This window comes from Peromyscus leucopus, chromosome 12 (assembly GCF_004664715.2).
Source record: "Peromyscus leucopus breed LL Stock chromosome 12, UCI_PerLeu_2.1, whole genome shotgun sequence".
NCBI classification, from domain to species: Eukaryota; Metazoa; Chordata; class Mammalia; order Rodentia; family Cricetidae; genus Peromyscus; species Peromyscus leucopus.
Window position 1 is genome coordinate 56,453,285 of NC_051073.1, and position 144,179 is coordinate 56,597,463.

Genomic DNA, 144,179 nt, shown 5'->3' on the forward strand with positions numbered 1-144,179 from the left:
CATGGATTCATGGAATCAAACTCAGATTGTCAGGCTTATGTGACAAGTACTTATACCCACTGAGCCATTACACAGGCAACCTCACAACTTTTTGAGATACTCTGTGAGTATCTTTTTAATCTATCACCATCCTATTGGTGCAACAGAACACCAGAAGTTTTTGCTCCCATTTCACTGTGACTTGGTGTTCTTTGTAATGTCATTGTTTTTATTATCTCAAAAATAATAGGTTCAACAAAAAAAAAAAACAAAAAACAAAAACCATAGGCTGAAAATGCTCTAATGGTTTCGTATGTGCTCTTATGCACATTAACAGTTACAATTCTAGTGATAGTAAAGGTCAGAAATGATATCCTAGATCACTAGTTCTCAACCTTCTTAATGCTGCCACCCTTTAATACAGTTCCTCATGTTGTGGTGACCCCAACCATACAATTATTTGCATTGCTACTTCATACCTGTAATTTTGCTACTTTTCTGAATCACAATGTAAATTTCTGATATGCAAGATATCTGATATTTGATATGACTCCTATGGAAGTGTCGTTCAACTCTCAAAAGGGCTGTGTCTCACAGGTTGAGAACCACTGTCCTAGGATGAACCTGGGGCTTTGTCTGATCTTGGCATTGAGAAAACATTTAGTTGGTTTTTGTTTTGTTTTGTTTTACAAAATCAAGTTTAGAAACTCATAGATTTGATTCTATTTTCATTTCCCTTAATAACCAAGTAAGGGCCATAACTTGAGATGACTGGCAGTACATGTTTAGAGAAATGCCCAATGAGAAGTGACTTGAATGTTTAGAAGGAGCTTAACCTTAAGTTCCACAGTCAAAGCATTTTTGGGTGCCACTCCAATTAAGAAGAGTAGTTCCTGGTTCACCTGTAACCTCCCACCGGCAATAGCCCATTCATAAAGACAAAACTCCTCCTCAGCCACTCTCTGCCTGAAATCTACTAGTGAACTCCTGGAGAAATTCCTGAATGGAGCTATCACCAGTAGTATGACTTGCAGGGATGCCTCCTCCCCAAGCACTGACAATGAATTGTAGAATTTCATTTGCTCTGCACTTTTCTCAATTTGTCCCTCTCATATCCCTGCTTGGATTTGCCCTTTCCCCTACTTACCTATTTCTCTTTTCAGGAAAAGAAGAAGCAGAACACAACAGAGCAAGTGGAGGAAGAACAAATGATTGGAAGCACAACAGAAGAACTATGTCCATGTCACTCGACACAAAACTCTTTAGGGTAAAGAATTTCATGTTCTGATACCCACAGTCCATTTCTTACTGGATACCATGAGTTTAGCATCACATCAGAGCTGTTCTACATTGGTACTGATGAGTCATAATCATGTTTTACATAAAAACATTGAATATCTACCCTATCTTCCAGAAAGAGTTTAAACTTCAGCAATTAAAAAATAGTGTTAGTACATGTAACCTCTTAAGTTAAATATTTTCCTCATCCTTAATTGAATACTGTCTACACAAAGCGATGGAAACTCCAGATATCTTAGTGATGTTGCAAAATTATTCTAATCCATGCATGCCCACACTTTAATCAGATGCTATATCATAGTAACTATTTTTTCATTCTTTTAAAATATAACAAAATGTGAATTGTAAGATGGTTATGTAACAGCACTGTTTGCCTGCTCATCATTTTACTTCTACATCCCTCCTTAAAGAAAATCACTCTTAATAGTAAACTTTCTGGAATTTTTCCTATTAGATTAGTTTCAATGCATTAACAAGTGCACCTATTTACATATACAAAGTCATAGTTTACTGAAAGCATTCTATTTTAGATATATTTCTGTGACTTTTTTCATATAACCATATATTATGTTGATATCTCCAATACAGCATATATGAATACATTTATCACCTTCTTTGTAACAGTTACTGATATTAATGTAGCCTACATGTACTATAAATTATTTAACCCTTCCCTTATTAATGAACATTTAGCACACATCCATTTTTTCATTCTAACAACAATGACAAAATGAATAAACTTGAGTATGATTTTCTGCCCATGTGTGCATATTTCTTTAGCATAATCTAAATGTGAAGTTGTTCAGCCAATTTATGCATGATTCAGACAGAGCTTAGAACTCTGTATTTCAAAAACCCGTGTCAATTTAAATGTCTCCAATACTGGAAGATAATACCTGGTTTTTCACGAGCACATGAAAAAATAAATTTTTCAGCATTTTGAAATAATATTTTCATTTAATACAGAAAATGCTATTTTATTTTCTTTAAATTCATCTCTATAATTTTGATTAGAGCTTCACATTTTCACATTGCTTATATGCAGTTTGCTGGCTGTTTCATTTGTTTATTTAGTCAATGTCTGGGTTTGCTTAATATCATGTTTACTAAATGGTTCCTTGTGTGTTCTGAATGGGAGATGCTATATAGGTTGCATGGATATTGGAAACTCTTCAAAATTCAAAAATAATACAAAATTTGTAATGTTTCAGTGATATAAGACAAATTTATGAAGACCAGCTATTCTAAAGTACTTGACCAACAAGGAGTCTGCGGTTTGGTGCCACATTTCAATTCTTTCAAGGTCTTGGATGTAGTTTATTTCACATGATGATACCTGTCAAATATCATAGGAAATAGTCTAGAATCTTTGGTTATCTACAGCTTATGGGAACATGATGATACATTCAGGAGTTATCTATATGGGTAGCCCAAGCAGATATTAGAGTAGGAGAATATAAGAGAAACTTAGTGCTGTACTTAGAAACCCTTCATTTCTGAAGACAAGTATACATGCTGAGACAAAATTTCTTACCTACACAGCTACATCATTGTCTACAATCCTTCTTACAGGTGATAATGAGGACTTTCATGTGAAATTATTTGCAAACAGGATAAGCAGTAAACAAGCCAACAGCTAAATATGTTTCATCAAAGCTCATGTCAATATAGCTTCTGTAATCATGGGAATTTGCCATATTTTTAAATGTTTATCTATGCATCTGTTGATGACTTCTTGGGTTGTTTCCAGTTTTTAGTTATTACAGATAAAGCTTACCATAAACATACATGCACATTCTTTTGTAGACATATGCAAGAATTTCCCTTGAGAACATATGTAAGTTTAGAATAGGCAGAACACACAGTCGATGCATGTGTGCCTTATTAAGAATTCACCAAGCTGCATTATAATGTTGTTTAACAGTTTACATTCTGACCAATAAAGTATATAAGATGTAAAATTCTGGTGCAGTAATTTTCTTACTTTTCAGTTGTAATCTATCATTTAAGTATTTAAAGACACTACACAGAGATGCTTTAATTCTTGATATTTACAAATTGGGTCTTTTCATAAAAAAATCTGGCTAATTTGATCAGTTGTATTGATAAGAAAATTAATAAAATTGAAGGAAGATGTGTAATAGAAAAGTACAGTACTAAGTAAGTAGGGAAATATTATTTGAAAGATCAATATGTTAGTAAAAATTTAAGATAGAAAAATCTTTAAACAATTATGAATGTAGACAATTAACTATGGGCCACATCCACAGCAAAAGAAAAAAAAAAAGAAGTTCTACTGGAGATGAGAAGATGGAGCCACAAGTAAAGGTACCTGTTGCCAAGCCTCAGGACCTGAGTTCCATCTCTGGGCCCCACACAATAGAAGGCAAAACCAACTCTCTGAAGGTGTCCTCTGACCTCATGTCATAGCATGTGTACACACACAAACACATAATAAATAAATAATAAATACATTATTCATAAATAAGAAATTCCTCTGTCTAGAATGGAGTCTCAGGGACTATTGGTCCTTTATGTAAGTCAAAATTATGAATTTACAGTTTGTAAGACATTATATAGATATATGAACTTTCTTCCAAATATTTAACCCAAAAAAAGTCCTTTCAAATACCTGTGCATAAATAGAAATAATAACTTTATGTATGAGAGAACACTGAGGCCAAAATGACGAGAAGTGAGCCTTAACATGACTCATTCTCTGCTGTGGGATGTTCTGTATGCTGTGAATATGTGTTGCTCTGATTGGTTGATAAATAAAATGTTGACTGGCCAGTAGCCAGGCAGGAAGTATAGGCGAGATAAGCAGACAAGGAGATTTAGGAAGACTGAGTCAGGAGGTGCCATCCCGCCATCCAGGGAGCAGCATGTAATGGCACACAGGTAAAGCCATAGAAAATGTGGCAACATATAGATGAACAGAAATGGACTGGGTTCGAGTGTAGGAGCTAGTGGTAGACCTGAGCCAATGGCTGAGCAGTTTTAATTAATATAAACCTCTGTATGTTTATTTTGGTCTGAATGGCTGCAGACCAGGCAGGACACAGGAAAACTTCAGCTACAATTCTCACTGATTTCTGTTCCTTTCCAGGCCATAGAAAAGGAAGAAAATCTGTTGGAGCTTCATGGAGTCAGAAATTCAGGAGACAGACTTGATAGAGCAAGATCAGGGAAGCAGCCATTTCAGGACCAAGTAGCAAAGAAAAAGAAGCAGACATGGAAAAAAAATGACAAGGACAAAGAGAGACACCTTGACTATACATCAGTGGAATTAAGTGAGGGCAGAAAGTGAACTGAGGGACAATGATCATGGCAGAGAAAAAAGTCAATGTTGTCAAGATGTCGTTATTCCCCAGTTCTTTTTTCCCCATAGATTTAACATAATAGCATTGACAATCACAGAAAATGATTTCTATAGGAATTTACAACTGATTCTACAAAAGTATATGCAATTAGAAAGGACTTAGAATATACAGAACAACTTTGAAAAAGTAAAACAAAGCTAGGGACAAAACATTTTGATTTCCAGCTGGGTGTGGTGGGCATGGCTGTAATCCCTGCATGTGGGAGACAGAAGCAAGAGTATCTCTGAGCTTGAGGCCATGTAGTGAGTTCCCTGGCTATCTGGAGCTACATATTGGGTGCCCAGCTCAAAAATAGAAACCCCCCCCCAAACACACAAACACACACACACACAACACACACACACACACACACACACACACACACACACAACACACACACACACTGGATTTCAAGATAAAAAATAGGCAAATAAATCAGTGGAACCATTCATATGCAAAAATAAAGACCCACACAGAAATGAGTAATTTACTTCTAAAAACTACGGTGAAAATATTCTAGTGTTTGAGAAAGCAATATTTTCAGAAAGTTGCACTGTGAAAACTGGATTGTCTTTTTAATGTTCTAGAATTCATACATTACTGTATAAAAATTAATTCAAAATGGATTGAAGAAAGACAACAATATTAAACCTAAACTAGAAAAAATTATAGGAGAAATTTTATAGGAAATCTCTATGATTTAAGATTATGTGAGAACAGCACCAAAAGCTCCTTCCAAAAGGAACATGTTAATAAGTTAAATTTTCATCTTTATTAAAGCTTCTCTCCTCTGTAAGACATAATGAAACAAAAACTGCAAATCACCAAGTGGGAGACAAGATTTGCAAATCATTTATGTAACAAAGTACTTATATTCAGAATATATAAAGAATTCTCAAAGTCCAACAATAAAGAAACAATTAGCACACAGTTTTAAATGGACAGGAAATTAAAATAAATATTTACATGATAAATATAGACCAATTAAGATGCCCAACATTATTATTCATCAGAGAAATGCAAATTAAGCCCAGCAGGACCCATTTCATGCTTCTTATAAATAGGTGAATCTAAAAATATTGACTGTTCCAAGTACTGATGAAAATGTGATGAAAATAAAATGTTCACAGGTTTATTACAGAATTTTTTAAAAAAAGGAATATTTCTATGGAAAAGAATTTAACAGTTTCTAAGCTGATTTACCATTTAATTAAAAATTACAGGTATGTTGTGTTTTTATTCACATTTTCTACTCCCAGATACTTAACCAAGAGAAATAAAAACATATGACCATATAAACAGTGCATGTGCTTTATCTACAGAGTCAAAAACTAGAACTAATTTGAGTGTCCCTTAAAACTTGAGTGAAAAAAAAGTGCGGCATATCAATTCAGTGGAATGTTACTGCTAGAATAAAAAATATGAAGTAGATCTCAGAATCTAGGCTCAAATTAGTGCAGCTCTCAGATCTCATCAATTTCTTTGCGTATTGGGTGATGTTTTACTAAGAAACTCATAACTAGTCAAAGTGTAGAGAGTATCACTGGAATGCTCAACCACAAATGAGCATCTGTAATATCACTCCCTCCCAAGTCTCACACGCCATCACAGAAAAGGGAACCAGAAGATTAAAATAGTCAGAGTTGCGGAAGGTCCAGAGCAAAGAGTTTCTTCTGGACATAATAGGACTGCTGTACTCATGGGCTCACAGCACCTGTGGTTGTCTGTACAGGATCTGGACAAGGTCAAGTCATCCAGCACTCTAGCATGTAGTAGGATGTGGTTCATGAGCTATTTGCAGTTGATGGCTTCTGGGAGAGGGAGAGTCAGTTTTGATTAAGGATGTAGCCCTTGGCAAGTCAATCATGCACCAGTGAATGGTCCCACACTTAAGAATATATGGGCTGCACAAATTGAACTTGATAAATTATTTTTACAAAAGAGAGAGGGAGGGTTGAGACCTGGTCGTCTTTTCTCAGTCTACCTTTGTCCTCATTTATCTTATGTTGAGGAAGTCATGTTGATGAGACTCTAAAGCTAGAGCCTGTGAAATTCTTGGAGATACAATCTCACAACAAACTCTCTATTCTTCTCACTTCTTCCAAAATGATTTCTGAGCTTTAGATTCAAGAATTGTATTGTAGATGTATCCTTTGGGACAGGGTTTCCAAATCTGTATTTTTATTGGTTGTGGTTTCCTGTAATAGTCTGCATTTACTGAAAAGATGAGCTTCCTTGAGGAAGCATAAGTATTATACTTAACAGTGGTTATACGTTCAAAATATTTACAATGTAGTTAGGAATCATAGTGGTTTGGTAAAGTAGCAATTGTAGGTTCTTCTCTAAGATCCATGACTTCACTAGCCCTGGATATTTGTCTAGGTTTTTGGAACCAGGCATGAGATTTTCCTTTAGATGAACAGGTCTTAAGTCCATTTGGAAAGCTGTTGGTTACCACAAAGGTATGAATGCTATTTCTGAAGTTGTCATAGTTGTGTAGGAATTCTGGTTTCCTTCCTGACCCAGAAGCTTGCATAGTGACTTCTGGACCTTGAAAGCTAGTCCTCAGGGAGGAGACTTTCAGCCCTATATAAAGAACAATACGCAACTAAAAATGCTGAAGGCAGGAGAAATAGTTTTCCCCAAGGAAGAGCAGAGTAGTTGCCTACCCAATACCAAATGGTCATCCCTAAAAACATGCATAAAAGTAACATTATACAGACCGAACAGATAAATATATACATTTATCATATATGGTATGGGGGTATGAGTGTGGTATCTATGTATGTAGATGTAACAGCAATAAATGAAAAATAGAGACTGAATTTGAAAGAAAGCAAGGAAGGATTATATGGGAGGATTTGGAAGGAAGAAGGGAAAGGGGGAAATGATGTCACTATATTCTAACTTCAAAAATACATATTTTACAGTGATTCTAGCATATGAATCTTTGGAACATGCACATAAATTACAAGTAAGTGCTGTTAATGGTGATAAAATTAATTAGTGAGAAAAAAGCTTATTAAACTAAATATATAGTTAAAATAGATAATATAAATATTTTCTGATCCATATGAAGAAATGGACCATAGAAACAATTTATGTTGGTTAAATATTTGTGCTACTGTTAAAATTGTGATCCCACTAATATGCATATATTTTATGAAGTATTAAACTCTTTTAAAAGTTTAGAAAAAGAGAACACAAAGTTTAGTAGGTATAGTGAGGTGTTACGTGGCAGTAGTTACAGGCAGATATGAAGGGTTGAATATGATCAAACTACATTGTACAAAATCATCAGAGAAGTATATGGACAGTGTAGATTGGAATTGATATGCTGAATTTTTAAAAAGACACATTGTAAAAATATCAAGAATAAGAGGAACTATTTTATATGCAGTGTGGAATAAGTCAATTGAAACCAAATAATGCCAAATGATTCAAGACCCATCTAGCAATGAAAAATAATATGCATCATCAGAAGGGGAAGTGGTCAACAATTTCCATTGTGTCCATCAATGCATCAATTCTATACAAAATAATAGATAATAAAATAAGGAATAATTATTTAAAAGGTAATGCATCTTCCATAGATCACTTATTTCAAGAACAGAGGTTTCTGTGAATATTGAAATCCATGCATGCAACAGAACACAAGACCAAGGCAAAGGGAAAGGCTCATGGCTACATTTGTAGATTCTGAAATAATACACTTAAAATTTAAACCCCATTGTTCTTTCAATTAAGCCATATATAAACCCTTTAAACTGTGGAATAAGATGGCATTTCAGTACTATGAAAAATGCATTAGCAAATATCCTCCATTTAGTATGTGAGCTTTTAATTTGAAACTGAAATAAGGTTGCTCACTACTATCCTTTTTATTAAATATTGCACTAGAAGATTACTCAGTGCAATGGAACAAGATACACAAATACATTATAAAGAGTGGGAAAAAAGGAAATGCTCTTAATCTCAGATGCTAGGTGAATCATATTTCTGTACCAAAAAATAAAAAATTAATCATCATGCCAATTATAATCATAAATTAATTGAACTGGCAAAGTGATGGGTGTCTAAGGAGTATTCTGTTCTTATATGTCATGAATAAAGAGTTAGAAAATGAAGCCTAAAACACTCTTCCCCTCTATATCATCAATAATATATGAAATAATTCTGGGTGTGATGGTACAAATGTGTAATCCCAACAACATGATAAGCTGAGAGAGCAATTCCCCTCAGTCTCCAACTTTTGAGACCAGCCTGGGAAAAAGGCCAGATCTTCTAAAAAAAAAAAAAAAAATATATATATATATATATATATATATATATATATATATATATATATATATATATAATATTTGCAATAGATTGTAAACATATAAAATTACATTATATACATAGAATTGTGTGATATGATTATAGTTAAGGAAAAGCTACATGTGGGAGTATGTACTATGTTCAGATATTATGTTCAAATATTTAAAATCATGAGTTTTAAAGACAGAAATATCACTAATTTAAGTGGTTTATGTGAAGTATAAGCTGTTTCTTTTAGCAATAAAGGAACATGTTAGGCTTCATAACTTACTATAAGAAGCAGCAATTAAGTCAGCATTGTTGTCCTTATCATTTAGTAATTAAGTTAATATAAATTGCTTCATTTTATTTGGGCTTTTCCTTCAAATTTCCAAATGATATTTTCCAACTCATACAAAATACACACTGCAACTGGGGAAGAAATTTCCTTAAACACTTAAATTATTGAAATTGATTATTTTTCCCCCTATGGAAAAGATGTTTTGTTTTCTGTGTTGTGATTAAATAAGGTTTTGTCATTTCTTTGTAAAGGTTATGCACTATTTTTATTGCTGTATTTGCAAACTTTCCATTTTTTTCATTAAAATGAAAACTGGGCTGTGTTAATATATCAGATAAGCTAACCCCAGAAAAGGGCCTTACACACAATAGATAGCACACTAGCTTCACCTTGCCATCCAAGGATGGCTTTGATACAGGACACTGTGTGCTTATACAATTATAGGATGACCTAGGGTCAAACTCTAGGTTGAGATTCCAGAAATTACATCCACAGTAACATCTGAGAACTGACCTGCCAAGAAAATTAATACCTCAGCCAGAAACAGAATGATAGTGAAGTAAACAGCCAGAAAGTTCTGCCTCTGAGAGTTCACTATGGCTACATCTAGATACCAGCAAGCCTGTCTACAGCATTGTGTTCCAGGACCCACTCTCTTAATCTACAACAGTGACACTCTGCAGGGGAATTCTGAACAGTGTCAAGCTCTGAAGAGTCTGCTTTCTGGGAATACTGTGGCTGGCACCACAGAAATCCAAATGCTTTGCCAGCTGTCAAGGATGCCAACAAGAGAAGCCTGTTCTTTGCCCCAATTTCAGTTCCAAGCCTCTTCTGTAATTACTTGACAAAGCAAGACCACATGTGTGACATGAGCAGAAAGGGGATCATTCAGCTAGAATGTTTAGACACAGTAAAACAAATGTAATATGAAAGTGGGAAGGGATGGTAGGAGTGGAAGTACTTAAGCAGCAATGGTGTGGACGTGTGTGGGATGACATGATGGGACGAAGGTTAACCAAAGCAACAATTATGGAAGTCATTATGGAAATTACTTTGCAAGATATACATTGAAAGATTTGAAAGGAGATACCCTGGATGGATAGAGAATGCCGCTCCCAGAAGCCACGGGCTATTAAATGAAAATCTCAGTGGCAATATTTTCCTATGGCTTGTTGGTCATGGAGATGCCAGAGCTAGCCCCTCACCCCACCCCCCACGCAGGCAAAATACAAGCTATCATCAATTTCTTCCTTGCTCATCAGAACTAGGTCATCAGACCCTATTACTGAAGACACCATGCACTTTTGTTAAAAATCAAAGGGGAATCAAACTGGAACTAAGACAGAAGCTTCTTCCCTGTTGTCTAGATTTTATGACACTAAGAGGTTCCATATGCAGGCCACTGGAGAAGAAAGGCCATCAGTGGTCTTACCCAGCAGTGAATCCTGCATGCTAAAATATTGAGTTGCCAGGCAAGATGTGCCCACTTGTGCTGTAGGGGCATTAATGTTATGTGGTAAGCAATCACTTTTTCCTTGAATCTGAGGCCCATTCCGCAGGAGGGGATTCATGCCTGGTACTACAGTCCTATTCAAAGGTCCATGGCTTCAAGGTTATATACCTTACAGATTAGTCTATTGCTTTTGTTTTGCTAATTAGATATGTAGTCAAACCACCTTCTAAATATTTGTGCTGATGCCCATAGGTTAGCACTGCTCTCAACCTTGGTCACAGAATCTTCTTTGTGTAACGGGCATAATTACTGCAGCGATTCATAACTGGGCAAAGTCATGAGAATTGGTGACTGTTGAGGACTCTGCACTAGATGTGACATCTATGCAAGCTCCCTCCCCACACCTTCAGGAAAAGGTGCAGGAAGAAAGTAGGAGCTTAAGGATGAAGAGGAATGTGATGGGATGATGAGATCTGGATAGAACACAGCAGCTATATTCACGGACTCACAGAATCTTCACTGCCTTCACGAGAACTGTGTAATATTGAGGCAGTCAACATTTCACCATGTGTTGGGTAGGAGGTAATGAGGTCACATCCCCAGGCGAGAAGCTATTAGCAGTTAATGGATATGTGAAGAGGAGAAATCATTCTTCAGAAGGAGCATGGCTGCTGATAAGATGGCCATGAGTGAGTAAATAATATCACACCCATATATTTATAAGTAAGCAAACCTAATTAAACCCAGTGAATTATGAAAAAAAAAACCATGAAATTGGGGGGGCACCTGTTAAGAAGAGTTCTAGAAAAAAATTGATGGAATAAGAGGAGGAAATGGGGTCTGAATATGATCAAAACCCATTATATGTATGTTCATATAAGGTCGTCAAATAATAAATAAAAAGTACCTTTTTTTAAGTTTAAAATATATTCTGGGCAGGACAATGGTGGCACATGCCTTTAATCCCAACACTTGGGAGGCAGAGGCAGGTAGATGTCTTTGAGTTCAAAGCCAGCCTGGTCTACAAAGCAAGTTCCAGGACAGCCAGAGCTGTTATATAGAGAAACCCTGTCTCATAAATAAATAAATAAATAAATAAATAAATAAATAAATAAATAAGTGTTAAAAAAACACATACACACAAGAGATAGCACAGCTGTTAAGGGCGTTGCTTCTCTTACTGAAGACCCAAGTTGCTGTCCATCACCAATACTGGATGGCTCACAATCTGCTGTAAGTCAAGCTCTAAGGGATCAGACTCCTTCTCATGCAGACACTGTGCTCTCTCACACTAAATCAAATCTAAACATACATGTAGACACATAATTTTAAAAATAATAATAAAATTTTTTTTAAGTTTAAAATCAAGTTTAAGAAGCCAAAATTCACCACTCTTTATCCACTGGTTAATTCTCTTTTTAGTATTATTCTTAACTTGTTCACATAATGAGACTTCTACGAATTCTGATTATAATGAAAACAGCTTTTATGTAATTTTTAATATTTTTAATTGAAATAGAATGTCATCACTTCCACCTTTACTTTCTTCCCTCCAGCCCCTCATTGCTACCCTCTCTTGAGGCCTCCCATGCCTCACCTAACCTTAAGTTGATAGACTCTTTATTATTATTATTATTATTATTATTATTATTATTATTATTATTATCATTATTATATTTGCTGCGTGTGTGTGTGTGTGTGTGTGTGTGTGTGTGTGTGTATACATTCATGGGTACACACACACACATCGATCTGTAGACTTCTGGTAAATACTCCTTTTCAAGTTATTCTATTTCACATTCACTGGGACAGATTTTGCTTTATTTGCCATAAAAAAGAATGTCAATTTAGTTTTACCAACTAAATTTCTAATGTAATTTTTATTCTTTGTCACTCATGTGATGAATTTTACTGGTCATTTTCTCACAGTGAGCAACGTTTACCTTCCTTTCTGTTTATTTTGATCATGTTCTGTCTCCACCACATGCCCTGTGTTAGGTTTTATTATCATTATTTTTACCTAACCCACAGCATAAGCCACCTAATTAGTTTCTTGTCATAAATATTTGGCTTCCACAATACATGTATACATTCTTCACATTTAACACAGACGTATCATCCTCTTTGGATAGCCCCACTCTGGTTTCAACACCCTTTGGTGACTCTGTAACCTTCGGGGGAAGATTAGCGTGAAGCATTTAATTATCCTCCAAACTGTAATTGCATCAACAACCCTCTCATTATTACCACCAAAATTTATTATACTATTATGTCATAACAAGCTACTGGAGAGTCCTCCAAACTTCTCAAATTCGTTTACATTTCAGGGATTTTCTTCTAGGTCAACATTTCCCAAAGTATGTTCTCGTGATCACGGATCCTAAGAGATGCTTGGTGAAATAATGACTTCAGCATCAAAACATAAAATCCTGCTTGCTCTATGATGATCTTAAAGTTCTCATTAGATTAAGAGTTAAACATACTATGATAAATCATCTAATAAATACAATAAAAACACTCTCTTAAGGGTTAGAGAGATGGCTTAGTGGTTAAGAGCACTTGTTGCTCTTCCAGAGAACAAGAGTTTGGTCCCTACCACCCATATGATGGCTCACAACTGTTCATAACTCTGGTTCCAGGGAATCTTATGCCATCTTTTGATTTCTGTAGATACCAGGCCTGCACGTGTACACAGACATGCATGCAGCAAAATGGTCATACTCATAAAATAAACAAACCTTTAAAAGCCACTCTGGCCAGTGAGATACCCTGTCTCAAAAACAAAACAAAACAAACAAACAAAAGATGTTACAGGTTTAATATGACTGGGGATTTGGTATGGAATTCACAAGGCCTGACAGAAGAGTAAGCAGTGGCCAAAAGATGTTCAGCTTTGTAAACTCTGGTAACACATACAGACCTGGTCCTAAAAGATGTCAGAACTATGCAAATACAGAGGAGTTTGTCTCATTTCCCGCCTAAGCTTTAGCATATAAAAGAAAGCATGTTTACTTCCCTTAGATTTTCTGAGGTAGGAACTAGGATTCCAGGGGAGCAGAGATTTAATATACAAAGACTTTGCAGACCTTGAAAATCTTTGTTTTGTTAGTACATAAAAAAATAAAGACATATCAGGGAATATAGAGATAAATGCAATGGTAACTTTTTAGCATCTCATGTATTTCTGAAAGTAATTTTGTTAATTTAAAAGCATAAAAATGTGTTAGGTCTAATTGGTTTGTTCATAAAATGTTCATGTATTATATATTAAATTTTAAAATATAGTTTACTCAGACAATTACAAATTTACCAGGAAAAAAAATTTCCTTAAAGTGTGGTAAATTAAACTGCAAGATGCTAACTGCAAGAAATATAATCTGATTCACATGAGTTTATAAGAAACAGGAAATTCATGAAAACAGAAGAAATCATCAATATTAAAGAAGTTATATTTTCTTGGATCAGTGTCTTCCAGGATAATGTCAAATATAGACAAAAAGTATTCATTTCCGGTAGAAGAGCACAAAAAAAAAAAAGAGAGAGAGAGAAATTTTCAGTCTTTGCCTTGTCAGAATTTGGTTATTATCCACCTCTGAGGCATCACACTTGACAGTCTTTGCTTCATCTGATGCTTTATTTTTAAAACTGAAGAAAATCTTATTGCAGGAAAATCATTCGAAAGGCAGATATCTGAGTTGTGGGAACACAGTGCATGCCACAGAACCTTTCATTTAAACCAGATCTCTGGGGTACTCTTTAATGTAATGAGATAAGACAGCACAACCATAAAGAGGTTTAAACACACACACACACACACACACACACACACACACACAGTACTAGGAATATGGGAGAGGGAAGAAATTCCTTGATGAGATAGATCACAGAGAAAATGCCTTCCAGGAAAATGGAATACTGAGGACAAACCCATTAGGAGAAGAAGACAATACTAGAGATGGAAGCAAAGTCTCCCCTGCTCAGAAATTCTGTATGTTCTCTGCTCACCACAATCAGTAGAGCACTGGACACTGCGGCAAGTATCCTTGAAATAGGAATTTGAGTATTAGAATCATGTGATGCTATAACAAAAGTGCCCAAACTCTCCCCTTTCAATCAAGAAGTTTATATATATATATATATATATATATATATATATATATATATATATATATATATGTCAGCATTGGCATAGTTTAAAAATATTAATATTAATAGCATTCTTCCAAGTGCATGGGTTAAAGATAGCCCGACCTTGGTGAAATGCAAGCTGTTTCCAAAAGCTAACATAAATCAGATAACTCAGACAATCACGAGAGTCTTGGTTTGTCTTCCTGCTACTGTGTACCATTTTAATAAATTTCTCACTTACTCTCCTTTTCCACCTTTCAAACTGTCCCATATACTCCTCCCCACTGTCCTTCAAACTCATGGCTTCTATTTTCATCAATTGCTATTGTACTCAGATAGATAGATAGATAGATAGATAGATAGATAGATAGATAGATAGATAGATAGATATGCTAGTATATATTTCGGAACATAACCTGTTGAGTCCACACAATGTTACTTGAATGTATGCTTGCAGAGTTAACCATTCAGCAATGGACAACCAATCGGTATACACCTCCCTGGAGAGAACCACCTCTCTTGCTATCAGATTTCTTTGGTTGTCTGTAGTTCTTTTTGTAAGGTTGAACCCTCATGGGCTTTTCCTGAGTACATGCCATTTTGCCTTCCATGTTATATTTATCTAATGAGTGAATCCCTACTGAAGGAACAGCACCATTGACTGGCTACAGAAAGAATGAGAATCTGAAAATAATAGAAACAAGTTATCTCACCTCACCCTCACAACAATACATAGAGAGAACCTCTGGTGGCTTATCAGATTGCTCAGTAGAGAGACACTTGATAAAAAGCTCGATGACTGAGTTCTATACCTAGAATCACGTGTTGGAAGGAGAGGACCAACTCTCACGTGTCACCCCGTCCTCCACACGTGTTTATGCATGGGCATGTGCAAGCACACTTGACGACACAAATACATTTATAAAAACAAATGTGTTGAAAAGGAAGAAATAAAGAAGAAAAGACCCCTGTGTGTAAAGAAATGAACCTTATTCAAACTAGTCTGCTTCTGTATTTTTCTCAGGTGAGAAATCAATTTCTAAAACAGCATACCTCATACAAGTGTCCCTGTTGAGCTGGGGACCTTAGGTAAGGATAGATAATCTTAGATGTGACTTGGGGTACATTATGCCAAAACTCTAAACCCCAAGTGTGGGAGCCTTACAATCTAGAGACATCAGTCATTTAATTGAGTCAATCAATGCATCACATTTAAACAAGAAATTTGAAATAATCTATCTTTGGACATTAAGGTTTGATGAATGTCTGTGCTGGTGGTTGCTTGTACTTAATTGAAATACACTGATGAAAGACAGCGATGCAGCCTCGTCCCATTGGGATGTTGGGAACTCCATACTTGGCTTTTATTTTGGACTCTACTCTGTGTTTTTCCTGTTGGGTAGAGTTTTTAATTAATTAAATTGATGCATTTACTTTGCATCACAACCACAGTTTCCCCTCTTCTTCTTCTTCCCTCCCCTCACCTCCACTGTAGCCACCCCCACTCCCAAATCCATTCCTCTGATTTTGTTCAGAAAGGGTCAGGCCTCCCATTGGTGTCAACAAAGTATGGCATAACAAGTTGTAGTAGGACTAAGCTCCTCCTCTGTTGGCTGAATTTGACCTACATCGGCCCTAAGTGGGATTTATAATCATTAAAACTTTCAGTGAATTTTCTGAATTTTTTTAAGAAATAATCATACTTGAGGGTAGTTCAAAATCCTCAGACTCGGTAGCTATTGTCAGAAGGATGGTCATATTTAGACTGTCCCTTCTAGAAATCCCTCTTATACTTCCATGGCACAGTTCAAGCTTTTTTTTTTTTTTTTTCAGTTTCTTCCTCTAGTAAAGCTTTATAATAGTAATTGCATGGAGTGGTAAATGATTATGACTCTTGTTTGTATTCTTGAAACAATAATGAATGAACATCATTTCATGCCTATACTGGCCAATGGTCTACCTTTTGGAAGAAAAACCTATAAATTCTTCGCTCACTTTTTAATGAGCCTTAAATATTTGTCATTCTTAAATTTGAAAACATAAATTAGATATATTAATTGTATCCAACATGATTTGATGTGTGTACATTTAAGAAAACAAGTCTATGTAATTAACATATCTAACATGGCACATGCTTATTATTTTGTTTTGGTGAGAGCATTAAAAAATCTACTGCTATAGCAATGTTAAAGTATATATTATTAATAATATTATCTATCATAACATATGATAAATATCAGCAGTCTATTATTCCTGTCTAGCTGAAAATTGTATCTTTTATATCATTTTTGTGTTCTCTTCCTACTCACCATTCCCAGTCACTCAAAGTATGGTCAGTATTGTTCTATGGTCTGCTTCCATAGGCTCAACTTCTTAGACCTTCTATGTAACTGAAATAAGTCATCATCTGTTTTTAGGTGTCAAGCTTATTTCACGTAGCATCTTGTCCCCCAGATTCATCCACATCATTGACAACAGAAACACCATTTTTTTTAAAGACTGGATAGTATTCCACTGAGCACATATATCATTATTTTATTCATCAGTAGGTCCAAACTGACATTGACTTTATATAATTATTTCCTTGGCTGCTGTGGATAATGCTAGGGTGAACATGGAGACAAAGACATCTTTCAACGTATTGATTGTACCGCCTTTAGATATGAAACCAAAGGGAACATTATTCATAGGTCTATATCTATTGTTATGATGCACTTATGCACTGTTTTCTGCATGGCACTAACAATTTAAATCAGAGCAGAGTAAAAGGGTTCCCTTTTACCCATAGCAACTTCTGCTACCCTTGGCCTTTCTGATAACAGTCATGCTAAGAAGTATGGGACTTCATCGAGCATTTCATAAATATATCCTTAATAATTTCTAATATTGCACCAATTTTCAGACATACTGGTACTTTGGATGTCTTCTTTTGAGAAACTCTCTACTCAGAACCTCCTGATGAGCAGGCTCTTGCTTTTATTCCTTACCTTGATCTTCTCATTGTTCACTGATTTTTGTTATGGATTGTTTGAGACACTCATGTCCTTTGGATGCTAACCCTTTGTTGGATGCATAGCTTATGAACATTTTTCTCCTACTCTATAAGTTTCCTTCTCAAGCATTAACTGTTTCCTCTGGAATGCAAAAATGCCTTTAAGTTTGATAACAATCTAATTTGCCTATTTTTGTTGCCTTTGTTTGGGGGCCATGTTCAAAAAGCTTTTCAAAATCCAATGTCAGTAAGATTTTCTCCCATATTTTCTCCTAGTGGTTTCACACTCCCAAGGCTTATTTATATTTATGTTTCTAGCAACTTTTGTTTGGATTGTGCATGTGGAATAAGAAGTAATCTAATTTCATTGCATCCTTCTGTATGTTAATATCCATTTTTCTCCGCAACATTCATTAAAAAAAACAGCCCCATTTTGTGTTCTTGTCAAATATGAGTGGACCATAAATGTACAGCTTTATTTCTGCTCTATTATTCTATATGTCTGTTAGACTGCTTTTCTTACTACATATTTGTTATATGTATATGCAAATGTATACATATATATGTGTGTGTATATATGGAGAGAGAGAACAATCCACAATGACAATATAATTACTATATAATTACTATCATATATATATATATATATATATATTATATATATATATATATATATATACACACATACACACACCCCTATGTTTACACATTTATGTCTATATATACTGAATGTCTAAATGAACCCTTCTGGACATAATGGGTTATAAAGACCTAATACAATAATGGTGGATGACTGCAATACATCTCTCTTGCCAATAGTTCTTCAGGAATACCTACTCCCCCAAAATACAAAGAAAGAAAGAAATATTAGAATTAAACCACTCTCTAGGTTAAATGGATTTAACTGACAACTACAGAATATTCCAGACAGTTGCAGAATACACATTCTTCTAGCAGCCCATGAAAGTTTCTCCAAAAAAGACTACACCATCTGACTTCAAAGCTCCAGGAGGCTTAGAGTGGAAATCTGCCTCCTTTAGTAGGCAAACAAGTGGCCAAGAGGCACAGCCTCATCTGTAAACAAACACAATTCAAATGAGACTGCACGTTTTTCTCCATAGGAAAAGTAATATTCAAGGAGATACACTCTAGACTATAATTCTCTAGGTGTGAGAGTTTGGTGCAGGAGGGTGGGGGAGAGGTAGTCACTGCCATAGCTCTTAGATCCTCACTAGTTCCAAGCACTGCACAAGATCAGACCTTCCATTATCAGTGCTACTCTTGGGAGCTTCTGCACCAGGACTTCTGCTTATCAGACTTGCAAGACAGGTTTTGTTCACTTAGTGGAAAGAGTTCACTTAGAGTAAAGAGACAATAAATAAAAGAACTTTGACATCTGCTCTTTTGTGGATTTGAGAAAGCTGTTCATTTTTTTCTTATTCATTTGCTTTTTTTTTTTTTTTTTTTTTGACAAAGCTCATAAAGAAATTTTCCCACAAGCATAAGATGTATTTTAGGAATTTCCCCTACACCTTCCACCTCCTCCTTTCCCCCATCCTGTTACTCTCCCTAGTTTCCCTGGACAGTTTTGCTTATACACTCGGGTATATAGATAAGCCCATGATCTTATATGTCTATGTAAAATCTGAGATCCACAATATATGAAACATGCAACGTCTGCCTTTTTGAGGCTGATTTAATTCAGCTACTATGACTGTCTCCAGATTACTCTCCATTTTCTCTCAGATGGCAAAATTTCATTCTTCCATATGACTGGGAAGAACTCCAGTGTGTGTGTGTGTGTGTGTGTGTGTGTGTGTGTGTGTGTGTGTGTGTACAATTTCCTTCTCTGCTGCTCTGGTTTTAGACACGTAGCTATTCTGGACAACTGTGATAAAACATGGCATATAAGTGTACCTGTGCTTTATTAACTTGGATTCCTTCAGCTACACATCAGGAACGACATAAGTGGGGCGTATAGCATCTCCTTTTTATTTTAGTTTCTCCAAGTAATCCTTGATGTTCTCACTCTGTGAGCCAGAGCTTTAGGTACAGCTCAACTTAGATCAACTCCTATTATTTCAGATCCCCATTCTTCCTTTCATGTGCATCGTTCTATTAGCCACTATTTATTCTTTTCCTTACAAACGTGTTTGAAATACTGCTGTGTGTCACCACCAGCTATATCAGACCATTCAGAAACTGCAAAGTTCTGTTCATTAAAATCACAGTTCAGCAAATGCCCTCGGTAGCTGGACACAATTCACTTTGCAAATCTAGACAGACTTTCTTCTTGGAATATGTTTATTTTCCTAAAAGGCAAATGAATACATAGATTTTCTAAATTCCATCTAACTGAATGGAACTTAAAATAAGCTTACATTTACATTTCATTTTCCTTCTTTTCTTTTCTTTTATACATTTGAGTGATTTCCCCTCATCACAAATCCAGCTAAGATACATTTCCCAAACAGAATGACCTGACAAGTCTTCTATGGGTCCTGTTTCAGCTAGGACCATATCTGAAGGCTTTAAGAAAGTGTTTCTAAGATGTAGTTTTCTCCCACTTCTAACTAATTCCTAGAGCAATTCTGTCAATAATTCAATGATATTATAAGTCTGCTGCCAAAAACAACTAATAGAAAAATTTATGATGAAATTATAAGCAGCAAAGAACTTTGATTTTCCAAGTTTTTATTTGCTGAAAATACTGCAAAAATAAGTAATTAAGGCAGACACTGTGGATGATAATACTCAGTTTCCCTTTCATCCTTCTTCTAGAATATCTAGGTATTATATAGAGGCTTCACGGATATGGTTGCAGCTACAATTCTCGATATAAACTAGGTTCTATCAATAAAATGCAATGTTTCAAGATATGAAGACAATAGATGGGTACAGGCCTTTTTATTAGTTCTTTAAGACTCTACCAATGGGCCACCAATATGTCCAAAGACAAAAAATTGGATAGCTTCAGCTGCAGCAGTGGCCAGGTCCCAAAATAATAATATTTTATTATTATTTTGCCATCTCAAAATAATAATAATAATAATAATAATAATAATAATAATAATAATAACTCCTCTGGCTATAAAGATATGGCATTCTAGAAACCATTTCTCAAACTGTCCATTCTGGATCTTATTGTGGTTTACTGAACTTTTATATATACTTAGCTCCCATGAGACACCCTGAATAATATTTTACCTATACTGAACATTTTTATGATTGCATCAAAATGTCATGATATTCAAATATATTTTAGGCATGTGTATACCACCAAGATTGCTGGAGTATGTATGTTTGCATCTTTTATTTAATTTTTTTATTTTATTTTTGTATGTGTGGGAGTTTTACCTGATTGTGTCTGTGCCCTTTGTGGATGGCTTGTGTCCACAAAGGCCAGAAGAGGGTGTCTGACTCTCTGGAATTGAGTGGCATGCTGCTGTGGTCACCACCTGCATGCTGGGAATTGAACACAGGTTCTCTGGAAGAGCAGCCAATGCTCTAACTAAGGCCAATGCAGCCCAGCTGCTCTTAATGCTGTAGAACACAGAGAGTGGATAATCAAATAGCTGATACTATTTTCATTGTAAAGATGGACAGAGCTGTCTTCTTCTGTTTTTTTTTTTTTAAGTCAAATTTGGTAAAGAAAAAAATATGCCTTATCATTAAAATACTGCTGAGAAATTTGAGAATTTTAAATGACTACAGGACTCATCTTACATACACAAATACAAGAATAGATTTGGTCATCCTAGTACCATTTGGAAATGCATATTTCATTTAACAGCATTTGAAAAATCCTTTTATCACCTCAAAATAACTCATAGAAGATTCCCAAGTGTTAAAAATTGGTCAAGCAAATTTTCATATGTAAAAGGGCATTTTGTCTTATAAGAAAGAAAAAGTCACAAGTTGTATTAATTTAAGAGCTCATTCCCTAGATTTAATTTTGAAAAAATTTTACAGCTTCTACAAAACTAGAAGTTATGATGAAATGAATATTACTAAGAAACAATAAATTTACTTACATATGAATGCTAGTGATCATCATGCTAAAAGTGCCACAGTACAATATCTATGTGGTTGTTATTTCTTTCTTCACTGTGCCTGATCAACAACTTGATTTGCATTGGCAGGTAAATGCAGTTTAGTTAAATAATCCTGAGGAATAATAAAAGTCTGCCCTTGAGTCATTTTGCTTTTTCTCTATTCTTTGGACCTCACAGACACATTTCCATATGTACTGATGAGAAAACAATGGATTATAATTGAAGTCAGCAAACACCCATCATTCACATCCTTCACAAATCTCCCATACATCCCACTAAATCAAACCAGCTTCTCAAATAAAGCAACTTCTCTTTTCTGATGGTAGCCTGCTACATTTGCTCTGATTTGTTTCTCCTTATTATGTGAGAAGACAGAAAAGTAAACTTGAACATCACTACTAGAATAAATGACTACCACTATTAGTAACCTACCTTTTTCTAGTCTATTTAGCATAATCAAGAGGCAGATATCAGCCACTCTACTAAGTAGAAGGTAATAAGTGTAAATGCACAAAGAAAAAATTATATTTCCTGATCTTGTAAAAATGAAGGCTTATCAACCACCAGCTCTCCATAGCAGCAGAAATGCCTTTGCAGTCCAGATTTATACAATTTTAAGCTCAATACATAAAAAGCCCAACCTTTTTATAATTATATTCAACTTTAACTACAACACTAGAAAGAAATTAAAATAGACATTCAAATCTAGATTTGTTTTCAACACAAAACAAATATGCATTTTATAAATATAAATTGATGAGAGCCAAGAAAGTGAAATATACAGCACCTGGTGTATGTGTAAGATAAAATAACATACAGGTAGTCTTGAACAATAAACAACTAAAAATAAAATGAAAATGAGAGCATGTCACCAGTGTTAGAAAACACATTAGACAGTATTTTTAAAACTAGATGTCAAAATATAGCCTAAATACTTACTGTGGGCTATTGATTCTGGAGTTCTGTAGAAATTAGTAAAATTTCTAATTTTATGCCCACATCCCTATGTCAGTCTCTGGAATTTGTTTGTCTCACTCTTCAAAACAGGAGAACACAGAATCTGGAATCCTTTCCAGCACCAGCTGTAAAACCTTACTTTCTAGTCACATGATAAATGAGTGTCACTATTAATTGAGACCTTGGCCACAGTAGCATAAAAACAGACAAACAGCAGAACTCAAAATATCCATACAGCGTTCACTTTGGATGGAGAGCTAATAGAGAATTCTGACAATATGTCCTTTCATAGTCTAGACCCCGGGGCTGACACGGAAGCCACTGATGGTGAAGTCACAAAGTGGAAAAAGGTGGGTTGTTAAAATGGAGAATATGCTAGTGCAAGGTTGTCACACTGCATGTGAAACCTGTAAAAATACACCTCCAGATTTTTAGATAAGAGGTCACTGAATTATAAGAAATGTGAACTTAACCCATGAGAAAAAATTTAAAAAGAGAAACAAATCCAAAAAAATATGGAGATTATATTATTAAATGTTAATCTGATCATCAAAACAACACAAATATGGATGATTTAAATAAGGAATCACTAAATTTTTCTATAGTCATAGAATAACCATTTTGAACATTGTTGTCCCTATTGTTTTTATGAAAGTTATACACACCTACCTTTATAATGCCAACTGTGCATAATCAGCAACCATACCTGTATTCCAAGAAAACTTTGTTTATGAGAATGACTTACTATGTATAAGAAACTTAATTTCAAAGCTGAGACTTTAATAGGTTAAACATTAAAAAGTACAGTTGCATATATTATTAGTCATATGTAAATATCAGATAAGGCAGTCCATTGTGGTTTATATATGGAGTGATTCACAAAGGCTGCTGCATTGAAAACTTGGTTCCTAGGTAGTAATGTTTTAGAAAGGTCACAGGATAATGGCATTGCTAACTTGATCAAAGAGTCAATTCAATAATGGATTTATAATCTGATGGCTCTGTTGGAAGGCATTAGAAACTAGGGTGTGGTGATGACTTGGAAGAATTAGGTGTTCAGGGGAATGCACAACATGATAGGTCTTTTCCTCAGTCCCTGCTCCCTCTCTGCCACCACGAGATGAGCCACTTTGCTCCAGAAAATCTCATGGGCACACAAGCATCAGAATCAAGTTACAAGTTGAATGCATAATATGAACCAAAATAGATTCTATCTTCCTTGAGTTGGTTTTCCTTGGGGATTTAGTCACAATAGAAAAGCACACCAGGATGTGGATGTGATTTGTTTGTTTGAAACAGCATCTAGCCATGTTGCCCAGGCTGATTTCAAGCTTTTGAGCTCAATTTATGCTTTTTCTCACCCCTGCTTCTTGCCTACTCAAGACTGTAGACATTTGTCAAGATGCCTGACTGAAAGGGACTGAAGGGGTATTCTCAGCACCTTAAAAACATTACACGTTGATAAAGATATAAATTCTCCAAGAAATTATGCATGATCCTCACAACATAGTTTTAAATACCTTTATCACAAGTGATAGAGCTGGGAAAAGAATTCACAGGTCTAAAACCAATAAATTTTGCACTATTTCTTAAAGCATTTGAAAATTTCTGAGTACTTTTTGGAAAAATACAAAAAAAGAACTTAGTAACATTATGTAATCCAGCTCATATAAACAGGTTGTCTAAAATTTGTAGACCAAAACTATCTGGAAAAGCATGTTTTATCAAGTGCAAACAGGCCACTAACAAACGCAAATGCTATCCGAGGATATCAATAAATTTTAACAACTTTAAAAGAGTAGAAATTATGCATCCTATGGTAGTGGGATGAAATGAAATTATGTAAGAAGCCAATTTTATCTGGAATATAACAAATTTTCTTTAATTAAACAGCATACTTCAAAATAAAAAGAAGTAGAGAGCAACAAATATTTACAATTAAAAAATGAGAATTTAAATAATAGCCAATAATCATATCAGTCATCTTAAGAAAAAACTGTTAAAGTTCTAGAAAAAACCCACAGGAGAAAATCTGCACAATTTAAAAATGGAACAAAATTTTTTAAGCAAAGCCATAAAAGTAAAATATATTTCATAAAAATTAAAGTTGTTTATTCTATACAGATAAAACTTAAAAAATGAAGAGACAAGCACTACTATACTTAACACATATTTTATAACTGTATATATCTTTTTTAAAAAAACAAACAAACAAGTAGTCTGGCATGGTTGGTTCATTCCTTGAATCCCAGCACTCAGGAGGCAGAAGCAGGTGGATCTATGTGAGTTCAAGACCAACCTGGTATACAGAGAAGAAAAGCCCTTGATCAAAAAAAAAAAAAAAAGAAAAAAAAAAAAAACAACAACTTGTAATTACCCTATGTAAAGAGGCTTCAAAATACAGACTTCTAGGAAAGATTTCAACCAAAAGACACAGAGGGAAGAGGGGAAAGTGGATTGCATATGCACCTGAAACCCCTTAAGATGGTGGTCAGTTTTGTCAACAGAAACCTTTCAAACTATAAGGAAATACAATAATAGATGTAAAATCCTGAACAGAAGCTACCGCAACTCCATAATAGTATATTTAACTATTCTGTCTTTCAGAAATAAGTGGATGATAACCAAAACTTCATAGAAACTAAATCTTGGTTTTGTCATCACAAGATTTATGCCTTACATGAAATACTAACAGGAGTTGTTCAGTTAAGGAAACAGGAAAATAATAGGCAACACAAAATAATGTAAAACTCAATGATAAAACTAACTTTAATATGAGTTCCAAAATGCTCTACGACTGAAATGGTAGTGGATAAATTGAATATTTTTCTATATAAACCTTAAACTTCAAAACTGTTAAAGGTGACTAAATCTACAGTAAATTGGTGCTGGATTTGGATTTTTAAGCATTCAAATTATGGAAACAACTACATAAAACATAGGAAGTAAGTGTCATAGGTAATGTTCATGGCAGAGACTCCTATGTAGTTAAACAGCCAACTGGAAGGAACTGTGAGTGCTCAGCTGTGAATGAATCATCCATAACAACTTCCTCCAATACAAGGAACATCACAGAAGAGTGGGTTGAAATAATGTACCAGCTGATAGAGGAAGAGGAAACAGAGACTTCTGTGCATGTTATGGCTACTACGTGCCTCAGTTCACAACAGCTGTGTCTGCCTGCACACAATTGTATAAGATCAAGTGAGTCAAAATTATGCTATGAATGGGGAAGGGCCCCCCAATCTCTATCCTTGACAGAAGATATAGCAGTTGATGATTGGGGAGGGAAGGAGAGTCACTTTCCTTTGAGGACATGACTTTTGGCACATTTTCCATGGCCCAGTGGATGGCCCCAAACCCATGCACATATGGGAAGTACTTAATTGACTCAACAGGTTATTAATAACAAAAAAGGACAATAAATAATAAAAAATCCACATGACAAGCCCACAACCAGCATCACACTGAGTATTAAATGGTGAATTTGCTATTTCAAATAAATAAGAAAAATATATCACTTCTGTTCAACATAGTGTGAAAGTCATAGCTAGCACAATTAAGCAAGACATAAAAGATATTCAAGTGGAAAAATAATAAGTTTAATTGTTAGATAACATAAGCATTCATGTTTTAAAAAAGAACCCTAGAAATCTAAAACAAAAACGAAACATAAAAAATAAATTTGGTAAGTTGCAAGTTACAAATCAAGTTACAAAATCAATAAGATTTATTTACACTATCAGGATGCTATTTGAAAGAGAAACTATATATGAAGTAGACTTTACTATGCAATCAAAAATATAATAAAATATTTAGTGATATTTTTAGCAGGTATACTAAACTGTAAAATATTTTTAGAAAAGTTGAAGAGCATATAAATAAATTGGAAACTGTCCCATGTTCATGGATTGGATGAATTAATATTGATGAAGTATCATACTATCTGGAGTGATTTATAGATATAATGCTACCCTAATCAGCATTTCAATGTTATTCCTCACAGAAATATTTTTTAAATAGCCCTGACATACCTGATACTGAAAATCTAGCCAACTACCCAGGGCAAGTAGTCATGGATCTGGGAAGAGAAACTATAATCCCTACCTTACTAAATCAGAATAATCCTTGTCTGCATGCTAATATTTGCCCTTATACCCACAGATAAGTGTAGTCTTCACCCCTCATCAAGGAAATTTTTCTTTGAAACAGACAAGGACCATTACAGAAAACCACAATCAATCAAACTGCAGAGTTGTGGAGCCTGGTTCCAATGGAAACATCTACAAAACACTCCCACAGCTAATGCTCAGGAAACATTGCAGAAAAGGAGATGGAAGGACTGTGAGAACCAGAGGAGCCAGGAGTTTGCTCTGAGACTCTGTTGTCTAGTAAGTCAGAAGTTACACCTATAAAGTCTCAATAACATGATGGCCTAACCATAAACTGAACAAGGACAATGATAGACATGCCAATGTAGACAGGCAAAAGACCACAAGGTCTCAATCCTACACAAAGCAGGCATGAAGGAAGGCTGAGAGTGAGCAACAGTTCTCCCCAGGGAAGAGCATACCAATTAGCTATTCAATACCAAATGTTAGCCCAGAATACATACATACAAGTAACATTATACAGATTGAGCAGGATGCATTTAGAAATATATATGTATATACATATGTATATATGCATGTGTGGTAGTTTTAATGTAATTGGCCCCCATAAGCTCAGAGAGTGTGGCACTATTAGGAGATGTGTTGGAGTAAGTATGGCCTTATTGGAGGAAGGATGGCATTGTGGGATGGGCCTTGAGATCTTGTGTATGCTCAAGCCATTCCCAATGTCTCAGTTTGTTTTCTGTTCCTGAGGATCAAAGATGCAGAATTTTCAGCTCCTTCTCCAGCACAATGTCTACCTGAACACTGCCATGTCCCACCATGATGATAAGGGAATGAACCTCTGAACTGTAAGTCACCCAATTAAATGTTTTTTTTTATAAGAGTTGCCATGGCCACAGTGTCTTTTTCTTCATAGCAATAGAAACCCCAACTAATACAGCATATAACAATTAATGAAAAAAGAGGTCATGTATTTGAAAGGGAGCAAGAAAAATATATGGAAGAGATTGGAGGGGAAAAAAAGAAGGGAGAAATGATGTAAAAATATTATAATCTCAAAAATAAAAGAAAAAGAAAAATTTGAATAATATAAAAATATATAAGAATTTAGAAAAATAAAAGTATATAGAACCACAAGAGCCTAACTAACCCTAAGCAGAAAGAACATTAATGTGAACATTGTACTACTAGATTTAAAAGTTCTTTACAACACAATGATCAATCAGCATGACACTAGCTTTAAGGCCAATACATTTACTACTACAACAGAACAGAAATTTTCAGAATTAACTCACATTTTTATAGTTTGGTGATTATCAGCAAAATGTCAAGAATACACTCTGGGAAAATGAACACCTCTGATAAATGGTGAGGAGAAAACTAGATAATCTCCCATAGAAGAATGCAGTTAAACTCTTGTCTCACCCTTTATATAACAATCAACTCAACATGGATTAAGCACAGGACATGAAATTTTAAAAGAAGTAGAAGTAAGCCTTGAGGGAAACTTGCATTGAGGTAGACAGAGGTTGCTTGTATAAGACACAAAGCTTGTGTAAGGCAAAGCCAGTTACAGCAGAAATAAACAAACTGGACAAGATAAAATGAAAACGCTTGTGCTTAGCAAAAGAAAGATTAGAAGAATAAAGATAAGACCCAGATCAGTTAAGAAAATATTTCCCATTAAACATCAGATAAGGGACTAATATTAAAAATAGAAAGGAGTATCAGCTCCTCACTAACCAGAAAACCCTATTTACAAATGAGCAAAGATCTCAATCAACATTTCTTCAAAGAACATATATGAATGAGGAACACACAAATAAAGCACTGTTTATTATGTCTAATTATTAGGAAGTACAAACAAATAGTTTGACATTAGCTCACACTTATTAGAGTAGACATAAAACAACAGAAATGTTGATAATCTGGGACAAAGAAAACATTTGTTCATGATATTGCAAATTAGCAAATAAATTTTGGAGTAAAAGTATAGCCAATATGTAAAAACACTAAAAATAGAATTATAATATAAGCCAGTAATGGCACTTCTGTGTGTATATTCAAAGATCTGAGATGAGTGTGTCAGAGAGAAGCCCAACAGCCATATCCATGGGGACAAAACTCACAGTCATCAAGAGACAGAAACCACTGATACATCCATCACAGTTGAATGGATTTTTAAAATGTGGTGTACCTGTGAAATGTGTATGATTTTACACTAGTTAGCTTTTCAAAAGTAGGAAATTCTGTCATTTAGAACAACATGAGTAGGATTAGGAAATATAAGTAAAATCATCCAAAGATAAAGAAGTGCCCTAGAGAGTGGTTTAGAAGTGGAATACAATAAGCTGGCCTCACATAAATTAAGATCAGAGTGGTGATTTTCAGGGAGGACAATAGGCATGGATGACAAAAGACACTGATACTGGTCAAGGGACACAAAATTAGAATTGGTCCTGGTCATTCATTACACTATTTACAGTGTGATTTAAAAATGAAATAAATATCCATGAGTTCATATTGGCATAAATAAATGATATATTCAATAGTAAATTAAAGGGACAGTAAGAAGAGTGACAGACATGTGAACTCACAGGAACTGTGACAGCACACAAGACCTACATGGGTTCAAACTAGACAAAACATGAGCACTAAGAGGGAATGTGAACATAACGTCTCACCCTTAACCAAGACATGATTTGCAATTGATATCTGCTGGGAAAGGAACAATCGGTTTTCTCCAAAGGAGTGTCAGTCATACTCTAGGACAGGCCTCATGCCAACGAGTATTTAGCTGACACAAAACCAACTTTATGGGGTGGGGGAGTTGTATGTTTTATTTAATTTTGGTTATTTTTTGCTTTATTTATTTTATTTTGTTTTTTGTTTTTAAGAGAGAGAGAGAGAGAGAAAGAACATAAAGTTGAGGAGGTGAGGAGGTGAGGAAGATCTGGGAAGAGTTGGAGGAAGAGAAAGAACATAATTAAAATATATAAAAGTTTTAAAATAAAAAACTAAGTTTAAAAAGTAGTGTAGAGCCGGGCGGTCGTGGCACACACCTTTAATCCCAGCACTCAGGAGGCAGAGGCAGGCAGATCTCTGTGAGTTCGAGGCCAGACTGGTCTCCAAAGCGAGTTCCAGGAAAGGTACAAAGCTACACAGAGAAACCATGTCTCGAAAAACCAAAAAAAAAAAAAAAAGTAGTGAAGATACATATAGAATGTACAATGATGAAATCAAAATGGTGGAAAATGGAATTTATGTAACAATTTATAACTTAAAAATTAAGTAATTTAAAAATCAAAGTAAACAGTATAAATAATCTGTTAGTTATACTTTTAAGGAAATTAGTAACCTTAAGGAAAATTGAGTGAGAGAGAACAGGAGTTTTGTATATCATTGGTTGGTTGACTTAGATATTTCAAATAATTAAAATTTGTGTGAATTAGGATTATAGATTAAGGAGAATAAATTACTATGAGTAATATCTAAAGTCCTAAGACCTGTCTTTCAGAATTTAATATCAAATATGCTTATTTAAATTATTGACCATGTAATTAGTGGATTTTATATATCTTAGAACTGTCTACCACTTAAATATGTGAAGAATGTTTTTTATGAAGCTGTTTGTGAAGCGTAACCACTGTGAACATCCCAGTGCTCTTAGAGGACAAAGCTAGAATACTCCTTTTCAATGTTGTCCTACAAATACAGAGGTATCATAAGATAGGAGGAAGCTGTTCCTGAGGCAGGAGTCTGCTCTACTGATGGCCAGGCAGGAGTAGCATAAGAATATGACCACTCAGCCTTCTTTCCCAAGCAAACAAAGAAAAGCATATTACAGGAAGATTTTTAAAGTAAAAGGGAAATTCACAACAACGACACCAAGAAATGTAGACATCAATAGAGAAACATGGCGCCTGGGAAGTGTGAAGATCCTCTATCCACAGCTTCCTGAAGCTATGACACTAGAGCTTCAAACCAAGCTATTCAGCTGTAATATTCTCATACTGTCTCATCCAAACATTCACATAGTTACTTCCCAAGTCCTTATTGTACAGTTCCCGAAATCAAGTACCCAAGCTTGCACCTACATCTCCCATTTATGTTCTTTAACTGTGGTGCTCATTCTCCCTGGAAGGTTCTGTGTTCATCAGTGGACCACCTGTTCTGCACCAGGTCTCACTGTCTCTCTGATCTCTAAAATAATTACAACTCTTCATACCTTAAATTCTCTAATAAATTTTTTTCTGTATCTTTCACACTAACTTTTTTTTCTTTGTGTGTGTTTGTGTGGTTTTGGAATATATGTAAACATATGTGTAGGGTGTGCATATTCAGACATGTTTGTGTGCATAGAGAGGGCCCAAAGTTTATTTAGGTTTCTTCCTCAGTCACTCTCCACATTATTTATGGAAGTGAGGTCTCTAACTGAACCCAAAGCTTGTGGATTCCAGCTCATCTAACTACCCAGCTTGCCCCAGGAATCCTGTCTCTATGACCTAAATGCTGGGATTACAGGCAGTCACCATCCCTGACAGCATCTACCTGGGTTCGAGAGATCCAAAACTCTCTTCATCATGCTTGCATTCAAGCAGTCTATCCACTGAGTCATCTCCTTGGTCCTTCAGGCTGTCACTTCTAGTCTTGCTACTTGTAGCTGCTTTATCCCTATTTCCTGTGCAATAAGTTCTAAAAAATTATCTTACCTATTCATCTTTGCTCCCATATGAGTCATTATTAATTTTATTACATAAGGTGTCCCTTCTTTGTAGAATCACTTCATGAAATATCCAGGATATACTTAAGCTTGCAAAAATTAAGAGTAATGAAAATGTTTCTTGTACATTCCGTCACGTCGAAATAGTACTCAATGTTCTTGGTCAGGAAGTTGGGCACACAAAAATCCTGTTATCGCTTAAACAACCACAGCTCTATCCCCATCAAATTCTGCTGAGATTCTTTAAATGTGTTGCTAGGGAATTGCTAACAAATTTTGAACAGAAGGGCCCAGTGGGGAAACTTTGCTGACTTAACTATGGCAGAAGCTATTTTCTTGTTTTCCAGACCCTTGGGAAGAGAAGACATGTGGAGAGAAGTTGCCTTATTGCAGGATCATAGGCCAAGAGGATTTGCCTTTTCCTCCACCCAAGGAGGTGCTACATATACTTCGGAGCAAAGGAGAGAATGAGGCCTGCCAGACAGGAAGCTTCAGAGGAAAACCATGCGCTCATTGAGCGTTGTAATGAGAGAGCAGCGGGAGAGAGAGGACAACTCACGGAGGCCTTCCCTCACAGACGCAGTGGATATTGGCACATGTTGCGGTAGGACAGTGATGTCTGCCAAAGACCAAAGATGCTACCTCTCGAAAGCAAAACGGTTTCCAGAAAGCCTGCTGCCTGCTCTGCGAGACACACTCTTCTTTCTTCCCACTCTGAGACTCCAGCTGCCTGGAGCCTGCGCTCTCCTGTCACTGCATATTACATCGCTCTTTCGATTCTGCGCCTTGACATTTTGGTGTGTCGAGTTAGATATTGCTGGAGAACAGGTTTCACTGCACCTGACGAAGACTGAAGGTAGACTGGCATGGCGGTGACTGGGGACGGTCAGTCAGCGAAGGACTTCAAGGAGGACCACACCTGGAGGTGGCCAAGAGGCCACAGTGATGCTCTCTCCTCAACAGGAAAAGCTAGCACACATCTTCTTGGTGATGTGGTACAGCAAAGGCATGGGCAGAGGGCTTAAAAGCAACCAAAATGGCAGTGCTCAGCACACGCTTTGGCAAGCTGGAGAGCCAGAAGTGGCCCCAAGCAGACACCAGGAGCAGAGGGCAGGGCAGTGTCACACAGAGAAAGGAAGGCCTCCGCAGACTGTTCTATTGCCTCTGTTCTTGTTAACAAACACAAGGAACCCTTCATTATCTGAAGCAGTGTAAATGTATACAGTCAATAAACTATAGGGGAAAAAAACACTAAATGCTTGCCAAAGTTAAACAACTGAGTGTTGGCCAGCAAGATGGCTCAGTGCATTAAGTGCTCTCACCACCCAGCCTGAAGACCTGAGTTTGATCTCTGAAACTTGCACGGTGACAGGAGAGAAATGACTCAAGATGTCCTCTACTGCCCATATGTGCTGTAGCATAGGCTTTCATGTGTACACACACACACACACACACACACACACACACACACACACACACACTAAATAAAATGTAAGAAAAATAAGGCTGAATGTTCTCAGTATTCTAAAACCTTCTGCACACTAGTTCGTAAGCAAAACTTCTTCCCACCAGTTGGGGCAACCAGTAAAGAATTGAATTTGTGCAGAGTATTGGCTTTTCTCCTTTATTGTAGACTCTTGAAACAGTCTTTAATTTTGTTCCTTGTTTCAAACTTTACATAAATAGAATAATAAAATATCATCTTATGTAAGTAGAATAATAAAATACCACATTATGTCAGGTTTCTTTTACTCAGTAACAGATTCTGGTGTGTGTGTGTGTGTGTGTGTGTGTGTGTTGTGTGTGTGTGTGTGTGTGTGTGTGTGTAGTTCATCCTGTTTGTTGCCATCAATATTCCAAGGTATATTTACATTATAGTTCATTCATTCCATCATGGCATATACAGGTATATGCAGGTACATGGGTGTATAGCAGTGCAGGTGAGCATGTGTTTGCAAGAATGTGGAGGCCAGATGTTAATCCAAGCTGCCATGCATCAAGAGCTTCCACGTTATTCAGCAGGGAGGAGAGATCTGAACATGCCAGAGTGGGTAGCCTGACTGAGCAGTGGAGACTTCATGGGCCTGCTTGTCTCTTGGTCTATGGACTTCGGATTGAAAGTGTTAATCACCACCCCTGGCTTCTCTCATGGATGCTGAGATCAAACTCAGCTCCTCAGGCTTTCACGTTAAGCACTTTATGGACTAGGCTAGCTCCTCAGCCCTAATCAATCCAATCTTAACAGATGTTCAAACATTCTTTTGGTTACTTTTGTAAGAGGAAGATACAGCTTGCAAATTCATTTCCAACTATCCATGTGCCTTGTTATGTATTTCAAAATCCAGATTTTTACAATTAGCAGAACATTTTATATAAAGGTGCTCTTGTGTTCTCTCTCTCTCTCTCTCCCAGGTGGTGTGTGTATGTGTGTGTTTGTGAGTGTATGTGTATACTAACTTTAAGAGTTTGTTGTACTATATATATATAAGATCGGATATTACTTATTAGGCAGAGTAAATACTCCTAGGAGCCCTGTCAGGTTATACCTTACAACATTGCATTTTTAAAACAGGTGCTGTTGGCCTTCATGCATAACAAGTAATATACAGGTTACACCTGCTGTTTTAAATACCAAAACACCAGGAAGGCATGGGTTATACTTCAGAATCATTGCTAAATTTTAACACATTTTCTATTAAGCATTATTATTTTAAGCTTCACTTCTGTTTCTCAAATCTGTTTTAGAGCATTTTCTCTCTAGTGAATTACCTTTTAATAAAATGTTGGGTATGACAGTAGCTAATAACAGCAAGGCAGATGCATGCAGGCTTTCTGGAGACTTCAATATAATCTCTCTCTAAGTTGGTTTTAACAAAACATATTAAGCACTCACTGAGAAGCAATGCAAAAGATGGAGAACTTAGCTTGAGAACTCTGAAGCCGTAGAGATTAGTGCAATGCTTAGGTCAGTAGAATCAAAGGAAAAGGACAAGTTTACCTATTTGCCCCTCCACTGAGACCTGAGAGAGTCAACCATCAGTGACTTCTCTTATGCAGACTGTGCTGATAACGGGCATTTGGGCTCCTTTGTTAGTCAGAAGCCACTTGGCTGTGAGTGAGAAGCTTTAATACAAAACATGAGTGCAGCAATGATATAGATTAGGTATAGGTATAGATTAGATAGATGGTATACATAGAAATAGATAATGTAGCTATAGATACAGATTAGATGTAGATATAGATGATACAGATACAGATAGGTATAGATGATATAGACAGAAATAGAGATAATAAGATATATCCAAATAGCCTCACACTGACTTCAAGTTTCAGTGAGGTTTGGATTACCCATCAATTTCATCTTTCATCTTTCATCTTTCTTTATGCCTCCTGCTGCCCAGAGATTTTTCTCCCTGTGACAGAAAGGTAACTGAAAACATTCAACAGTAAGAACCCAGGAAGACCTCTGACTGAGCCTACCTTGGAGACATGTTTCTCATCTCAGCAGATAGAGGAACACACACTGATGGTCAGCCCCTCTTCACAGAGGATTCAAAAGAGAAGACTTAAATATTGCACATAAAAGAATAATCATGTGATTTAGGAATGTGATCTAAGTCATAGGAGAACTCTGATGTGGAATGGGTACTTTGGGTCACATAGCTTGACCAGCTAAGAGGCTAGAAACAGGTCAACCAGTAGGATAGCCACCTAGTCTTATGAGAAAGATGCCCAGTAAAGACTGTAGACAGCCAGGCCTAGCTGAGCTCTCCTGACTGGAAAGCACTCTTTGTTTACCACCACATCTCGATGCCTATTAAGCAACTGTCCTAATTCCAAAGGGAGAGACAAGCTAGATACTTTCCCTAGACTCTGTCTCGTAACATCTTTTCATTTTAATTTGAATCATTTCCCTAGACCAATCTTTAACTATATACATAGTAGCTGCCAATAGATAACAGCTTTCTAAGAAATTACAGGTAGGGTGAAACTTGGGGTCATCCTCCAACTTTCAACTAATAACAGAAGTGAAGATATTAAAGGGAACTATGCTGCCTCAAACTCCATAGAAGGCAAAACTGTACAAAAACATTCAAGCTACCAAACATGGTATCAAGCGTGCAGACAAATGAAACTAACAAAGTTTATAACCTCCTCTCCATTAATGCTTGTCCTCAGAAATGCTATTACTTCACAGTGCTAGTAGAGAGCTGCGTGTGCTCACACTGACTAGACATATTAAAAGAATGGAAAAAAAGGATGCTCACAGAACATTTAAGCAAAGAAATATTTAAAATTCGTAACAACTTTCTACCATAAACTATTCACAATTGCCTGCATTATCTGTGTGGTAAGATGTTATGTAGTTCTCATTTCATGGAATATTCCTCCATAAAAACATAAGTAACACAATTTTCTCAGTATTGATATAGATATACATTGTATTTATTCAGCTCCAAGATAAACACTATAATAGTAAGCTTCTTTTTTATTTTAAAAGCATTAATTTTTCTGAAAAGCTATTATCAACTCAGTGCTTTCCATTATAGTCAACAGCATCTTATAAGAAAATATTTATAGGGAATTAATGTAGCCCCACAAATTGTTATGGATAAGAATCAGGAATCCTGTTAGCAGACCCTGTATTCATGTGTGTCTAATTACAGATGAAAGAACGCTATACTAAAAACATGTTAACATTTGAGTATTATTTCACTAGAGAACATGATGAAAATGAACAATATTGCCTAAAATCTTGTATGCCAGTATCGGAATGCCAAATTTCAGTACTTCCAACCTGGATTTCCCACTGTTTACTAACCTTTGTGGTATCACTGATTCTTTGTGATTCATCTCTCACTTGGTGAGAATAATTGGAAATGAATGGAGCACCCAAGCCGTGTATGTATGTGATTCTTCAAGTTAAAGCACAAAGAATTTTTTAGAATCTGCTTTGTTTTACAGGTATATCATACAACACAGCCAGAACTAATGGGAAAAAATACTTAATTTTTAAAAGAAAATAGTCTTTTTTTTCATTCTCTACTTAATATCACAAGATTGAAGGTTAGATAAGGTAGCTATCACCAATCTTCACAAACCCAAAACAATTGACTGAGGACTTCTAAATCTCGTCATGACAACTCATATCCTAATCTCCTCTATTTCATCACCCTCCTTTGGTTGACAGCCTTGTTATCTCTCTTATGGGCAGTGAAAGTTTCTCACTGATTTCCATGATCAAAAGGTTATTTAAGCCAAATTTATTTCAAAATCTACATATGTCTTTGCCTCAAAAAATAATGCCAGCATTAACCTGTATACCAGTGAGGACCACCAATATGTTAACTGATTAAACATACCTAAGTGTACTCACAGTGCACTGATATTATTCTCAATTTCCATATGGGGAAGTAAAGATCATCTGATTCTTATTACTATTGAGTGAAAAACTCCAAAATCAGAAAACAAAAATCTTCTTTTAATTCCAAACTAGGTACTAGTTTCTGGTGCTACACAGTTTCTTTGCCATGTCATTGCCAAATAGATGGGGGAGTGGGGTGGGAGATGAGTAAATCAGAAGAGGAAGGAATAGACATTTCCTGTAGTAGCAGAGAAACGACTTTGAAAGGGGGTAATTTGAGAAATGGTGCATGTACACTTAACACAATTACCTAGGAGCATAATTTAGTGAGTCACACAGAATAGGTGGCAGGAAGTACACACTGGTGGCGAATTTCATTGCACCCGACACATCATAGGAAATTGCCGACCGTTGAGATTGATGGGAGACGGGAGCTGCAGTGGGCACATCTAACTCTACTAATAGGATGCTCTTTAAGTCAGGTTCTGAAAGAGTTGGGAATGCCTTTAATATATGAAGGAGAAGGAAACTATGCTTGTGGATCATTTAAATGTTAAATGTATGATAGGCTGTTTCTCCATTTCAGAGAAAGCCAGCAGGTAGCCTGTCAGGGCTCTTTAAGAGTGTGACAGCTGGGAGTTGGACATGAAACTGGCAGGCAGAAGTGTGGTCTGAGAGAATATAGCTCTCAGATAAGAGCAGCCTTTTCAGAGATTAAAAGAATTGCATAATATTGAAGGCAAGTAAAGCAATCTAACCAGATAGAGCCTGAGAAGCATAAAATTTTGACATTATTTCTGGCAGATGTGTCAGAGAACTGGACATAGCAAATAAAAATAAATAGGTAAATATATGGTTTAATCATAAGGTTCTGGTTTTTCCTTTTTACCTAAGGTGCATTGCTGGATTATTTATCTGAGTTGCTAATCATTGTCTAAACATTAATAAACAAAATGATTAGAAATAAATGCTAGTCCTGATCTTTAAAGTGATAACATTGCAGACAGCTAACAGAACCGAAGGAATACGGATGTCAGCACAGCCCTCACCTGCAGCCAGGGCCCTAACGTTGGAACCAACTCATCAGAAGGAAATTAAAAGTGTTACCAGGTGTTGGTCTCAACACCCTTTGATTCTTACAGAAATCATTTCTCCATAACTTATTATTATCCTCTATGAAAAGAAAACTAAAAAAAATTAAGTGCCAGATAATTCCATTTATCTTTAATATTAGGTTTAGAAATCCATTACATTTTTTTCATTCTACTAGTTTGTACTTGTAATTAATTTTTAGCCCATATTACTTAGTTTTAAATAGAAAAGATAAAGATTAAAAAAAAAAACCATACTTATCTGTGTTTGCACTTCTATGACTTATCAGTGCTCCACCGAATGTGTTCTGTGGAAAACACACTCATTTTCATGTTTTAATATCTTCAAGTTCTCATCACTGAGGGTGAGACACTGTAATTTCCTTATTATCGATGGCTTTGTCGCTTGGATTAGTCACAGGGCCATCGTGGACCAGGCAGCGGGAGCGGGAACCAGCAGCCCTCCCTTTGCAGGGGAGGGCAGACACTCTGTCTCCGAAGTGCTGGCCTCACTTCACTCTCAGGTTTCCCCATCTTGTTGACCAAAAGGTCGCAGAGGCCAGGCACGTCCATGGACTGGTGCTGTTTTCATTTTCAATTAAAATATAGTTACATTCTCCCCTTCCCGTTCCTCCTTCCAAGCCTTCCCCTGTGTAGACATCCCTTGCTTTCTCTAAAATCGGTGGCTTTCCTTCCTTTGCTTCTGTTTGTATTTTCTTTAAGTCTCTAAAATTGAGGGCGTCATTAATAGCAATAATACTATTTGAGAACATTTATTAAACATAATAGTCTCTTTGTTGAATTTTTACATAAATTAAATTTGTACATAAATTACACTTTTGGCCTGTTCAAAAATTCTAAACATGCTCTAACTTGTTTCAACAACAGGAAGATGAAGAATTCAAGAGACTGAAGCCAGAGAAACTTAACTTCTAAACTGAGTACATTAGTCATTGTGAATCCTAATGCAATTTATGTAGCTAGTCCTGGGTGACACAGAAAAATGGAGAGCTCTGGTAACGAGTAATGTCACCTTGAATGCATTGTAGGTAAGTCAGAGTTCCCAATGTTCTAACTCTGCAAAAAGATAGGGAGAACTCATGGGCACAATGACGGTTCTATAAGAAATTACTCTGTAGGGTATAAATGGGGGAATGAGACGGTGTCTCACTTTAGTTGAGTATTAATTCCCTGTGGTACTTGTTCATCTTCAACCTTTAATAACTATGCCCCAGATAAAAGCAGAAAGATCCATCAGTGAAACTTAAGTAGGAAATAGAATGGCAGCCCAGTATTTCAGATTAAGGACCACTGATATGAGAACTGTTGTTAGTTAGATATATTGAGGTCTTCCTCTTATTTGTTGTAATTTATGAATACCCACTACAGCTTGCATATATTTACTTAGGTGAAGGCAGGATTTTTATCACAGTCTGATGCATACAGAAAATTAAACTTCAGTACACATACCCAGGAAAAGCTCACACAATAGTGAAACAAAGACTCAAGTCCACAAAATAATTTTAATTTAAATAAATAATAAAAACAGTAGAATGCAAAGTGTGTGTTCTAATAGACATGCTTGAAACATAGAAAGGAAACAAAGCAACTTGAGTTGGTGGTGTTTGGGGATAATTTGGATTATCACTATTTAAAATTATTTGTTAGGTGCTTCTGATAGGTTAGTCTTCATTTAGGAAGAAAGGTATCACCACAACATTGATTTCAAATGGGGACTGAAAATATTTAACAAGATGGTCTCTATTGAGCAGAAGGCTGTTTTCAATAGCATCCTACGACACTTGCCTGATAATTTTAATGTAACAAATTGTACTTAACAAATGTTAAAGAGACAAATACAATGCCATTAAATAAGGACTACATTTACCTCAGAAGTTCTCGATAGTATGGGTTGCAATAAAGCAAGGTTTAGGATAATAACTTCACTAGCCACGTGTCGTCAGTGCTGACCAGCAGCTAAAGCAATTTATTTTAGGCTAAGATTTTCAATAAAATTATAAAACTAATCTTCCATGTAAATGAATCAATTTACCACATTATAAGGTGATCAGTCCTCATTTAATAGCAATTGGACCAAGTGGGACATGAAGAGCCACTGCAAAGACTCAGCATGAAATGACAATGGAGCTTTTATTTGAGTCACTTTGAGTTATATTTGCTTCCATGTGTTTCCAAGACCATGGATGTGTAAATTCTCCTGGGGGAAAAAATTCAGTATGGAAATCTTGCCAACTATATTTACAATAGTTTATAAAATTAATACTTCTGAACACTCCCAGGATGCTCCTTGACCTTCTATAAAATTAAGACATAAATTTTCTATTTAAAGTTTCTTAATCCCTTAAACTTTGGCAAAACAACAGGCATTAACTGGAAGCCGAGCAGCTGTATTTTTAAAGGCTTCAATCAAAGACAGTAAGAGATAAAACAACAGCCTGGCTCCCAGGCCCACTCTTAGTAAATTTTTACCTTGTGAAAGCATGCCCTTCAGTCTTTCTATGTGCTGTGTGTAATCAAACAGTCCACGTTTCACCAGGTGAAGAATGTACCACCATCATACACTGAAGATGTAAAGAACATACTACTATACTTCGAGAAAACACCAGCAGGCCTGTGTTGAGGGCAGTTTACAAGTGAAATGTTAGAAATTATATGACTGGGCACACAGCTTACAAAATGAAAGAGTTGCCTTTTTTTCCAATAGTTTATCACGCCAAACAGTGTATGGTCCAAATTGAAAGTTTCTGTGCAAACATTCACTCTGCCTCTCATTTATTACTTTCTCTATGCCAATCATGATTTCAAATGTGGTGGTTTTTTTTTTTTTACAGGTTTTAGCATCCTGTCTTATCCATAATACAAATTTCAGAAAACAAACCTTTGTTAATGATGGACGAGGCATTAATACTAATTCTGCCCCAAGAGTATGGAAATATTCTGAGGACTTGATGTAACCCTAAAAGAATGCACTATGCACCAGATATGGTTAAATTGAGGGAGCAGTTACAAGCCTGGGAAAACACATTCACATAGAAAATAAAATGTTATGACTTTGGCAATAACCACAAGAAATCCAAATGGGAATTGCTTTTCCAGAATAGCATTAATCATTCTACTGGACAACCAAAAGCCATTGTGTCACAAGTTTGTTGGTCACACAAATTAACACTGAGACAAAGGAGAGCAGCCTGAGTCACACAATTCTGAAAAGTTAAGTGATTATTTATATTTTTTTATATTTTGAAAACAGTGATATAAAGCTCAAATAGTTCCATAGTTTCTCAACTCTCCAATACTCTGTTTTTTATCGGTTTATTATATCATTTTGTGTGTCCTTTGCCTATATGTAAGTGCACCATGTGCATGCAGTCCCCTTAGAGATCAGAAGAGGGCATCAGATTCCCTGAAACTGAAGTTACGGTTGTGGCTGTTGAGTTTCCCTGTGGATGCTGGGAATCTGGCCCAGATCTTCTGTAAGAGCAAGTTCTCTTAACAGCTTAGCTGTTTGCTAATGGTTGGCTGCAGATTCTGTCCTTGAAGTGAAATAAAATATAATGTAGGTGAATTTGCTCAGTTTTTTTTTGTTTTTTGTTGTTGTTTTTTTGTTTGTTTGTTTGTTTTTTCGAGACAAGGTTTCTCTGTGTAGCTTTGCGCCTTTCCTGGGACTCACTTGGTAGCCCAGGCTGGCCTCAAACTCACAGAGATCCGCCTGGCTCTGCCTCCCAGTGCTGGGATTAAAGGTGTGCGCCACCACCGCCCGGCCTGCTCAGTTTTATACGTGTGCTTCATCAGAGGCAATGCTAGCTAGCACAAGCATTTATTGTGCCACTTTCACACAACCAAACATGAGAAAAGTTTCAAATTTTGACAAGTAGTTCTCTGATTTTTTATTTTGCTTTGCTTTGCTTTGGCAGCAAGCTCATTTGTTAATTGAAAACAAAGCAAAATGAAAAATCAGCTGACAGCCTGAATTAGGAAAGGTAATTCTATGAGCCTGATTTTATATTTGCCATCCAGTAACTTCCACTATACCATTACATCTAAAGCATGTTACTGAGTACCTGGTATGGTACACATCCTTAGAACCCCATCACTTGGAACCAGAAGGTCAAGAGTTTAAGGACATCCTCAGCTCACAGAGAGTTCTAGGTCAATCTTTTTTCTCAAATTCTGCATGTGTGAGTGTGTGTGTGTGTGTGTGTGTTTGTGTTATGTGCCTATGTGTCTGTGTGTGTGAGTGTGTCTGTGTGTGTGAGTGTGTCAGTGTGCCTATGTCTCTGTGTGTGTGTGTCTGTGTGTGTGAGTATATCTGTGTGTGTGAGTGTGTCTGTGTGCCTATGTCTCTGTGTGTGAGTGTGTCTGTGTGTGTGAGTGTGTCTGTGTGCCTATGTCTCTGTGTGTGAGTGTGTCTGTGTGTGTGTCTGTGTGCCTATGTGTCTCTGTGTGTGAGTGTGTCTGTGTGCATGCATGTGCATGTGTGAATGTGTCTGTGTGCAATATAGAAGCACACATGCTCAAATGATATCTTGCCTATTCTGAATCTTTCCTTCGCTTCAGCAGAGACTTAGGAGACTACTTCATTTCCAACATGCTGAGCTGCCTCATTGATTTTAGTTTCCTTATCATACTCAACTGAATAAATTATAATTAATCTCTACATCACTCCCCCACTGATAGACACTTAAATTATCCCCATTCAGTGCTTTATACAGGAGGTGATAATTTAAAAAGACATGCAATATATGCCTTTCTATGAATGTCACTCAGGACACACATCAGCATGTTTTGTGGAATAAATTCCTACAAACAATATTTTTAAATGAAGGAATATTTACATTTTTACTTTTGATAAATATTTGTCAAATTCCCTTAGACATGGAATCAATTTATATTCACTCAAAAGTATATGGAGTAACTATATTTTTGTATTATGAATATATAAACATGTATAAACATGAACATATTGTTCATGCAAAAAAAATCCAGTAAATCAGAAGGGAACACACTATGAAATTAAGTTTCCTTTCTTCTTTTTTTCTTTCCTTCCTTTCTTCTTTTTTCTTTCTTTTTAAGGAATACCTATGTGTCTTTTTACATGTTTAAGAACGATGATCATTGTTTCCTGTGAACCATATGTTCAAGTTCTTTAATTCCTATGCCTTTGGGCTGTTATATGGGGCAGTTATGTGGGAGTGAATGTGCCTCTGCAATCCCCATCCTTCCAAGTTATTCTCGATTTGACAGTATTGCAATATTATGAAATTCTGCATTTTACATATGGTGTTGGTGAGACGTATCTTAGGTAATCAGTTGTCTTTCAAAACTTTAACATCTTATTATTGATCTTGGCTGAAATTCTGTGTGAGACAGTTTATGCTTTTGTAATTTGGGTGGTTTGAATTTTGTCTTAGTTATGAAAGCCTCCTCCATTTCAATCATAAACATTTCATTCCTTTATGTTTCCTTCTGTAGCTTTCATGACTTATACTTTAGTGGTTGGTCTGACTAAAATTTCTTTTGGTTTGAGATATGAGGAAAACTTTTTTTCCTTCAAGGTTACTGAGTTATTGTTTATTAAATATGATGTTTTCTCTACTGTTGAACAGATTTCCTCTCTAATGCAGACAAAATTTTTTTATAAGATTTGGATCCTGAAATGAATAAATGGCTCAGTCACTAAGTCTAGGCTCACAACCAAAATGGAAGATATGGAACATTTCTGAAATTTCATTCCTCTTCCACTGATGTGTCTATTTATACAATAGCAGCATACTGTCATAGTTACAGTAACTTCAGACTGGCTCTCGTGTGACTCCAGTTTCTTCTTGAACATATTTACTTCTTAATCTTTTTCCAAATAAAATTTTCACAGTCATCTTGCTTAGGATTTAAGATAAGACTCATTGATACTTACAGAGAGCAATGTTTACTCACATCCTAATTAAGGAGATCAATTTTATCTTTATGAGAATGGACATTACTATTCCAAAAGAAGATTAAACTTCCCAAGTTTGAAATGACCCTTGAAACAGTAGGTGATATTTATATTTTTCTTAATAAGCATATCTTATTAAGTTTATTCCTAAAATTTCACTGACTTTTGTTGTTGCCATTATAAATGAGATCTTTTAACTGAGATTATTTTTCCAACTGATTTTGTTTTCTCTAGGAGCATAGCTGACTTTAATACACTAATTTTATATTCTAACACCTTGTTAAATTATTTTTACTGCTGTTTGTTTAATTATCTTAGATTTTCCTGTAGATAAACTCTAACATCTACAGATAATTGAATTTTTTCTCTTATAAAAAATAAATTTGTTTTCTCACATATATATACATATGTGTGTGTGTTATATATATATATATATATATATATATATATATATATATATATATATATATATATGCTGATTACAGTTTCCCCTCCCTCTATTCCTCCTGGTTCCTCTCCAATTCCTTTCCCATCATGATCCACCTCCTTTCAGTCTCTCATTAGGAAATAAATAGGCAAGGCTGTTGGTGGTGGCCCAAGCCTGTAATCCCAGCACTTGGGAGGCAGAGGCAAGCAGATCTCTGTGAGTTCGAGACCAGCCTGGTCTACAGAGAGAATTCCAGGACAACAAGGGATGTTACACAGAGAACCCCTGTCAAAAAAAAAAAAAAAAAAAGAAAGAAAGAAAGGAAAGGAAAGAAAGAAAACAAATAGGCTTCTAAGGGATAAAAATAAAATAAGTATACTAAGATAAAACAAAAACTAACACATCAGAATAGGACAAAATAAATATAAAGGTAACAGTCTAATGAAAAGGCATACAAAATAGATATAGATATAGAGACCTACTCATTAGCACACTCAGGACCCCATAAAGATATGAAATTGAAAGCCATAATACATATTCAGAGAACCTAAAAGGTAAAAAAGAGAGAAAAATATTATATATATAAACAAAGTTAAAGAGAGCATAATTTTTACAAAAAAAAAAGGGAAAGCCTTGCCATGACATTATGAGGCAAGGAACCTCCAGCGATACCATTGAGTTCATTTTCTGTTGGCCATCTACTGCAGTACATGAAGTCTACCCTTAAGGGTATTTTGTTTCCCCAGTGAGAGACTCTCTTGAAGACAACTAAATTTTCATTGGCAAGTGGTTATCAATTGAAGAAGCTTCTGGGTTAGGGATGGCAGCATGTATCCACTTATCCTTTTAGCTCCAGGGCCCTATCTAGTGCAGAGTCATATATACTCATGCAGGCTCTGTGCATGTTGTTTCATACTGTGAGTTGATATGTGTGTTGATCTGTTGACTTAGAGTACCTTGTTTCCTTGGTGTCCTCCATTGCCTCTGACCTGACATTCTTTCTGCCTCTCTTCCACAGAGCTCCCTGAGCCCTAGGGGATTTCATGGAAACACCTTCTTTAGGACCTGAGTGTTCCAAGGTCTCTCACTCTCTGTACAATGTCTGGCTGTGGGTCTCTGTATTTGTTCTTACCTGCTGTAGAAGGAAGCTTCTCTGGTGATGACTGAGAAAGGCACTAATATATGAGTGTACCCAAATGCCATTGGGAGTCATTTATTGCAACATTTTTAAATAGAAATGTTAGCTCTATATACTCTGCCCACTTCTGTATTTGCATGTCTTAATGCCTGAGGGAAATGTGTACTGCCATCATTGCCTTGTTCAGACAGTTACTAGAACTTTTCTAATATTTCTCTGAAAATCATGATGCTGGGTTTCAGTTTGAGAAAAATATTTCTATCTTCAAAGTTATCTTCTGTCAAAACTGATTATTGACCTGAATGTCATGGCGCATTGCCTATAATCCAGGGTGTTTGAAGACAGGCTCAGGTACACAATGAGACATATCTCAAACACCAACACACACACACACACACACACACACACACACACACACACACACACACGCATGCACATACCTCAAAAGCAAAAAAAAAGGTAATCAAGCACAAACCCACAAAAACAGTCAATGTCTTTCCTCACCTGAGATGACATGAGTGTTCTTTATAAATTCTAAACTGGGGCTGGTGCCATAGATTTAAAATATGTTTGTGGACTCGGCTCAATGGTAGAGCATTGGCTAGTACATGTAAAGCACTAGGTTCAACCCTTAGAACCATAAAATAACAAAGCAAGAATAAAATGAAGACTAATAAACAGATTTCCAAATACTGACCCCTCAAAATATCTCTGGAATACATCCCATTTGGTCAAGGAGAATTGATTTAACACACAGCTGAATTTTTTTCACTTATCCTACAACTGAAGAACAGCTTCACAGACAACATTTGATAGTAAAATGCCACTTGGCTTATGATTTCTCAAGTGTGCCCGTGTGTGTGTGTGTGTGTGTGTGTGTGTGTGTGTGGTGTGGTGTGGTGTGTAAAATATTGCACTGGTATATATCAGAATACCATTTTATAAGAAAATGATTTCTCACTTCAAAACTCAATCCATTATTTCTAACAAAAATGATCTGCAACTAATCGTGAAGTTATATTGCACACAAAATTGGTACAAAATACCAAATGTCAACAAGAGAATCTGCATGATAAAAAAAATGATAAGAAACGTGCCTTTTAAAATGTTATCAGTCTTTTATTGTGCCCTTTCCTATTTTCTGTTCTTTTTTTTTCTTCTACTATTGCATTCTTGAGCAATCCTCTCCAAAGGGCTTAGATGGACCCCAGCCAGAGGCTTAGATGTGCTGAGTAGAATGTAGATGAAAGGACCTACAGGTACCTCAGCATAGAGAATAGAGCCCATGGAGGAAATGTTTTAAAATATGTAAATTGGCATGACTGATTCCAGTGTTCATGGTCTAAAAAGAAAGTTTCAAATATTGAAAGGGAGAAATGGAAAATAAGTATTGTGTCTTGGATCAGAATTGGCTGTACCAGTGCAAGCTGGCAAGTTTCAGTGCATGTAAATAAACATAAAAATAATCATGTGTATAGAATATATCTGTATGGGACTAGAGAGGTGGATCCATGGTTAAGTACACTTGCTGGTCTCACAGAAAATGTGGGTCCCTTTCTCAGCATCCACATGGCTACTCACAGCTTTCTGCAACTCCAGCTCCAAGAGATCTGATGAGTTCTCTAGCCTCCTTGAGCCCCAGACACACATGTGGTACACATACATACACACATGCGTGAAAACAATCATATACATAAAATAAAAATAAATACAGTGTTTTAAAAAGTTCATTATCAGTGGAGAAAAAAGTGCATGAAGCTCAGTGGGTGTGGAGGTGAGGATCAGAGAAGACTTGGGGAATGGCAAAGAATATGATCAAAACTATTCTATAAAATTTTTGATAAAAAGTAATTAAAAAGTAAAAAGAAAGAATATGACTATGTTTTATCTAAACTATCTAAATCTGATGATTGAAACAACCTCAGGTCTTGGGTTCTAATTATCATCTTTACTAAAAAAAACAAAGCAAAACAAACAACAACAAAACCAAACCAGACATCTTTGTGGAAACTGCTGATTCCAGGACCAGGGAAAAGGTGTCAATGAAGACAGCTGTCCCTGGTACCAAAGAGTAAGGCAAACATCTCACTTGTGATGACAGCCCAGCACATCAAGACTATAGAGCTCTTACTAGTTGAAAGGTAAATAACTGGACACACATTGACCAACTAAATAGATAATCATTTTTATCAATTATAGTCATTATACAACAATAATCCATGAAGCTATATCGACGTAAACAATATGTTGAAAGTATGGTGATGATAAGGGAATATATATATATATATGTATATATATATGTATATATATATATATATTTCAAAGTACAGCCCACACCAAAATATTAATTTATGTTTATAATTTATAGTGGGAAAATCTTCCCATATACTAATTTTATCAGACAATCAAAGATAAAATTATAAATTAGGAACAGCCTAAAAAATGTGTGAGGAGAACAATTATGTGTAACCTTTCATTATCCTTACACCACATGCACAGCTGTATTCAGTTGCGAGTTAGTATTTGATGAATACATATTGAAGATCATACCACAAAATAAAAGGTGTTTAGTCTTCAAAATAACAGCTAAGGAAAGACTGGAAGGCTTTCAATATTGAATTAATATGAAGAAAGATAACACCTAAATAAAATATTTGTTTTTATTTAGAAACTTTTTATAGAATAAATCATAAAATTGAGTAGGATCTGATAGTCAATTGTATCTGTCTTTGATTATGAGAAATAAACATTAAAGTATTGTGGACAATAACAAATAATATCTGCTAATACTTCAGTTTAAAAGGAGAAATTTTACTGTATTTGAACTTCTCTCTAAGATTGAAAACGTTTCAAATTCAAAACTAACATAAGATGTGGGGTTTACAAGACCTAACTGTCTGACCTCTATAGAAATTGAGCAGACATTTTTTTTTTATTCTTCTTCGAAGTACAATGATAAACTCTGGCCGTTATATAAAGCAAAGTAAGATTCTGGAAAATGAAGAAAAGAGATGAATAGCCCAGCAGTGTGGGACCTGATTAAGGTCATGATGAGGGGTGACCTGAGTTTTCTTTTGAATCTGTGTGTCCTAGACTTGAGTGGAGGAAGATGACAAAGAAATACAAGAGCACAGGAATAACATTTTTCAATTTCTACCAAAAGCCTGGTCTAGTCACATGAGACATCGAGGAAATACGAATATATTAGACAATAACCCCATTACTCCAAATAAGAATGTGCTTCTCCCCACACTTGCAAAGATGAAGTGGTGACTTTGATTTCTGCTAACCACCATGGACACACGGCAAACCAGACTTCTTCCACACCCTAACCAGAAATGATGAAGAACAGCCTTAGGTATAATAGGGGAACAACTGAAGGGACAAGAGGCCATCTACACCACCACACCAGTGGCTGTTATGTAAAAAAATCAGGACTACCCAGCAACTACTGGGAGTTCAGTTCTAGACTATCAGTGGAACTTAATTGGAAGACCTGGACTTCTATCAACACTTGGTAATAATAAGGCAACTTTCCCCCACTTCCTGGGGTATTTGGCACTTATTATAAAGTGGCTACCAAGTCAGAATCTTTATAGAAATCCACATTATAACATAAATTTCCTCGGCTTCAGAAACAATACCAGTCATAATATTAATATCTACTAACTACAAAAATCTCAGATATTGAGTTACAATGCTAACTGATTAATGCTAAAATGGGGATGACAACATGGTTGAAATTGTTTGGGTAAAATTTTAAAACAAACCATGATAAAATTATATCAGCAACAACTGTGAATGTGCAACAGGAAATTAGAAAATACAAGTGAGACTTCTGGAAGTCTCCACAAGCAAACTTGTGGAGATATGAACATTGTGGAGAATGGAATCAAGAACCAGTGAAAAATCTTGATATGAAAATTCTAATAATTAAAACAAACTTTCAGTGGGTGGGCTCAACAATAGAATGGGATCACAGACGGAGGAGAGAGAAAAGGGAGTAAATTAGAAGACAGAAAAATAGAAATTGCCTGGGTTGAACAACAGACAGAAAATAAATGAACAATAAAACAATGAGCAAATTAGCTAGGGCTGGGTGGTAGGGATAAACAGAGAAGAGGACATGGAAAGAAAACAGGGAGAAAGGAGAGAGAGAGAGAGAGAGAGAGAGAAAGAGAGAGAGAGAGAGAGAGAGAGAGAGAGAGAGAGAGAGAACACCTGACGTTTGTGTCTTTGATCCCCAAAAGGAGAGGATAAAGAAGACAGGCCTAATAAAGAAATGGAGTGAAAACATCTCAAACTTGATAAGACACAAGACACAAAAACTTATCGATCCAAGATGTCAAATAAACCACAAACAGGATAAACTCAGAGAATTTGATGCCATAGTTAACTTCTGAAAACTTATGACAGAAAAAAAAAATTCTTGAAAATAGCAGAGAACACCTTGCCTCATCTTCAGAATGAAAACAGAGTGACAGTGAGTCCTTATCTGAAAACATGGAGGCCGGAAGCAAGAGCTCCAGGGTTTATCAAGCATCTACAGGAAAGTACTGTAATGTGTTAAGCCCCTGCTACTGAAGATATCTCTCAGGAGTACAGAGGAAATCTATTCTCAGATGAAAGAAAGATAAGAGAATTTGACTTAGCAAAAGTAAATAAAACAATCCTAGGCTAAAGGGATTTCTCTAAACAAAGAAGGAACATCACCATGTCACCAAGGACGAAGTAAGAGATACAAAGAAAATATGGATAGCTACAAATGACTTTTCTCCTCCTGCTAAGTTTTCAATCTAAGTTTGTTAAAACAAAGTCATAGAAATATACATAAAACAATACTTCAGAAACCTATACAAAGATGAAGAGGAGAGTAGAATGGGAAGATTAAATAGAGAGCGGGGATGGGTGGATAAGGTAAAGGATGTAATATGGGAGGGACTACTAACACCAAAGGTCTTTTGAAAAAGCCATATAGAAATCTAGTAAAATAGAGGCTATCTAAATCATATATACACACACACACACACACACACACACACACACACACATATATATATATATATATATATATATATATATATATACACATATATATTTGAAAGGAGTCACCATGAATAAAATGGGAGGGGGAGAATATGGTCAATATATATATTACATGAAAAAAATACAAATTAAAAAAGTAAAATAAAACAATTCACTAAAAAAATTAGGATCCACATATGAAAGCAAACAGATAATGTTTCTCTAAGACTTGATTACCTCAATTAACACAACACTTTCTAGTTCCTTCTATTTTCCTGAATACTCTTCTTTTCTTACTGTGGTTGTTTTCTCCTCACCCTCAAACCTCCTGTTCCATAGAGCAGATGCCTGCCCTAGGTAAAGCTCTTAACCTTTCTTTAAAAATTATGAAATAAGGAAGAATAAACACTTCCTTCCTGAGGTTTATGAACTTTTTTTAACCTTAGCATCAATACCTGATGAAGACAGTACAGAAGTACAGAGATCTTAATACAAAATCACATGCAAATATTCTTTAAATATTGTCAAACAACACTTAATAATATATATAAGAAATTCTACACCTTTACCAAACATTTTATTCCAAGAATACAAGCTTGATTCAATATTTTTAAAAATATTAGTCAACATCTTATATGATATGAACTAACAAGTGAAAATCACATAATCATATCATTTGATGTAGTAAAAATATTTAATAGATTTTTAACATCCATTCAGCCTTTAAAACTAAGAAAAGCAGGAGTATTAAGGGCTTTCATCAGCTCAGTATATTAAGTACAAAACAATCAATAGTTAAGATTAGGTCTGAATGCTGAAAACTGGTTAGGAACAGGCAAGGACATCCAATCAAGGCTCTTATTCAGCACAATGATCAAAATGCTTCTACAACTATAAGTAAAACTTGAAATTAAAAAAAAAAGAAGAAATAATAAAAATATTTCACGGAGACCAGAAAAGAAGAATCAAAACAGTTCATATTTGAAAATGGTAAAATTACATACACTGGCCTGAGAGTTCTATCCATCAAACCTAGATAGTAGAAGTCTCAGGAGAGCAGAATCCTGCAAGTTACCCATTCAGCTCCACACATGTAGCATGAGAGTGCATGCACACCCAGAGATAATTAAGTATTTAGCATGTCACATGTTTTTTCAGGAAATTGCCTATCATAAATGTACCATACTCACAAATAGGTTCAACAAGGAGACAGGATAAAAAAAAATAGTATAAAAATAGTTTGCGACTCTATATTAACAATGAATTCTCACAATAAAATTAAAAATAAAGTAACATTTAAAATAAAAAACTGAATCACTTTAAAAACAACAAAACATACATAAAAGTTTTATTTAAAAAAAATCTATAAGACAGAGAAGCTGGGGTTGGAGTAATGGTTAAATGGCTAAGGGCACTTGTTCTTCTTACAGAGGATCTGGGTTCAATTCCTCCACAGACATAGTGGCTCACAACCATCTGTAATTCCAGTTCCGGCATGCAGCACCCTCTTCTGACCTCCAAGAGCACCAGGTATATGCACAGTGTGCAGGCATAATTTGACTAAAACCCTCATCACATGAATGAAAAAAAAAACCTGAAAACAAAGAGAGAAAAAAATTAATAAAAAAAATCTTATCAAAATGATAATTCTGCTCTAAGAAGAGCCATAATAAAGAATAAACACACACAGCATTGAAGACCATACTTTTAAATGCCGTGATCAATAAACTACTAGAACAAATAACTAACACTTAAAATTCAGCGGTGAAGGGCTTGAGAGATGCCTCCGCAGTTAACAACACAGATGACTCCCAAAAGACCTTCAATCTTTAGTACCCATGTTGGGTACTGCCTATAGCTCTACTGCCAGAGGAGCCAATGCTCTCTTCAGGCTTTCATGGACACACACACACACACACACAAAGAAAGCAGAATTTAAAGGCAGTAGTCAAAAAGTAAACAATCTGATGAGAAGATGGACAAAGAACATGAAGATGTGTTTTACCGAAGAAGATACAAAGATGAAAATATGTCCAACAAAATATAGCAAGTATGATCATCTAACAGAGAAATCCAATCAAACCTCAATAAAAATCATATTATACAAAGCAGATTGAGATACTCAATAGCTTCTGTAGTACCTAGACGTTAAGATATTTTTGATTATTCAAGTTTTTCAAATTGTATATGGATCTGTCCCTTTGGTTTTATTTCCACCATCAGCAAACACTTATGAGCACATTCGATTTCCTAGTCTCTTTTCCCAGGTAGACATTTTTCTTGTTCTTCATAACCTATTTCATCTTTGAGTTTTCTCAAACTAACCCTCCCTGTTTATTGTCTTGTTTTCAGAGGAGTCTTCTTACTTTAAACATGACTTTCAGTTTTATGAATAATTTACTTTTTCTTTAATATTTTTCATGTACTCTCTGCCCAGGCTTGATGTGCTATATTTTCCTATATCTTTCAAATGCTCATTTTTTTCCAACTTTAAATCATTAGATTACTTCATTAAGTTTTTCTTTTTCATTCACACTGGTCTTTTAACAAAATATTCCCATTTTATGGCATTATATTTTATATTTAGTATTCTTTTACACTATTTATTATTCCTAATTCCTATTTTATTATTCATATCTATCATTCCTAGTTTTATGCTCTCTCTTTTCAGAATATTTCTAATATACTTTAGACTGAGCACATCTTATATTATTAATCACCTCAGAATTAGTTAAGATCATTTTGATGAAATATTTACACAGAAGTTCATTATGGTTATGGATCAGGCAAGACTACAGGAATTCCCCTGTCATACCGTTGTATGTGTAAATCGTTTGGCTTTGATTTACCTCTGCCTTTACATATACCCAGAGGAAGTTCCAAATTTAGACTCTCACCTCACTGTCCAGTTCAGTCAAATCCAGTCTCTGTGAATATGCTTTGCCTCTATATTTTATTAGTCACCTCCATTTTTTGATGATGTCAAATAAGGATCATAAATGTCCTATTTCATAGTCATGAGCAAATTTCCAATATGTCAAATCATTTTCTTATTGATTTAGCACAATGTGCAGACCTTGCTTTGGGAAAATGGATCTCTTGGCTGTGCGGGGGATAGGACTGATGCAGCATCAGCTGATTTATTGTATGTCCAAAGTCTTTTTTATTTTGTGGAGAAAAGGGTTCATTTCAGCCCTCAGTTCTACAGCATGACACATCACTGAAGGAAATCAGGGCAGGAATCTGGAGGCAGGAACTGCTGCAGGGGGCATAGGGAAATGCTGCTTCCTGGTTTGATTCCCATAGCTTTCTCAGCCTGTATTTTTTTTTATTTTAAAATATTCTTTTTTAATTATTTTTATTTTATAATTAATTTAATTTTACATATCATCCACAGATTCCCCTCTCCTCCCTTCTCCCACCCCCCATTCCCACCTCTTCCAAGGCAAGGTCTCCCCTGGGGAGTCAGCCCAGCCTGGTAGGTTCAGTGGAGGCAGGTCCAGTCCCCTCCTCCCTACAAGGATCAGGGGAAAGAGAGCTTAGGCAAGCAGGAGATCCCAGCTGGATCAGGAACAGAGTGGGAAAACAAGGAAAGAGATACCATGATAAATGAAGATCCCATCGGAATAAGAAGAAGCAGAGTGCTAGAGAGGTTCCCAGAAGTCCACAAAGATACCTCCACTATAGACTAGTGGCAATGGTCGAGAGAGTGCCTAAGCTGACCTACTCTGGTGATCAGATGGCTGAACACCCTAACTGTCATGATAGAACTCTCATCCAGTGACTGGTGGAAGCAGATGCAGAGATCTGCGACCAAGCCTCAGGTGGAGTTCCAGGAGTCCAATTGGCGAGAGAGAGGAGGGATTATATGAGCAAGAGATATTGAGACAATGATTGGAAAAAGCACAGGGACAAATAGCCAAACTAGTGGAAACACATGACACTTTGCTCAGCCTTGGTGTAGGGAGGAGAGGACTGGACCTGTCCATAGTTTTTCATTAGAATAGAATATATATAGGAGTATAGCAACAGTCAAAGCTGAAGGAAAAGATATAGCCATAACTATGCCTGAAGTGTCTCTAAGATGCCAACATACAAGCAGACACTGAAAAAAATTATGGTAGCTACAAAACTCATGTCCATTTCTAAGGGAAAAAAGGGAGGATACAACAGGAAGAAGCCTCATCTGCATACTGACATCCAGCTCATTATGAGAACAGCAGAAATGGAGGGATGGATTCAACCCCTGGATGAGTGCAAGAACACCTCCATAGGGCTTCTGTTTGTTTGTTTTTCATATGATATATTTTGATCAGCATGTTGATTTGAACAAGAATGGCCCCCATCGGTTCCTATATTTGACCACTTTGTCACCAGGAAGTAGACATGTTTGAAAGGATTAGAAGGATTAGACAATGTGTCCTTGTTGGAGGAAGTGTGCCACTGGGGGTTCCCTATCTATCTATCTATCTATCTATCTATCTATCTATCTATCTATCTATCTATCTATCTATCTATCTATCTATCATCTATCTATCTATCTATATCTATATCTCTTTCTCTGCCTGTGAATCAGAATATATCTCTCAGCTGCTGTACCAGAGCCTGCCTGCATGCCATCATGCTCCCACCTTGATGATAAGGGACTTAAGTTCTGAAATAGTAAGCAAGCCCTCAAGAAATGCCTTTCTCTTATAAGAGTTTCCTTAATAAAGGTGTCTCTTCACAGCAATAGAACCCTGACTAAGACAACTGCATTTTCCCTTCCACTAAATCCTCCAAGATTTCCCCTGCTTCCCTATCCACTGAGCTTTGCTGTTTCTCCCTGTATGTCTCTCTGTCTCTATCTCTATCTCTTTCTGTGTCTCTCTCCTTTCTCAAGAAAATGAAAATAAAAACAAACAAAGTCAATATGCCAAAAATACCAAAACAAAACAAGAAACATATACACTAAAATCATGGAGTCTTTTGGTGTTGGCCAGTTATTCCTGGGCATGTAACCTTCCCTGGAGTGTGGTTGATATATACACTGTCACTCCAATGGCCAAAGCTGATTGTTCCTTTCCCTGAAGGTATCAGTTGCAAATAGCTTATTGGTTAGGATGGGACTTTGTGTCTACTTCCCATTTTCAGTGCTGGGACTTTGCCTGATTTGAACTTACCAGGTCTTATTTATGCTACCACAGCCTCTGTGAGATCATATGTGTATCAGTCCTGTTATATCTGGAAGACACTGTTTTCTTTGAGTCATCTACCACCTCTGGCTCTTACAATCTCTCAGCTCCCCTACTACATAGATTCCCTGAACCTAGAAGAGAGAGATTAATAAAGATATTCCATGTAGGAGTGACTGTTCCAAACTCTCTCACTCTCTGTACATTGTCCAGCTATGACTCTCTGGGTTAATTGTCATCTACTGCGAAAAGCAGCTTCTCTGATGAGAGTAACCAATGCACTAATATGTGGGTTAGCAACATGTATGTCATTAGGAGTTATTTGTACTTATATTCCTTTAGTGGAATGACAATAATGTTTTCCCTTAGGCCCAACCTATCAGGTCTCTGTTATGGGTCTATTCTCAATAATTTTCTTCAGTGTGAGGCTTTTAAAAATGACTTGTAATCTCTGCTCTGGGAAGGCAGAAATAGACAGATCCCCAGGGCTCATTGGCCATTCAGTCTAGTCACCTTGGCAAGTTCCAGTCAAGTGAGAGATCCTGTCTAAAGAAATGGAGGACAACTCCCAAGAAACAACACTTAAGGTTGTCCTCTGTCCTCTGCATACAAAACATTCACATATACAAATTCACCCCAACACATAAGAACATAGACCCAGAGACTGCATGCATGAACTTATTCATGAACTGATATACTTGCAAACCTATATACTAGGCTGACAATTCAGAAAGGTATACCACGTGTTTGGAAAATCTACCAAATCTGGGCCATATTTTAGCAAATCTACCAGAACAGGTGTTAGAAAGTTTGTTATACAGGACTCCTGAAGACATACACAGGTTTTCAGACAATTTTGACAGTCAGGTTCTACAACAATAGACAATGTAGTGCTATATTTAAAATACTTAAAAGAAAGCAAACACACAGTAAGAGTATAGATAGCATTTTAAATTGGTGGCATGGGGCAGGCAAACCTCTGGGAAGGTGAAGGACAGTGATGGCTATAAAATTCTTATTTAATTGCGGAATTAAGGTGACTTGATGCTTGCAAGCTAATCAGCATACAACAATACTTGGCTCTGATAATGTAGATGAATTTAACAATCAAAAAAGAAAAGATAAAAGGGGGAAATATGAAAGTGGAATAGCTTTATTGATCACCTTATAGCTTTTATCTAGGATGAAAGAATATTACTTCAGATCTGATGCTGGGGGAAAACCAATGGGAAGAAGTGGTCAGTAGTTCACTCCAATATTTCTAATAGGTAGAAACCAAGGGCAGGATAACTAAGTGGGGATAAAGGAACTTCAATGCTCTGAAAAGGTTTTAGTATAAAGTAAATATTAGTATCAAATGTAACCTTCAGGAACACACAAAATAATACTCATAAAGGAAAATAACAGAATAAGAGAAACACAAAATTCCCTCCTGCAGGATAGAGACACAGAAGCAGCAGTTGATGGGGAGCAAGAAGAGAAAGCCATCTTCTTTGAAAACCACTTTCAAAGGTCTGAGTTTGGAACTATTAATACTACCTTCAAACAACATTAACAATATTAAAGTTATCAATTGGTCAATAAAAAGGGAATGGAATAAAGGAACCTAAACATAAATTCAGTTGGAAAATGATTTCACAGACATTAAGGCAAAGTAATATCAGAATCTAAAACTGTTTCCACCAGTTGCAATTCATGGTAGTGTTGAAACTGAGACCCTGCAACTGCATGTTAGGGGATGAAGCAAAGGAGTGATTATGGGATGGTCCGTCATTTCCAACATAATGAAAACTGAAGTTCCTAGCGTGGGATAAAAGAGAAACATACAGAAGATACAAAGTAAGGAAATGCCAAAGCTGAAGAGGTGGCTCAGCTGGTGGAGTACTTGTCCACAGGAGCATGAGGACCTGAGTTTAATCCCCACCACCCATGTAAAAAGGCAGGTTAGGAGTGCACACCTGTAACTCCAGCACAGGAGGAGCAAAAGCAAGAGGAGCCCCAGGACTCACTGGCCAGCTCAATAAGCTCCTAATGAGCTAGACATCCTGTCCCAGAAATTAAAAAAGGATTTTTATCAGAAACAACACACAAGGTTAACCTCTGGCCCCCACGTGTCCCCCACCCCCCACACACACGCATGCACACATATGCACTCACATGAACACACATCCATATACACTCACATGATCACACACCTATACACACACACACACACACACACACACACAACACAAGAAAGCAAGTGAAGGCTCCAGTTTTCTCACATTAAAACTAATGTGAAATACTTTAATAAGGTTATGATGCATATATTCTGTAAATAGAGCCTGAGTCTCTTCACTGAGTCTTAGAAACCATGCCCAGATTACTACCAAAAGCATCATGTTGAGCAGATTGCAGACACTGTACAGCTAACCCCATTTCATATTGGGAGAAATGGCTGGTTCAGCTCTATGTGCACCTACATTTGAGTGTACCAAAGAAAAAAATCAAAATTATTCAGTGGAAATCAGAGCAACACTGAAGCCAATTTGGCATTTTCCACTATCAAAAATGGGGCAATTTAGCATAAATTACCCCCCAAAAAATACCATGGCTTAAAATGTGTCAAATATATTTTAAGCATTAACTCAAACAAACAAAAAGAAAAAAAACACCTAATTGATTATTATACTTATCATTCCTTGTCTGAATTTGAAATAATGAGAAAGAATTGAGAAAAAAAATCAAAGAATCAGTTACATATACCTTGCTCATTCACTTAATCTGTATAATAGCCAAATCAAGACAAAGGGGATGTTTCTTCATATGGAAACACTCTAGCTAATAGATGAACAAGGAATGACAGAAAGAGCAAACTATCTAACTAGACCAAGAATTGATCCTGACAGTAGTATCAATGATAGCTAACAGCCAGGCGTCATGTGCCTTCTAAAGAAGACAGCATCTCCACTTGTGAAATACTCATGCTGGGAACATTGATTCTCAATGTGAAGATGCCCTTAGGTCAAACTGACAATTTACAGAAAGAAAGAACCTTTGCCTGCCTCCAGAAGAAACAACCATCAACTCCCAGAGTACGAGAAGCTAAGTTGCAAAATAAATCATATGCAAATAAATAATTTTCTTCTACAGGTGGGAAGGGGAGGAGTAAACTTATGAAATGTTTGGTCAGATGGGGAAGAAGCCTAGAGATTAAAAAACTTGAAGTCATCACTCAGATGCAAAATTTCAATATCAGAAAAATAGAATGTGGTATTCGGGGCTAGAGAAATGGCTCAGAGTTTAGGAGCACAGGCTGCTGTTCAGAGGACTTGAGTTCAGCTGTTCCAGAGGACCTGAGTTCATTCCCAGCATCCTCATGGCTGCTCATACCAATCCCAAGAGATTCAATACCCTATTCTGCCCCCACAGGCACCAGCCATCCATGTGGTATACTGATATAAGTGCAAATAAAACACCAATACACATAAAATAAATACTTTTAAAAATTATCTTATTAAAACAAATTAGAACATTTTAAGAGAATTAAATTTTTTGTCATTATCTGTCATTTGATGATAATGAAAATATTTGAAATATTTTTGATATTATAATTTAAGTTAATAATTATATAAATTGTAGAGACATACTAATACATTTACAAATCAGGGTGTTAGTATTAGGATGTCTTGTATTAGCTCCAAACTAATATTCCAGAGTATGTGGGTGAGAATGTGGCTAGATTGGTTTTCATTGATAACTTCACAATTAAGTGATGGCTCATGAGATTCACCAAATGATTCTATGTATTTTGTATAATTTTGAAATGTTCTACAGTAAAAGTCTTCTGAGAAATTGTGAGAAAGTAAAGGAAGAATGATAAAATGCTTCTTGACCATCATTTTTAAGTATGTTTGTTTAATTTAAAGTAAAACATACTTGAAAGAGTACTGTCATCAAATGAAGTGGTCTGTCCTCTGTCCCTCTTTGTCAGGAACAAATTACTTCAGGTAGACTATCCCAGAAGAGATTATCACATACCTCAGGCTACAGTAATTAATTCAGAAGGAGAATGAAACACAAAGAGAAACAACCAGAGAGAGTTCTAGCAGCTGAAAGGGCTCTGCTTCTACCTGCTGTTCATGAACTACACACAGTTTGCACATATATCCTCTGTAGCAGAAGACCACAATGTAAAGGAGTCCTGTTTTAGGACTAGGGAAGTCCAGAAAACAGCAGATCCATGACACTGGCTTACAAGTTCCAGAGGGTATCTTGAAGCCAGTTTAAACTAGAGTTCTTTGAATTAATAATTACTTTAAATTTGTATTTGTTCTTTGACAATCTCATACATTTCAAAAGGTATTTTGATCATATTTACCAGAGATTACCTTCTCTTATCTGCCTCTACTCCCTCTGAAAACCTTCTTTTTTCCAGCAACCCCACACACTTTCATATATTTATTTTGTGACCAACTGACTTTAATTAAGGTAGCTTGTATGAGCATGGGAGGGTGGGTTACATACTGAAACATGGGTAACTGACTAGTGGTCATGTCACTGATGAAATTTCTTTCAATTCACCAGCAACCATTGATAGCCAATAGCTCCTCTGGAAGAGTGGAGTTCCCAAACCCATGGTTAAATGCTAAAAGGCCCAATTTTGTTCAGGTATTGTGCAGGTAACCTCAGCCACTGTGAGTTCAGGGGTACACTATCCATGCCATATCCAGAAGACAAGATTTCACACCACTCCTCTCAACATGGTCTCTCATACATTCTTTCTGTCCTTTCTTCCATGATATTCCCTAAGCTTTTGATATCTATGTCCATTTTAGGCCTAACCTCTCCTTTGTTACTTATTCTCAGCATTTTGACCAGTTATGACCCTCTTATTAAATGCCACCCACTAAAAAAGAAGCTTCTTATGAAAACTGAGCACAGCACCAATCTGTGAATATAAACATAGTATTTTGAAGTAGTTTGAAAACATGTCCATGTAAGGAAACAACCCTAGTAGATTTCCCCCTAGGGCCTATTATAGCCACATCCATAAGCTTTTTAAACAATTTTACAGCTCCAGGCATAAATTCTTTCCCATGCAATAGGCTTCAAATGTAAGCAAAGAGTGGTTGGTTAAACTCATAACATACATGCCACCATTGCACCAGAATGTGTGTCTTGCCTAGCACATCAGTATTATAGCAATGTCCATAGCTAGATAGGTGCATTCATGATGGCTCCCCAACTCCAGTAACCTCCATAGCACCTCCCAGCACTATGAAAGCGAGCCAGCAAGAAGAAAGCCTCCCTCTCAGTTCCACCTTGATTTCATATAGTGGTTTCATCAATAAAATCTTACCATCTAGTTGTGATAGCCAATAAAGAGAAACAAAATAATCTGTATCATTCCAGGAACTTCCACAACCTCCCTGATCAAGCAACTCATAGGAGGTATCCCACTCAAAAGTGATTTGTAGAAAATAGTTTTTAATTAAATCTCCACAGAGTTGGATAAAAGTATTTTTTAGCATTGTTGGATAAATCATAAGGAAATGTGGGTTGGAACATGGTATAGTTATGGAGAGTTGCAAATGCATGCAAAATTACTCATAGAATGTAGCTAAATCACAGTGACAGACCCGAGAGAAGAATGCGGTCTCCCACAATTGTGTTCTCTCCCAATCAGCACTTTATCACAATTGGATCAAGATATACATGCCATGCTTATTAATTTTTATATGAACAAACCTGAGAGTCATTGACAAATTATATAACCTTAAATGAAGATTTAGAGACATAATATCTTGAAAAATGAGCTGCTATTGATGAGATTTTATGTGTATAAATGAATAGCTGAAGGCAGTACCAGGACATAAGCTATGAAGACTGTTAGCTACTGCTGGCCAAAAAAATGCCATTGTGTCTCCAGCTATGGACTGGCCCCAGTACCTGGGCCCAGCACTAGCAGCACACTAGAAACTAGTGCCAGCCAGATACCAGGCCATGTCTGTAAGCATCGCTGTTGTCCTGAGTTCTGCCAAGAAGGCTGGAGAGGTGTAGGCAGACCTCACAGTGAAAGCTTAAACATTCTGCCTTTCAATCTAGAGTCTGGAAACCCAGAAAAGCCTGTAACTGTGCACCTTCTTGGGGCTAGGATCAAGAGCTTGATGAAGGTATCAACCATGCAACTAAGCAGAGAGTCATCATTCCAATGAAGTCAATCAGTGATGTCATGCTTGGAGTAGGGGTCAGTTACAAATGAGACACTGTGAACTCTGTTTTTCAACTGAATAGAAAACTGGAGTCTGACCTAGGCTATAATATCTGGTGTTTATCACTTTTAGATCAGTCACCTCCGGGGTCTTCAACATGGAAAGTAAAATCTGTAGCCAAGTACAAAGCAACCAACTTACCAGAGGAGAATCCCTCAAAAAGATCTCACTGAAACATCCAAGAAATTAAACATTCAAGAGAATATCAGCCTGGGAAGGAAAGACATTGCCTCTTGCCTTTGGAAAGGCAGAAGGATCACATTCCCTAGCCTTGAGGGAATTTCCTTAAAGAATACCAAAGCTTTTCTTAAGGGTCTTCACACTATTTCTTTCCCTGTTTTGATGGCCAACCTATATCTCTCTATATGGCTCTTATGGTTAAAATTTGTTTTTTTTTTTTAAAAAAAAAAAAAGCAACATCAAATTAAACATTTTTGTCCTAAAGTTATTTCATGTTGTAACTTTTAATACATTTTAGTCCTAAGTCCATTTTGATATGCCATAATTTATTCTTTAAGGAACAATATCTTAGGTGCTTTTTCTAATGTTTAAAATTGAAAATTTTGAAAAAAAAATAATAACTAAAAGAGTCTGTAGCATGAATCTTAAAAATTCTTATTAATAAAATCAAACCTGAAGCCAGTTATTGGGGTGAATAGTAGAAGGTCAGAGAGACAGAACAAGGCACAGCTATCTCACCTCACCAGTTCCTCAGCTGGTCCTGTTTCCTCAGACTGGAAGCCTCTGAGTCCTCATCCAGAATGAAAATCCCAGCTGAACTGTGCTGCTTCAAAGCCTGAAAGCTTAACCAGTCGAATGCTTAACCAGCCACATGCTTAACCAGGCCAAAATGCTTCTAGTTTCTGGTCCTCACACCTTTTTTACCTTTCTGCTTTCTACCACCACTCCCTGGGATTAAAGACTCGCTTTCTGGGTTAAAGGCGTGATGAGTCACCATGCCTGTCTATATCCTTGAACACATGGATTTCTGCCTCTGGAATGCTAGGATTAAAGGTGTGTGCTATCACTGCCTAACTAGTGGCTTTTCTGTTCTCTGACCCCAAATAAGTTTATTAAGGTACACAATATTTTGGGGAACATAATACCACCATAAGAGTCGATTCCATAGACACAGAAAAATAGTGTAGCAGCAGATTATATGGGCTCTGGGATCTTGGGAATTCAATTTAATTCAGGTTTAACAGATGACTATCAAGGGAATATATCACATTTCTTAGAAGAGCAATTTTCAAATAACTAAGTTAGCAGTTCAGCTGTCAAGGTTCTCTAGAGTAACAGAACTGTAGACTATATGTGTATATGTATACATACATACGTGTGTGTGTGTGTGTGTGTGTGTGTGTGTGTGTGTGTGTGTGTGTAGGCTGTGTGGTCCAGCTAACCCAACAATGACTGGTTATGAACAGGAAGTCTAAAAATCCAGTAACTGTCTACAGTTCATGAGGCTAGATACCTCAGCTGGTCTTCAGTACACACTGGAATTCCAAAGAAGTAGGCTCTAAAGCTATTGAAGGAATGGCCTTGCTAGAGAGCAAATGGGAAAGAGAAAAAAAACAAAAGTTTCCTTCTTCCATATCCTGATACAGGCTTCCAGAAGAGGTGTGGCCCAGATTAGAGGTGTGTCTTCCCAGCTCAAATGATCTGATTTAATGGTGTGTCTTCCTACCTCAAAGATCCAGATTAGAAGTGGATCTTCTTACCTCAAATTAAGCAAAAATTAAGTACAGGTGTGCCCTCCATTTTGGGGTTTTAGTTAATTCCAGATGTAGTCAACCTGATAGCCAAGAATAACCATCACAGTTGTGTTTTGCTCTTTCTACATAAAATACAAACCAAACCTGTGTCTAGTTCTTATAAACACATTCAAGGAAGATTCTACAGCAGAGAATGTTGCATACAGAGAGAAACAGTTACTGAGAAAGCAGAAAATGAGACTTCTGACCCCAGACCTTTCATCTGAGTTCATGCCAACTTCCTGTTTATTGCAAGAAGTGAAGTCATGATGGAGAAAAATCACACACACACACACACACACACACACACACACACACACACACACTTTTTGTAGGTTGAAACTGTGACTGGGGTATGGCAACTACAGAAGTAGAGATTTAGATTTAGAAAGAGGAATAGTTTTTTAAAAATCAGAATTGCCTGAGTCAGTTCCTTTAAGGGACAATGAACTTTCTAAACTCTGAAATAGCCATAATATGGCTGATTTAGAATCTGAGGAACCTCCTCCTCCAGGAAAGGCAGAACACTGAACCAAATGACCTTCATTGGCCTTTCATAATTTAATGTTGTATTATTAATTATACTAAAATGTACAAGATTTATGAGACTTTTATCAGCTTTTCTATAGAACACATACCTATTTTCTATTATCTATTTATGAAAAAATAATTGAAAGACAAGAAAAACTATCATCTTCTTACATTTTTTCCTGCCTGACAAAGTACTCTTCACCTTCTGATTTTTTAGTCTACCTCAGTCAGCTAATCCCCCCAGCATGCCATTGTCACACACCTGGTAACATCTCATGTCCTGGCCAAATTCTCCATTAAACTCTTCCAGTGTGTGACTCAGCAACTTTCTAATTGATTAAAGCCCCTGCCTCCTTTCCTGCCAAGCAAAGCTTCATAATAAATATATGAATCTGTTCCACCAAGCATCAGCTGAAGACAAGCTCTTTTCTCACAGGAAAAAGAGACTTGAGTTGACCCAGAGTTGGGGCATCTTATCTCTTGGAAACTTAAATGTGTGGCTTACTGCCTAGAATGGAATCAGAAACATATCTTTTCCTCAGTGCAGCAGAATATATTTTGCCAAACTTAAGTTTTTAAGATGTACCCTTCATAGCCCTGGTTTCCTTCACTCTAAGGTATGATTATCAATCTACTTTTCATCATCGCTGTATTGAGTGGCTACCTGTCACATGCTGTGAATAAAAAATAAGGCAATCATCATCTTGATCCTCATGAAGTCTACGAGCTAGTTGACTACACAGACATCAGGGCAGTATTTATAATATTCCATAACCCATGAATTTTGAATCGTGATAACCACTACAAAGGGACAGTCTATCACACCTTGAGTGAATATTAATGATGGAGTTTGACCTTGTGAAGGTCAGAGACTGCTCCCCCAGTGAAGTGACCCTGAAGCCTCTCAGTAATAAAAAGGCATCCCCATGGCTAAAAGGACAAGCAAAAGAATGCTGGGGGGGGGAATTGCAAACGCTTTCTAGTAAGACTAAATTTCATAACAGACTAGACCTGATGTGTGTAGCTGGGACTCCCAGGGACAAAACAATAAAGAACTTGCCACAAGGTAGCCTTTAAAATAATCATTAAAAGTAGGTCCTCATACATCCTTCATTGGGAGAGTAATGACTATAACTCTTGTGGGAATGTCATGTGACATTGTCATGATCATCTGGCAAAAGAAAATATGTGTTGACAGAGAAGAAGTCACTAGAATTGCTGTGGTGCCATTCACTTGGCCCATTTCATTGGTTTTGCTGTGGACATGATAAAATTCATTGTCCATAGGAGATGATAGACTTGAATAGATTGAAATATTTCTTCTATCTCTGTATTTAAATACATTGGTGGTTTTATTTTTTTAAGTATTTTCTGATTTTAAATCTGTGTTAGAATTCTCCAGAGAAATAAATAGGAAATAAACCAACACAAGATAGAAATCTTTAAAAAAAAAAAAAAAAGCCTTTATTTTAATGGCTTGGACTATGCAGTGGTGGGAGATGATAAGTTCAAAATTTGAGAGTAGGCCAGAAGGGTAAGAATTCTGGCAAGGCCTCTATGCAAGTTCTGAAGCAGAATTCCTTCTTCCGCATAAGATGTTTTGGCTCCTAGGGCCTTACCTGATGAGATGAGGCCCACTCACATTATTAATGTTAGGGTGTTGTACCTTAAAGTCAACCAATTATACATTAATACCATCTATAGAATACCTTCACCATGACAACTGGGCTCTACCAACAAGCAGCTGGTTCCTATAGCCAACCCCAGTACACAAGGAAAATTAATGACTACATGGGTCAGATATAAATCCATCTTTTCCTTCAGGGGATCCCACTAAGTTTGGCATTTTGACAGCTATGAACAAATTCATATGAATCTTTTTGTAAATCATTTGCCTTAATAAATTAACTTTACTAAATATCAGCTTAGTTTAGTCCTCATACTTTCCCTAGGGGTGTGTGTGTGTGTGTGTGTGTGTGTGTGTGTGTGTGTGTGTGTGTGTATAAAGTGTGTATACATATATTGATACAAAAGATATATTGCCATATCTTTCCTTGCCCTAGGCCCTCTACTATGTTTGATGGTCTCTTCCACGAATCGAAAGTTTCTTGGATTTATTGAGATAATACACAGAGTAAGACTAAGGAACTCTGAATTACATTAATTTTAATTCTCACCTTGGTCTGAAATTAGTTTACCAAGATTAGAGTTCTCACTACATGACATTAGTCTGGCCAACTCTAAGCACAGTTGCTCAAAAGTTTAGTGTCAGATGATCCCTAATGAATGAGAAGGAGTGTTACTTCTTTTTCTGTTTAATTTTATTTTACAATACAATTTAGTTCTACATATCAGCCACAGATTCCCTTGTTCTCCCCCCTCCTGCCCCATTTCCCTTCTCCCCAGCCTACCCCCCCTCCATTCCCACCTCCTCCAGGGCAAAGCCTCCCCCAAGGACTGAGATCAACCTGGTAGACTCAGTCCAGGAAGGTCTAGTCCCCTCCTCCCAGGCCGAGCCAAGCAACCCTGTATAAGCCCCAGTTCTCAAACAGCCAACTCACACAATGAGCACAGAACCTGGTCCCACTGCCTGGATGCTTCCCAAACAGATCAAGCCAATCAACTGTCTCACCTATTCAGAGGGCCTAATCCAGATGGGGGCCCCTCAGCCTTTGGTTCATAGTTCATGTGTTTCCATTCGTTTGGCTATTTGTCCCTGTGCTTTATCCAACCTTGGTCTCAACAATTCTTGCTCATACAAACCCTCCTCTTTCTTGCTAATTGGATTCCTGGAGCTCCACCTGGGGCCTAGCCGTGAATCTCTGCACCCCAGTTCCTTCAATCATTGGATGGGGTTTCTAGCACGACAATTAGGGTTACTTCTATGCATTGTTTCCTTAGGCTTAATCTTGTCAAACATCTAGATACTTGGTTTTGGTTTTGTATTTTTATATTTTTTAGCTAGAGTTTTCCTGCCTTGCCCACAGTCAGGACAAATCTTTGTCACCCGCCAGTCCCACAGCCGCTCAGACCCAACCAAGTAAACACAGAGACTTATATTGTATACAAACTGTATGGCCGTGGCAGGCTTCTTGCTAACTGTTTCCATATCTTAAATTAACCCATTTTCATAAATCTACACCTTGCCACGTGGCTGGTGGCCCACCAGCATCCTCACATGCTGCTTCTCTCTCGAGTGGCTGCAGTGTCTCTCCTCCTTCCTCCCGTTTCCCCAATTCTCCTCTCTCCTTGTCCCGCCTATACTTCCTGCCTGGTCACTGGCCATCAGTGTCCCATTTATATAGAGTGATATCCACAGCAATATTTTAGTTTAACTTCTTCATTTCTTATGCTATGTGAATTGGCTAGGAATAAGTAGGACCACCATCATAAAAATAAATATGTGTGTGTGTGTGTGCGTGTGTGTGTGTGTGTGTGTGTGTGAGAGAGAGAGAGAGAGAGAGAGAGAGAGAGAGAGAGAGAGAGAGAGAGAGAGAGAACAAGATGCAATTGATATGTCTGGCAAAAATCAAAATAAGACACATTTCTTTTGTTTTCTACTTTGAGTGTTTATTTAAATATTGTGTCCCACAAATCCCCACAAATACTCATGCAAGCATAGTATGAAGTCAGTGCATGATGGTAGATATTTCCATGATATATAGACAATAGGCATTTGTAGGGTAAATGTACTATATCTTCCTAAGATGCCAAATCTGCTATAACATTTGGAGGAAAAAATGTCTACCGGAAAAATAATTAAATCTAATTTTAATCTCTTTTCAATACTTTTATTACCTTCATCAATGAATTCTATCTTTTTGACTCTTTTTATTTGAAAACTGCCAGAATGAAGCCTAATTATTTGTATGCTGATAAAAATAACTTGTAAAAATGAAAATATTAGCTATAAAATTGGTGGATAAAGTAGAATTGGGATAAGGTGTCCTCTCTAGCCTAGCCCTGGGGATGTGCAGGAAAGCAGGAGAGTAGTGAGTGCCTAGGAGCAGCCATCAGCTGTGCTGTGGGCTACCTGCTAATGCCCACCACAGACCTTCCTACTGCTGAATACAATCATCCAAAGCCAGCTGTCCTATGCTGTGCAGACATGATCATCAGGAATCCCTGCCCAACTCAAGTTGACAAAGAAGCAAGAGTACAATGTTAACAGACCCCACTCTTCTTATGCTAGGTCTCACTGACCTGGATTCAGGGCTGCTGAACTCTCCCATCTTTTGGCTTTATCTGGGATTGATTTTAGGAATATGTCACACTGCAATTTTTGCTCAGCAACCAGAATCCAAAACACAAACACACGAGGCATAAATCTGCAACCTAATCTCTTAAAACAAATATTATTATGGAATAGGTTTTCAGGGTCACCGGAACTAGCAGGTAAAACATAAATAAAAATCTATTGTTGCAGCAGACTTCAGAGAGTGCTCCTCAACTCCCAGGTGTACCTGCTCAACATATTCTGCATCTCTAAATCCTCTTTGGGAAAGCCTCAACAGGATGAGCTCAGTGATCAGCAGAATGATGGTCTTTTGTCACAAATTCCACCAGCCTAACCCACAAACAATGAAGCTTGATGGTCTGTAACTCCTGGGTTCCCAAGGGGCTCTTCTCAGTCATTGTTGGGAGCTGCTTTGACAATCTCACAGCAGAGTGGCTTGTTTATGGCAACTTGTGTATTTATGCCAGTGACTTCACAATTTCACTCCTGAGTTCCTTTAAATATCTCTCAATAAGTCATTAACAGAACTGGGCCTAAGGGACCTGAGAGATGCTGAGAACATAGGACACAGAAGGATTGAGAAAAGGTGGAAAGAGAGAGAAAAGGAGACAGAGGGAAGTAGGAAGAGAAGTCAAAAGAGGAGCAAGAGGAAAAGGAAGTGATGGTAGCAGCAGAAGAGACAGAATTCTCACCAATTACTAGCATCTGGAGAAACAGTGCCATAAGCCAGACATTCAATGGGTCTCAAATGCATAGACCCATACAGAAGACAGGAAGAGATTTTTGGGAAGTTCAAAAGGCCAGTGACAGTGTGCATGGGCACATAGTCTGCAGTTAGAATTTTGGAAGGCAGGGAAGAAAGACACACACACTGGGAAGCACAGCCCTGGCTACGTTGCAGAAGCAGTTGGGCAGTGGGTTCATAGTCTTCTCACATATGTCTCACTTGGTTTCTACTGAATCTGACCAGTAGGAACTACACACAGCAAACAGATGTCATTCTAGGCAGCAAATTTAAGGGCAGGTGGAACAAAGGCATTTCCCAGAAATCAAAATGCAGGATAGATGGTAGCAAGCCAAGTTATTTATCTTCATCTGGTTTTTCAATTACATGGAAAACACCGTAGCATTTTCAGGAATGTGATCTAGCACATCTGATCTGTCTTTGTTAAAAGATAATTTGAGATTGGTGAGTCCGTTAAAGTCTTCCTCAGAAAGCTGCCAAGCAATGAGTTTATTTATGCCACTGGTCCCTTCCGTTCTCCAGCACGCCTTCACACCACAGCTGCCAAGTGTGTTCCTCTCTGGTTTTGTGCCTTGGATGTTGTCACAGTAATTATTCCCAGTACTAGAGTCTCCTATAGATTTTTTTTATGAATCATATTTTGGCTTGTCTCTTTTTCCTATCCCCTGACAATCTACAATGCTGGACTACCCTTCTCCAATGTCTTCACCCTTCTCCTTTCTACAGACTGTTTTCCTCTTTTCAAAGTGTATTTCTAAAGGTTTCCTGGCTTTTATCAATTAGTTACATTCACATTTTTCCTTTTAAGGTGTCTCAAATGTCTTCTTTCATTATTTTTTTCAATCTCCAAATTCCAAATTTATGATAAATATGGATTTATCTTATTTTTCATTACCTATATGATAGGGGGTTGAGTTTTGGGATCTCTGTGGATGAAGAAGGCACAGACTTTTTTTTCCTTATCAGTAATCAAACCAATACAGAGAGTTTCTTTGTGAACTGAAAGTTAGCCCATTCTAGCAAATAGATATGGATCATCTAGAGGTCTTGTTTTAACTTAGTATTCTTACCCTGGATTGGCTGCTTAGGGTGGACACTCATAATCTCTCCACACTATTCCTCTATCTCATTAGTTCCCAAGTCACAACTACACTGCAGATACTGTGCATTGATTTTACATTTTTGTAACTTTGTTGGTCAAGACTTACCCATCACATGGCCTCATCCTTCATCTTATTAATCACTCTACATGCTCTTACATTTCTATCCTGGAAGCCACACATTCATCCAACAATTAACTAAGAAGCCCTTACATGTCAGGCACTGTGCCAAGCCCAGGCAGACCTGGCAGTCGCCAGGAAAGAGACAATTGCAGCCATTATGGAGCTGGAAAGTCTTCAATACTGCCAGTCACTGCCAAGCAAACATTTATGATTGTTGAAGATGCATTTATGGGTCATAAAGTAGTTTTATTGTTTTAAAATTGTCTGTCACTTGATGTCATCAAATAACAACTTTGTCGCTTGCACTTCCAATAAGCACTCTGCTGAATCTGAGGCACTGGGGTGGGGGGTGAAGGAAAAGCTGAGTGGGTTCTCATGTGAAATGTGCTGTTCAGTTATTCTCACTCAGATTTTAGTTTATTAAGCAAGCCAATAGGACACTAACCTGTAACTTCTAAGTCGAATCTACACAGCAACCAGTGACGAAGTCTCTTCCAAGTCTCATTAAGATATTTTTGTAACAACCATAAAAGAAAAACATATTCTAATCACCAAAATGAGCTAGAACCAAGAGTTAAAATTCCTGTAACTCCAAGGCTGTGCTGTCAACTATGAAGTCTTTGTCTCCTTGTCAACAGAGCTGACATGCTGCTAGTCACTTGCTCGTTGTTCTGATAAAACACACACGAAAACAACTTAAAGGGAGAAAGCATTGATTTGGCTTATGGTTTCTGAAGTTTTATTTCATAGCCTTGTGGCTTTATTGATATGGGCTAGTACTGAGAAAACTGTTTATTCATGGCACCTGTAGGGTAGCCAGAAAAGAGAAAGGGGTGAAAGACAGAGCCAAGGCATACCTTTCAAGGTCACAGCCCCTTCAAGTGTCCAATTAAGCACCACTTTCTAAGAGGCCACTGAGTCTTCAGCTCATCAATGGATTAATCCTTCCTGATCTAATCACCTTTGAATAGCCCAACCATCTATATCTAGAGATCAAAAGTTCAATATATGAACCAGGCTAACACACACACACACACACACACACACACACACACACACGCACGCACGCACGCACGCACGCACGCACGCACACACACACACCTGAGCAAAAGCACAGTGACACTCCGTTATTGTCTCTCAATCTCTCCTGTAATTTAAATTCTCTACTACTAATCAAGTGAAACTGGGGGTAGGCTGCTGCACAACTGAGTTCTGGCACATCAGAGCCATTGCACTCCTGAACTCACTGTGACCATGATTATATGCACAAGACCTGCCCAGGATCTTCCAATATAGACTTGGAGGGGCTCACGAAGTCCCACTTACAGCTGAAGAACATCAGCAGTTGAAGGCTGCTGTAGTAGAGAGTCAGTTTTCTTCTGGGAACTGGTCCATATCAGGTTGCCCATGCTCTGGTAAATGACCCTACACCCAAGATCATATGGACAGCACTGATTGCATTCAGTGGGCTATGAAAAAAGGACATGGTCTTGGGAGGAAAATGTGGTGATGGGATCTGGGAGGAAGGATGGGTTACCAATATAATCGAAACACATTTCACATGTATGAAATTCTCAATGAATAAAAATGTTTAAAACGCCCATATATCATAAATGTGTCATCTTATCATTGTAGACATAAATCATAATAAGTTTTAGGTGCACTCAGGCTAATATGAAACAGAAATTGAAACTCTACCTATTAAACAATTCCCTGTTCCTCTTCCTTGAATCCCTGGTAACTATCAATATATATTTATATAACTTTGGCCACTTTTACATATATTCATGGTATTTGATAGTATTACTTCTTCCGTGACTGACTGGCTTCATTTAATATAATGTCTTCCAAGTTTGCACAAGTTGTGCCATGTGACAAGATTTTCTTCCATTTTACTGTTGAATAATATACCATTGGTTTTAAGTGTATGCCACATTTTGCATATTCACAAATCTGTTGGTGGACTTTTTGGTTGATTCCATCTCTTAGGTACTGTAAAATAAGCTCCTCTGGACATGGATAGGATAACATTTCCTTTTTGACAATTCAGTTTTCAACTATTTTGGATATTCACTCAGAAACAGGGCAGGTGGATGACATAATTAATCTAGTTTTAATCTATTGATGAACAGTTACCATGTTTCCTACAGACAGCACATCATTTTCCAATGCCACCATCAGTGCTCAAGCTTTCCAAATATCTCACATGACCTCCAACACCTGTTTTCCGGACATGAATATAGTAACCATTAGAACAGGTTGAAGCATTATCTAATTCTGACTTTCATTTGCATTTCAGTGACAATTGGTACTATTCACTTTCTCTTGATCATTTATACATATCATCTTTGAGAAGTTACATATCCAAGTCCTTTATCTATTTTTAAAATGAGTTATTTGGTTTGTATTGTATATTGAATTAATTCTTTATATATTCTGAATATGTTAAAATATGTGACTTGAAAACATTTTCTTCCATCCTGCAGGTTATACTTTGATATTTATGTTCTTTGACAAACAAACTTTGTGATGGTAGATGTAATTCCATTTGTTTAATTTTGCTTTATGTATTCTGGGATGTGTTGGAACCAATAAATCGCTTTCATGATCAATGGCATAGAGATCTGCTCCTATGCTTTTTAATCAAAGTTGTGTAGTTTTCAATATTCCATTTAGGTCTTTAATTAATTTTTAGGTCATAATTTTTTTTAGAATATTAATTAGGTCTTTAATTAATGTTCAGGTAAAAAGTATCTGTGGTCTCAGAGTCATGATGGCTAACTTTGGTTGTCAACTTCACCACATTCAGAGGTAACTAAGACCCAAGCTGTGGGATAAAAATATGACACATTTTTCTTGGTTGTATTATTTGAGGTGGGATACCATCCTAAATCTGAATCATTTGAGGTTAAAAGATCCACTGTAAATCTGGGCCACATCTGGTGACAGCCCACATAAAAAGACATGGAAGAAGGGAGCTTGGGCTTTCTGCCTGCTTGTCCTCACTCGCAAAGGCAAGTTCTTCTACTTCTTCATGATTCCAATATGGACTGAAAAGTAAAAAGCTCTCTTAGCCCAGCCGGGGACTCCTGCACCAGACTGGAAATGCTGAGACCTCCACCCTTGTGGACTGGACAACTACTGGTTCCCAGGCCTTTCTGTCAGGAGACAGCATTTGTTGGCCTACCCAGACCACAACTTATAAGCCAGTCTAATAAATCCCCTTTTAGTATATAAATATATATTAGTTCAGTCTATCCATCCAGTCCCTTAGGGAAGCCTGAATAAGAGTCCAACATAAATTCTGAATAACCGGTTTCCCCAGAACTGTCGCTTCACCTGTCTTTCCCCCACTGAGTGACCTTGGTACCTAGGTTGTGACCTTGACAAGATCTGGAGTCACCTTGGAGACAAATCCAGGAGCATGTCTGTGAAGAACGACTCAGGTTGTGTTCGTTGAGATAGGAAGGTCCACCTTTACTGTGCATGGGGGCAGACCCCTGATCTGAGCCCTCAGGGGTATTAAAGGGAGAAAGTGAGCTGGGGACTCACACTGCAGCTTTCTGTTTCTGACTGTGGGCACAGGGGGCTACCTGCCCCCTTCCTTCTGCCTCTGCTGCCAGACCTTCCCTGCCGTGATGGTCTGAATCCCCCAGACTGTAAGTGAAAACAGTCCTTCTTTCTAAGTAAGCTACATTTGTCAAGTACTGTCACAGAAATGAGCAAGTAATGTAGCCCCCTTGTTGAAGTCCGTAAGTTCTGGGGCTTGTTTCTGGGCTCTCTATTCTACTGTGTGTTTTATGTTCAAAAGATATTAATATTTTGTCATTCTATAAGAATGTTAGAATTTGTTTTATGTTTCTGAAAAAAATTATCATTGAAGTTTGGCATGGAATGTATTAAATATATAAATTACTTTTAATAGTATTGACATCTTAGCATTGGTGTTTTCTAATCCTTCACTTCAGAATATCTCTTCATTTATTTGTGTTTTCATTGACTTTCTTTACATAGTTTCTAGTGTACAATGCTTTTTTCCTTTTTAGTTATTTTTATTCCTAAAATTTTTTGATATTATTGTACATTGCATTATGCTATGAATTTTCTTTTATGAATGCTCACTGTTGCATACAAACTAAACGTATCCTCATATGTTGGCTGTGTGTGCTAAATGTTGCTGGATTTGTTATCCCTAATACTTTCTTATGATCTGATACCTTTGAAATTGAATCTAATTCTTTTTATGCTATCCTTTAATACAATTTCCTTTTTTACTCTATGAGATCTTGGAAATAAATGAGTATCAAAGTCTACAGAATAAGATGTGGCATTTATATAAAATTAGTATGAACAAGGTGAAATACTCCTTTACATACATCATTTTATTGAATCCTTACAACTACTACATCAAGGTAACATTCCCATTTTACAGATTAGAAATCTGTGGAATAGGATTTTGGTGGCTGTCAAAGATTATTTACTATGTAGTACCAGAGCCAAAATATGAGTCAGCATCATAACCACATTTTATGTAGAATGAGAGAACAACACCCAAGCCATGTGACTGCGGGGGCCTTGATTAAGCATTGAGCACAATTCCTGTTCATTTTCTATGGAAAATGCTTGGTAGACAGTCGTGTCTCTGAGTTAAATGGTATACAAAGAAAGGCCGATGCAGATGAGAAGTACTTAGAATTTAGAGAGAGTGTAGTCTCATCTTCCAACCTAAATAAACATTTCCATCCAGTTCTGTCTTTTCCAAATCAACTTTCTGTCACTTTCTGGGATAATTCTCACAAAAATCATGGATGTTTATTTCTATTTCTATTATACTTCATTTGGAGATTGTTTATTCTACTTAACCTTCAGTTTCTCCTTTGTTTTCCTTCTTGAGTGCTAAAATAATGATGATTTGTGTTTTTATTTATAGTAAGTACAATAGTTATGATTAGAAGATCTTTTGTCTCTACATAATGGTGACTGAACTTCTTTGAGAACATCAGTTGAGGACCCATTTTAAACCCTCAATGGCTATCATAGTATTGGTTACACTGCAGATGCCCAATAGAAGGGAGATAAATCAAACAAACATGTTCACTTCATCGAATTGCAAGGAAAATTATGAACTTCAGCAGAGGAGATGGCTGAGTTAGGGAAGCGCTTATCTCATAAGCATGAGGACCAGAGTTCAATGCCTAGGACTCCAGGAAAAATACCAGATGTGGTGCCATACAATTATAAGTCCAGCATCTGGGAGACAAAGAGAAGATGATTTCCAGATGATGGCCAGCCAGTCTAGCCTAACTGGTGAGCTCAAGGCCAAGGAGAGATCCTGTCTCAAATGAGATATTTGTCAGGCTTCCTTGACACTCATGGTAGGTCTGCTCCTTTCTGAACAGAAACAGAGAAGGAATGAATGAAGGGGGCAAAGAGGAGGTGGTAGGGGGACAGAAGAAGAGGAGGGAGGGAAAAATTGAGGCCAGGATGTAAAATAAATGAAAAAATTAATAAAGAAATTAGATGTATGGTGTTCCTGTGGAGGACACATGAAGTTGTCTTCTGATCCTCCACATACATGTACATGCACACATGTCCTACACAGAAACATGGAACCCTGCACATGAGTATGCACACACATACACTTGCAATTACATGAAAAAGAAAAAAGAACAAACAAACAAATAATAAAACTCTGATTCAACCTTTTGGTAAGCTTTGGTTAGTGGTCCTCTGTATCATGAGCATGAAGTATGTTTTGGATTCATGGATGAGCATAATGATCCCCCTTCTCTCTCCCATCTGTGTCTTTTTTTGACTGGTCCTGATTTACATTCCTTGTGCAGTAACACTGAAATAGAAAGTATTGTCCCCTTCAGGAGTTCTGTGAGTTATCTTGTCAAATTATTACCCTGAGGAGCAGCAAATATCTGGAGATTTGCAGCCAGGTCATCAGAAGAAGTAAGGCAGCCCAGAGACCTGTGAATTTATAGCTAGTGTCTAAAGAGACAACAACTTGATTGAGGGCATTCACCTGGGAAGATTGGCCCAACTCAGGTTGATTGAGCTATTTTTTAAAAAATAATCACTTCAACAAGTAATTAAGAATACATAATTGAAATTATGAATCTTTTCTATTTTCTCGGGCCAGAAAGATGGGTCAGGAGGTAAAAGCCCTTGATGTTCTAGCAGTTCCAGCACCTACATCAAGTAGCTCATAACCTATGCCAGGTAGCTCATAAACTTCTGTAACTCCAGCTGTGGGAAAGATATGATTGATGCCTTTGCCGTCCATGACCACCTGCACTCACATGTGCATACTCACACACATACATATAATTACAAATAATCAAACACACGTTATTCAAATTTCAAAAGCACTGGACATAATAAAAAATACCCAGGAGTAAATTAATTGGAATACATGAGAGATCTAAGTAAATGAAAATATATCACATGCTCATAAATTAAATTAAGTGAAGAAAACCTCAAGATTATATAATGTATAATTCTATGCATATGAAACGTCTAAAATAGGAAGATAATCAGTAACAGAGAGATTAGTGTTTTTCATGAAGTGGGTAGTGAGTATCAGGATTCTAGTAGATACAAGGCTTCTTTTGTGGTGATAAGAGGTTCAAAAACTAGATAATGACAAGGATGTCATAATTCCATAAATAGATTTAAACCACAAAACTTCACATTGTAAAGCATTAATTTTATTGTATTTAAATAATACCTAACACTACTATGTAAAAAAAAAAATGCTGTTAAGGAGTAACTAAACACAAACTATATAGGAAGAAAAGGATATTTTTAAAGGTAAGAAATAAAGCTGAATTTGTAACTGCATACCACTGGTTCACATCTTTCATTCATAATTTAAGGTGTGCAAGAAAAAAATCTGGTGTGAATATTTGATATATAGGGTTTTAGAAAAAATGAAAGGAGACTGCAATTTTGGTGTGCTCTCTCAAAATTTCCATCTGTTTCAAGTGCGTATGCTGTATCTCTTTAATTTTTCATGGAAGTTTATTATTAACAACCTCTTCCTTCTGAAATTAAAATCAGGGCAGAAAATACAGAATCAAGTTCTGACATAATTCACAATGGTCAGGGCTGTCATCAATATATATTGAGTCAGAATTCTGGAAGATACATCTTAATCAACTCCTTTCCCATAATTTAAAGATGTTTGTGGTAAGTTTTCATGTAGAAAAAAAAAAAAACATCTCTCAATACAGTAATTTCAGAAACTGTTATTCCATTAACAGTGCCCATCCACTGTTCACAAGTTTAAAATGTTAAAAGAAAAAAGTCAAACCATACCCCAAGTTTTCTATACTACTCTTAAGTGATTACTACCTAATTACTTGCCTTTTGAGGTTGTATGTCTCTTTCATCTTGAAAACTACAGCAGTATTGTATCATGGACATTGTTTATATTGATAGGCTTATGCTTATTGAATTAAACAAGACATGGTGTTAAATCTTCAATAAGATTCATATGGAAAATCAGGTCTGTAAGAATGGAAAGAAAAACATCAAAAATAGAAAGCTACAAGAGCAGACTCACCCCACAAGATATTAAAAATCTTTCAGCTTTGAATAATCAACACAATGTGGTACTAAGATACACACACACACACACACACACACACACACACACGCATGCATGCACACACGTACGTGTGCACACACACACATACATAAACATCACAAATAGACCACTAGTATAGAATATGTGGCCCAGAAATAATCCAAAATTCACATGTAAATCTTGGCTATTAGGCCAGCAAGATACATATTTAAACAACTTGTTCTGGAACAAATGATTAGCTATTTAGGAGTCAAAATTTAATCTGTTCTCCACACCATAGACAAGAAAAAACTACAGTTAGAACAGGACTCAAATAAAATAAACTAAATCACATGAAAATGGTAGACATGAGCAAATCTGGAAATGTGTGTGTATGAAAGTTTCATTGCAAAGCTCATTAACCTGTACCTAATATGTATTAATGATTTTCATCGTAAAAGTATATAAAATGGGAAATTATAGCTGAATCTCCCTTCACATTGATACAGAAACAAGTTTTCTCTACATAAATTTGTCCCATAACATCATCTTGTCAATATCAAATAAACACAATGAAATTCATTTAAAAATAATAGTGTTTATTTTTACTTCTATTACCACAAAGCCATCCAAATAGCAACTATACTTACATTCAACCAAACCTATGTAGGAAATCTACATGGAATCATGAGGTCCTGTATCATTTGTGCTGTGAAGTTTTAAATACTGAAGGACTTGTCACCTGTTTTAATTTAGTGCCTAGGTTCCTCATATTGGTGATGACCCATTTAGTACAAGTGGGAAACCAAGCCAAATCAGTTCCTTTGGTCAATTTGTTTCTGATCAATTCACTATATATTTATTGACCATGTAAATCACTGAGTTAGGACACTGGAATATAGAAAGGTTTCTAGTAATGAGTGCATTCTAGGAGTTCACAGGGAATGGTTACATAATGACAGCAATACTGTGATTCATAAAAGATTTAATTTAACAAACCATGAGTAAAAATAGAAGAGATGCTTAAAGGCAACACAGAAATGTTGAGATTTAATTGGACAATTGAGTCATAATATTTTTTATTGAAATCTGTTCTGAATCTTTTGAATAAATCACTCAATGTCAGGGTGGATTTGTTATCAAGTGGATGGGACTTTAGGATTCAGGGATTCCCGCTTGCACAGAGCTTTTACAAGGCCCTAGGCAAGAATAGAAGTTATGTTCACATGGTCACATACAGATGCAAAATTGGAGAAATAAGTTTTCTCAATAACTTCTAACTTTTGTGCTCTTACTTACTTTTTCATTATACTTGAATGATAGATACATGGCAAATCTAGAAAAAGAAACTTTTAGTAGGGAACGTGTTCCATTTGGATTTAATGGACACAAACTGCACGGCCCACCATCACTTATGTACAGTGATGTCCCAGTTTAGCCATACTAACAGGATCTGAAGAGATCTCAGGATGCATGCACCTTCAGCTGTGTGAACTCACCCACCCTGTCATGGCTCAGTATCAGAGGTCATATTATATAAACATGCCCTACAGTTCCCAATGCTGGAAATGAGGATAATGGAGGAGAAATAAGGGTTGAAATGTGCACAGCCAGGAGGCAGCCTGTGGAAATCTTTCCAGCCATCAGTGGTGTGAAATTCTAAGCAGTCCATTTGATTCTTATGAAGCCCTGTCAAAACAAAAGTTGCTGCCTGTCAAGAATATATTCAATAATGTAACATTTGCAATTATAAACACAAGGTTCATTTTAAAATGGGAATTGTGTGCATGAAGCTTAACTTCCCAGAATTCTTTTTTTTTTCTTAATAGGTTGTATACCTATGACAAAACTACAGTGAGCCAGGACATTAAGATGGGGTGTTTTCTGTGGCATGCATCCTAAATACTGGATTGTATCTTATCACAATGGATGCATCTTGTCTTGGTGCTGTCTGGCATGTCCAAACAAATCAGTGAGCAAGATTGCCACTGAAGCTCCCGAACTGCCTGAAGAAACAAATGTCCCAGTGACAGACTCTCTGTCCATATTGATCAGGAAGTCGGTGTATGCAAGTGAAGAGTAATTAGATTACACAATTATGCAGCCCAACTCAACATCGGCACGATCTGTAAATGCACTTTTCTGTCTGCATTGATTTCAAATTAATTTTGCCTTTTTATATTTATTGATCATGCCAAAAGTCAAACAATGTCTTATAAAAATGTATGAAGCAATAACATACTTAATTTAAAAAGATGCTCTCTCTCTCTCTCTCTCTCTCTCTCTCTCTCTCTCTCTCTCTCTCTCATGTATGTATGAGAGAGGGGGGACATATTTACAATTTTGTTGTGTTTGTGGCATCTGTCAACTTTTGAAATTTTTAATGTGTCTTTTCTTCTAAAAATATATCTTATTTATATAATTGCACATATCATTGTCTAGTCCTACTTTGTATTTTTGGAATCTATAGCACAGGGCAAATATGAAATGAAGAACACAGCTTTTAGTGCAATGCCTGCCTCCCAAGCCTTCAATTCCTAACTCTCAGTATTATGTGTAAACAATCAGTACTGTGTCAGGCACAGAGTATGTTTTTAAAGGACTCACTTCTTCCCATACGAAGGTGAGAAACTCTCTTGACAACTTAAGAACTCGATGGGTCTACTGAATTACAACTAACCTTAACAAAGAAGCAAACTCTGTAACTTTAGTAATTTTTAACTTTATAATCTACATCTACCTCAAAACTTATAGGTTGGAAAGGCAAAAACTACATGAGGTATCAGAATACTAGAACATAATAGAGAGCCCCCAAGCTTTAGAGACTCTCCAGGGAGACAAGACACATGTTTGAATATTGCCTCTCTCCTAATTAAATTATAGAAGATGCATCCACTACTATTCTACTCATATTTCTTTCAAAAAGGTGCTTTACCATTTCTTTTTCCCATCTATGTTATCTCTAATATTTATAGTTATGGTCTTTAAAAAAAGATCAGGGTTATATTTACCTGAAGGAATTTCTTCTGTAATACAGTGACAATTTTCCTACAAAATTCTGAAATGTGCTTCACTTTTTCCACCTACACCCCTTCAGTTCTCCCCTGAACCAAGTTGCGTAGGACATCTTTCATGCGTGTTTTATCTTTCACTCTGATGCCCACACAGATGCCTTCCCATTCTTCTCTCTGTCTTCTATGCTGGCCCCATCCAAGACAATCCTACCTTTCCAACATCACCAACTACGCAGTTTAATAGAAACACCCTCCAGAAACAGCTAATTGCTCAGGGAATTGTTACTCCCTAAAGCCAATGGGAAACTCTCAGAATCTCCTCTTAGTCTCAGACTGAAATCCTACCTCAATCAGAGATAATTATTAAACTAAGCAAGAGGATTTCAATAGTCTTCTCAAACTGATCCCAAAGATGCCTCCTGTAGTGAGACTACCTCATTCAGCTTTAGCCACTTTCAATTAACTGAACAGCACAAAGCACTCCCAAGGGACCAGGAGCAAACAAAATCTAAAGTACAAACAAACGGAAATATCTGAAGCAATTAAGTCCTTGGTGGCTTAACTCCAGGGTGCCCAGAAGTCTTGTTCAAGGCCAAGGACCCAATCAGAGTAGGTAAGATAATAAATCTATTCAATCCAGTGAAGCAACAAATATCTGATAAATTTAAGCTGTGTAGACAGTTACACTATATAATTGGCAAAGAGTAGGGAAAGAAAAAGACTTTGGATCTGGAAGATCTGATTTAGCATTCTCTACACCCCAATTCCAGGACGAGATGACCAAATCTCTACTTCACTTTGCAAATATGACCTCCTTTGCTTCCTAACAGAACATAGCACTCCACTATAAAACTAATTTCATAACTTCATGAGACCCTGAGAGATAATCTAGGCCAAGCACTCCTTTAAATGCCTGCACCACCCGAGAACTCAGCAGCTCCCACATACACAAAATTGCAAATGTAAAGAAGAGCCCATGGAGAAAAAGGAGATTAAAGTAGAGCACTCGTTAGAAAAACAAAACAGAAAAAGAAGGAGAGAGCTCTATGGGTGAGATTGAAATAATGAAGTAACTGGAAATTAAATTAAAAAAAAAAAAAAAGTCCTCAGAGTGAATCACAGTGGCTGTGCCTATCTGATGATGGGGTCAGGGAAGCATTTCAAAGGTGCTTAATGTTTGAGGGAGTGCTGGATTACAGAAGCCTCCTGCCAAGCTTCAGGGAAGGAAGCAAAGGCTAAGTCCCGGTCCCTTATTCCACTCCCCTCCCACTGTTATCATTGGTGACAAGGCAGCTCGGAGGAAGAGCTTGGGAACTGAAGAGCTTATCTGTAATAACAGCTTATCTGTGGCTGGCAGTAAACCCGGAGGTTAAAACTAAAGAAATTCTGGCCCTCCTGCCATCTCTCTTTTCCCTCGATGCTATTTCAGTCCCCCACCAGCCTCTTCCCCTGCCTTGTGAGCTTCAATCAATCAAGCAAGTAATAAGCATATATTCAAGTCCCATTATGCTCTAGGAATCATGTAAAGCTCCCAGGGCACAAAGATAGGCAAGACATTCTCCCTGATACTGAAGACTTACATGGTGGAGGAGGACACAAAGTGTAAACATTTAAGACCAAGAACTGGACAGCGAGGGGTATGTGTTGTATTAGAGTGTTGGTGAGTAGCCTCTGAGTGCAAGGGAGGAGGAGTTCATTCAGGGCCCATCGGTTCTGAACCTGTGGGGACCTGAGAAAATAGGCATATTATAGACAAAGCTGAAGCAGACAGGCAGCTAGAAAAGGCTCACACTATGAGCTTCAAAAACATTTTTAAAGCGAGCTTACTTCTAGAGGGAGTAGATCAGTCTAGGAAGACAATTCCCAAGGCAGTAATGAAAAGAAAAAGTCAGCTCAGACTCTGGAAGCCATTGTATATCAATCTTCAAGGATTTTCACCTTATTCTGCTAATTGTGAGAAAAGAACTAAATCTTATTTATTTATTATTTTTATTTTATTTGCATTGGTGGTTTGCCTGCATGTATGTCTGTGTAAGGGTTTCCGATCTTGAAGTCACAGACAACTGTAAACAGCCATGTAGCTGCTGGGAATTGAACCTGATTCCTTTGGTGGAGCAGTCAGTGCTCTTTACCACTGAGCCATCTCTCCAGATTTAAGAACCAAATCTTAAAGAAAATATAATATAGACTCCCTCCACTGTTTTCCCACAAATGAGCATAAATAGCTATACATGTAAATTTATTAATTGATGTATCTTCTGTCTCATCTCTGCCAAGGATATGAGGCTCTTTAGGATGAATAAGAATGTCAAAGAGGATTTCGGGAGTAATGTAAGAAAGTAATCCCATAAAATAATAATTGATATTTTCAAGTCAGAATAATTTCAAATGTAGTGAAAGGAAGAGAACAGATAGAGGCTTTCCTCAATGGTAGTGCCCTTGCCTCACATGCACAAGACCCCGGCCCCACCCAAAAATACAACAATAGCAAAGGGATAAAAGATAAAGCTATGGTTAAGAATAGAAGGCGCAGAAGTGGTACTTGGTAGAAAATGTAATAAATAACAAATATTAACAGGGAGGATTTGAATGACATGCATTTACAAATGCATATATTCATAAATAAACATAATAAATAGATGAGAACGTAATCACCACTACCAGCACAAAGCTCAACATCTCACTCACTGTGCAAGAAAATGAGTAATTCTGCCCCCCCCCACCCCCCAGCACATGCCCCCTGTCCTTTACAGAGTTGTCCTCTAGCGGAAATATGGAAAGTCTCAGGGGGCTCCCCTCAATGGCAGGCATGACAAGTGAAGTCAGTGCCATGATGATGATGATACTTGCCAAATGGACCATGGCTGCTGCTGCCCAGTTCTGACTGCATGCAGCATCATTTAAGGCAATGAGGGCATGCTGTTCACACAGAGGGCCCTGGCTTATGTCACTCACACACGCTTTACTGCTGCCTCCAATTACTGCCACAGGCCTAACACACCTGCTTCAGAATGCTGCACCATAATGCACTTCAGAAACTGGAGAGGAAAATGGATTCTTGGTATTCAATCTTCTGATTACTGTTGCACCCTTGGCCATAATCCAGCCAAAAGATAATCTCATGGATAGGCCTGATAAATTCATAATTGTCTCTCCTTAGTAATAACTGGGCCATTGCCCTTCGGCCATCTGAGCCTCTTTTTCCTTTCTTTTTGGAATATGGTGCTGAAGAAAACTTTTGCTGTGCGATAGAGAATAGAAAATCTTCCCATTCTACCCTGAATAGGACCAGACACAGGCCTGAAAGCACCCAACAAATAATCACAGACACAGACTACTGTGCTAAAATGTCAACCGTCTGAAGCCCCCATATCCTGTATTCTAATAACAACCCATTTGAATCCAGAATTCTAGTTCTGCTGCCTGGACTCCAAGTCAGTGTTTGCCCCATTGTAGTCGTAATGGGCAATAATGTCAGTAGCTAGAATGAGTGAATGTAAAAGCAGTAGAGGAATTCCACAAGCCTAGTAAAAGGTCATTTTATACCTTCTCTAAACTTAACTCTCAAGATGCACTTGAGAACCACACAATCAGTACATACCAATAATCTGTTCCCAAAGGACTGAGTAGATTTCACATATTCCCACAGAGTTAAAGCATGTATGTAACAGCAGGGACATGGCAAGGATCAGATCAAAGTATGTCATTTTTATTCTATTTCAAACTGAGGATTGTACCTTGCCAATAATTAGCATCTACAACATATGAAGCATACAACTTATACCTAAAGTATAAATGTTTCTTATATGTTTGTTTTAAGAGAGGACTTTGGCCAGGCAGTGGTGGTACATGCCTTTAATCCCAGCACTCAGGAGGCAGAGCCAGGCAGATCTCTGTGAGTTCAAGGCCAGCCTGGTCTACAGGTGACATCCAGGACAAACACCAAAAACTACACAGAGAAACCCTGTCTCAAAAAAAAAAAACAAACAAAAAATAAAAAATAAAAAATAAAAAAAATAAAACAAGAGGACTTTATAGTGTGGCCTGTGCATGCTAGCCTCAAGGTCACTATGTAGCCCAATTTGACCTCCCACTCAAAGGGAACATTCTGGTCGACCTCTTGAGTTCTGGATATATAGGTATGAGCCATCATGTCATATACATATGCACACAAATACACACATACACACACACACACACACACACACACACACACACACATACACACACTCCCTAATTGCTCAGTATCTATTACTCTATAACTTAAACCAAGTCTCTTGAAAGGCATATTTGTGCAGATTAATCCTAGCTATAAAGGAAAGATGTGGCTCAATAGTAACCAAGGAATTCGAGAATGAAAAGGCAATGTTGCTAACAGAATGTGAAAGCCTTAACTTCAGCTCTTCAGTATTAGCACTTTTCAATCCCTACTCTAATTATAAACAAAAGAAAGGGAGTATGTTGGGGAATACTATTTTATGGTGTGTTACTTTTGTTCATGTTGCATTTGTTTAACTCTGTGAAGCTGTGTTACTGTGCCTGTCTAAAACACCTGATGGTCCAATAATGAACTAAATGGTCAATAGCAAGGCAGGAGAAAGGATAGGTGGGGCTGGCAGGCAGAGGGAATATATAGAGGGAGAAATCTGGGAGGAAAAAATGAATAAGAGAGGAAGGAGGATGATTTCAGGGGTCAGTCAGGGGTCAGTCACCCAGCAAAACAGCCAGACACAGAGTAAGAAGGAAAGAAAAGATATACAGGAATAGAGAAAGGTAAAATCCCTAAGGCCAAAGATAATTTAAGAAAAATCTGACTAGTAACAAGCCAAGCTAAAGCTGGGCATTTATAATTAAGAATAAGCCTCCATGTGTGGGGTTTTTTTTGGCAGCTGGGTGGTGGGCCCCCCAAAAGACCAAAGACCAACCTACAACAGGAGTGCACTGATGTTTACAGTAAAACAGCATTCCATTCTGCATGTATAAAAATTTCATCTCAAGGATGATGATAGCAAATGAGACCAAAATAAATAATGTGTCTTTGCCTCTTGTTGAGAAAGAAAGTGAGCTCCATGTTGCATTCATCTCTTAATTCTTTTTTAATTCTATAGGGAAATGCTCTCAGATGGGTCAGTTAGACTAGGCATATTGTTCCATTTTCATTTAGACAGCAGTCTTTCTGAGATCAAGTCATAAAGACATCATTTTTTCAAATGTAGATGTCCTAGAGGTGCAAATGTGAGTGCCACAGCCAGTTACGGCATGTAGATCTCATAAAATGATTTCATCGGATAACGGGAGAGGATACTCTAAAGTTCAGGAGACTGTCAAGCTGAAAGCAGACATTAGAATCCCTATGCCTGAAGCTATAGCAATATAAACATAAGGACATAAAAGGTCAGTGTTCCTCAGCAGCTGAATCACAGTCAAATGAAATACATTATTAGAAATAACTCAAAACACTTGTGCCATTAACTAAGATCATGTGGATAGTACTCATTTACCTCTACCCAAATTGTCTAACTTTCTGGTCTGTAGAGCAAAGAACTCAGTTCTTGCACCATGACTTAACCAGTATCCTGCCACCTGGATTTTTGGTTGATGAATAATGAAAAGTCAGAAATTGGGTAACCAGATCAAAGACTTTCCATTTAAAATGTATATCTTACCATGTTGCAATTTGTAATTATGGGAATAAGAAATGAAAAAACAAAGGTCTCTTCTCTCCTTACATTTATAATAAATTTAAATCCATACCACCAGAAGTGGACAGACCTTCATTATCTGGGATAAACACGATCTCATAATCAGTCTAGGTATTAGCAGAAAATAGTTGTATAAGAGCAGTATATGAGATTGATGAATCAGTTTTCAGAAAATGACAGCCTTGTAAGCACCGAGAAGAAGCAAAGTGACAATGATGTTGTAGTTGGTGGTGGTGGTGGTAGTGATGGCAACCGCAATGCTGACCACAGGGTTGTTGACTGGGATCTAATCCATTCCCAGGCCCTTTTATTCCCAAGTCATTTGTCTGTTCTATTTCTCTATTTAATGAGATGGCTTACCCACATCAGGGCAGAACTTTTAGGCACTGGAGAATTATCTCTTACTTCCAGTGATAGCTAATGATAGAAAGTACTTATATGTAAGCTCAATTCCAAATTCCCTCTACTCTCAAATAATTCCTGTAGTACCTGCCACTCCAGTTAACGGATTGTGTGCATTACACCTTAGCACTAGTAATTCCTATGGATGAGCCTCTTTTTTTCTTGGGTATGGCACTCTGAAGTTGCACCCATGAAATTCCAGATGGTAAAAGCAGATCTGTGCATGCCAGTCATTTTCCTTCTAATTTCATCCCCTTCTACCTAGTTTCCTTATACACTAACAGTCCTTAGATCTTTCTGGATATCCTCCTGTGTGACTCTAAAGTATGATTGGTGAGTGCCACATCCTGCAGATGGTTATAGCCAAGAAATTAATTCCAAGCAGTAGGAATGTGTTTTGATTTTCCAATTTTTCATAAAAACAAAATAGGTTTATTTTTTAGTTACTTTGCTTTGTTGAGAAAGGGTTTTATGTAGTGTGGACTGACCTCAAACATGCTGAATAGCCAAAGAAAACATAGAAATTCTATTCTTCCTGTTTACATGCATGCATCTCTACATCCACTCTAAAGCATGGGGAGTTTTGTTTGTTTTATCAGCTTTGCTTTATGGTTCTGATGTTCTAGTCATGAGGAGTCCATTTGGGACTATAAACTATTTTTCTGGATATAACTCTTTTCTCAAAGTATGGAGTTTCAGAATTTCCTTCCCCTAAGAGAGGAATTGGCTACCACAACTTAGCCAGCAGGCAAAAGTACTAAAAGGAGACAGAGTGCTCCAGGCACAAGCAAGCAGGCCCAGAAGCTGCTCTTGCATCACAAGTGGCTGCAGCAGGTTTCCTGCAGAAGGCATTAACAGAAAAAGAAAATAATTAGAAATCAATCAACAAGAACAATGCAATTTCATATGCAAACCAAGGCAATCATGAAGATCCCCACACAGTTGCAGTATCATTAATGCCCCCGTACAAAGAAGAGGCCCTCTCATACAGAATATGAATAAGGCAGAAGCAGAGGCTTAGCCAGGCATGAGGATGTAAGAGAGAGTGAGAGGGTCCCAAACTGGAAGAATTCACTGCAGTACCTAAATGAGAGTCTTATCAAATTTCAATAAGGAACATTTGACAATTAACACCATGATCCCATATTGTATTATTTTGTAATTGAAAATAGTATTAGCCAACTATTTGGGGGAAAGTCATTTATTTTTTACAGTAAGATATTTTATTTATTTATTTTTACTTAACAGAATTACATCACTTTCCCCCTCCCTTTTCTCGCTTCGATACTCCCAACTGCCTTCCCTCAAAGCTCTCCCACATCCCTCACTCTCAAGGTGATAGCCTCTTTTTCTTTATTGGTGTCCTTTGCATATATATATATATATATGAACACATCTTACTGAGTCCATTTTTGGTAGTAGTGTATATATAGTTTCAGGCTGACCATTCTGCATTGGACAATAAAGGGCCTCATCCCTCAGAAAGGCTAATTCTCCTTCCACAGTCATTAGTCACCTGTAGTTCTTTGTCTAGATGTAGAGAGTATGATGAAGCCCTGAGTGTGTGAGTTTCTGAGTGAATACATGCTGTTAACATGGACACGGCCATGCCAAGGACCTCAGAGTTTCAGGCTCATGAAGAAATGGCAAAGCACCCCACCCACCGCCCACCCCCTCATGCTAGAGTGAGGTTCAGAGGAAAATGACCAAGCTTTCCCCTCTGGTCTCTGTGTAGATGTTAATAGTGTGTACAGAAAATATCCAACATAGGTTATTCTCCCTGGATATTTATAGCCTGAAGATTGCTCCTTAGAGAGACTACTCTTTTAAAAATTAGTTAAACCTGTCTTCTTGATCCAGCTGAGTACCACAAACTCTGCCTCCTTGTTTATCTGCATGTAATGACCTTACTTCCCTGTTCAGCTGTGTGAGATAATAGTGCCTCCCTGTCCAGTTCTATATAATAATAACACACCAAGCCACTGGGGTACAATCGTTTCCCCATCAGAATGCAGTCCACCCAGTCTCAGCTTTACTGTGTGGCTCTGTGTCCATGTGTCTGTCTTTCCTTCCTTCCCTCACTGACCCAGTTGTGTCCATCCCTGGAAGCCACGCAAGGACCAGGCATCTAATAGTAGAACCCCACAAAATGGAGAAAGTCATTTTAAATGACAAGAATTAAAACAATCACTTATAATACAAAAGCAAAATGGAATATATTCGTGACATAGAGAAGAAAATACTCATTGAACATGAAGAAAAACCCCATTGAACATCTACTGATTGCATTGTGGGTAAAGATTTCTTCATAAACCACAGGCACAGGAATTATATATTCATCCCTATTTCAGTTTCTTTTTTCCTCTATTTCCCTTTAGAAGTAAAACAAGGATATGATGATAAGTGTTTTTAAAACAACCTAAATACATAATTTTTCTATGAATTTATATTTTCTTCTAATATTTGTTACATTTTTTTTCTCTGTCTAGTGATGCTTCTCTATACCAAGTGTAGCCCAAACATTTAATTTAGATTTTATGGTCAACAATCCATTTCTTTTCATATTTATATGTATTTTAATAAAAATTTATATTTTGTGTATTACGTAATAAAATTACAAAAACAAAAGAAAGATAAGACAATAATCAAATATATATGTATATATATATATATAATATATATATATATATATATATATATATATATATATATCCTTGATTAGCACACAGACTCACTAGAAGGAGCATGCCAAACAAGAGATAGGCACTATCACATTAAGCTGACATCAATATTATCCAGTGTGATTGACCAAAGATGGAGGTTTATAGCTTATTTGGAGGTTGGTAAGTGCAAGTTTGCATGTACCGTGTATGACATAAAACTTTCTTAGACTTACAGTAAAGAGTTTAAATCTTCCTGGTTCATATCTATCCATACAGTCCATGCTGGCCCACCCTACCTACAATCTATCACAATGTAAATAACAAAAAGTATTCTCTGCCCCAGTCCCATGTGCCAGCTCATTGAGTGATAAGCACCATTGAATTTTTCTTGACTTCTCTAGAAGTTCTTAGAAGGTTACTAAGCTATGTTATACACAGCTCCTACCCCCAAGCCAGAATGCTACATTAAATCCTTCTCCTCTTTACTCACAGCAATAACCCAGAGAGTCCCAGATCACCAAAGAAGCAGTATGGTATGTTACTCTGACACTCAGTTCTTTGTCATTTTAAACTGCTACACTCCAGCCACTAATCATGTAGTCATAGGAATGAGACTTCCCACTTCCTTTAGTATATACTTTGTTGTCGTTGGATGCTAAAGATAAACTCTTTACATGTGCTAAGTATGTGGTCTACAGCCCCAGTTACAATAATACATCTTTAATTTCACATCTGTTAACATCCGGGCTGGAGGATGGGGTTAAAGCATGCTCCTTTACTCTAAAGGTATACTCATCAGGATGCAGGAGAAACTTAAGTTTTAGGTGCCCTCATTTAGTCCACCTCTTTCAAACCGTCGTAATCTTTGTTTTTCTAGATTTTTTAAAATTTATTCTTCTCTTACATGCTACATCTTAACCACAGTTTCCTCTCCTTCCTCTTCTCTGAGGCCTTCCTCCCTCCCTTCCCTCTCCCCCACATCCATTCCTCCTCTGTTTCCCTTCAGAAAAGGACAGGCCTCCCAGGGATATCAATCAAACATGACACATCAGGTTGTAATAAGACTAGGCACTTTCTCTCATATTAAGGCTGGACAAGGCAACCCAGTAGGAGTAAAAGGGTCCGTAAAGCAGACAAAAGAGTAAGAGACAGCCCCCACTTCCACTGTTAGGAATCCCACAAGAACACCAAGCTGCAGAACCATAATATATCTGCAGAGGACCTAGGTCAGACCCTACAGGCTCCCTGATTGTCAGTTCAGCCTCTGTGAGCCCCTATAAGCCCAGGCTAGTTGGTTCTGTGGGTTTTCTTGTGGTGTCCTTGAGCCCTCTGGCTCCTACAATCCTTCCTCGACCTCTTCCTCAGGATTCCCCCAAGCTTTGCCTAATGTTTGGCTGTGTGTTTCTGCATCTGCTCCCATCAGTTGCTGGATGAAACCCCTTTGATTGTGATTATCCTAGTCTCCAGTCAGCAGAGTATCATCAGTAATCACTTTTTTTTTTTTTTTTTTTTTTTTTTGCCAGTCATGTTTGGTTCTCTCCTAGGTCTCTGGGCAATCCAGTCTCTGGTTCCTGGCCCTTTAGGCGTGTTAGGTTTGGGCTCCATCTCATCCTATGGGTCTCAAACTGGAGCACACATTGGTTGGCCACAAGTTCTGTGCCAAGTTTACCTCAGCACATCTTGCAGGCAGGACAAATTATATAGATTGAAGGTTTTGTGGCTGCTTGTTGTCCCAGTCCCTCCACCGGAAACCTTGCTGCATCACAGATGATGGCCAATTCAAGCTCTATATCCCCCATTAATAGGAGTCTTAGCTACAACCGCTCTTATAGATACCTGGGAGTTTCCACTGCACTAGGTTTCCACATCAACCTTGAGAAACTCCCATTCCAGTTTTTTCTCTCAGTACTCTCTCCTTCCATCCTCCCCACACCTGATCCCTCCTTTTCTTGTCCCCACCTGCCCCCAGTCCACCAATGATATCTATTTTATTTCCCCTGCCCAGGTAAATTCATGCATCCCCCCTTGAGCTCTCCTTGTTACCTAGCCTCTCTGGATCTGTAAATTAGAACATGGTTATCTGCTATTTTATGTCTAATATCCACTTTTAAGTGTATATATACTATGTTTGTCTTTCTGGGTCTGGGTTGTAGTGGGTAGCCATTCCAGCTTTGGTCTGGAATTTCCAACCCTCATTGAGGCTTTGGTGACTATCACGCCTACGAGGCAGGGCCAAGAGAGGGCCCTGAAGACCTGAGATCCGGATGTGCCACGTTCTCTTGGTTCCTGGACCCTGGATGCTAAAGGTAGATGGAACAGAGTTCTCAAAAAAACACCGCTGGACTGTGCTACATCTTCCCCAGACCCTGTAGCCTATCCCTTCATCTGTGAGTTATCCCACAAAATAAACCTCCTTTTTAACTATATGGAGTGGCCTTAATAATTTCACCAAAATCTGGTGCCCAATGTGGGGCATGAACCCATGACCCTGGGATTAAGAGTCCCATGCTTTACTATTTCTTTATCTGACACAGCTCTTGTTATAGCTGTGTGCAGCCTTTGTAAAAAAAAAAATCAGTGAAGGGTTTGTGTGGTCCCTGAAATATCTTTGTGTATACCTCAGTTGGTTTTCCAGGTTCTGGAATTTTTCCCAAGCATTTAGAGCTGCTATAAGGCATAGGGATATTGTATGCTCATCATAAGTGGCTTGTACATTCCTGTCAGCGAAACATCCTTCACCAACTATTTGATCTTGGGAGATCACAAAACCTCTGAGTTTACCTTGTTGTTCTAAAATTTTTGCCTCTTCTCTCAACCAGCTTTTCCACTGTAACTGCTGGCTATATTCTAGAACAGCTGAAATTAACTGATGCCAGTCATCTGGAATGATTCTATGTGAGGTAGACCATGAATTTAACATCTGTTTTACGTATGTGGAGTTTATCCCATATGTAACTACTGCTTCCTTTATATTTTTAAAGTCCCTTGTTGAAACTGGTTATGATGTATATATCATATATGGCTCAGGGTGTGTGTCATCTGCTGGCTTCTCATGGGTGATAACAGGATAAGCCATTGTATGAGAGCCATTTGGAGATGTTACAACCTGCATGGTCTTGCCCTTCTGCTTATTAGGTCCCTTGTCATGTTTATTGAGAGTTTCCTCCAGGGCTTGCAAACGAGCACCTAGGGTCTGCTCTAAGGAGTAAACCTCCTCTTTTGCAAGGGATTCCAGATTTCTCATGGAATCATGGAAGTTTTTATGTTCTTCTGAAACACATGATTCCATGGACCTTATCTTATCAATTAACGATAATCTTTCTTCCTTATATAGTGTCTGAGTAGCCACACCTTCACTCTGGAGAGTTAGTCTTCTATCCATTAGATATTCATATTCATTATCAATAAAATCAATTTTGGGTACAAGCCTGTTTTGTAAATCCTGATTAGCAGATTCCAGAGAAAGAATCTTTTTCTGTAAGCCTTCATTGCTATCTTTTAGAGCAGATTCCAGAAAGAGAATCTTTCTATGTAATCCTTCATTGCTATCTTTTAAAGCCTGTATCAGTCCCAATAATGACTCATCTTTGTTCTTGTTATTAAACTAGTGTTTGAACACTGTGTGAATTATTACGATGAATGCCAAAATGGTAAAGGCCAGATATGCCTTAGCAAGGTTGTGTATTTCCAGGACGATGTCATTCATCATACAGGCGAAAAGGTTTTTAAATTCTTGTGAGGTAATGTCAGCCATATTACAAGAATTACTCAAAATTTGTTAGTCAATTTTAAGATGTAAAATTATCAAGTATTTTTACTTGAAATAATACGCTTGTTTGCCTAGCTTACCTTTCGTGGTTTTGGGGGGTGTAGTAACACTGTTCAGTCAGCAGGAGGCGTTGGTACAGCTCCAAAGCAGGGCCTGCTGTGGACCTTGGCTGGCTGCAGCTGAAGGAGGAGATGGCTGGGAGCTGACACTCAGGGAGGAGGGGAATGCCTCACTCACAGCGGTTTTGCTGATCTGGGGGCTAAGCTAGGGAACTGAGACCAGACTAGCTGCTCCCTTTTTCAGGAATGGAACTGTGTAGGCGTTCCCTGGTTATATGGAACTTTGCAGGTGGGTTTAGGTACCCACCAGCCGGGGAGGAGGCTGAGGGTGGGAGCCACCCAGGCCTTTGGAATTTGCCCCACGTGAGCGCCAGATATTGGTGAAATTATTAAGGCCACTCCACATAGTTAAAAAGGAGGTTTATTTTGTGGGGTAACTCACAGATGAAGAGATAGGCTACAGGGTCTAGGGAAGACATAGTGCAGTCCAGTGGTGTTCTCTGAAGAACTCTACCTCTAGCATCCAGGGTCCGGGAACCAAGAGAAGGTGGCACATCTTGATCTTGGGTCTTCAGGGCCCTCTCTTGACCCTGCCTTATAGGCGTGATAGTTACTGAAACCTCAATGGGGGTTGGAACTTCCAGACCAAAGCTGGAAAGGCTACCCAGTACACTGGGTTACCTAACTCAGGATGATATTTTCTAGTTCCATCCATTTGCCTTCAAATTTCATGATGTCATTATTTTTTTACTACTGAATAATACTTCATTGTGTAAATGTACCACATTTTCTTTACCCATTCTTCAACTGAGGGACATCTAGGTTGTTTCCAGTTTCTGGCTATTAAGAATAAATAAAGCTGGTCCGAACAGAGTTGAGCAAGTGTCCTTGCCATAGGATGGAATGTCCTTTGTGTATATGCCCAGCAGTGGTATAACTGGGTCTTGAGGTAGATTGATTTGAAATTTTCTCAGAAACCACCAAATTGGTTCCCACATTGGCTGTACAAGTTTGTGCTCCCGTCACCAATGAAAGAGTGTTTCCATGACTCCACATCCTCTTCAGCATGAGCTATCACTTGTGTTATTGATCTTAACCATTTTGACAGGTGTACAATGGAATCCCAGAGTAATTTTGATTCACATATCCCTGCTAGCTAAGGATGTTGAACAGTTCTTTAAGTGTTTCTCCGCCATTTAAGATTCCTCTGTTGGTAATTTTCTGTTTAGATCTTTATCTTTTAAGTAGATTATTTGGTTTGTTGATGTCTAGTTTCCTCAGTTCTTTATATATTTTGGATATTAACCCTCTGTCAGATGTGGAGTTGGTGAAAATCTTTTCGCATTCTATAGGCTGCCATTTGTTCCTATTGACAGTGTACTTTGCCTTATAGAATCTTCTCAGTTTTATGAGGTCTTATTTATTAGCTGTCAATCTTAGTGTCTGCACTATTGGTGTTCTGTTCAGGAAGTTATCTTCTGTGCCAATGTGTTCAAGGTTCTTTCCTGCTTTCTCTTCATCGGGTTCAGTGTATCTGGATTTATGTTGAGGTCTTTGATCCACTTGGATTTGAGTTTCATGCAGGGTGATAGATATGGATCTATTTGTATTCTTCTACTTTCGGACTTCCCACTTCCTTTAGTATATGTTTATTGTTGTTTGGTGGTAAAGATAAGCACTGTATATGTGCTAAGTATGTGATCTAGAGCCTCCACTACTATAATATATCTTTGAATTCACATCCTTTGACATCCAGGCTGAAGGATGAGATAAAGCATGTTCCTTTACTCCAGAGGTATACCCATCAGGATGCAGGCTAAGCTTAAGTTTTAGGTGCCTGCATTGCTCTACCTCTTTACACCTGTCATAATCTTTAAAAGTTCTTGAGTTAAGACCATGGTCAGCAATTGTGATGAGACTTTGAAACTTAAACAGGAGTCAAAGAAAACAAAAGTTGGGCAGTAGGGAAAGAGGTAGAGGGAGAGTATTCAGGAAGAACTGCAGTAGAGAAAAAGGAACTTGGTGCAGAGCAGAGCTCAACTCCAAAAACTGGTGGATTCTTGATCAGCTGTGGTAGTAAGATTCTTGCTCAAGGAAGGAAGAGTGATCTGTAATTATCTAGTGAAGCAGAGGGAAAAGGGGAAATCGTATCAAGTATTGAGGATGGAGGATGGTGGTTGTGTTGATTTAGAGGAAACCTTGATACAACTGGAATATTGAGGAAAAGTCTCAACGTCTGTTTAGGCTTTGGTCAAGGATTAAGTCTTTGTCACCAGCAAACCTCAGAAGCAGTTAGTGTTCTCCCAGGAATTGCCTTAACCAGGTGTGTTTTACTTAAGTGAACTATAGAACTCATTCACAAAGAAGCTAGCAATGAAGAACATTAATATACACACCAACACATTTCCCATTCTGAACCTCATTAATACAGCTGCAGTCAATACAAGAAAATCAAAGCAATGTTTATAAACAAGAAATTTCAAAATTCTTTGTTTAGAACAAGTCCTTATACTCTGTAAAATGAAGAAAGAAAATAATTGAACTGAGTCAGGTTTAGCAACAGTAAGACACATCTGAAAGCAGGTCACTAATGGTGGTAAGAAGAGGGGTGTTTCATTAGTGACACAGCTTCATGGGCTCACTAAGATTTTAAGCTTCAAATTTCATGGACATTAAGATTGCTCCTTTATCAATGAAATGCATAAAATTTTTTAAAGCTGTTAAAAAAAACTACATGATTAGTAGAATAACCAATTACTCTCATGTCTAGAGGTAAAGGCTAGCCTCACAACCAAAATATTTTCAACAAGTACAAAAACTGGGATTTTTGCTTTGTTTTGTTTTTTACTGCTTGAGAATTGTGCCTTAAGTCGAAGACAAATAATATCAAGTAACAGAGTGCTGAGATACATAAACGTCAACTACAAAATGGCATGTTTCTAAGCTGTGGATATCACTCTATATAAATAAAACACTGATGGCCAGTGACCAGGCAGGAAGTATAGGCGGGACAAAGAGAGAGGAGAATTAGGGAAACAGGAAGAAGGAGGAGAGACACTGCAGCCACGGCCAGGACAAGCAGCATGTGAAGATACTGGTAAGCCACCAGCCACATGGCAAGGTATAGATTTATAAAAATGGGTTAATTTAAGATATAAGAACAGTTAGCAAGAAGCCTGCCACGGCCATACAGTTTATAAGTGACATAAGTGTCTGAGTGATTATTTTATAAGTGGATTGTGGGACTGCTGGGCTTGGGGAACCTGGAGAGAAGCCCTCCAGCAATAGTTGGTGGTGACAATCTTCAAGGATACAATTGAGTTAGTAGCACACAGTGGAAAATTGATGGGCAACTGGATAACCAGTGACCTAACAATATCATAGTTCTTCACAAAAGGCAGCTGTGTCTCCAGACAGGACAATTTCTGGAGATATTATTTTTGCTGTCACAACTGCGTGAAGAGCATTGATGACATCTAATGGATGTTGGTGATACACCTAAACATCTTTTTAGGTTCCCTCCTTCCCCAACAAAGATATAATTAGCCCAAAGTAACAACAGCTCAGAGGCTTAGAAATCTGTTGTGAGACCATTCTAGAGGGGAAAGGAACCAGGAATCCTATCTGCAACAATTCAGAAAATGACAACTACCAATGAACTGCACTAACCAAAGCTGTCCTTTGCCAGGTGAAAGATAAGTATTTTAAAATAAATTGTAACTGCAAAGAAAGCCAGCAGATAATAAAGAAATACTTTACACTTCTAGATTTCCTTTGGTGATATTTTCTTAATTCTAAAGACTTCACACATTATCTTCTGATGTGTTTGCCACTTCCTTTCCACAACCTCTCTTCCTACTATTATACCACCAACATAGGAGGCCACATAAGAGTCACCTGAGATCTTATTCAGAACACTTTAAAGTAAGGAAACCACGACGGCTGTCTTAGGATAATCTGAGGTAGTTGTGGTCAGACTCATCATAGAGAGTGATAGCTTGTCTGCTGGAGGAATTATTGATCACATTTTAAGAACTTACAAACACCTCAAACATAGTTTGAGATATTTAAGTAAAGAATCTAAAATGATGGCAACTGTGGTGGTAATCTAATTATACTGAAATGTGATTTTGATTGTATGTTAATAAATAAAGTTGCCCGGGGGTCAGAGCTATTAGAGCCATAGCAAGAGTGTGGCGGTGGTGGCACACACCTTTAATCCTAGCATTCCAGAGATAGAAATCCCTCTGGATCTCTGTGAGTTCAAGGCCACATTGGAAATAGCCAAGCATGGTGGTGACACACTCCTTTAATCCCAGAAAACCAGCCTTTAATCCCAGGGAGTGGTGATAGAAAGCAAAAAGATATATAAGGCGTGAGGACCAGAAACTAGAAGCATTTGGCTGGTTAAGCTTTCAGGCTTTGGAGCAACACAGTTCAGCTGAGAGCTATTGGGATGAGGACAAGAAGCTTCCAGTCTGAGGAAACAGGACCAGCTGAGGAACTGGTGAGGTGAGATAGCTGTGGCTTGTTCTGTCTCTTTAAATAGATGAACAGACAGGAAATAGGGCTCTGATTTGGGAGGCTGGGACACCGCAGGCGGAAGGGTGAGATTTTGGCTCTGAGCTCTGACCTCTCGGCTTTCTCTTTTGCATTGTTTCTGTGTTTCTTATTTAATAAGAAGGTTGGTTACATCAATAGGCAACTTCATAATGTATATCTTTCTATGTATAATTCCTTATTTTCTCATATATTCATCATTATCTCCTTATAATCAAGAAATGTACCCTGCCTACAGTCATAAGTTGATAGGACTCATGCTTTCTAGGTCATGCCCTTTGCAAAAAAATGATAAATAGGATAAAAACAAGTGCAAATGTTCTGTTTCGAGCTAGAGTAAATGTCAACAGATTTCAGTATCTCCCAATGATTGCATTTCCTAGAGTGCCCCAACTAAGTTCAAGTTTATAAATGTTTATTTCTGGTACACTTCTGAGTCAAGAGCATACCACCATAGTAAACCATTCTTCTCACTGTAGCCAACACCCTTGAGAGTGGTGGTGACTCCGGCTTCTATGTGACAAAGATAGAGTAGAATCTTCACCTGGAATGCTTTGCTGCACCTATCAATCCCCACACTGTGTCATTTTCCATCACACCATACTAGTGTCAACTCAAACTACTGTCATCGAATTATGTTTACTTAGTACCTGTACTCTACTACACATCAGTTTATGTCTCAAAAGATATAGTTAAGACTTTGCATATTGTTCTCTGCTGCCCAGATGATGCTTATGTACGTTCAAGTTTGAGAACCCATGTTCTCAACACCTCGTAGAATTTTTAATAATCATTTCTCCATCTTCATATGCAGGACTTGCTTTCAAACTCAGACTCTAATGATGATTACAGTAACAACAGGAATAGCATAAGGCTGAGTCAGGGAAATGAAGTGTGTTGCTTGAAATTCCACAGCTAGTCACTGGCAGTATAGACTAACCACTTTTGAACCAAAAGCCTAGTTAGGAGAGCCATCCTGAGCAGAAAGGTGATAAGCTTCCTTTAAAAACTATTCCTCTTCAATGACAAGGCATTGCACATGAACACAACTACCATGTTTCTGTTAATTCATCTATTTGAGTGTGAATCCTTATTCCCAATACCCACCAGCACCTTCCATCCTGTACATACGTTTTCTATATCCCAGAGTTGATGGTGACTTAATTTCAAGCTAAATATTCCTGTCTTTCTCCACTGCCAGTCTGTATTCCAGTCCATAGACATTACCATCACAGGATATCCCTGCTCTTCACATAAGCAAATACAGAATCATCTTGTCCTTTCAGCCCAAAATGCATAAAATATACCACCTAAGGAGGGACATGCTTCTTAATAGTTCATTCAAGGGTTTCATCACACAAGAAAGTAAGAATATGGAAATAATTAAAATAATTGTCTGGAAAATCAGACTGTGCATTCATAACCCATTTCTTCCACTATATAGCTTTGGAAAATTGGAACTTTCATAGTCCTCCAATACTTAAAGTTGGAATAAGCCTATGTATCCACATATGATATACAAAGAAAATATTTTATTATATATACACATACATATGTGTGTATTTATATGTGTGTAAATAGATAGATAGATAGATAGATGATATATAGATAAATAGATAGATAGATAGATAGATAGATAGATAGATAGATAGATAGATAGATAGATATGGATACATACGTGTTAAGGAAAAGATACTATTCAGCCAAAAAGAATTAATTCTTGTCATTTGCAGAAAAATGGATAGAACTACAGGGCATTATTTTAAGTGGAATAAGCCAGACACATACAAACAAGTACAAAGGAGTCTCTCTTACTTAGGAAAATTTAAAAAGTGTTTAGCTGAATGCAGAATGGCAGTTGATAGGAGTTAAGGGCTGGGCACAGTGGAATGTGCCTATAGTCCCAACTACTTAAGTAATTGATGCTATTGATCACTTGAGCCTGATTTTGAGGTCAGCCTGGGGAAAACATTAAAAATATCATTCACATTTTTTTTAAACATTCAAATGAAAGTAGATGATGGTGTGGCAGTAGGTATGCAAATGGATATTAAATTTGATCAGTGCACACTGTATACATGGAAGAAATATCACACTGAACTCTATAAATACATACAATCAGTATATTGTGAACAAAAGTAAAAAGGGGTTTTTGAAAGTTGGAATATCCACCATTGAATGATGAAGAGTGTGTTCTTTTTCAGATAATACATTCAGAGCTGTGTTTGTTTCATTGAAAATATCACATAACTGTTAGCTTGTGATACATGTGACACTGTATGATAATAACTAACTTAAGGCTCCAAACCCAATAGAAAAATAAATAAAGATTTTATTTAACATTTTACTGTGTTTTTTCACAGTTCCGTTTGTGAGTACTGTATTGAAACCATGTCTACCCCTCTCCCTCTCTCTTAAAATTCTCCCATATCTCCTAACCCTTATGACTTCTTTTTCTTTAATTAGCTTTGATATCTGGGGGGGAGGGTGATAGATAAATAAATAGAGAGAGAGAGAGAGAGAGAGAGAGAGAGAGAGAGAGACCCTTAAGTGGTCCTTGTGTGTGTACCACTTAGAATTCAGTAAACCTATCAGGGACTAGCTCCTTCATGGAAAAAACTACTTCTCCCCCTCTCAGCAGCCATTGATTGCTGTTGGATTTTTATCTAGGAGTGAGACATTGTACAATTGCCTCCATCCATATTGCTATGTCACATGGTGGTACCACCATGCGGGTATTGTTTGGGCAAACATATTGTTGAAGTTTATTAGGTGCAGCTTCTCTACCATGTCTAGAAGACACTATATAGCAGCAGACTCTCTGGTCCTGTGACTCTTTTAGTCTCCCTTACCCTGCTTCCATAATGTTACCTGAGCATTAGGTGTAGATACTGTGCTGTAGAAGTTATCAGCTGGGGCTAGGCACTCCACAGTCACTTTGCGATGCATTTTGACTAGATGTGAATTTCTGCAACAGTCTCCATCTTCTGCAAAAGATGTTTCATTGATAAGGAGTAAGAGTTACACCTACCTGTTGATATAAGAATAAATATTTAAAGCACAATTAGAAATTCTGTTGGTTTAGGAAACAAGTAGTAATAGGTTCTCCTCACCTGGGTCTATGAACTCTCTGGCCACAAGTAGTTGGCTAGGTTTACAAAAACCTGGCAGAAATTTCCTTTTATCAAGTGAGCTTTAAGCCCCACTACAGTTTTTGGTTACCTCCAAGATATATGTGACACTATTGCACCCTTAGAAATATCTTGCCGTGCTAGTCACGGTTCTGACTCACAGGCTTTACAGCTAGGAAGGACTACTGCTTTTCTCCCTTGACAGCTTGCATAGCACCTTCCAATACTGTGAGAACTAGTTCTCAGGGAGGACAGTTCCAGCTCAATTCCTCCAAGTCCTGTGCCTCAAGTGTATTGTATGTTGAGTAATGAAGTCTCAACTTCAAATTGTGGAAGGCAACCAAGGGCACGTGTAGCAGGAATCTCAAAGAGTCTTATTAATAAAATCAAACCTGAGCCAGGTATTGGGGGTGAACTGGAAGATCAGAGAACCAGAACAAGCCACAGCTAACCTCACCTGGCCAACTTCTCAGCTGGTCTTGTTTCCTCAGACTGAAAGCTTCTGTGTCCTCATCCCAATGGCTCTCAGCTGAACTGCTGCTCGAAAGCCTGAAACTTAACCAGCTAAAAGCTTAACCAGCCAAATGCTTCTAGTTTCTGGTCTCCATGCCTTATATATCTTTCTGCTTTCTACTACCACACTGGGATTAAAGGCTTGCTTTCTGGGGTTAAAGGCGTGAGTCACCATGCTTGGCTGTATCCTTGAACTCATGGATTTCTGCCTCTGGAATGCTAGGATTAAAGTCATGTGCTACCACTGCCTATCCTCTATGTTTAATATTGTGGCTGTTCTGTCTCTGACCCCAAATAAGTTTATTAGCATGCACAATATTTCGGGGAACACAATACCACAGGCAAGAGTAATAGCTTATGCAATTTTGGGGAGTCTCTTTGACACCCCATGATCAACAACTCAAATGAGCATTTCCCTTGTCAAGCACGGGAATTTTTGTTAGATAGACTATGCCTTGTGGGTGTTCATTGCTGCTTGGGTCACAAAAGCTAGAAAATGGAAACAACCTAAATGTCCTTCAATTCATGAACGCATAATGAAAATGTTGTGCATCTACACAATGGAATTCTACTCTGCTACAAAGAAAAAAAAAGGAAATTATGACATTTGCTAGAAAGTAGATAGAACTGGAACATAGTATACCAACTGAAGTAACCCAGACCCAGATAGAACTAGAACATAGTATACCAACTGAAGTAACCCAGACCCAGGCATGGAGACCAGAAACTAGAAGCATTTGGCTGGTTAAGCTTTTAGCTGGTTCTCTCTTAATTGTGGATCCGAGCTCTAAAAGTTTAGACTTAAATACATAATCTAAAATAACTAAAGAAGTCAGAAAAATAGAAAAGTATCATTGAAGGGGTTGGGAGTGATGGAGCTCTAGAGGGGTGATTGGTTGAACACAGGCCCTTTAATGGGGAAGTGAAGGGGCGAGTTTAACTCAGGAAGCAGAAGAGGGGTGATCTAAGGGACTAAGGAAGGAGAGATAACTAACACTAAGAATGTTTAAAAAGCCATAGAGAAACATAAGCTGACATATAATACATATATAATGTATATGTGCATGTATATACATATATAATTTTTCAAATCATTTATATTTTACTATAATCTGCAGAAAGAAATGCTGCATATAAATACACATGCTTAGTCATATAGCTGAAATAAACTATTCACAAAACAATGGTTTCTAATCTTTGTATGTAATATAGTCAGATATTTTTTCTATTTGATTTTAAGCAAGATGATCAAAATTCATCACATTAATTTCACATTTCAGTACTAGACACCTTCTGCAGTAGTGAAGACACCATACTAGAGCATAAGCCTTGTGAAGGAAGTCACAGTACTTGTTTAGTTCAATTGCTATAACTTCTGCAATGGAACATGGCATATAAGATGTGTTTCTGTAAGCTTTTAGTAAATGAGCCCTCTACCAAAGGATTCTCATGAGAAAAGGATGTGTCCCTCTATGGTGTCAATGTGTAATGCTGTGAAAAACAGAATACATGTATTCATTTTTTGATGAATTTCTTAAAGAAATCCTTAAAATAATTATTTAAACTTAAAAGATTTTTAAGGCCCTAGCACACCCTAAGTGGGGTCCACTATGAAGCTGCCAAACTCTCGCCTGGCTCATTGATTTGCAATTCTCTTAGAAGGGTGAGCAATTCTAGTAATGGATTGTGCTGTCATCCTTAATTCCAAATTATGTTTTCTTACTTGGTTTTATAATCATGCATTCTCTACACTTGGACATATTCCTCAAGTTACCAGAGTGATTCCCATTCTTACAGATTTCGATACGTTCCAAAGATTTCAATTCAATGAAGTTTAGTTCAATCTTTTAGTTTTAACAGGAGCTATGTCTAGCAGGTAAACTTGGAGGTGCTTAGCTAATGAAAGAAATGGCCATTTTCGCTCCACTGTTCTTTCATGAGTATCCAATTCAGCAGAGGAAATACCTTATGAGGAGGAACATGAGAGAGAATAAGAAAGCACAGAAACTATGATGTTTCGACGGCACATAAATGGAATCATTTTTAAGATTAAAAATTGACAGTGGTGGCATCCAAGAGAGGTGGCATTAGATAAAATACAGCACGTGCATATGAGCAAAGGTATGCTTCCTATGAACACAGGTGTTAGAATAAGGGCAGATCAATACACAAAGCCTGCCGACTGCTCTCTCATTCCATTTCTGTCTGCAGTCTTCCATCTGTAAGGGACAGTGTCCATCATAGGTGGCTTCGAGGCATGCAAAGAGGCAACTGTAGGGCCTGGCAGACAGCAAACATCACTCATTAAATGTGAATTTCTTCTGCCTTCTCCAGGTGTGTATGTGTGTGTGTCTGGACTGTGGGTCCCTGTGGCCCTGGTCTCTTGGTAAAGCTGAATCCCATTTCTAGAAATAATGATAGAGTTTCCCACTTTTAATCAAACAATAAACATATATTAAGTGCCTCTTGTATACAAGGCAGAGTGGCTAGTTGTAAAAGAAAATTGAAGTAATGAATCAAATAAAAGAAAATTTGTTTCTGGTTATGAAGACGATTCAAATGTACTGTGTCCGGGATGTAACTAATTAACATAGTGCATGTAAGCAATAGTATAAGTACAAGTGAGAAGCAATTAGCTCTAATTTCAAAGAGCTGATAGTCCACAACAGTTAGCAGAGATGGCACTTGAACTACAGTTGAAAAAATGAATGGTACAAGTGTACTGGACATTTTTGTTGTTGTTGCCGTTATGTGTTTTGCTTTTTAGACTGAAGCGGTAGCCAGAGACTTTTACTCTGAAGCAACAGCATGAACAAAGCCAATAAGCCAGCTAAATAATAAGACCCAGGAAAGACGGACAGGGTGGGAAACTGGGCAAGGAGAGCAGCAGTAGACATGAGGATGGTGAAGGCTGAGGGAGGTAGAATCTCAGAGGCCAAAGCAAATAATTACCAAATAGGACAAGCTGCAGAGAATATCAACACACTTTGCAGGGCTCTCTGTGGGGCTTCGGGTTGTTCCCTGAATCTATTTTGTTTATTAAAGCCTTTTCTTCCCAAATAACTACCCTCATTTTCCGACTAGTTGGCTTGATTGTCAAAATGTCTCGCGGAATAGCAGCCTCCAAAAATTTAAGAATAGACTTGATTACTGCTTCCTGTTTCATTTTCTTCTTCGCTTTTGAAGATTTCCCCTTTTTCTCAGCTCACACCACGTTGACTTTTTTTGCTCAAATATTATATTGTAAATTTCTTTTGATTTAGCTACTCACTGGCTCCAGATCTCCCACCAGATTTCTCAGGAGGACGAGGAAGCTGATTCAATTTCTGCCCAGATGTACTGGTTTACTTTCTCCCAGTTTAATCTCATTTTGATTTGAGTCCATATTTGTAACCTTTTCAAGTTGCAGAGAAGTAGTTTCTAAGTCATTATCTGTGTTTACCACCGTGCCTAATATAGCACCGTTTCAAGATGTATTAATGTGCTCCTTATCCCCAAAGATATTAATTGAAGAACTGAAAAAATAGAAGCATGTCTTTGCCCATAGCATCCATAATGTCCTCTGTTCCCTTTCCAGTTTACCAAATTGTTTAGTCCACTGCCTTATGCTTAACTTATTATTTATGACTTGTCTTGATAACATCTCCTTTGAACTATTTCCAAAAAAAAATGGAGAAAGGGTGTTTATACTCCCTTAAAAATAAATTTATAATGTTTTTGTTTGTAAATTCTATTTGGGGTGGGCGGTTCTGCAGACTCTCTGGTTTAGGTTCTAGGGAGATGGCCCAGTCAGTGAAGTATTTGCTGTGCAAACATGAGGTCCTTAGTTTGGTTCCAGCACATGAATGAAAAACTAGGCGTGGTGGTGACTGGTGACGCATACCTCTAAGATCCCATCTTAGGAGTCGAGACAGGAGGATCACTGGGTCTTGTTGGCCAGCCAGTGAAGCTGATCAGTAAGCTCTAGACAAAAGAGAAACCATGCTTAAAAAGTAATAAGGTGGAAGAGCTATTGAGGAAGACATGTAGCTCCATCTCTGGCCTCCATGGGCACGCACATATACATGCATTCTCTGCCACACAGATGGAAACACACACACACACACACACACACACACACACACACACACACACACACACACGGATTCAGTCTTACCATATTTGGAAAACTTCTCTGCTTCTTTTCTGGTCCGTGCAGATGTTTCAAACAGCTAGTCTCCACAAAACTAGCTTGCTGACTGGGAACTCAACGATTTCACTTGAATCTGATGAATGTAACACAACCCATTCAACCTTGTTGTCTTTTAGACAGCTGCATACATTCTCCTAATTTATAATCAATTTTAGTGAAAAGGTATTTTATGTACTGAGACTTTATGTTAACAAAACTGTTCAGATAATACCATGAAAGAAATATATTAACGCAATTGTCCAGTGGAAAGAGAATTCACAAAAGAAAAATTACAGATGCCTGACAAATGAAAAGGTGCCAATGGCTTTAAGTTCACAAGACATTGCTTTTCATTTAATAATGGGGAAACCTGTCAGCGACAATGATTATTACTGGGAAAATCCAGAGACGCTTATATATTCAAATATTAATTTTGTCCATAGAAATCACAGCATCTATTTTATAAACAGCTTAATACTGTGCATCAAAATTATGAAGAATATTCTGCTCTTGTCAGTGATTCCACTTTGGGCATTCTAAGAATATAAAATGAGAGCTCTCAAAGCTGATGTATATGTAGACTTTGGGAATATTCTGATTACATACTTTATATTAGAAAGATGCTAAAGTTACTTGAATACCCAATAATAGGGAAATGATTATATAAATTATAAGGCATCCACTAAAGGAAATATCAAAATTATTAAAATTGATGTTAAGACTCTAAACATGACAAAATGTTAATTTAAAATGTAATTCAAGAACCACTTATTGATGGTTTACTGCTTCCACAAGAATATTAAAAAAAATCATGATCATAAAATAAATTTTTGAAACAAATATTTTTAAAATTTAAAGAAATTTTACAATTTTACAGGTTTAGGGATAATTCTCTCTCTCTCTCTCTCTCTCTCTCTCTCTCTCTCTCTCTCTCTCTCTCTCTTTCTCTCTCCTATCTAGATTTCTTCTACATAGCTTATTTTCAATAAAAGTTCTCAGGTTCATGAATATTTAACTGTGCATCTACTGTGGGCTGGGCACTGTATGAAGCTATGTCAAAACAGAAGTCAGAAGAGAGAGGTGATCACTACCCTCAGGGACCACTTGGGTGTCAGGGTTTGCCTATGTCTTTATTCACCACTCTACACCTCAAATATAATCTGTAAGGAAATAATGTTGGCTTTGCTTTTTACATATTATCTAAAACCCAGATGCAGCTACTTCCAGCCACACACACACACACACACACACACACACACACACACACACACACACACACACTGTTTTCATTGTGATTTTCTTGCTTAGGTAGCTACCATCACCTGCCTGAGTTCCTACAATAAATGGCCTTGTAATTGAATAATTGTCCAAAGATGCCTGAGTTCTCATCCTGTGACATTGTTGGGAGACAGAAGAGACTTTGGGGTATGATTAAAGCTGAATATGTTAAAATTCAGAGATCGACTGATTATCTGGGCAGGCCCAGACTAATCACTAGGAAGTCAGAGCAGGGACCACAGTGGCACTAGTGATACAGGAACCTTGAGCCATGCAATGCAGACAGTCTCCAGGAGCTGGAGTTATAGAACACAAGGAAATGGATTCCACCCAGAGCCTCCAGAAGAAACATGACCAACTCCTTAACCCCTGCCCATTGCAATTCCCTTCAGTCTTCTGCCTTTTACAACTGTGAACAAAGGAATTCAGATTGTTTTGAGCTGCCATATTGGTGGTAATTAATTACAGCCACAAGAGGACACTAATACTAGCCTCATCATATGTCTCTTGCTTGTAAAGTCTTTTCCTGTGGGTTTTGCTTTGGTTTTGGTTTTGTTTTTCTCAGCCTAATTGCCAGAAATATTAAATAAAGTCAGTCTTAGAACTCAATTGCTTTCAAGTTCACTTAGAAGGAAAAGCTAAGCCCCTGCCTATAACCTCCCCATGACTGATGTCATTTTCTCTCTAATCTCACCTTTTACCAGTCTCCAATTTTCTTAGAGATACACTGGCCTTCTTGACATTCTTCACGATTAAGAGAGATGCTTCTGTGGCAGATGTCTTGAACAGACACCTTTCTAGGTATTTCTGTGTCTTACCCTCAGAGCCTGAAATGACATGTCTTCAGTCATTTCCAGACCTTCATTTAAATGTCATCCATCAATAAAATGACCCCAACCACTCTAATCAGTAATGAGATTTGACCCCCTGCCAAGCGCTCTATCCATGCTCCTTTTTATACAATGCTTATGACGCTTTCAAAAACACGTGATTCACACCTGATTATTTAATTTGTTGTTTATTTACCACATTAGCAAAGGCATGCATGAATGCACATGACAATGCAAATATAAACTCCGTGAACACAGGACTTGATCTGTATCATATATGAATAGATACCAAGTATCCAGCACACAATACACACTCACCTAAAATTATCTAGATTAATAAGTTTGTATTATAATCAGTTCTCTGGTACACATTTAATTTTCTCAGATGAAAAAGTTTAACAGTAGAGTATTTCACTAAACAAAACACTGAATCCAGAATAGGAAAATGGGGAATTTACAAATAAAAATTAAATAAATATTATTTATTTATTTAATATTTATTTTGTTTTATGAATAAATTAAAACAATAGTTGACAAATATTTGGGAATGAGTCAAATTGTTACAGTGTTAATGAAACATCTTTTTGTTTATTGTTGTCCATACACACTAGGAAGTTATTAAAGACATCCTAAAGCCTATGGTAATTTTGAGTTTCTAATGACTTATGCTGGTTCTACATGAAAACACTGAGATAGACTCATACTCCACAGGATGTTTTGCATTAGTTACCTACTGTCCAGCTACTTGTCTTCCTCTTTATGGGTTTTATGGGTTCTCTCTCAGGTTTTATGGGTTTCAGTATGGATTCCAGTTCTTCTTATGGTGGACCAAGTAAACTTTTTCACTTGGTTTTTGCTCTCCACTTCATTTAGGCATGATTTGTAGCCATGGACTAGTAGTCCATCACTCCTAGCATGCTGCCTCTGAAAAAGAGAGCTCAGCCCTGCATCTCTCTTAGTTTTATTTTTCATTTTCTCTTATTCCTTTTCATCTCTAAAGTGTCATCAATTCCATCGGAAGGATAATGACGGCCATATAACATAACATTATCCAAAGCTGCCTGAATCCCGCACATCACAGTGAGCTCTCCAGAGCTTGTGACAGGTCCCAAGGCAGATGCCTAAGAGCTCCACTCTGCACACTATTCAGTAATAAGCTTGATGACAAGGGAAGAGAATTGCTCCTCTTCATTTCACATGATAAAAAGGAACAGGCCCTGAGGTGTGGGAGGATAACTTCACTTCTCTGATCAGAATGCCTTTGTCTCTTTTTTATTTTCCTGATCACTTTGTTATCTTAATAATTGTTAACAGAGGCTGCTAAGTTCAGCTAAAGAAATCTATACACTTAGCTTCTCTACTCTGCAATTTCAAAATATTCTAGATTGTTATCTATAGCCATCTTCCTCACCCTAAGATCAGAGCCATCATGACCTCCTCTTAGGCATGAGCATGAGAAGCAGCCCTTGCCCCTAAGGGTAGAGTGACTAAGTCCGAAATGGTGGCACACATTTATAACCTAATTACTCAGGAAGCTAAGGCAAGAGGATCATTTGAGTTCATGCATGAGTTCAAGCACAGCCTGGGTAATATAACAAGAACACATTTCAACAAATAAATATTTAAAAAAATGTAAGGTCTAGTTGATGAATCTGAAAATTTAGCAATTTATACATCACTATTAAAAGATTAGAGAAGGGATGTCTATGTGCCCTTGAATATCATAAGAAAAGGAAGGAAAAAATAGTCTAGATGATGGAACATAGAAGGAACCAAGATAAAAGACATGATAAAAGAATAATACTTCAAGACAAACCAAAGCTTGACAACAAGATGGGAGGAAAGGGGGTGGAGGTGCAAGGTGAAGGCAGTTGAGTTTGAGCAACAGCTTGGAGTTGCAGAGAACAGAGCCAGATGCTGGAAACTTTAATTCATTATGGCTAAAGCATAGGACATAGGAAAGATGTAGATGGCACATATAGGATACACATGGACACACTACATTATGGAGGCATCTGAACAATGATAACTATCTGACTTTAATTACTATGATTTGTCATTAATAATTTTACATAAATGAGCTTTGCTTCTTATTTATGCCATATAAGGTGCAGGGAGATTGGTGCATAATATTCAATCCAGAGATTTTATGTCCAAGTAGAATTTAATATTGTCCTTTCCAACCTTGAGATGTTTATTCAGCTTATGCATTCTTCAAAAATAGCTGCTTTGCAAATACATATTTGCTAATTACAGTAGCTGTAGATAAATAATGCTTTGACTTGATGTGCACATGTTCAAATTTTCTACATACTCTTTTGCATTCATTGGGTCAATAGTTGCCTTATTATTTCTCAATGTTTAGATTTATGAGATTTATTTTTTTGTCTTGAGGACAGATTTAAAAATGTGTTCAGCCTAATGAAGTATTTTAATCGACATTAAATTTTATATCCTACTCCATTTATTAGCAAATATTGTTTAAAGTGGGTTTTCTTCTCCTCTGGCTAAACTGTATTTCTGTGCGGGACTAGAGAGGTTGCTGATTAATTATCCACTTGCTATTGTGTCACGTTTCTGCCTAGCATTCATTCATCCGACACTTTATTGGCCATTGAATTTTATATAAAAAATGTTCTCAGATAAGATTGGCTGTTTTGATTCTACCTTCTCTCAGTGAATAACAAGACATTTAATCCTGATCAATTTATCTTTCTTCCCATCTCTAAAATATAAAGGTTACAGTGGATCATCCTAGAATATCTTCTAATATCCAGAGATTTTACTCTTGTGACTAAGTGTTCATATATACAATAGATCTCATCTTCTGTTTTAGCTCATTTATTATTCTATCTCTTTCTGTCTCTGTCTCTCTCTCTCGCTCTCTTTCTCTCCCTCTCTCTCTCTCTCTCTGTTTCTGTCATGTGTGGGTTTGGGGAGCATATGTGCCTATTTGTATGTCTCTCTGTGTGTAGACACTAATTCATGCCTGTTTTATGGGTTCATGTAGCAAGGGTGTACATGTGTCCACAGAAATGCATGTATGGGTAGGTATGCATGTGGACAACAGTAGTTTGCAATATTGCGCCTCAGGAGCCATCCACCTTGTCTTATTTATTTATTTATTTATTTATTTATTATTTATTTATTTATTTATTTATTTTACAATACTATTCAGTTCTACATATCAGCCAGATTCCCTTGTTCTTCCCCCTCCTGCCCCCTCCCCTTCTCCCCAGCCCACGCCCCCATTCCCACCTCCTCCAGGGCAAAGCCTCCCCCGAGGACTGCAATCAACCTGGTAGACTCAGTCCAGGCAGGTACAGTCCCCTCCTCCCAGGCCGAGCCAAGCGACCCTGCATAAGCCCCAGGTTTCAAACAGCCAACTCATGCAATGAACACAGGACCTGGTCCCACTGCCTGGATGCCTCCCAAACAGATCAAGCCAATCAACTGTCTCACCCATTCAGAGGGCCTGATCTAGTTGGAGGCCCCTCAGCCATTGGTTCATAGTTCATGTGTTTCCATTCGTTTGGCTATTTGTCCCTGTGCTTTATCCAACCTTGGTTTCAACAATTCTCGCTCATATAAGCCCTCCTCTTTCTTGCTAATTAGACTCCTGGAGCTCCACCCAGGACCTAGCCGTGGATCTCTGCATCCAGATCCCTCAGTCATTGGATGGGGTTTCTAGCACGACAATTAGGGTGTTTGGCCATCCCATCACCAGAGTAGGTCAGTTCAGGCTGTCTCTTGACCATTGCCAGCAATCTATTGTGGGGGTATCGTTGTGGATTTCTGTGGGCCTCTCTAGCACTTTGCTTCTTCCTATTCTCATGTGGTCTTCATTTACCATGGTGTCCTATTCCTTATTCTCCCTCTCTGTTCTTGATCCAGCTGGTGGTATAGTGGTGAGCATAGCTGTCTTCCACCTTGTCTTCTTAATCATAGTCTGTCACTGGGAGCTGAGGATGGCTGATAAGCCTAGGTTTGTTAGCCAGAGAGACTTGAGGATCCTCTTGCCTCTGCCTCCTCAGCACAGGGATTACAACGTCCTGCCTAGATTTTTACATGAGTTCTAGTAGTAGAACTCAGTTCTTCATTCTTGCACTAATTGAGCTACTGTTCCAGGCCTTCAACGCATCCCTTCAATCACACATAGCAAATCTGTATATCTCTCTTGTTGCCTATTCTCATCTATAGAATAAGGGTGTTTTAGATGTCAGGAATGAGTAGTTGCAGAATTCCATCTAAAATGTTGTTGAAGGTTCTTAGCTTCTAGAAGTTACTTGGTGACCCTTTGTTGTGTCTGTAGGTGAGGTCTGCCTAGGAGGTCAGACCTTTTCTGACCAGGCTTTTTGTCTTGTCACTCACAAGTACAGAAGGCCAACAAGAAAAGTTTCCGTTTGAGTAGAAAGCAAAACAATGGGGTGACATTTCTGATTTGGGTGATGGCAACTGAAGGGCCTTTCCAGGGTGGAGCTACTTGGCTGTCTCCTCCTTTGATAAGTTAGATCTTGAGATTGCATCACCCCAAGTCATAGACAGTTGGTGGATGACATCAGGAGGAAGGTTCAGTGGGATATTTGCCCCTCTTGGCAAAGCTCCACAGTGGAAGGTGGGAGAGGGGTCTCCTGGTCAGCTAAGGCACTGTGCATTCTCTGGTTTTGTCAAGTGGTAGTTTTGATGAAGCAGGAGACATAGAGAGCAAACTGTTTTCTGTTTTGATGGGATAAAGAGAACTGGCAGTTGATCTCATTAAGAACAAAACTAAAAAAGGAAGGGACAGTTTAAGCTTAATTAGGGGTGTAGCTAGTGTCCTGGATCTTGTCTCCTGCCAAGTAATACTTGCCTCTCATAAAATGGGCACAGCAGGAGTAATTATTTGTAATTCTGTGTCTTTGTTGGCTTGTTTTTAGATGTTAAACTTTTTTAAAAATTCCAACAGATACACAGTCTCGCTTCTGTTCTATGATGAAGCACATAAAAGAATATTCTGCTTCTGTTTCAGGTTGCTTCTGTGTCATGTTTCTAGGAACAATTGGCTCACTCTGCCCCCAGTGCTGAACTAGTTTGGATGGCTACGATGACTCATGGTGGGGATGGTGAATGAAACTCTTGTGCCTAATCATAAGCAAACTCAAAAACAAAACATACAGTGAATAATAGATGCCAGTGCTGTGAGGTTAGGGTGACTTCCTCCTCATTAGATCATTTTATCTTTCCTTCCTTCAGTATACTTCTGTCTCTGTTATCTCCCAAAATTGTTATAATTTAGGAAGCACAGAAATAGCATCCTCTCCTTACTATAGTTGATCATGTGATGTTTCTATTATGTAACTTAGGGATATCTAACCCTCAGCCCAAAGGCTGTCTGTGTCCCAGGATACCTATGTAGGCAACATGGCACAAAATCCTGAGCTGGCTTAAAACATTACAAAATTCCTTTTGTGATTGTTTGCAATTCAATTGTGCAGTTCTCAAGTGTGAACTCTGTAGATGACAATGTTGTTTTGCAAGGTCATTCAAAATCGGCATATGTATTTTTATGCATGCACAGCTTCAGTTTTATGGGTGCTGTGAGCCTTCCAGTGTGTTATCTTTCAGACACAGACAGTAGAATTGGCACCATCAGATGCTATACCTGTGCATGTGATGACTTGGGGAGTAAACACGGGGTTATCAATAATGTTTTGGCCTGCCATTGCAAAGGCTAGGTATGGAGTGATTTTTAGACGGCAGGTAATTATTCTCATTTGTTTGTTCCTGGGACTTGAAAACCTCATCATTGCCTCACCCATAACCCCTTTTACAGTCAGCACTCAGTTTAGGCAGCTGAGATGTAAAAGGATCCTATACAAGTCAACTTAACACAACTGAAGGTCATCAGGAAAGAGAGACTCTTAACTGAGAAAATGACTCCATTAGATTGGCCTATAGACAATTCTGTGGGGCATTTTCTTAATTTAGGATTGATGTTGAAGCGATCCTGGGCAGTGATTGTGGATTGTGTATTTTTAAGAAAGCAAGCTGAGCAAGCCACATAGAGGCCAATAAGAACTATTCCTCCATGGTCTTGTTTGAGTTTCTGCCTCTAGGTTCATGTCTGAGTTCCTGCCTTGAGTTCCTTCAGTGATGTAGACTATATCCTGGGATGTGAAAGCCAAAAACATTCCCTTTCTCACCAAGTAGTATTTAGTCAGTGTTTTATCACAGCAGCAGGAAGCAAATGAACACAGGCCTAAACCTTGTTTTCTATTTTCCCATCAATTGATTTTCACCATAAGAGTAAACAAAGTCCTTTAGTATTTTTCAACTCCCCATACGACTTCCACAACATAATAAAAGAAAACAGACACCATAAAGAAAAATAACAAATGAAGGAAGATTGTTCAACAGAGAGTGGGCAGATGATTATTTTTTGAATAGTAAATAGTGAAGAAATCTGCTTAATTTGTGGGAAAAAAAATTGTGCAAGTTCCCAAAGCCCATAACTTTAAATTTAAAACTACAATACCGAATTCATTCTCATGGAAGACTGTGTTCTCAAGACATAGGGGAAGAACTGAAGAGCCTTCTTTCTCAACAATTGTTTTTTTATGTGAGAACCCAGTGGGAGTCGACTGTAAAAGCTGTTTATGGGGTAGTATATTTAATAGAAAGTTACTCATTGATAGTGAGCTTACTAAGCACTACACAGAGAGTGTAGCCAATATAAAATATCCTGAAAAACAGGGAGATACATCTAAAATCAGTTTGACACTAAAGTCGGACAAATAGCAGAAACAGGAAAACCTACTGAAATAAAATTGGAGAGTAGAACTACTAACTATGAATTTTATTTCGTGGTGACGTGTGACATCACGGATGGAAGAGATCAGGCTCCCTTGCTGTTTTTATTGGAAGTATTAATGACAAATTTGTCACTGAAGAAATGGCTTCTTAGTTGTCGTTAAAATACACAACTAAATAAAAAGGTTTATATGAAGCAGTAACAGAAAATATGTTAAAGTGATTTTCTTTGCTGTTTGTCAACATAGCTGGCAGTTACGGATGGTGTTCCAGAAATGACAGGTAAAAGAGAGCAACTTGTAAGATTAATAAAAGATAATCAAGTGATACCCCACATTTAATGAAGTACACTGTATATGTATCAAGAAAGCAAATGTTCTGGGTTTGTGGATTGTAGCCTGGTTACCTGTTGCTTTATGTCTAATATCCATTTATGAGTAAGTACATACAGTGTTTGTCTTTCTCAAGAGGACTCTAAGAGAGACATACATGGATCCCCCCAGGAAGGGGAAATAGATAAGCTCTCCTGAGTAAATTGGGAGCATGGAGATGGAGGGGGGAGGTATGGGGAGGTGGCATGAGAACATGAGTGAACTGAATGGTCTAGTCTGGGGAGGCGCAGAGAGAAAGAGCAAAGAAAGAGATATCTTGATAGAGGGAGCCATTATGAACTTAGGGAGCAACCTGGTGCTAGGGAAATCCCCAGGAACCCACAGGGATGACTCCAAGCAATAGTGGAGAGGGTCCCTGAACTGGCCGTTCTCGGGAATTAGATCAATGACTACCCTAATTGTCATCACAGAACCTTCATCCAGTAACTGATGGAAGCAAATGGGGAGACCCACAGCTAAGCACAGGGTGGAGCTCCCAGAGTCCAGTCGAAGAGAGAGAGGAGGGATTATATGAGCAAAGGGGTCAAGATCATGATGGGGAAACCCACAGAGACAGCTGACACAAGCTAGTTGGGGCTCAGTGACTGGACTGACAGCTAGGGAATCTGCATGGGACTGAACTAGGACCTCTGAATGTGGGTGACAATTGTGTGGCTTGGGCAGTTTGTGGGGCCCCTGGTGATGGGACCAGGATCTATCCCTAATGCATGAGCTTTTTGGAGCCCATTCCCTAGGAAAGGAAGCCTTGCTCAGCCTTGATACAGGGTAGAGGGGCTTGGTTCTGCCTCAACTTGAAATGCCTATGGGCAGCCTTACCCTCTCTGAGGAACTGATGGGAGGTGGGATGATTGGGGGAGGTAGGGTGAGCAGGAGGAGGGGAGGGAGGGGGAACTGTGGCTCATATGTAAAATGGAAAAAAAACTTTTAAAAAATAAGTTTCAAAAAAAAAAGAAAGCTAATGTTCAAAAGCATTAAAAGAGGATAACAAAATGGAAGCCATCACCAAGACTGAAATTTGTAAGGGCTGCAAGAATTGTCAGTTCCAGGAATTTCTGAAACATGTTCACATTGGCTGTGGTGACATCATTTCCTAGGGCCGAGGATAGCTTAGTCTCAAAGCCAAATGTTGAAAAGATTTTACATTTATGAAGTTATCAAGTCATTTATGATACAATAACAAACTTTGTGCCAGAGCTTGATGATGAAACCTGGCTAATAGATAGGCTTAGCACTTTAGCGCACTTTGTCACGCACTGAGTAAACCTCTGTCTTAAGGCAAACACCGTCTGATCAATACAGTGTTTCAAATTATAACAGTGTTCCTAGTGAAACTGCATTTTTGGCAAGATCAAATTAAGGTAACTTTATGGATTTTGACATCTTGCCTAAATCAAGCCCTTTAAATAGCAAAAAAATTATGCAGCTTCTCTTTTTGATTTGATGCAATAATCTGAAAACATATTTTAAGATTTGGGGGAAAATAATCAATATTTTGGCATATTTGCACTATTTCGTGTAGACATATATTTGGCATATTTGTGGTAATTATGGGGACACATGTATGTTACCTGCCAATTCTCTAATGGGATGCTTAAAGCTCCAACCTGATACTCAATGCAGGAAAAGATAGACCATACCTCTTTGTGAGAGTTTCATAGGTCCTATCTTCCCATAAATAAGTATCCTTCATTTTGTGAACATATATGATTCCCTCCATTGCTTTTTGGCAATACCCACATTTGAACAACTATTTACAAGAAGGAAACGCATTAAGAATATAATTAGAACCAAAACAGCCTGGTCTATGTAGCAAGCTCCAGGCCAACTAAGGCAACATAGTGAGATCCTGTCTCAAAAAAATAGATAAATAAAAATATTTTTACAAATTATTTTTATGTATAGATTTTTCCCTTCTTAGTGATCATAGACACAACACATGACTGCCAATTTTGAAAAACTCTCTGAATTGGGCACCAAATACTTAGGATTATAATGTGGGAACATTTTTGCTTTTCTGTGGTGGCAGATACATAAAAATTATACACAAACCTACCTTTGCTCATTAGTTTTATTAATGTTTGTGTATTTAACACGTGGCCCAAGAACAGTCTTCCTCGACTGAGATAGCCCAGGCAAGCCAACAAGGGCTACATGCTCCTGGTGTCATAGAAGTTTGTTCTCCTTGTACCCAAACTTATTCTCTGCTTTCCATTGTTCACCAACCCCATCTCAGTTCATTTGTGCTTTTTAACTGAGTATCTAAGAGTTGGAAGTCTGTAAAGAGCCCCACAGTTATTTCCATGATCCCATGATACATCTATCCAATACATTTATTTTCAAGGATATGAGGGATCCAGATGAGAATGGTGGCAGAATGTAACATCTAGCAAAGCCACATCCCCTGAAAAATGATGACTGTTTTGCCCTCGAATAGGCAAGAACCAGGAGGGCAAGCCTCCCTAAACAGTGAGCAAAACTTTATTTAAAGGACTTAAGTCATGGACAGAAGCCCACATAAATCAGCCCTTGAAGATCTCCCTTATTGGTGTTGTCACACTGACAACATCTGAATTTCGGAGGAGACACATTTCCAAGCTTATCCACCCCCTCCCTTGCTCTTTTCCAATTCTTTGCTCAGCAATAAAGCCTTCTTCAATGAAGGCAGATTAGTGTATAGCTACCATGGAGAAGCCTATGAAAGTAAAGGAAGAAAACAGCATTCTGAAAACAGACCGTTTCTATGACAGAAAATGAATCGCCTCTACAGTATAAAATGAATGGATTTGGGGCTTTGAGAGATGTTATTTGCATCTGGACCTGGAAAATTGTCTTTACATCCATACTCAAAGCAGACCAACTAAATATCTTGGTCAATTAAAATAAACCCACAGAATCACCAAAACATTAGGGCTCATAGTGGCTCACAGAGACTGAAGCAGCAATCACAGAGCCTGCATATGTCTGCATTAGGTCCTCTATATATATGCTATGGTTGCTTAGCTTGGTGTTCTTGTGGGACTCCTAAATTACAGGAGCGGGGAGCTGTCTCTGACTCTTTTGCCTGTTCCTGGGACCCTTTCCCCCCTACTGGGTTGCCTCTCCCAGCCTTGATGTGAGGGTGTGTGCCTAGTCTTATTCTGTCTTACTATACTATGTCCAGTTGATGTCCCTGGGAAGTCTGCTCTTTCCTGAAGGAAAACAGGAAGAGGAGTGGATGTAGGGCAGAGGGAATGTAGAGGAAGAATTTGGAGGAGTAGAGGGAGGGAAAACTGTGGTCAGGATGTATTGTATGAGAGAAGATTTACAAAAAAAAAAAAAAAAAAAAAAAAAAAAAAAAAACTAGCCCCATGAATCTGCGCACCAATGTATAATAATGTCTAATGTTACAGAGATTAAGTATTCTGAGTCAATATAGAACCAAATGGCTTGACAATTTGAATACTGTTCTCATTTCAACCAGAAGTCCAAAAAGGTAAGAAAAATATGTTGTTTCACATATAGCAGTTTGGATTTAAACACTCAAGTATCTAGGATCCTTGTTAGTAGAGCCATAATGTAAATGCCAGGTCTGCAGCTGATATCTAGGGCTGAAATGGAGCCTGAAGGCAAGCATGCATGGTGTGTGTGATCACAATCAGGCAACATAAATTGCCTCACACTTCCAGAAAGATCCAGGATGGCAAAGCTTGTATGTATGTATTAGTTTGCCTTTTTATTTCTGTGATAAAACACTGACCAAAGTCAACTTGGGGAGGAAAGTGTTTATTTCACCTTAGAACTTCTAAGTCACAATCTGTCACTGAGGGGAAGCAGGGCAGGAACTCAGGAAGGTGCTTACATAGAAACCAAGGAGAAACGCTACATAGTGACTTGCTTCATCTGGCCTACACACCTACTTACATAGCTCAGGCCACCTGTCTAGGGTTGGCACCACCCACAGTGGGATGCCCTCTCCGACAACAGTTAGCAATTAAGAAAATGCTCCACAGACATTCCCACGGGTCAATTTGATGGAGGCAATTCTTAATTGAATTTCTGTCTTCCAAAGTGACTCTAGTTTGTGTCAAGTAGACAAAAACTAGCCAATATTGTGAAGAAAACTGAAATTGACTTTAATTTAATATATCCATATTTTGTACCGACTTGGACAGAAAGAGCATCTGTAACTCTTTAGGCAGGAAGAAGACAGGTCACTATCTGTGGAATTGATGAAAATTAGTAAAGGGGTAGCCTTGGAATTACTTTGGTTATTAAACCTAAGATGCTAAAATAACCTACTTCTGCCCTGTTGATTACTATCCTACCTAGCAGCACAAATGAGCAGGCAAGGAGAAACCTCATACCACTTGCATAGCATCTGTACCAGGGCCCAGCATTTCCAACTCAGTTCACAGCACGATTCAAATCAAGATCCAGTATGTGGCACTTAGGTATACAAGTGTTCTCCTAAACTCTGACCAACTAAATAAATTCATGTCTCTGTGGTAAAGAAGGTAAAGTTTAGGATTAGATAGGTTTGCTGTTCATTAAGTAAACCTTCTCAGTAAATAGCACATCATCAATGGAAGCTAGGCCATCAAGTCTAATTTTCTATGCAGTTTGACTTAAAGGTGAGACTCTTAGAGAATTAGATAAGGCAAACTCATAGATATATTTATTTATCTGCCTCACTTGTACAAGTAAAAGTGGGTATAGAATGTCATGGGACACTCCAGGGACTTAAAATACTAAGAAGAAAGTATGTGGATATAGCATCATTTGTAAGGAAGACGCCCCCTACAGTGCACTGCCTATCATGGTACTGATCACAGATCCATCCACACGTTGACAGAAATTTCCCCCCAAAGAGAAAATAGGTTTCATCACCTTGAGGGCTCAGAATTTTCTCATTCCAATCCTGGGAGTATGACTATGTCTCAGGGGAAATACAAGGCATTTTTATTTCACATCTTATTTATTTTTAATTCTGTGACAAGTTAGCCTAAACGTTACCACCTTATCTTTAGAAGAACCTAAATACTACAAATGACCTATGTGTTTATATCAGCTAATGAAAGTTGAGACAAGCCAACCCTGATCTAACTAATCACAATAATTACATTTCATCACAAATGAACCTAGCATGCCCATGTTTACAAATTAAATTTTTAAATTAAATAAAATTAAAATAACTATGATTTAATGATCTACTCTATGTCAATCTTTCTAAAATGAATATCAACTTATTATCCCTTAAACCCTGAAATATGGATATTATTATTCTTTATGACTTTAATGTGAGGAGAGGGATTTGACAAATATGACTCAGTTAATGGGTAGCATAAATGGTACTTGAATCCAGACCTCATTCTAAATCTTTTTCCTTCCAAATATTCTCAACAAAGAATGTCATCAAAATTAATTGGAGAGCTTTAAAATGCTTTAGCTACTGTCATACACAAACACAAAAACATATTAAGATAGATCACATGCCTGAATATGAAAGCTGAAAAGAATGAAGGTTCTATTATAAAGCATGGGAGAATGTCATTATGACCATTAGACAGGCAGATTTCCTTTGCCACATTAAAATATAATGGTCAGTATTAAAAAGAGAAAAACAATTTGGACATTACTAAAGCTAAGATCTTCTGCTCATGTAAAGTCACCATGAAGGGAGTTAAAAAGTAAGAAACAGGATGATAGATAGATAGATAGATAGATAGATAGATAGATAGATAGATGATAGATAGATAGATAGATAGATAGATAGATAGATAGATAGACAGATAGATAGATAATATGCATGGATGAATGCAGTGATAAATGGATGGATGAAAGATAAAGGAAAATTGCATCTACCATCAGAAAGCTTAAAATTAAAATGGAGGGATTATATCAGCAAGATGTGATCACTACCTCCACAGAGATAGCCCAAAAGAAAAACGAACAGCATTCTTATTAGACAACTGCAGGAGAGTACCAGAGTATACCAAAAACTGGCAGAAAGCCTGGGGAGCACAGAAACTTTCCTAGGTTTCTAGGAAAACCATTGTCCCTTACAGCCCATCTCCACCAAGGATCAACCTGATCTTCCTTTGAAAAAAAAAAAAAAAGACCCATGTAAGGACCCTAAAAGCCACCATCACCACATTAGATACAACACTTGCTGTCTTTAACACTGAACAGCCATGTGATCTCCATAGGCATGTGTTTCAAGAGAGGGAACTCCCTTGGAATCCACACAGCTAAGCTCATTCAGAACCAAAGCAACACTGTGTCCTCTTCCCTGTAGCTGAGACTGCTATTGTCCATCTCCATCTGAGAACTGCAACAGTGATTGGCAAAATCTGGAGCCTTAGTCACTCTATGACTAGCCAGATTTCATGACCTGCTATATCCCCTACCTGAACTACTGTCCTATCCTCCCCTCTGAAGCCAAGCTGTGGCTGACCTGCTCCTTCTATAGCTCACAATTATGGTAGTTTGCCGGTGGCCATGTCAGAGAAGCAGCAGATGGCAATTGAAGTTCAGGTGTCAGCCCACCCGGAGGAAACCCCCTGGTGGGTGAATCTAGAATAGGCCTGGCCACAAGATCACAGACTCTAGAATGTCTTTGGCTTCTGCTGTGCCTTCCATGTTCACCACCGCTGTCTTTCTCTGGTATCTGGCATGGTGTGAATGGGTGTGGGGAGATACCCACTACCTGTAATATAGTGTGTTTATCTCATGGAAACATCCCATTCTACTGGGTATTTTTACCTGTGGATTATTATGAAGATGATTTCTTCTTATACTATACTGTTTAACTGGGAATAATAATGTTAGTTTAAATAGAGTTTTGATGATAAAAAAATATAAACAAGGAAGTGTCACACAGCTAGAACACATGAGTTTCTATTGAGGAGCCATATAAACTGTGGCTTAGGTTAGTGATTAAACAAAAAAAATTAAGTCCCAATAGCCCAGCTAGTTTAAATTTTCATCTTAATGTTGGGAGATATGTTCACAGGATTCAGGGTGCATCATAGCTTAAACAAAGCTTTGATAATAACTTAAAGTTATACTAAAATGTTTTTGTCAAATAGTTTTGAGATGAAATACCCAAAAAGACAATGTAAAGTTTTAGAAAAGCATATAGCTGAATGAGAAACTCGTTAAAGCCAGGGAATAAGATCAAAGCAGCCCAATTATTATTAGCTGACATGCCTATTTTGTTAGGATTGGTTAATAACCAAAGGTGATGATTAATTGCTCATACCCATTTCTGCCCTCAATCGCCTGATATAAAAAAAAATATTGATGAGTGGGTATGCACACTAAAGATTTAAAATAGAGGCTGACTAATTCTTTTCAAATATAAAAGTTTAGATTTGTGATTCCTTTAAGGTTCCTTATAAGATTACCTTCCAAGATAAGTAATAAAGTAATTGGCCCTTTCTTTGTAACTGCAAAACACAACCTGCCAGTAAAAGACCTGACTGAGAAGAATTTGCCTACACACAAAAAGAAAGGAATCGTGATGCTACTAAGGGTACATAGTAACATTCTGATCCCTAACACCACCCACCCCACACCACAACCACCACTGAGTGAACCTGGTGAGTTAAAAGGATACAAAAACAGACAATTTAGCAAAAACACGAACAAAGAATTCAGAGTGAAATAAAGAATTGTTGCCTGCAGACTAGTTCCACAGAAGAAAGACTGTTTTAATTTAAAGACAGGTACCTTAATATTTTCCAATCAGAGAAAGAGGGAATCAAGAATGTTGAAGACAGCCCACAATTTTACAGGGAAAAAAATTAAATGAATAAATTAAGTGAACCTTATGGGAATTTCAGAAATGAAAGAGACTAAACTTGGAGTAGAAATCTTATGTAACTAAATAGTTGTTAGAAAATTTATTCATCATAAATTTATTATTTTTATGAATAAAAATGTATTATCTTAGAAGAGATATGAACACCCAGCTATAAAAAGTTGATATTTGCCTAACACATTTGTATTAGTTATTTTCCCCATTGCTATAATAAATTGCCTGCATAAAACAACTCAAGGAATGATACACTTTAGTTATATAGCATGTATATTCTCACACCATGTTCTGGGTTCTGTTTTTGTCCACTTGAAACATATGAGAGTCAAATGGTAAGAGGTAAGCTCAATTTAAAAAAAAATGCTTGCATCAGACTGACCTGTAAGCAAGTCTGTGGGGAAATTTTCTTGATTAATGGTTGACATGGGAGGGCCCCTACTGTGTGTGAGTGGTGCCATCCCTGGACAGATGTTCGTAGACTACGGAAGAAAGCAAGCTGCGTGGGCCAGAAAACAAGCCAAAAAGGAGCTTTCCCCTTTGGGTCTATGTCAGTTCCTGCTTGAGTTCCTTCCCTAGCTTCCACTGATGATGGATGTTACCTGGAAATGTAAGCTAAATAAACCCTTTCTTCTGAAGTTGATTTTGGTCGGTGTTTTATCACAGCAGTAGGATGCAAACTAGAACTCATTGCAGCAGAATAAGACAACAACAGGAATGTTAAGAACTGTAGAAAGAAATTAAACAGGGTTATTCTAAATGACCAAAGGTTCAACGAAAAAATTAAAATAAAAGACATAAATTTTGTGAAACAAATGAGAATAAAAACACATTGTATCAAAACCTATGGGATTCCATAAAAGAAATACTAAGATAGGTATTTACAGCAATGAATGTCTGGCTCAAAAAAAAAAATAATCAACCAGAATGAACATAAGGAAGTAGAACAATAAGAAAAAGAAATCAAACACAAAGTTAAACAGAAGGAACACAACAACAAAGATAAGAAAACACAAAAATGAACAGAGACTCCCAGCGTCACAGAAATGACAAATAATTTTCTTAAAAAATGAAATAAAATCCACAAAAAATTTAGGAAATTTCAATTCAAAGAAAAAGATATATAAGACTCAAATAAATCTGAAATTAAAGTGGAGATATTGGGCAGGGCATGAGAGTATTTATTATAATCTCAGCTCTCAGGAGACTAAAAAAAAACAGAAGGGAAGACTCTTTAGTTCAAGACTAGCCCAGAAAGCACAGGAAGACCTGAGAAAGGAAGAGAGAGAAAAGAAATGAAAAGAAAAGAAGGAAGGAAGGAAAGAAAAAGAAAAAGAGAGAGAAAGGAAGGAAGGAAGAAAGGAAGGAAGGAAGGAAGGAAGGAAGGAAGGAAGGAAGAAGGAAGGAAGGAAGGAAGGAAGGTAGGAAGGAAGGAAGGAAGGGAGAAGCAAAGGAAGGAAGGACATTACAACTGATATCACAAGACAATAAGAAATTAACGTTTATAATGGTATGCCAACAAATTTGAAAACCTAGAAAAAAATACATCAATATTTCTTGCAAACATATACCTAACCAAGATTAAATCCAAAATAGAAAAATATGAACAGACCATAATGTGAGTTAACACAATTAATAAGATGTGTTTTAACAATGGCTTGAGTACACTGAATTGTATCAAACCCTTAAAAAAGTAGGAATACAAATTCTGTCAAACTCTAACAAGTTGAAAAAGGCATGTTTTCCCATCTTCATTCTGTAATAACAATTATACAAAACACAGATAAGAGCATGACTCCCCAACTTGCATGGCTTTGGAATTGACTAGATGGCTACAATGAGGTAATAAAGAACAGACAGATGTACAGAAAAGCTTGGACTGGTGTAGCAGTATACCCTGATGGAGACACACCAGCAGCCTGGAAGCAGTGCAATTATTATGTGTCTCTCAGGTGAGTAGATGGGTTTAGAATATACAGCTGAACAAGGAGGCTGCAGGTCAAATAATCTCAGTAGGAGGTCTCTGTAGTGAAGCCATTTAAAGGTGCAGTTGTCTTCGTCCAGGAGAAGGAAGCTGTGGTTGATAGTTGCTGCACATACTGGTTTTAGTTAAAAGTCAATCATTCATAACATCCACCTTTGGATCAGGAAGGTTTGTCACATGTCTGCATCTGACTTGGGGAGAACTATGCTATTACCATTGATCTGATGCCCTTGGGTCCTTGGCATGACCATGCTCATGTCAATAATACATATTCACTCAAGACTTCATCTTCTCCCCACATACAACAGTAAGAAAATCTGTGAAAGGACATAGACCAGTCCCCATGATAAATACACACACACACACACACACACACACACACACACACACACACACACACACACACACACACACACACACACACACACACACACACACACAAACCTCAATTTTTTTAATCAAAGTCCTTTTGAGGTAAAATAAAGAATTCAAGAGCTCATCACAAATATTGGGAACCATGATCAAGCAGGATTTATTGTAGGATAAAAGAATGCTTTTCACATACACAAACATGATCCATCATGTCAGTGCAATGAGGGTATGAGCCATATGATTGTCTTAATAGAAACTAAAGAAGCATTTATGTGATAATGGATTCCCTCATGATACAAACTCATAACAAGTTGGATAGAAAAGGAATTTCCTCAATAAATTCAAAAGTGAAAAAATGCACATGAAAAAAAATCATATCAAACAGAAAAAGTTGGAACTTTAGCCCTAAGAATAAGAAAAAGGCAAGAATATTCTTTTTTTAAAAAATCACATTTATTCAACTCAATACTGAAAGTTCTACACAAAGTGCTTAAGCAAGAGAAAGGGAAATAAAGGGCTCAGAAATTGGAAAGGGAAAATTCAAATCACCTACTCTTAGGTGTTGCAGTCATATATATAAAAACATGAACATCCACTACAAAACCATTACGACTGATAAGCAAATCCAGTAAAACCAACTTACAAAAATCATTAGCGGAGCCACATGTCCTGGCACAATGCCTGCAATCCTAACTAACTGCCTAGGAGGTTGAAATCAAGAGAAACAAGTTCAAAACCAGCCTCAACAAGATGATACTATTCTATTCCAAACAGAAGAATGAAAATTAAAAAAACAAAAAAAAATTAGCAAGGCATCAGTAATGACCCAGCCAACCAGAAAATCTAGATAACAACACCATTTACAACAGATACCAAAGACTTCTAGTAAATGCGGTAGAGTAGGAAGGCTTCCTCCCTTACCATCCTCTCTAGCATGTGTTCTTGTCTGTTTTCTTGGTGATAGCTATACTGACTGGGATGAGACAGAACCTCAAAGCAGTTCCATTTTGCACTTCCAGATAGATAAAGATATTAATCAGGCTTCCAAATATTTATTAAGAACTGTCTATTCAGTTTCTCAGCTCATTTACTGATGGGATAGTTTGGTTTTTAGTATTTAGTTTGGGCAGTTATTTATATATCCTTGCTATTGAGTCCCTGCCATGTCTGTAGTTAGCTAAGGTTTTCCTTTCCACTCTGTAGCCTACTTTTTCATTTTGGGGACTGTTTCATTTGTTGTATGGGCTTTTGTTAACTTAGAAATTTTTATAAAATTAATATGGCTTTTCTCTTATATAAGTTGGCAATTCATGAATTTTTCACATTTTAAATTTTCATCCTTTTTTGTTGTTTTGTTTTGGTTTTGGTTTTTCAAGACAGGGTTTCACTGTGTAGCTTTGCGCCTTTCCTGGAACTCACTCTGTAGCCCAGGTTGGCCTCGAACTCACAGAGATCCGCCTGCCTCTGCCTCCCAAGAGCTGGGATTAAAGGCATGCACCACCACCTGGCAATTTTCAATCTTTTTATTGAAAGTAAATTCTTCTCTCATACAATACACATTTTTAATTTTCAATTTTTAAAATTATGTTTCCCCTCTAGCTCTCTACTCTTCAGCACCTTCCATTTCTCCCCTTTTTCCTTCTGAAATAATATTGTTACATGTATGTGTATATATTTATACTTCTATATAAATATAGAAACATTTTAGTATCATGTGTGCCCATTTTTTATTTCTTGGGATTATTTCCTGTGCTACTTGAGGCTTTTCAGGGAGTCTTTGCCTGTGATTATCTTAAATTGTTTCCCATGTGTTTTCTTCTATCAGTTTTAGTTTCAGGTCCTACATTAAGGTCTGTGATCCACTGTGAACTGACTTTGGTGTAGAGTGAGACACAGGGATCTAGTTTCATTCTCTTATGCAGGGAAACCTGTTATCAGCACCATTTCTTTTTTTTCTTTTTATATATATATTTTTTTATTTTACAATACCATTCAGTTCTACGTATCAGCCATGGGTTCCCCTATTCTCCCCCCTCCCACCCCCTCCCTTATCCCCAGCCCACCCTCCATTCCCACCTCCTCCAGGACAAGTCCTCCCTCGATGACTGCAATCAACCTGATAGACTCAGTCCAGGGAGGTCCAGTCCCTTCCTCCCAGACTGAGCCAAGTGTCCCTTCATAAGTTCCAGGTTTCAAACAGCCAACTCATGCAATGAGCACAGGACTTGGTCCCACTGCCTAGTTGCCTCCCAAACTGATCAAGCCAATCAACTGTCTCACCTATTCAGAGGGCCTGATCCAGCTGGGGGCCCTCAGCCTTTGGTTCATAGTTCATGCAGCACCATTTCTTAAGCTGGCTGTCCTTTCTCCAATGTATGGTTTTGAAATTTTTGCCAAGAATTAGGTGGCAGCTTTCGTTTTAACATGAACACTTTGCAGTCTGCATTCTGTTACAGCAAGGAGCACTTTCTGAAACACCTAAGTTCTAAACTACCATATGCCATGAATTGCAGTGTGTTTACTGTGCATATAAGGTATTCTTCTCCTACACAAATGTAATGATTTAATTACAGAAAACAAAGACTTTAAAAAGTTTCCTACTGTTACCTTAGCATGTGGAATGATTAATATCTCTGGACTGGACTGACTTAGAAGGTTTAATCTTGATATTTGAATTGATGAGTTTCATTTCTTTAAAATGATGTTACATTAATCCTGACTTTAAAGGAGGACAGAGCTTCCAACAATTTCTGAAATGGCCATACACCGAGTCTGCATTTTATACTATGAATTTTGGCAAAAAGATGTTCTCTGCGTTGACAATTATAAACACAAAATATCAGTCAACTCTGAAAAATGTTGAAGATGTTCTGCATCCTGCAGCATTAAATATTCAGGCGTGATTTAATTCTTTAGGTGAAAATAAATAAGCATATGCAGCTCATTAGTGTGCAAGTTTGTATTCACCTTTAAAAAATAGTAAAATTATATATGTACCAAAGAATTGTAAAATAAATTTCTTTGTGATTTATTATCAGTAATCTTTTTTATTTTTATAACTATTTTATATACCTCTATGTAGGGTTACATGAAAAATTTTCAGGCAAACATAAATCACAAGTGAAAAACATTTCAGAAGTCTTTTGTGTGGTAGAGTGACGTTTATTAACTGTGTATTTCAAGCTGGCAAGAAGAGAGCATTTTGAGTGTTCTAAACACAGAGAACAATAATAGTCGGAGGCAAGGCATGAAAATAACCTGTTTAAATCATAAAGTGTATGCAGACCACAAAATATTCCATTCCACATCATGAATATGTACAATTATTTAAAATCAACACCAAGGAAGTGCTAGTATTACTATGGATAAATAAGGTTCCCTCATTTGCTGGTGGACCAAAGGCGAGAATTGCTTTGGAAAACCGTTTTCAGTAATACTGAAGGACACCCTAATGATGTAGTGATATCTAAAACGCATTTTGCTGTCTCATTCACAAATATATAAGAATATGTATAACAGCTACATCTGTAGATGAAAACCTACATGATACATTTTTAGCAATAGTAAAATGAAATATATATATATATATATGTACATATGTATTCTTATAATGGAATACTACATAGAAATACAAAAGAACTTATGGCTCCTAGACATGTACATATTTCAAACATACAATTATCCAAGTAAAGGACTTCAGACAAAGTACAGAGAGTTGCATAACTGGTGAGTGTGGTCATCCTTAATAGAGAAAAATCACTGGTTGAGAAGGATCTCAGGGAATCTTCCAGAATCCCAGAAATTTTAATTTATGTTTATTTTAGCAATCATACAAATCTATGTGCATAGGTATGTGTGCATATGTATGTATGCCTGTGCATAAAATAATTACATGTACACCAATGATTCCTATACTTTTATTATATGGAAACTTCTTGCAGTCATCCTTTTAAAGGAACAAGTATCATTGTAGGTATCCTATTTGGTTATGATGAGTAGAATCACAAGAGGTGTGTGTGTGTGTGTGGGGGGGTGTGTATTTGTGGGTGTGTGTTTTTGTGTGTGTATGTGTGTGTATTCAAATGTTTCCCCTATGATTCTTATTCACACTTTTGTTGTCCAGTCACTTTATCTATAGACTCTAGCAATTCAAGCACTATTCACAGTGTCAGCCCTCACAAGCACAAGTCCTGGCTCTGCAAATAAGGAGATGTGCAACATTGGGTATTACTGCCATTACAAGAGGGAACTAGATCTGATGAATCCTCAGGCCTCTACCAACATGAACATTGTAAGTTCTATGACGTAAGTTCATACTAATCAGCCAACACAAAGAAATGTAGCACTAAAACCTAGGAAAAAGTGTTTGAACAAAACATAACTTCAGTCATGGCTACCCTAAAGTTCCTTCAGTATATGTGAAATAAATTCAATATTCTCTGTTATGCATAGGTCTTCAGTGAATGATAAATTATTGAAAGATGCTAACAGATGAAACGATTATTTGGAAGGATGTGATGATAGATCTTTTTCAGTTAGTTACTAGGATCATAACCTGTAAGAATGTAGACGAAGCTAAGTAGAAGGCTCAGTGGTTAAAAGGCAGGTCTTCCAGAGGACCTGAATTCAATTCCCAGCACACAAGTGAGTTGGTTTCCAACTGTCTAACTCCAGTTCGATGGGAGGAGTTGGTCCCGCCCTCTCTTCTGGCCTCCACCATCACCTAACACCATGACATACTGTGACAAGATTCATATGTACACAAAAATAATGAACTAGAAATAAGTATTTTTAAAATAAAGTTTTAAAAAAGAATAAAATCTACCTTTCTTTTGAAAAATACTAGAAAAACATAGAACTGAAAAAGAAGAATTTGTGGGGGTTTTGCTTATATTTAGATTGCTAATTGTATTTTAATTAGTTCTCTCCCATGACCATCTTTTTTCAGCAAAATAGTAGAATTGGAATAGATAAGTCTTCATGGTCATGAGAGCTATGAAACCATGAATCATTTTAGGACCTGACTTGGAGTAATCAATGATAATACTGAGTTCTTAAGTGGAGCTTTGTTTCTTGTAACTCTGAGGCAGACAGTCACAAAACCGGGGTAAAGGCAAGAAACTGATGGAGAACCGAGAACAAACTAGTTTTTTCAATTGCTGTTTGTTGTGTTTTTGTTTGTTTGTCTCTCTTGCTCTGGGGGTGAGGTCAAGAATGATTGATGTGTACTTTATCCTATACATAGACTTCACAAAGTGTTGGCTCCTCATAGCCAGCCCATACTAACTGTCTGAGGAGAACAGAAATGAATCTCTCCCCTGCCTCATGACAAGCCACACAGATGTGTTACGAACCACTATCAAAATGCAGAGATCAGAATCTGATCAACTTCCAGAAACACTGTGTCTCGATGGATGAGGACTTCTTCTTCCCTGGTACTCATAAGCTGTACCACATCCCCCTCCCTCCAATGGTCAGAGTGAAGGCAGGAGTTTCTCAAGGGAAGAGTCCTGGTACTGGGTACAAGCTTTTATGAATTCAGGAGCGAGATGGCAGTTCAAAGAGGGAAGTCAGACAACCACCAACATGTAGGACTAGAGGAGAAATGAAATGGAGGACAAAGTGGGAGGAGTCACAAATGCCCTCCACATGAGAAAGAAATGGACCCAGTCACGTGCAAGCCATTCACTTTAAAGCAAATGAACTTCACAGTGATCACCACAGCCCCTCCACTTGTCTCCAGAGGCTGGAACAGAAAGGAGCTAATTCCAAGCTAAGGATGAATAAACTTAGGTTCCTCATTCTGCACAGACATGGCTGAGACATCAAGTTTGGAGAGATAAGAGTTATGGAAAACACATTATTGTGGTGTATCATCTAGTCTCTTGGAGTTACTATTTCATTTCCCATAAGCTCCTTCCAGCAGTCAATACTGCTAACCCAAGAATCACTGGGCCAGTAAATACATTTTTATAGGCCCAAGTTGTGTAAGAACTGAATAGCAGCCTACAGTGTCGAGTAGTCCAGACAGTAGCCCCTTAGCCAACAAATGATAGCAGGTTGCCGCTGGTTAAGTAGGGAGACAATTTTCACCCCTCTGGTAGCCTGATACATGCTACCTCTTGTTGCTTTTAAATCTCCACTCCCTCTCCCTCTCTGCCACACTCTTTCCTTTCTCTACCCCTGCTTCTGTTTCAGACTCCAGTTTCTTCTCACTTCCCTTAAAGAAATACTTAGCTTATATTTCTAATGAGCCTCAGGAAACTCACTGAGGCTGTGCCTCAACATTGCCTGTAATTTACGGTGAGTTATGTTTCAATTACCTCCATATTATGGTATACCGGTGAGGGCAGGCATTATGTCATGTCAGGAATACAGGCAAGAGAAAATGTGGACGCCCCCATTACAGGCGGTGATGGAGCAGTTTTAATAATATTGGGGGAAAATGGAACATAAATGTTTTTCATCTGCACCATTACCGCACATTAGCAACACCCGGCACCAGAGTGCAGGAAAGGCTGAAGGAGAGAAGGTCTTACAGGGATGCTGGCTACTGGCCTTGGCTCTCTGCATTCAGAAAGGGGGGAAGTGAGTTCTATTAAAACCATGAGTATGTTTGCTTTTTCGGTAAATAATGACATTACCAAAGATAGAAAGCACAAACTTTTAAATAAAAACAAAATCTAATTCTGTCCCTTTCCTGTGAGAAGGATAACTCCTACTTATTCTTCCATTCTCCGCTCTTCTCCCTCCCTATCTCACTCATTTGCTGGGCCTCTTTATTTTCTTGACATAAATAGCAGTCATTGCTCAAAGAATGTGCGGATTAGGCTGCTTTGTAATTCAAACCTTTTATTCAGGTTACCCTGTACATACTGAAGAGGAAAATACCATTGGCCAAATGGCTCTGTTATGAATGTTTCCCACTGCCTATGGGAGGGTGGGTTCTCCCCACACAAACCTTTCCAAGCCCTGACTCCATTTATCACTTCCAATGGAATTTGGGTAATGCTAATTCCCACCTCTTCCTTTTCTTCAAATGTTGAGGGGAAGTTTATATAGATGTTTTCCTTCAGCATGATTGGTGCTTTTAAGAAAAGGACATGGCAAATAGGAGCAGCCTCAGCCAGCGATGATCTGTGCTCTGAGGCTCAGTGGTGTGCAGGTGGGGAGCTCTGTGAAAAACAGTAAGGAGGAGGATGCATGGCCTTGGTGCATCCAACAGCTGTTTAACTTTGTTCAGCTAAAACAACTACAGTCAGGAGCACCTCTTATTTAATGAAGGAAGAATGGGTTCAACAACTAAAACAAATAGCATGCACAGTTGATCTAACTTCCCCCTTGTCATAATGATGGTGTAAGCCTAAACAAGAAGGGACTACCTGAAACACAGCAACATCCCTGTAAAACATTTGGAATTATAGAGAATTTTAAGCCAACTTTGGGGAAGATGTATATGAAAGAAAGATGATTTGATATCTTGCTTTTAGATATAATTTGAATACACTGGGGAAGATCAAAATGTTCATATGATATGAAAAATGCCTCTATTATTATTTTAGTTATTTCATCAAACATTCATTGAGTGTCTACTGTGCAATGATAACAAGAACCATTCTACTCCATCTGAAATGAAGGCATCTACTCAACAAGTAAGACATGATTGATACTCTCCTGAATTTTACATCTATTAGAAGAAACATAGTATACAGGCACCTTCATGTTGTTATGCATGCTGGGCAAAGAAAACGTGACAGAGTACTAAAAGATTAAGACCAAATTAGAAAGTCTTCAGAGAAATCAGGATTGAGCTGTGTGAGTCTATCTCCCTGCCTTGTTCACTTAATAGAGCAGTGTGAATGTTCTTGTGTCGTCAAACATTCTTGTGAACTGCTTTCGATCACTGCAGGGTACGTCTCTTAAACAAACATAAATGTATAAGTTTATGACTTCTGTAACATGCTTCTGCTCTTCATTCGGGTTATTGGAATTGTCTCTAATTATTCACATTTACAAATAATACATAGAAGCCTATTTGATGAAAATGCATTTGCTGGAATTTCTGATTAAATTATTATAATATTATTATGTTACGATTAATTATATATTCACAATGTGGTTTAATATACTATAAGTTACTATATTGTGTAATTAATTATTATATCAGATTACCTAATCTGTTATTAAAATAGGTTTTAAGAAGACAAGTCAAATTAGTTTAAAAGGCATGCACATTAGAAGGGATTATTTATATAAATTGAGTATATTTGCTTCCCAAAATGTCCCAGTATAAGAAGAAATTCATTTGCCTCCCTCTTTGAAAGTCCAAATTTGCTGAAATAAACTAACAACTGTCAGAATGAATGTATTAATGTGCACATGCACACAGAGGTCTTGCAATATATGAAACTCAAAGAAAGGCCATATAGATGAACCATAAATATCCTTGTCATGGAGGATAGGAAAATTGGGGTTAGGCAACATTAACTTTAACGGGGTATTGATTTTTAGGAAAAAATAATGATAAGAACAGGCAATATCTTGGAATTAAACCCTCTCAATTCAAGGTTTGATGGGGTTCACTTATGTGAAGATGCAGGGTGGAAACACACTAGGAACATAGACAGTCCTATGCTGATACATCTCTCAGACAGCAGTAATCAGAAACCACAATGCTGCATTTGATGTAAATAGGTGAAAACAACAGAGTTTCCTTTTCTAGATTTTCATCCTCATTGCGGGAGGAGGTCCAGTGAAACTATGATAATTTTTTAAGAATTTTGGTAAGAGTCCAAGGAAGAATCTTCGGACTGCCTCTTTCTGTACTTGAGAAAGGCAGGCACATGTAAAAACAACAGGAGATAACACATGTGTGACCCTCTGAAACCTTCCAATTTCTTCTCATTGAATGTGCTCAGCCCTGCGTACTGACAAGTGGCTCAGAGATTAAGACCACTTGCTGCTCTTTCAGAGGACCCTGTTGAATTCACTGAGACCATGTGGCTTCTTAGGCTTATCAGTAACTCCAGTTTTAGAGGCTCAGGCACCTTCTTCTGCTCTTCTTAGGTACCAGGTGCACATGTGGTACCCATAAATATATGGAAGGAAAGCATTCATACACATAAAATTTTTAAAAATCTAAAATTTTAGATAGAAAGTTCTCAGCCTGCCAGATCATTATACTTTGGGGTGTCATTTTCTGAACTCTAGTACATGTTCCCATTCAAGTATAAGTGTACCACTCTGCTGCTAAAAGCTGGCATTTGACAAGTCCTGGCTGTGCTTCTGGGTTCTCTATGTGTGCTTTGTTAAACTGCAGAGTGTAACTATTACTAACGTTGTTTACTGATAAATCTGAACTGCAATGAGAATAAGTAGTTTGCCTAAGTTTATACAACCAGAAAAAAAAAATTCTGCATTTGAAGCCAGGTTTCCAACTGCAAAGTCCTGTCTATAATCCAGCACTTTGTGTCTAATGCTGTCCATAATCTTTATTGCCCTTCTCATCTCTATCTTTTGAAAGCCAGTGATGTCACACTTTGTCCAGACTTGTATGTTTACTTAACCATAAAGTTAAATCCTGCCACTCTTCCATTTCAGATGTTCCAAGTGTCCTATGCCTTTTGATGCTCACTTCCACTGAATACCAGTCTCTGGCTTATTTCTGAAAGATTTTGCACATTAAGAGTATAAGACTGTCTATTGTAATAACTTTCTTTTATTCTCATCTTGATATTTGTCTCTTAATTACATTTCTGCATAAACAGAAGACTTCTTTTTATTTGCCTTTTGATCTGTTTATGAAAATCTATTGATTTTTTTCTTGTTGCATTTTTCCTTTGTGGCTTTCATCTGAGAAAATACTTTGTCTGAATATCCACTAAGTATTCACCAATGTTTTCTACTGTTTTGTTGTTTTAATTTTACTACATTTCACTTTATAATTCATCTGAAGTTCATTTCAATGTAAATGAGAGGAAAATAAATTAGTGTTCCTCAGGAAGTTAAAACAATCCTGAATGGCCCATAGCTTTCCCACTCTTTTATGAGGTACTATTTGTCAAATACCAAGTATCTAGATATACTAGGATTTATTCCAAGGTTACAAGTTCTATTGATCTGTCTGTAAATATTTATAAGAAAGGATTCAAAATTGCTTGAGTGGTATAATCAATTTTAATATCCAGTAGGGGGCAAATTGTCCTTTCATCTTCCAATTTCTCTTGGCTGTATTCTACCAGACTGGAGATGAATTTTAGAATTATTTTGTCAAATCTCTACAAAAGAAAAATTAATACATAGAGAAGATCCTTGTTGCCTGACAGTTCAGACTTGCAAATTTGCCCAAATTGATACTAAATGTTCCCTATAAAATATGCTTGTGACTCCCCAATACAATGTTTTCTTTCTTCGTCATTTTCAAACATAGCCAGAGAAGTGAAAACTTAAGTTTCCTGCAGCCAGAACCCAGGGAAACCAACCTGCTCCATGCTTGCTGGTCTCAACTTCTCTACTTTGAAGATGTGTCCTTTCTAAGGTTTATTGAATGTCAGGGTTTTTAAAATTATGTGGATTTTACTCATGAAAATGCCCTTCTCTGTGTGCTCAAGTGGTCTTTAATGTTCTTTTGGTCATTATTGCTGTGATATGCCCTATGGGGGGAATATGTTCACTATATAAATTTGGTTTAAGCATAAATTGTGGTTCTGCTAGCTGTGGCCTCAATGTTAACAAATTATACTACACATACACATATATTAATTTTATGTTTTCTATTAAAAACGCTTTGCTATATATGTGTAATAAAATGTTGTAAATGTGTGTAATAAAGTGTTTTAAAATAGAAAAACATAAAATTAACATGTATTAACCAGCTTAATGAAAATATTACAACTAAGTGGTTGGTGAGATGGTTCACTGACTGCAGTTACAAAGATCCTGAGAGTTCACACCCACATCAGACAACTCACAGCCACCTGTAACTATAGCTTCTGAGGATCCAACACCCTGTTCTGGTCTCCATGGACATCCATATACATATGGTACATACACACACACACACACACACACACACACGCACGCACGCACGCACGCACACACACTCGCACGCACACGAAAATAAACCTAAAAATACATGACTAGAAGCCATTAAAAACTTCACTGTGGGGACTTCTCAGCTCTAGTTGAGTCCATGGTGCTGGACTAGGCTCTCTAGATAAGTGAGACAGTTGTTTAGCTTGAACTGTTTAGGGGGCCCCAAGGCAGTGGGACCGGAACCTGTCCCTAGTGCATGAGCCAGCTTTTTGGAACCTAGTGCCTATGGTGAGATACTTTGCACAGCCTTGGTGCAGGAAGGAGGGGCTTGAACCTGCCTCAACTGATTGTACCAGGCTCTGTTGATTCTCCATGGGAGACCTTGCCTTGGAGGAGGTGGGAATAGGGGCTTGGTTGTGGGGGAAGGCTTGGAGTAGAAGAAGGGAGGACAGGGGAATCTGTAGTTGATATGTAAAATGAATAGAAAATCTCTTAATAATAAAAAAAAAAACTTTACTGTGTATCTCCTAGAGCAATGATTTAGTATTGACTAATTCAGGGTTCCCAAGAGTTTATAAAACACAGTGCCCATGAATAGTTAGAACTTACCACATTTTATAAATACTGCTTTAAAGCTACATATTAACTTGAGAAAGATACAGTCCTTCAAATAGATGTTGCTGAGAAATATCTTGTGCTTCATATATTTTTACTCATAAATTAATTTTATGTCACCATTCTCAAGCATTTTATGGTCATGGTGGTTGTTGTCTTCAGCATCAGCATCAGCATCAGAATCAGCATCATCTTTCAGCTACCTCTACCACTGACCTGCTTGCCCGCTGCCTATCAGTGTATTGTTTATATTTGCTGCTGTAAATGTAGTATTTTATTTATACATTAGAATACTATTGACAGTTTTCATCAGATTATTTTGTGTCTACTCACTTTGCAAAAGCTCTTTAATTCTCATAAAAATTTATCTTTTTTTGTTTTTCCTTCAGAACTTGGAAGAATCACTCTGGAACTGGCCTGGAAGCCTCCTTGCTGGTATGCTGTGGATGATTGATAGATAAATAAAATGCTAATTGGCGAGTAGCCAGACAGGAAGTATAGGCAGGACAAAGAGAGAGGAGAAGTCTGGGAAGTGGAAGGCTGAGGCTGAGAGACGCTGCCAGCTGCCACGATGAGAAGCAGGATGTAAAGTACAGGTAAGCCACGAACCACATGGCAAGATATAGATTAATAGAAATGGGTTAATTTAAGATAGAAGAACTAGATAACAAGAAGCCTGCCATGGCCATACAGTTTATAAGTAATATAAGCGTCTGAGTGATTATAAGTGTACTGCGGAACTGCGGGGGCTTGGTGGGACCTGTAGAAAAACTCTCCAGCTACACTGTTATCTAGCTCCCACAGTACTGGAAGATGTTGGGTAAGCTGCCAAGATTGAAAAGCAATCGATAGTCCTACCCAAGTGTAAGATGGACAAACTACAAAATGACTAACAAGGCAGGATATCCTCAAAGGTACAGTAGTAGCCTTTATATTTGGGGAGTAACCAGTAGCCATCTAACTGGTTTTAAGGACTGTTCAGTAGATGGGAATTCATATCTGATACTGCAGGTCATGGAATCCCAGAGGAGAACCTACTGCTGCCACTTTACTAAACCAGTTTAATTTCTAATTCATGTTAAATACTTATTCTCATACCCATAGGTAAGTATAGCTCCTATTCCACATCAAAGAAGCTTCCTTTTGCAATCTATGGAAGCCATCACAAAAACCCAAGACTGATTAAGAGCTGCTAAGAGGAAGAATCAGTCTTCTCCACTGGCAACTCTTGATAAGCTAGCCAATACCAAGTGGTCATCCCTGAACAAAATAGATATGGGGCAACACTCAGGGGACTCAGAATATTGTATTTATGTATATGTATGTATACATATATAGACAACATATAACAATATAATAATTTGATAACACACATAGATAACAATGTAACAATAGTAATTAAAGAAGTCATGAATTTGAGAGGGAGTGTGGGAGACACATGGGAGGAAGTAGAGGGAGGAACGGGAGGAGTGGAAATGATATAAATATAGTACTCATATATATGAAATTCTTTAAAAAAATTCTAAAAAATACTTTTAAATGCTACTTGTAATTTCTGTCCTAATAGTTTTACTTATTTTTCCTAGGTTTTCACCTTCTGCTACTGAGAGAGACTTTTAAAATAAACAACTTTACATTTCTTGGATACAGAAGTAATTTCTAAAGCTTTGTCATTAAATATAATGTCGGATCATGATTCACTGTTTTAGAAATATTCTGAAAGAACAGTGATGGAATGGGGGTTGAATATAATCAAAAACCTCCTTAATATTTCATGAGATAATTATTTTCACTCACTTAATCCAATTAATAAATTTCTTGATATTAATTCACTATTATAGTCCAGTATTAAATCTTGCATTTTGATTATATTTTAGTTATATAAGGATTAAACTTGCTCATGGCTTATTCTTAAAATTGTTTTTCTATGTAAATGAGATTAGTTAGATAAAGGCAAACAGAAATAGCTATTTGGCTTGTACATACATAATATGCATTAATATAATATTCTATTTCTATAGCAATTGTCCAGTTTTCTATCTGAAATTGATAATTTTGCTACAATAGAGTCAATGGATTCACATATTTTTAAAATTTTTTAAATACTTGAAAACTATTCTACATGAAGCATTCAAGCTCATAATTTTCTTTTTTAACACTTACTCTATGTGCATTAGTGTGAAGGTGTCAGATCCCTTGGAACTGCAGTTACAGACAGTTGTGAGCTGCCATGTAGGTGCTGATTATTGATCCTGGATCCTCTGGGAGCTCAGCCAGTGCTCTTAACCACTGGGCCATCTCTCCAGCCCTAAGTCCATAATTTAAAATATAAACTTGCATAATAAAATCTCAATTTTTCATAAAAATGTTAATCTTCCCAAGGATTCTCATGGGTAATTTTTGTAATTAGCATTTTTATTATTACTCATGAAAATTACAATCTTAACCTTATTTGTACTATATTAGACTTAGTAGTATTTTGCTAAACATTTCTTTACATTACATTTACTGTGCTCATATCAAGGTTTTATTCATTTTTATTTTGATTTTATTAATTAGGTTTCCCAGGGGTCTTCTACTTTTTTGTTACTTATTTTTATGTGACCAAGTTTATTTGTGGCAAGAATTTTAAGAATTGTTTTGAGGGGAATTGAGGGGGAAAAAAACAGTGTAAACATAAGTGTGTCTGGGAAGACAAAAGTCCATGAAGGAACCAGCCAGCCTTAGGAGGCTGAAGACACTATTCTGAATCAGTAAGAGTTCTGGCATGCTATCTTCAAAATAACAAAGGAGAGGTGCAGGGTAGTACTCAGTACTGTGAGAATGGGCTATGAGCTGGCATTTCCAATGGTGATAACCAATCTAACCAATCATTGGTAGGACCAAAGCTAAATTAGACTATTCTAGGAAATGTTGCAATTAAAATATAACTTCAAATATAAACGAGAGAGAGAGAGAGAGAGAGAGAGAGAGAGAGACTATTTTCATAGAAAAGATTTAGAGATGAGACAGAAGGACTTTTCAGAAAGCAACTAAAATTTGTAACAAAGAGGTGAACAAAAAATCAAACAGCTCAAGAGTTCATGGCTTTAATGAAAACACAGCTAATTTAGAAAGGAGACCTTCATGCTGACAAGTATGAAAGTATTTGTGATGACTGCAGAAAGAACATTGGAAGAGGCTCCTATCTTGACAATCTAGACTAAGCTTTCTTCTTTGGGGCCCTAATGTGTGAGAAGTCAGCATGGAGCAGTACAAGTTCATCATTTACCAGTAGTAAACACATGCCCCTTAAAGACAAAGAAATAGAAATTTTCCAGTAGCAATCTCTGGGGAAATATCAAAAAAGAAATCTTTGGGGAAAGAATGGAAATATGGAAGAAAATGAAAGAATGTACTGATTTATTAGGTTTCAAAATGCACATGCAAAGATAGGAATGATTCAGGTTTAAGTATCAGAAATTAGACTGGGAATTACAGATCAAAAATAAATATATGTGTAAATGCTGTTTAAGAAAACAGTTGGGGAAGGTTAGTATTAAAGTATTAATTTAGTATTAAAGTAATTTGTTATAAAATTGTTATGGCAATTTTGGAAAAGTTCAGAAAGTTTTAAAGAAATTTGTCAGAACCTAGTCTATAATTGATTTCTTAAAGTCTTCCTTGTAAATCTCTTGATATGAAAACATGGTTGTTTTGTGTTGTACTCAGAACTGAAAGAAAGTTAGAATGCTTCTAATATATACTTTTCAAAGCTCGTTTCAACTTAAAATGTCACATCTACTTATTTATACATGTGTTTCCTCTCAAAACAGTCTTTTTCTTTTCCCTCCAGGTATCCCACCCAGAACTCGATATTTCTTGTAGCACTTCTGTGTGGAATTTCTAAAGCCTTGCTTATCGCCATCACCATTTGCCAGTAAACGGAGGAGTGGCATTGTAGCTGGAGATATCTCCTGTCCCGCTTGGGCCTGCAGTCACTCAGACCAAAGTAAACACACAAGGACTTATATGACTTATAAACTGTATGGCCATGGCAGGCTTCTTGATATCTAGTTCTTATATCTTAAATTAAATCATTTCTATTAATCTCTAAGTTACCATGTGGCTCATGGCTCACCAGTACTTTACATCTTACTTCCACTGGCAGGGTCTCCTGACTCAGCCTTCCACTTCCCAGAATTCTCTGTGCTTATCCCACCTATACTATAACTATACTTCCTGCCTGGCTACTGGCCAATCAGCATTTTATTTTCAATCAATCGTAGCAACACATTCACTACATATAGAAGGACATCCCCAGCATGGCAGAGCTCTCTCTTCCATGTTCCACCCCATCTCATAATGAAATCAAACCTTCTTGTGCAAGGCACTCCTCCCTAATCTGAGACAGAGAGCAACGAGGCAATCGTATATTTAGATTAAGTTATAAACACAACCGTGCTCTAGAGAATTTGTGCTTAATTCACTTTATGGAAAGCCACTTCCAAATGAGATTATGGCCCCTCTGTCTTAACTGGGCAACCTGGAAGGCTCAGAATTTGTTAGTGTGCAAGAAGATGGGGGCCCATGAATAGAAATAGAAATGCTGTATTTTTTGTATTCTGCACACTTTTCCACTAAGATCTTTCCCTTAAGTTTATGCTACTGATTTCTTGTTTCTTTATATCTCTTTTTAATTTCCATGTAGATTCTTTCTCATTCTTTGTCAAGTATGTATATATGGGACTAGGGTAAGATCTCAAGAGAAACTGTGAGTCATTCCCTTTCCAACCTAAAGTATTCCAGTATCTCCGTCACAAGCCCCAGGGGAATAGATAGATAAGCAACAGCTTGGTGGCATGGTGTTAGTATCCTCATGGACTAAAACATAGAACTGACTATATTTGTAATATCAAATCACTACTTCAGCAAATGCTCATTGAATGCTTGCCATGTCCTATAGGCAATAATGATATATCAGTCAATAAAGCAGATTTATTTATTTATATTCCTTCCAGCCAGGGAATAAATAAGAGCAAAAAGTTAATACACAATGTGATATTTGGTAATGCGATGCTTGTAAAAACAGAAAGCAAAAGAATGGGGACAGGAATAATGAAATAGGAAGGTAAATTTTAAACACTGTGAGAATGAATGTCTCATTTAGGAGGCATTGTTTGTGCAAAGGTCTTGAGTGGGTGAGAGAATGAATCAGCAGCTTTGAAGAGGCAGAGCACGCCAGGTAGAGGAACTAGTTTCTACAAAGATTCTGAGGCAAGAAAATATCCAAAGTGTTTAAGAAATAACATGCAGGTGGAATGAACACTGAGTGAGGCATTGACGAGGAGATGTGTCATGTGGGAGCAGGGCCCTTGAACCAGTCCAAGAACTCTGGTTTTACTATGAATGATTTGCAAACCATTGCATGTTTTAAGAACAGAAGGAGGCACACAATTTATATTATCTCTGAAGAGTTAACATACAGGAAGAACATTTCTGAGGTAAAATAATTAGATTTATTTATGCCGAAGAATATTTAGAATCTTCTTTGTGCAATAGAGTGTGTGGGAGACAAAACTCAGTAAAAAAGCTCTCACTTTTCAAAGTACTTTGTAATCCCTGGAAGAAACAGGCTAAGCATTTGAAAGACAGGCAGTCTTGATTAAAGATTACAATCCCTAAATCCTTTGAACCATTATGAAGGGGACTATCAGAAATCTCTGGTGCCATAAGTAAAGGACAGAAGGCAAAGTTTTTAAAAATGACAGATGGTGGGCAACAATTAGGTGAATATACTCACTTTCAAGCAATGTTCACTATTTCTCTGACACCCATTCCCTCCAAGCTGGGTCTTCATCCCTTGCCCCTTGAACGTGTGCTAAAATTATTGACTTTCTTGGAGGAATCCAAATGAATGAACTAGTAGAAAGTCAAATGTAAAATTATGTTACTGATAAAACAATCATAATCGCCCTCCCCTTCCTCCTTCTCTGAAGAAGGCTATTTCTTGATCTACATAGCCGACATTGCAACCCTTCAGAAACCATGCCCTTGCCAGACAGCCTTATGGCAAGAAAAACTGAGGTTCTCTTTTGAAGTTCTTAGACTCAAATAGGAAACTGATTTTAAAAGGGACTCAAAAGAAAGCTTGGAGAAATTTTATTAGAGTTTGAAAGAAAAACAACCGAGAAGGCAAGCTATAAATCTCTGCAGCTGTTGGGATGCTGGATTGGGAGGAAAGGAGAAAAAGCCATGCCCTTTTGAGCTCGAGTCCATGAAAGCCAGCATGCTCAGCAAAGGAGGTTGGCAAGTAACTTCACAGCAAAAGAGAGAAGGGGAATAAAGAGAAATCCCACAGGGTCAGGAAAAGCATGCTTAGATTTCTGGCCAGTGTCTGCAAAAGAGATAAAAGATGGGGAAAGTAGTTATGATGTTTGAGTTAGAATTTAGAAAACAGGCAGGTTTAGCATTGTTGTATCAAGATTTGTGAGCAACTGCATGTGAGGGTGGGGGAGGCTAAGAGGGGGAGGGCTGGAGGTGCCTTCTGGGAAGTAGAAGTACATTATCTCATCAAAGGGATAATTATTCCTCCCACCTCCTTAGCACATTCTCAGGTAAATCCACTTTCTAGAGGGCTGATCTTTTGATCAGGTGATTGACAGGCACAGCTTGATAAACTCTTAAGGGAGGAAACAATAGTATGAATATTCTAATCCTTGGAGCAGATCAAGGTATCCTGCCTCCACTCAGGGTCATACATAGAAACCAGATTACATCCTTTTGAGCAGAGTAGCTTTCACTTAATGGGCCTCAAAAGAGCCCTGATAACACTATCTTTTCCAAATGATATTTAGGACCTGAGGACTGGCAATTGTGATATTTATCTTTTGAATGTTATTTGAGAAAGAGGAGATGGGGTCCAAAGATCATGAGCTAAGAGCATTCTCCAAACCTGCTAATCACTG